The sequence below is a fragment of the Mauremys reevesii genome, linkage group 5 (assembly GCF_016161935.1).
Source record: "Mauremys reevesii isolate NIE-2019 linkage group 5, ASM1616193v1, whole genome shotgun sequence".
NCBI lineage: Eukaryota > Metazoa > Chordata > Testudines > Geoemydidae > Mauremys > Mauremys reevesii.
The window spans coordinates 51,264,288-51,408,466 of NC_052627.1; the positions used below are offsets into that span (position 1 = coordinate 51,264,288).

The following is a 144,179-nucleotide window of genomic DNA, read 5'->3' on the forward strand; positions in this document are numbered from 1 at the left end:
CTTCAGCTTGCCAGGCTGTCTGCCCTCTGCCTTCCAGATGTCTGTGTTCTAAAACCTTAGGGCTCTGGACTCACTCCCGCATCCTTATATAACCATGGCAGCTACTCCGTACACAGCACAACTGATTCAAACCACAAGATGAAGGTCATGAAAGTTAAGCCACCTGACAGCAACCATTACCCTGCCCCCTAGAGATACCAGCCTTCCATTACCCCCTTCAGCTGCCCATCTGCACACAATTCTTTACCAACCTACCTTCTCCTAATGTAATCACCCACTACATCACACATCCACAACTACTTGTGTTGCGGGAAAATAATCTGGTAGGGACATGTGCAGAAATGTAAAACTTGTGCAGAGTTACAGCTGCTGTGCATGGTTTGTGGTGTACGACAGTTGTCGTAATGATAAAGTGAGTGCTTGTGGGTGGAGGAGTAGAGCGTGTGTACTGTTAAGTGGCTTATCTTTTAATTTCCTGCCTTTTCTGTGTATAGCAACCCTGCTTCCCAGTGAAGTTTTGTGTATTAATATATTAACAATGCTAGCCACTTTAGATTCTATAAACAGGTAGAAGATTGGAGAGCGGGGGTGGGGGGGGGTTACAGGACATAAATCCACCAGAATACTCACAGCAATATGCTTAGTGAGGGCCTAGTAGCCATCAGATCCTTGTCTTATCAAGGATGCTTGTCCCTTGATAAAAATATTAGATGCTGACAGCTAGCCAAGGCCCCTAGCACATGTGTATGGGCCCCACTTCTCTGACAACAGAGGAAGCATTTTCATTAAAATGGCTCAGTTATGTTTATAAGGGAGGGGGGCAACAATTTGTCAGACTGGTCATCCTAAACTCCCAAAGTCAGCTGTGGGAGCATCACAGGATTTTGTGAACTGCTTTTGCTCTATACAGACATAATAGAATTTTTTTGCACTGTTCAGATTTGTTCAGACTCAGGTATTACCATTTTAATGAAAGCACTGCCTTCTGTTGGAGAGGGGAAAGCCCTTCCTTCTTCTCTAAATGTGCTCTGGAATACTTATCACCAAAACTAATCTCATGCAACCAGAACTACCTATATGCTAAGCTAAGAGAAACCCTTAACTGCCTAAATACTACAATAAAGAGCACCCTCCACGTACTCAGGATAGGTATGGATCTTATCTGGAGGCAACATGATCCAAAACCAACAGGGACCTGGACAGGAATCAGTAAACCTGTGTTCTACTCCCTGCTCTACCATTAAGCTGTTGTGTGACTTTGACAAGTTACTTCAGCCACCTCAACCTCTGTTTTCCTCATCTACAGAACAAGGATAGGGATATTTACCATCCTTTGTAAAGCACTTTGCCACCTTCAGATTATAAGCACTAATTATTATTCTTATTGTTATCAAGGGTGGTGTGATCGTAGACAAAGATACATTTTATCTTTACATTCTGAAACTTCTTTTAAGTACTTTGCATGTTGTACAGTAGTTTGCAATTCTACATAGAGCACCACTGTACATACTACAAAATACCATCACACGTCAAATCCATAGCGAGCCAGTAGGCAGTACTGCATGTTGTGCTAACATGTAGTCTCAGCAAGAGTTTACAGTACAACACTGGATTTCTTGTAGCGTAGGTTGCAGAAGCACTATGGACATATTTTCAGAAAAAGAGCTATGACAAGAAGCAGCTGTACAATTTGCACAGGAGTGATTAGATTCTTTAATTCAGTTAAAAGCCTCTGGAAACCCTAAACAAGTCCTGGATTGAGCTCTGCTTCTAAGGACCTTTCTTCTTGAAGGCTGACAGACTTCACTCTTGTGAAAGGGCAGCTTCAGAAAGCAACTGAGCATTCTCCAACACCCACGTTTTGAGAAGTACAGTCAGCACTTGCTGAAAAATAAAAGTATAAAGTCTTTTTTTCATTGGGAATGGATGAAAAGGATAAGAGGGCTAGGTAAATGTAATGTTTAAAAATAGGTGCAGCATGTTTAACATTTGAAGTAAGTTAGGGTACAGATCACAGCCACAGAAATATCAGTTTAAGACTTTTATTCAAAACACATCTTCCCAGAATAGTATTTGTTTCTAATCAGAATAGCATTGTTTTAAAGTGAAAGTTTGGGGTATAGATTATTGAAGTTCAGAAGCCCCATTCTGCCCCTGCATTATAGAGGGTGCAGAGACTGAGGCCATATATTCATCTTGACAACATTATAACTTGCTGTAGGATGTCGGGGAGGGAGGATACATTTGTATGTAATCGGAGGGAAGAATTCCACATGTAAACTACACTACATTAATTTTCTTTTCAGAGTTCTCCATCAGCTTTAGAGAAGAAATACTAGTACTACTTTTAGGATTCATAGTTGCCATATAAATTGTATATGATATATATTATTTTTGGTCTAGCTTTAGTACTATCATCAGTAATAATCCTTGGCCATATTATTAAGTTTTGTGTGTATTTTTCAAGCTTTTCTGTAATTTTTCTATGGTGTAACTGTTGTTACACCTTGCCAAGAGTTTTTTTGTTTGATTGTTTTTTATTATATTTTGTAAACAGGAGCTTTAAAAGCCCCGCTGCTGTCTGCCTCTAAGCACTTCCAGTCTTGAATTATAGTTTTTTATATCTTAGCTGAAAGTTGTGTTCAATCTATTTAATAGAGACAGTGTACAAATGTGAGGAAAAGGATAAAATCTGAAATGTTTATGCAACAAGAACATAAACGCCTCATTATCTATAGCTCCATATGCCAAATATCAATAATACTCCTATTTATAATATAAAACTTGCCTTGTGGCCAAGATATTATTTTATTTTTATAAAAATATTAGTCACATATATGTAGTTTGTATGAGATTATGTCCATGAATATTTTTACTTCAATAAAACATAAATAAGATGATAAAGTGTTTTTCTGATTAGTGTGGAATATTGTAATGTTATAATCACCTTTCACAGCTTAGAATACCGGTAAGGAGTCAATGTAAACAACTAGATTTAAATGTAAAACTGCCGTGGATTTAATTAAATCTACTGTTTTCTTGGTAAATAGATTTAGTGTGTACTATATGGTACCTTGACCTATATTACGGTATGCTGTGTCTCTGATTCAGAAAGGAGCATACCCACTGCAAAAGCTTATTTCTCTCTGACAAACTATGCCATGTTAGGTTCTCTGTTGTAAGGAATGAACACTGATCAAAATATCAAATGCTAGCCCTAACAAGCAGTTTTAGGTGCAACAATCTGCAAGATTTGTTTTACATCTCCAAAGAAGAACATTAGGTTTCAGAACATCAGTCAGCTGGTTGATTGTCATACATATTTCTGTGAAACTCTTCAACAGCGTCACTGTTGCTCACTGGGGAGAGAGAGAAAAAAAAATACACTGAAGTTTTAGAGAGAGAGAGAACACCATCACTTCTTGTACAGCTATTAGAAGTACCACTGTATGTTTAATTAAACTGGCTTAAGAACATAAAAACAGCCATAGTGGGTCAGACCAGTGGTCCATCTAGCCCAGTATCCTGTCTTCTGACAGTGGTCTGTGCCAGGTGCTTCAGAGGGAACAAACAGAATAGGGCAATTATTGAGTGATCCATACCCTGTCGTCCACTTCCAGCTTCTGGCAGACAGAGGCTATGGACACCTAGAGCATGGAGTTGCATCCTGACCATTTTGGCTAATAGCCATTGATGGACCTTTCCTCCATGAACTTGTCTAATTCTTTTTTGAACTCAGTTATAGTTTTGGCCTTCACAAATCCCCTGGCTACAAGTTCCATACGTTATGTGAAGAAATACTTCCTTCTGTTTGTTTTAAAACCTGCTGCCTGTTAATTCATTGGATGACCCCTGGTTCTTGTGTTACGTGAAGGAGAAAATAGCACTTCCTTATTCATTTTCTCCACACCAGTCATGATTTTATACACCTCTATTATATGCCCCCTTAGTCATCTTTTTTCCAAGCTGTAAAGTCCCAGTCTTTTTAATCTCTCCTCATATGGAAGCTGTTCAATAATGTAGCAGAGTGGTCACCCAGTCCTGTCCTGAGGGGTTTAAAGACAGCGCTGGGAGAGGGCTGTTGCAGGGGGAAGCAGCTACTAGGCTGATTGGGGAAGCACCCGCAGCTGGGCCATGTCCCAATCAGGCCTCAGCTGGCCCTATATAAGATGCTGGGAGGCAGGTGCTCAGCAGACTCCCTCTAGCTTCTGAGGGGGAGGGCTGCTGCAGTGGTGGCGGCCAGAGCAGAGCAGAGCAGAGCAGAGCAGAGCAGAGCAGAGCAGCTGGGGAGGCTCCAGCCAGGAAAGCCCCAGGCTGCAGCCTAGCAGAAGGCCAATGGGTATTGGGGGCTTGCAGAGGGCAGCCCAGGGGTAGGCAAAGGCAGCAAGTCCAAACCCAACCTTGCTGGTGATGAGTAGGCCATCACAGGCTGCAGACTGCCCCAGTGAGCATGGGCTAAATTATGACTGGAAGTAGGCACTGAGGCAAGGTGGGGATAGTGGGTGGGGGTTCCCCAGGGAGGGGAGATCCTGAGACTGAGGGGTGTATGGCCAGGGGGTAGCACCCCAGATAATGGGGCACTGGGTCCAGGAGGGACATGGGGGCCAAGTGGCAGTGGGACACTGGCCTGCAGAAGGTGCTCCAGAGGCTGGATGAGCTAATTCCTGGAAGAGACCAGCAGGAGGTGCTGTAGGGGTGAGTCCTGCACTGTTACAAATATCCCTAATCATTTTTTTGCCCTTATCTGTACTTTTCCCAATTCTAATATATATTTTTTGAGATGGGGCAACCAGAACTGCATGCAGTATTCAAATGTGGGTGTACCATGGATTTATATAGTGGCATTATATTTGCTGTCTTGTTATCTATCTCTTTCCTAATGGTTCCTAATATTCTGTTAGCTTCTCTGACTGCTGCAGCACAGTGAGTGGATGTGTTTAGAGAACTATCCACAATGACTCCAAGATCTCTTTCTTGAGTGGTAGCATCTAATTTAGATCCCATAATTGTGTATGTATAGTTGGGATTATATTTTTCAGTGTACATTACTTTGCATTTATCGACATGAGTTAGCTTGTACAAGCTAACTGACTAAGCAATAACTAAAGCAATCTTGGGACCTCATATCAACCAGAAGATAGCTACACTAAAGATTTGCAGAGAATAGGTGTACGGTTTGGTGTATGGATGGGCTCCACCTAAACCAAAATGGAACCAGATTGCTGGCACTTAACATTTAAAAAGTTGTAGAGCAGCTTTTAAACTAAGGGCTAGGGGAAAGCCCACAGGTGCAGAGGAGCACATGGTTTGGACACCCTTAGGGGAGGATCTATTAATAAAGAATCTCTATGTTCTAATGAGGACAAGAGGATGGAAAATGATAAAATACAGGCAGGGTCTGATCAGAAACAGTCAAATAAAAGAGAATGCCATTCAGTTACATCATGTAATGGCAGACAGCCAAAAGGAGAAGTTTTTAAAGTGCTTATATACCAATGCTAGAAGTCTAAATAATAAAATGGGTGAATGAGGGTGCCTCATATTAAATGAGGATATTGATATAATAGGCATCACAGAAACTTGGTGGAATAAGAATAATCAATAAGATACAGTGATCCCAGGGTACAAAATATATCGGAAGGACAGAACAGGTCATGCTGGTGGGAGAGTGGCATTATATGTGAAAGAAAGCATGGAGTCAAATGACTGTGAAATGGTTGAAGATTAGAGAGGCTATTAAAATAAAAAACTCATAATAATAATGGGGGATTTCAGTTATCCGCATATTGACTGGGTACATGTCACCTCAGATGGGATGCAGAGAAAGTTTCTTGACAGCTTAAATGGCTGCTTCTCAGAGTAGCTGGTCCTGGAACCCACCAGAGGAGAGACAATTCTTGATTTAATCCTAAGTGGAGCACAGGATCTGGTCCAAGAGGTGACTATAGCTGAACCACTTGGTAATAGTGACCATAATATAATTAAATTTAATATCCTGTGGCAGGAAAAACACCACAGTGGCCCAACACTGTAGCATTTAATTTCAGAAGGGGGAGCTACACAAATGAGCAGGTTAGTTAAACAGAAATTAAAGGGTACAGTGCCAAAAGTGCAAGCTGCGTGGAAACTATTTGAATTTGAGGATCAGTTAGCCAAAGACTCAAAGTAATAGCAAATTTTAAGTACATCAGAAGCAGGAAGCCTGCTGAACAACCAATGGGGCCATTGGATGATTGAGGTACTAAAGGAGCACTCAAGGACAATAAGGCCATTGTGGAGAAACTAAATGAATTCTTTGCATCGGTCTTCACAGCTGAGGATGTGAGGGAGATTCCCAAACCTGAGCCATTCTGTTTAGGTGACAGATCTGAGGAACTGTCCCAGACTGAGGTATCATTAGAGGAGGTTTTGGAACAAACTGATAAATTAAATAGCAGTAAGGTATAAATTAAATAGCAGTAAGTTATCAGGACCAAATGGTATTCACCCAAGAGTTCTGAAGGAACTCAAATGTGAAATTACAGAACTACTAACTGTAGTCTGTAACCTATCATTTAAATCAGCTTCTGTACCAGATGACTGGAAGATAGCTAATGTGATGCTAATTTTTAAAAAGGGCTCCAGAGGTGATCCTGGCAATTACAGATCTGTAAGTCTGACTTCAGTACCGGGCAAACTGATTGAAACTATAATAAAGAACAATATTGTCAGACACACAGATGAACATAATTTGTTGAGGAAGAGTCAACATGGCTTTAGTAAAGGGAAATCATGCCTCACCAATCTACTAGAATTCTTTGAGGGTGTCAACAAGCATGTGGACCAAGGGGATCCAGTGGATATAGTGTACTTAGATTTTCAGAAAGCCTTTGACAAGGTCCCTCACCAAAGGCTCTTATGCAAAGTGAACTGCCACGGGATAAGAGGGAAGGTGCTCTCAGGGATTGGTAACTGGTTAAAAGATAGGAAACAAAGGGTAGGTATAAATGGTCTGTTCTCAGAATGGAGAGAGGTAAAATAGTGGTGTCCCCCAGGGGTCTGTTCTGGGACCAATCCTAGTCAACATATTCATAAATGATCTTGAAAAAGGGGTAAACAGTGAAGTTGCAAAATGTGCAGATGATACAAAATTACTAAAGATAGTTAAGACCCAGGCAGACTGTGAAGACCCGTGTGCTGTGCCTGTGTTTCTCCAGCAGTGAGGTTGCAAGTGAGAGTCAATGTCAGAGACAGAAGTCACACTGTCTATCTTTGCAGTTCTTTGCCCTCCCCCTTTTAAGTGTGTTTGTCTTGTTTTGTCTTCTAGGAAACAGGATCGGACTTTAACAACAGCAATGCCAGCCCATCTCAAGTGCTTCTTCTCTTTTCCCCAAAAAGATAGTTATTACCATCTAAGACGGTCGAACACAGGGGATTTTTCCTTCTAAAGACTCTCTCCAGCTAAGTGGAAAAGGAACAGGGGATGTTGTTGTTAAAATTAAAGCCTTACTTAATACTTTACATTTCAAAGGCTTGAAGTGTTTTTCTTTCCCCCTCCCCAGAATCTTTAATAAAGGGTTTAAAAGCTTTGTAGTAATGTGTTTGCCAAGGCGCCGGGCAGGCTGCGGTCTCTGTATACCAAACCCCAAATTTTGTTTAAAAAACAGGCCTCATATATAGCCCTCCTCCACACCTGAGTGATTTCACCTTAGGGGCCAAACTCTCAACCACCAGACATATATTGAAGCATGGCTCTACTTTGAAAAGTGACGACTAAAAATTGAATCTTTCAATGTCTATTCAGAGTCATAGCTAATGACTTCATCAATTAAAATAAGCTTTTGCTACTTTTATTCCTGCACTGGAGAACAGGTACATCTGTGGGAGAGAGCAACTCTATTCTGGATGTCACATCATTAACAGAATTGCTGTCCTTATGATGTATTACTTTGAACACCCCAACGTATGCTAGGAATTTTACACACACTGGTAAAAGTATGGTCCCTGCCCCAAAGATCTTACAATCTGACATATAATAAAAAGCTTACCATCTTGTTAACTATGTCCCGAGTGGAGAATCTTTATTGCTAGTGATGCGTAAGGCAGAAAAACCCAGCTTGCCTTTCACATTTCTTGCTGTGTTTGCAGCACTGGCAGTTAGAAAAATACATCCTTTTATTTGTAAACTAAACAGGATTATATATGGAGTCATTTGGAACCCCATGATGCTATTTTGTAAACGTTGCTTTTTGTAGTAGAAGCACATTTTAACCAGTAATATTTGCGGCCATATTCTAGTTGGTAACAACCACATGCACAGACTCTCCCTTACTGCCCAGAATATTTTTTTCTTTAAATTTTCAGTTAGTTCAAAAATGGATCATTTACAGCTGTGAGTTTATTATTCCTTAACTAATGAAATAATACTGTTACTACCTCTACATTCATTAAGGTGACTGTTTCCAAAATCAAAACCTGGGACACTTTTATGAGAACAAGTAGTTAGGATTGCAAAATACCTGTTCCACTGCACCATTTTATTCCTGGTAAGTACAGAGCAAATTCTGTTTGGAACAGTAATATATCTTGAACAAACATCGTATAGTTATTAAAAAATGTTTGGATCGATGAAAGGAACAAGACAGGACATTTCAGATGATCCAAAAGAAGTTTTTGGGACATATCAGATGAAAAACCAGAACATATGGCCTCTCTATTAGTACAATACAAAATAATATTTGCCTTTTTAATCACAAGATGGTGACAGGTCTTGAGTGATATTACATAGTACCATGTAATGGACTGAGCAAATTAGCAACCAGATAGAGGAGAGGAATCTATTTACTATTTTGTACACACACACACTCTCTCTCTCTCTCTCTGTCTCTCTGTCTCTCTGACAGATCCCTGGTGAACAATTAGTTCATTTCTGTTCAACCTCCCCCTCTTCTTTCACAGGTGCTCTAGGGAAGTGCTACAAGAAGGTTGCTTGAGAAACTAGTAGGGAGACAGAAAATGGCTTTGGGAAGGGTTGAATCCTAAGCTGGGGAGTTTTTCTGTTTATAATTATTTACATTTTTGTTTAAACCTTATGGAAAAAATCTTGCAATGGACAATTTTTTCTGAAGATTCATTTCACTATCTTACTCACTCCTTTAGGACTATATAAAATCACATGGAATGGTAACACTTTCATCTGGAAAGCCAATTCAGCAAGATACGTAAGCACATGCCTAAGTTTAAACCACATGTTGTATGCAGTGAAGAAGAGCAGAGCATACAACATATGGTTTAAACTTAGGCACATGTTGAAAGCTTGTCCCTCTCACCAACAGAAGTTGGTCCAATTAAAGATATTACCTCACCCACCTTGTCTCTCCAAACTACACGAGTAGTTCCATGCCTCCAATAGAACTACTCCCATTATTAAAGTTAGGTATGTGCTTCAGTAACCTTGCTGAATTGGGTCTGAGAAAGATATCAGACAAACTCAGCAGTTGTATTAAAGGCAAGTTGAAGAGTCCTAAAAATTGAAAGCCTGATCTTGGTCAATGACTGTACTTAAAAGGAACATATTGGGCCTGATTGTGTTTACACAGGATAACAGGAGAGGAGCTCAGCTTGATTAGGTAATAATCCAGGGGTCCAATATCTGTTCCCATTTAAATCAACATCTGAACTCATTATCTTGAACGAAATTAGGATTCCACCAGCTCCTACGTGCTTGATTCAACTCCCATGAAAGTCAGTGGGAGCTGAATCAGATAAATGTGTAATCAGAAGTTTCACTCATTTTAATAAAAATCACTAGAAGCAATATCTCCTGGGGACTGTAAAGATGCATATTCAGTAGCAGGGCAGCACCATGTTAAATAGAGATTTCATGTATTAAATTACTGCATAGTGTTCCTCTACACAAAAACTCACTGTTGTAATGAATATCGTTTTGTCACTGACAGATATATATAGAGCAATGATTTGGAAACCTGTTAAAACTTGCTAAATAAATAGAAAAAAAAATTGAGACTATTGATAGTGTAATAAAGCTATGCTTCCTCTAGCTCCAATAAGATGTCAATAGAACCACTGTGATTCTTGAGCTATTCAAGACACTTCAACTAAGTTATTTTTTACCATTTTCTTTTATGGGGGCTGGAATGTGAATTCACAGTCACAATCTATGTGCAAAGTTTCAACATGGACTGATTGTAATTAGCTGAGAAAGCTTGGAAGTTGGCGGTTAAAATGAAAATGGCATGCTTGAATGTTCCATATACCTTTAAGAATCCTTAGGAATTTCTTGAGATCCCGTTGTTGCCGAAGAAGCTGGAAGACAAAATACAAACAACTGGAAATATTTCTGTTCAGTGGCTTAACAGTGTAGCTACAGAATAAAGCAAACCCTATTTTAGAAATAAGACTAGTACTTTGGGTTCATGGGTTGAAATTTTCAAAGACATCTAGGGGATTTGGACACATATTGGTCATTAACTTTATTTTGTTTCTAATTTTAATGGATGTGTTTAATTTTAATGGATGTGTTTAAATCCTCTAGACTGCTCAACCATGACCCATTCCTTCTAGTTTAGTTGTATCATATTACCACTTAAGATAAATGAGAAAATAAAAGTACCCTAACTGTATTAAACATTACATTGCTTATAAACAATAATAAAATACCACCTTTAGAATATTGGTCTTTTCATCAGCTTCCTGTCAGAAGATTCCTCCTTTCAAATTCAGTTAGGCTAAAAATTCTTTATTACGGCATGTGACAAAAGTGGAAGTTTTCTTTAGGCAGTAACTTTTCCATCAAATAATTTTGCTACCTATCATGAGACAATTGCAGTATGGTCCCCGCAAAAAGCCCTGTGGGTTTAACATTAGTCAAAGCTTAATAAACGCTATTTTCAATGTGTGGTGATGATTTAAAAATTAAATTATTAACCTACAAAAGACATTTTAAAATGTATGGTATATTCGTTAGCACACATATGACTCCACTTAATTTTTCTATACAATAGTGCAGCTAACCCAGAGCAAACAGCCATGACTTTATTTTAGAAATAAAACATTTTAGATTAGACAGTACTCTGCACCTTCTGAATCCTGCCTAGACTCATCCTCTACAGCCTCCTGGTTCCTTGAGGATGTGTCAGGCATCTCTTGAGCTGCTGAGGCTGTTCCTTCTTGAATACTGTCTACGTTGTCCTCATGAGCAGAAGCTGCTGCAACATCCAAGTCTTCACCCACAACTTCTGGGAATTAGAGAGATAATTGTATTTTCTTTTTTCTCCATTTGCCAGTATAAATGAAACCCCATATGAGCCCTAATTCAATAAGCATGGTTCTAATTTTAAGCATGAGCTGTTGAAGTAAATAAGACTATTAAAGTGCTTAAAGTTTAAGCATGTGCATTAGCGTTTGCATGACTGGAATTTAAGATACTATCCACTGTTTTTTGTTGAATCCTCCTACCCTTACGGCAGAGAATTATAAACATTAACTATTTTGCTATTTATAATATTTTTCTAGCCTGGGGTGTGTACTTTTGAGAAAGTGTCTCCTGGCTGGTCATTTTTATATTTTATTTTAAAATTTTTCTAACCCACATTGCACCATGCTGGTACTTAATTTGGGTGTAGAAGGTTCAGTTCAAACTGGGTGGGATAGGATAATCTATTGTTTGGGGATTATATACGATGTATTTATGGAAAAATGAAGATACTGATGAGCAGTTCTTTATGTAAAACTAGCCCTTTTAACAGCATGCTTGGGTGATTGGTTTGAGATCTGCCATAGCGTGAGTGCTATTTAACCTTACTTGATGGGCTGTATCCTTTGCCTCTTTCGGGCTTCTCCACATGGAGACTTACTACAAGGCAAGCCAGGGTGTAAACGTACAGCATGCCAGCCTGTCAAGCACTAAATCGCCATGTGGACCCTGATGCCATGCACTGAAAGTTCTGTCGTGCGCTTTGACCTACTGTTTGAAACAGCAGTACATCAGTGTGTACTACGGAACTTAATTAAACACCAAGGCCAAGACATTTAACAAAATAAGCTCTAAGGGCAAAAGACCCACCATTAAACTCAGCAGTATAAGCTAACTTGAAACACCTTAATTCACTGTATTGACTCTGACACTGCACCCCATAATGCTTTATGGAAATATGCTTATGAAAGTAAATATAACTGGAATATGTTTGCTACTAGATAGGCCATGTAATGTATCTCTGCAAAGGTTATGATCTACTGAATATATTCATCCTATTTGTATGCGTGTATCATTTTTGTACTCGAAGTTATGCATATTGGCTGTGTACTTGTTTGATTTTAAGTAGCCTTAGTAAGGCATTTGGTCAGCTTCTTTAGAAAGGAATTTTCAAATGGGGCTTCATTAAGTGCCCAATCAAGAAACACTTAACAGACAATGGATCTTGGAAGACTCCAATCCACATAAGAAGTCTACCTGAGGACGTTCAAGGTAGCATGTGAACAATGGCTGCTATCTGTAAGTTCTGAGTCATGCATGGACATGTGACTTGCCCGTGTGACTCCAAAACTCCATTTTGTAGCTGGATTCTACACCGGGGGAAGGGAGGGGTGTCCACCCACAAGAGAAAGTCTATTTAAATCCCTGGGAGACCCCTCCATTTGGTCTTCAGCTGGCTCAAGAGCTAGCCTCTCCACCCACAAAGGATACCTGAAAGAAACTGGAACAAAGGACAGTAACCATGGGGGCATGAGTGATTGCTGGACCCAGACTAGAAGGAGGCTAGTCTGTAAAATAAACTTATTGGAACATCTCTGAGGGTGAGATTTCATCTGTAATCACTTTCTTACTGTATTAGGCATAGACTTGCATGTTTTATTTTGTTTTGTATGGTAATTAACTTTGTTCTGTTTGTTATTACTTGGAACCACTTAAATCCTACTTTTTGTATTTAATAAAATCACTTTTTACTTATTAATTAACCCAGAGTATAGATTTAATACTTGGGGGGGGGAACAGCTGTACATACCTCTCTATCAGTGTTATAGAGGGTGAACAATTTATGAGTTTATCCTGTATAAGCTTTATACAGGGTAAAACAGGTTTATTTGGGGTTTAGACCCCATTGGGAGCTGGGCATCTGAGTGTTAGAGACAGGAACACTTCTTAAGCTGTTTTCAGTTAAGCCTGCAGCCGTTGGGGGACGTGGTTCAGACCTGGGTCTGGGTTTGCAGCAGACAAGCGTGTCTGGCTCAAACTAGGTAGGGTTCTGAAGTCCCAAGCTGCCAGAGAAAACGGACTTAGAGGTAGTCTCAACACATCAGTTGGCAGTCCCAAGGGGGTTTCTGTGATCCCACCCGTCACATTGACACCTTAAATGAAAAGGTTCATTATGGAAAATGGGAATGCCAGATTGCTGAAAGGTAAAGTATGTTTAAAGCTCAAGAGCCTTGTGTCTTTTCCCCTCTGTCTCCATCCCTATGGGCTCATCCCCAGAATGACAAAATACATGTAACCACTCCAGAATTCCATGACTTATCTCCCTAGTCTCTTACTAAGACTTTTTCTCCCAGATGAAACTTATTGAATTTCATCCTATTTACTTCAGACCATTTCTCCAGTTTGTCCAGATCATTTTGAATGACTTTGAATTACTTCAAATCATTTAGAATGGGCATCTATTGCAATCATAGATGTTCCAAAAACTGGCTAGCCTTGGCTATGTGGATTCATTGCCACTGCATAGGGTGCTGTCAAGGCTGATGCCCCACTCTGGCAGTTCGAGTGCAGAAGGTGGAGGCCCGCAAGGATTCTAAAAATTAATAGGTTTCAGACTAGCAGCCGTGTTAGTCTGTATCTGCAAAAAGAACAGGAGTACTTGTGGCACCTTAGAGACTAACACATTTATTTGAGCATAAACTTTCGTGGGCTACAGCCCACTTCATCAGATGTATGTAGTGGAAAATACAGTAGGAAGATTATATATATACACAGAGAACATGAAACAATGGATGTTACCATACACACTATAAGGAGAGTGATCACTTAATGTGAGCTATTATCAGCAGGAGAGAAAAAGAACTGTTTGTAGTGGTAATGAAAATGGCCCGTTTCAGGCAATTGACAAAGAGATGTAAGGAACTGTAGGAGGGGGAAAAATAAGCATGGGGAAAATAGTTTTACTTTGTGTAATGGCCACCATCAAATTAGGCTTGAATAAAAACTGGGAGTGGATGGGCCATTACACAAAGTAAAACTATTTCCCCCATGCTTATTCCCTCCCTCACCCCTTCCCCCCAGTTCCTTACATCTCCTTGTCAATTGCTGGAAATGGGCCATTTTCATTACCACTACAAACAGTTCTTTTTCTCTCCTGCTGATAATAGCTCACCTTAACTGATCACTCTCCTTATAGTGTGTATGGTAACACCCATTGTTTCATGTTCTCTGTGTATATATATATATATCTTCCTACTGTATTTTCCACTACATGCATCTGATGAAGTGAGCTGTAGCCCACGAAAGCTTATGCCCAAATAAATTTGTTAGTCTCTAAGGTGCCACAAGTACTCCTGTTCTTTTTTTAAAAATTAATATTGGCCACTCCAGGCTTGTATTAAACTCCCAAGGTTACAGCTTCTCTCTGACCTTGGATGGGGAGATACTGCCACCACCCAAATGCAAAACCCCTTGGAACCCAGAAAGGCGCACTTGGGAATTCCTTCCTGTGGGGTACCCTCAAGCCCCTTCACCCCCGCTCCGGGGAAGAGCTGAGAAAGAAAAAAAAGGAAATTAGCCATTGCCCCCAGCTAATTAAACAACATATGCACAAACCTCTTAGGACACCAAAAATCCAATCCTGTTCTTAAAAAAGGTAAATTTTATTAAAAACAAAAAGAAAGAAAATACATCTGGAATTTAGGCTTTGCTAGATTAAAAAACCCACTTACAAAACTTAACATCAAGAATAACTTTCTTGAGGTCCAGCTTAAAGGTTACAAGCAAAACAAAAGCATTTGGGGTTAGCACAGAGGAGTCCACAAGCCAATAAGAAATAAACAGAAATAAACCTAATTGCATCTTTCTAGACATTTTCTAGTTTATGAGAAGGTTTTAGGTATGATCTGATGGTTTCCATACCTGACAAAACGCTTCTTAGAACATAGTTCCAGCCTTTGCTCTGCTCTGTTCCCTTTCTCCGGAGAACAACAGCAGAACAAAGGGAAGTTTTTCCAATTTTTAAAAAGTTCTAGCCCTCCCATTGGCTCTTTTGGTCAGGTGCCCACTCACTTCCCTTTACCTGTGGGCTTTTTAACCCTTTACAGGTAAAGCAAGTAGAGAACAGCTCATAAGAGGGATTTTATAGCTAACGGGTTGGCTGGGTGTCCATAAAAGGGAGCTTTTCTCCCCCTCCCTCCATTTATCACAGGTGCAAAGGCACATGTTTAGGCACATACTGACGATCTCATTGGTGTTTTCGTCATTTCCTCTATTTGTGTATCAGTCCCTGGCCACCACACAAAACTCCTGCCCAGCACTTTCATTTTAACATTCCCAAATGGCTTTCATGTAACTCTTGGAATACATATGACCTGAGAGTCATAGAAGTAACCAGGCTGGTGCCACAACTTAAGGAACCGTGATATATACTTTACTGTTCTTTTTAAGAAAAGAAAGCTGGGAAGAGTTGGTTGTAGGCATAAGTCCATTCATTCATTATAATGTCATATATTTCAGCGAGCAGTGGATCATTTTTTGTTTCGTGTTGCACCACGGCCTTTGTCACTGTCCAGGGCTCAGTTTGTTCCATAGAAGTCATATCTACTGTCTCTGGTTCCACTTCAGTATCCTTATCTGCTATTGCCAATGGTAGCTGTGACAAGCAATCTGCATTGGTTCTTTGAATTCAGTATTGTAACAATGAGTGCCCAATGTATCGCATAGGTCTGTAACTCTGCTGCAGCCATTGCCAGTACTCCTTTCTTTGGGTTAAAAATTTAAAGCAGCAATTATGCTCTGTCTGTACCCAGAGTAAAATGTTTCCCATACAGATATTGGGAAAGTTTTTTTTAACTCCCCAGACTTCTCTGTCAAGTTCAGTACAGTTACATTTGACAGAGGTTAGAGATCTAGAAGCAAAGACAATAGGCCCTTCTGTACAACCTTCCATCACATGAAACTATTGCTCTTATTCCATGTTGGGAAATGTAACAAGCTAATGTTTTATGCAAAGATGCGTTGTGGTATGTAAAACCCTGTCAGATGCTAGTAGCTTATTGGTTTCATCAAAAGCCTTGGTTCAGCGTAGACCAATGACATTTCTGTCCATTATGTAACAGTTCATTCACAGAATGTAATGCTGTTACTGTGGTAGGCAAGAGCCTGTAGTAACAGGTACTCATTCACAGGAAGGAACGTAATCTAATCATGACATGTTTTTGTAGTTGTAGTGCCCAGATGAGTGCTTTTTGCTTCATTTTGCAATTCATGCAAACCATCTTTGTCAATGGTACAGCCACAATATGTAACAATCTTTGAAAAATTCACATTTTTCCTTGTTTGCTTTAAGGCCACACACAGCCTTGCAAGTGGAGATTCTCAAGGTGTTCATCACTAGCTTCTGTGACCAATATATCATCCAAATTAACACCGAGTGCCAGGAATACGCTGTAGTACCTGGTCCCTGGGCCACTGCCAAATAGTAGGTTTGGATGCAAGCCACACGCTAACCTGTTATATTGAAATAAGCCCTTTCATGTGTTAATCACAAGGTTGTACTTACCACTGTGTTCAGTCTCCATTTGTAGATAGAGTTGGGCTAGGTTGATCTTGGAGAAATGCTTTCCACCAGCTAATGAGGCAAATATAGCTTCTATTTGCGATAAAGGATATTGATCCTCATGCAACTCTGGGTTAGTGGTAACCTTGAAATCACTACCAGTAGGGACAGCCACATTCTTTTTCATTACTGGTACTATAGTGATGTTCTATTCTCTCCAGTTAACCTTGGAAATAGTTCCAGAGTCATGTAAATGCTGATGCTCCGTCTCTACTTTCGGCTACATTGCAAAAAATACTGGACAAGCTTGGTGAGATTTAGGAATTCCTCCTTCTTCAATATGAAACAAAGTTTTGCTTTCATCTGTTTTAAGGTTCTGATACCGCCCTGAAAGACATCAGCTGCCTTGTCCAAAAGTTCACCTAATTTTTGTTTTGGGCTGGAGTTTATAAAGTTAGGTTTGGTTTTGTTAAGCCTGCAGACAATTCAGGTGTTTCTAGACCAGCTGAATCTCTCTCAGCCATTCTCCATCAATAATACATAGGGTGACCAGACAGCAAGTGTGAAAAATCCAGACAGGGTGGGAGGTAATAGGGGCCTATATAAGACAAAACCCCAAATATCATGACTGTCCCTAATACAGCAGCCCTTCACTTCACAACATAAAGGTTTAGCACATACTTTTATAGTAAAAGGTTACTTTTACTGTAATAACACACAGGGAAGCAAGGATTTCCCCTGTATATGTTTTTAGTAGCAGTGAGATTTTCCACAACTTTACCTCTCTGTAGCCTGTGATAATCCTACAGGAACTGCAGACCCTATGTTAAGGTTTTAAATGGAGCTTATTCGTTCCACTTGTAATGAAATCCAAATGACACTTCATTTGTCTTATCCAGGCCTGCACAACTCGTAAAGCAGCAAGGGCCACATTACTCCAAAGAAAACAGCTGAGGGCTGAAACCCACCAGCCCCGCAGAAACACCGCCCCCACAGTACCTCCCGGCCCCGTGAAAACACCCCGCTCCAGCACCGCCCAGCCCTGCAGAAACAAACCCTCCTTCCCCAGCGCTGCCCCACCAACACAGCTGTGGGCCAAAAAGGAAGGTTGGGGGTGGGGAGGTGATGCTTGATTTTAAATCAACCAGGGGCTCCCAGCTGAAGAGGTGGCTGGGAGCCCTCAGGGGCAAATTAAAGGGCCCAGGGTTCCGGTGGCTGGGGCCGGTATTCAAAGGGCCCAGAGCCTTTGACTCCCGGCCGTGGCTGAGATTTAAAGGGCTCTGGGCTCCCCGCCGCTGCGGGCAGCGCAGAGCCCTTTGATTCCTGGCCGTGGCTGGGATTTAAAGGGCTCTGGGCTCCCTGCCGCTGCGGGCAGCCCAGAACCCTTTGATTCCTGGCCGCAGCTGGGATTTAAAGGGCTCTGGGCTCCCCGCCGCTGCCGACAGCCTAGAGCCCTTTGAATCCAGGCCGTGGCTGGGATTTAAAGGGCTCTGGGCTGCCCTCAGAGCGCCGTGTGCGGGGGATTTAGAATCCCCCTGTGGGCCGCACAGTGAGGCTCCGCGCGCCGCATGTTGTGCAGGCCTGGTCTTAACAGTTGTAGAGATGCTGTAACATTCTCTGTGGACTCTATATCAGTGGTTCTCTAACTTTTGTACTGGTGACCCCTTTCACACAGCAAGCCTCTGAGTGCACACCCCCCCCTTATAAATTAAAAACACTTTTTTATATACTTAACACCATTATAAATGCTGGAGGCAAAGCCTGGTTTGGGGTGGAGGCCAACAGCTTGCGACCCCTCATGTAATAACCTTGTGACCCCCCTGAGAGGTCCCAACCCCCAGTTTGAGAACGCCTGCTCTATATTGTCATCTGCCAGCTGATGACTTTGAAATCCTCTGATATTGCCCTTGTGGGGTGATTATGCTTTTCCCCCAGCCTGCACATTTTTTGCCTGCACCCCAATTTCTTCCAGTTTCTACAGATTGTTCCCTTAAACTAACAGTCATTTGCATTGTGAGACTGTTTCCCACCGTGAAAGAACACAGGCTTTGAGCATTTTCTGTGTTGTGCTTTCTGTGTGACCCTTTGTTTATTTGTTGCCCATATCATGTGATGCTGTTACAGCTCCATGACATCTTTGAGAGCTGTCTTCAGCAATTTCTAGCATGTTTTAGAGTCAAATTAGCCTTGGTCAACTAGTGTTTTTGGATTTCTTCATTCTGAACATCACATACAGTACTAACAGCTCCCTTAAATCATTATTTACAATCTTCCCAAACTGACAGTGCTTTGTTAGTTTCCTTAATCCAGCCTCACATTCAGAAATTGTTTCATTTTCTTCTTGAATCAGTTTATAAAAGCAGAAACACTCTGCAATCACCAGTGGCTTTGGGGTGGGGTGATTTGATGGAGTTTCCACAATCTCAGCAAATGTTTTGTCCTTGAATTTAACAGGACCTGTTAGCTTACATGGCAGATTGTAAAATTTTAGCCCTCCATTACACTCCATAGAATTGCCACCTGTTTTCCCATCAGGTATTTCATCAGCTATCAGTATATTGGGCCAGTCCTCCACTGAGCTATCAAAGAAGTCTGTTTCCCCCAAACAGCCAGATATTTCAATTTTTCTCAGAGTGAGCAATTAACTCACTGTCCCAGCAGCTGCAGTTTCCTTCTCAGTTTCATTACTTACTAGGCCCCTGTAGTCACACTTTGTTTCACTGTATTCCTGGACTAGGGGCCTGTCCTCGTCCCCAATTGACTGGTGTGCTTCAAAGAACAGAATGTAATCTGAAGGCACCACAGGACTCAGTGGGGTCCAAGTATCTGTTTACTAACGACAAACAAGGCCTACCTACTTCTACACACGGCTGCTCAGTCTGGCAGGGTTCCAGTGGCTTTTAAAACACACAAGATAGTGAGGGCCATTAGAGTGCTCAAACTTTTTTAAGGGATATGTACTTTGTTCCTCTACAGTATTTCACAATTTAACTAAACTCCTAAACTACGCTAGTTGCTTACATATCACACTGCTGACATCTAATGAAGATATTTTCTACACCTTTTAAAGGCAATTATAGGCACTGTTGACTAAGAGAGACACAATTTTTTTGTTGTAGTATTGTCCGTGCCAAGGGCGGCTCTATGTATTTTGCCGCCCCAAGCACGGCGGTCAGGCTGCCTTTGGTGGTGTGCCTGCAGGAGGTCCCCGGTCCCACGCCTTTGGCGTACCCGCCACCGAATTGCCGCCGAATTCGTGGGACCGGTGGACCTCCCACAGGCATGCTGCCAAAGACAGCCTGACTGCCGCCCTCGCCGGGACCGGCAAAGCGCACCCCACAGCTTGCTGCCCCAGACACGCACGTGGTGCCAGGAGCCACCCCTGGTCCATGCTGACTAATTTCTGTTCTGTTCTTGGTATAAGACGACAACTATTTTGGGAAGAAATATGTCCTTCCAAGCTAATTTTATAAACCTATGACTGCAAACACAAAACGTGACTGAGCAAGTGCCATCAGTGCCCTGGGACTGCTGTCAAAGCAAAGGATATCAAACTATTTCTGTTATAAAAACAAAATTCTGTACATAGTTATGTGGAGGAGAAGAAATTGCTTATGAGAACAAAAGGAAATGGCAGATTATGACTGAATGCTCAGGAGAAGGGAATTGCCATTCTCCCAATAGCTTATTTCCAATGGACTGAACATGGTATGAATGTAAAGCCTGCTTCCCCCCTGAGAGGTGGGTTTATAAAAATGCCCCTTCTTACTCAATTGAATATCTGCTCCCTGGATATATTAAGAATCACATCTGCTGAATTTAAAGACATTTTTACTCCTAGAAGCACTGAGCACCAGCACAGTTAAAACTGTGTCTGAACAGGCTTCTCTACTCTTATGTGGCACCAATAGAATTAATATGTTTCAATCAGCCACGACTGCAGTCCTATTGAAAGTAATGGGACTCAGGCCATGATCTCAACAGAATGGCAGGTAGAGGTGTAACTGAGGGCCTAATTTGACCTGCAGAACCTTTATTACTAGTGATGTCATGTGAGAAAGAAAGAACCCAGACTAACTTTTAGAGTCAAGGTTGAGTTTCGAGGGCTAGCAGTTTGGAAATAGATTTACTCAATTTATTAGTACAATGAGATATGGAAATTATTGTCAGCTCTCATATACCAACAACATCCTTACAGCCATGCTTCAGGTTCCAGACTTATTTTAAACTGGCAAAGATTTCATTCCTGAGTAACCTGTGTCAGTCTTTTAATAACACTTACCTAGCACCTTTCCTCAAGGATCTCAAACTGTTTTACAAACAGCAGTGAATTAAGCCTCACCTTTCTTAAGAGATTAGATACTAGCCCCGTTTTACCATGGGAACCTGAGGCAGAGAGGTGAACTGACTTGCTGAAGGTCACACAAGAACAGGATTGTGAAAAATCCTCTCTCTCAGGAAATGATTTTTCCCACTCTTCCCTTCATTTTTTAAACTTGTCCCTCTGAAGTATTTATTGAATTGTAATATTCTTGAAAGTTTTTTGACATCAGAAACAGGCTGGAATTTCTATCCAAGAATGAAAACTTTATTGTACAGGGTTAAAAAAAGGAAGCAGTGAGGACAGCAAGGGACTTTTACCTACTGCGAAACAGTGAGTTATAGAATTGTCTCTTAAGTAACAGGGAAGGGGGATGGATACAGCGAAGGCCACGGCAAGCATGTGGAACAAATTCTCAATGGATGTTGTTGGAAGTGGGTGGATTTGGGAACTGTTAGAGACTTGGTTTAGTTAATTAATAACTTCCCTGAGTGTCCACATTTAGACAAGCCCTGAGAGACCACAAAGAATAGGAGTGCTCAAGGTCAACTGTGCTGTTTAATGAAGCTTTATACATTAAGCAGAAGAGTAGAAAATTGGTGAGGGCGACAATTCTGTAAGTGGGTGTTTTCAACAGCTATGTTGTAATTTAAAGGTATCCATGCTGCTAATTTAAGACACTGTTTTAAGCCTTGTGGCAACTATTCAACAACAGCAGCAGCGTATTTAGGGGAGGCTCTGTACCTATTCAAATGCCCCAACTCAAAAAAAAATTCTGATTATGCTATAAGAAAAACTAAAAAGGCAAATACTTAAAAGAAAGTTCAAACCTTTATAACAACAACATTACCTTAATTTAAAAAGAAAAAAAAGTGACACTTTATCCTATAGAATTAATAAATAATTCCTTTCCTTCTTAGCACTTAAAATGGAAGATGGTGGCAGTGGAGGTTGTGTCACAATTAGTTGCAACAAAATAATGGAAAATTATGGAAGTAAAAATAGGCCTATTGAGTTCAGAATTGTCATATTGTAAAAAGTACTCAGCACTTACAGTTCTGCCAACTCAGCCCTGGTCTACACTAGGCGTTTAAATCGGTTTTTTAGGAAAAAAACCGAACGCAAAAAAAAAAAACCACACTAGGGGGGCCCTATTTTAATTTTAATGGCTTTTTAAAAACTGTCTATACTCCTCTCTAAAGAGAGGAGGCGGAGTAGTATCGATATTATATAGGATTAGGTTTAGTGTGTGTGATTGATCGGTATTATTGGCCTCTCTCCTATCCACCAGTGCACCACTGACCGCGCTCTGGCAATCTGAACTGATGCAGTGGTCAGGTAAAACACAAAAAAAAAAGAAACTTTTTTTTATTTCCTGTTTGTGCCCAGAGCTCGATCCAACATTGCACGTGGCGATCGAAAAAAAAAACAAAAGAAAAAAAAGCTCGAAACCATGCATGTGGATGTGATGGGCAGCAGGCAGAGCAAATCCGTTCTATCAGCAGAAGATGAAAGAAGAAAAAATTTTTAATCCAGATTAGAAGACAGAGACAGCAGAGAGCACTGCAGCAGCGCGCAGCAGCGTGCGTAGCCGAAGAATCAAATGGAAAGAATCAAATGGACTCATGGACTGGAGGATCCTTGAGTCCTGCAGTTCCTGCAGCCCTTGCAAAATTGTTGCATTCTCTGCTGAAGCTCCAAAAAATAGGGTCAAACACACAGCACCCAGGCCCTCAGCACCCAGCACCCCACCCCACCCCCCACCCCCCCCCCCAAAGGTAAAAAAAAATCAATCTGACTCTTATCTTTACACCTTACTTTACTGAATGCTGCAGAGGAGAGAGCAGCGTGCAAGTGCAACAGCAAACACCCCATTCCCAATCCCCACGCATGGGGTGACTATGGATCATCAATCATCATCATCAGCATCAGCTCATCAATCAGCAAAAATGAAAAAAAAAAATCCATCCTCTCAGACAAATGCAGCTGACTGATGGGACAAAAAAACCGTCCCTATGCCAGCCTATTTTTTTTTAATTGGGGGGGTTGGTGGATGGTGGGGCTGGTGCCATCCCATCCTCATAGCTCCAAGGGCTGATCTCCCCCACCCCCCCCACAGATGCCCTTCAAAAAATCAGAAGATGCTGAGTGGGACCCTGATGCTGCTTCTCTCTCCACTGGCTCTCTTAATGTCCTGTCTGGACTATCACTGTGCTGGCATCCACTCACTCTCATCTCACTCTCACTGTTCTCACTAACAAGTCTCATTATTTCTTCATCACAGTATTCATCACACACACACACAAGGGGAAAATATGCTCAAAAGGTGGAAAAAGAGGGTGGAAGGTGGTGGATCAAGCCCTGTGGATAATACAGAATAGCATACAGATAATTTCTGCAGATAATTCTGGCAGGCTCTGCTACTCTGCTGCAGTCTTCTCTTCTCTATTCACATTCTGCTTAGGTAGCACTTTTTTCTATTTTTATTAGGTAAAAGGTATCTCAAAAAAATCATCATCTCCGCATCTAATCTATCCCCGTTCTATCATCCTTTTCAGAAGCCAGAAAGACATCCAGACAGCAGCGCAGGCCAGCAAGCGAAGCGCAGCACAAAAGCCAAAGAAAAAATGAAGAGCAAAATGGGGGGAGGACTGAAGGGGGGACTGGCTCCTGCAGCCTCCTAAAATTATGCCTTCTCTTGGCTGAGCTCCATTCTTCAGTCAAAACACAGCCACAAGTGTCACACCAGCTTCCAGGCCCCCCCACCCAACCCCCCACCACCCCCCACCCCCCCAGGCAAAGGTAAAACACCTTCTGACTTTTTACATTGTCATCCTCTGACACTGAATGCTGCAGATAGACGCTGCAGAGATGCAGTCAACACCAATCCCCTTCATTCCCATGGATGCGGTGGATGGTAAAAAAAGATGGAAAATCATCCTCATCATCAGCATAAGCTGATGAATGAAAATCCATCCTCAGCTGATCATGCCAGCTGATGCTGACAAAAGGAACAACAAGTGGGGGCCTGACTCCTCTAGTTCATTCCCTATTTTTTTTTTTTTTGTGGGGTGGATGGTGCAGCCCTCATAGCCATAGGGGCTAAGCTGGGCTGGTCTCCATCAGATCACCCCCAGTGTAGAAAAAGATTCAGTTGATTCAGTTGTGACAGTGGGATGGATGCTGGGCTCTCCTCTCCACTGCTGGCTGTCTGTCCTCTGGACTATCATCAGCTGGCTGGCTGGATCCACTCTCATTTCTCACTCTCTGGTCAGTGTCTTATTCTCTATTTCTGCATTCTTTCATAATTCATCAACAGGGGTGGGGGCAAAAGCTAAGAAAGGGGAAGGGGCTGGGGAAGTATCAGCAAGGGCATGTTGTTACAGCAGCAGCCCCAACACAGTACAGAGATAACAGACTAGGGCAGCTCCACAGAGCAGGTGGTTCTTTCTCACCACTAGAGTACATTTTAGATCTATTTTTAGATTTTTAATACTAAAAAAAGGTCTATTTTTTACTCCCAAATTGAGCATTTTTTGATTGGCTGATCGGCCAGCAACATGGGATTGTGCACAGCAATGGGCCAAAACATGTGGGGGTGCAAATGGGCTGCAAACACTGCACAACATGGCTTGCACCTGTGAGACCAGGGGTAAAGGGCACTATGAGCAAAAAGGACTGGCAAATGATCAGTATGGATCATCTGGATGGAAGAGGTTTGGATGATCATTGATGGTTCAAAGCATGCTCAACAATCTGTGCTGCAAAGCAATGCTAGTAATGTTGCTGCTGCTGCAAAGCAAAATCGGCTATCTCTAACACATGCTGGGATAACGCACAACTGGCAAGGCAAAAAACATGCATGGGCTATCTGCCAAGCAGGGGCAATCCAATCCCAGGAGGAAAGGTGCGGGACTTTCAGCACGCCCAGACGCAACGACATTTCTGCCACCATGCCAGAGACACCATTTTTGCCCCATCAGTTTCAACCATCAAACCCGGAAGAGGATTTTGGAGGGCCAAGGGGCGGGAGGGATGGCAAGATAGTATAGGGCGGGGCTGGGACAGCCAGTGCAACGCTTAGCCACAGCGGGACAGCCAGCGCACACCACCGATTTAATGTTATTTATGTGACGCGGGCGGCGACAAAATATGTTTATTTGTTTTAATCTTATTTTAAAAATAGTTTAAGAAATTTAGAACTCAGTAACAGTTCAGCATGTTTATAGTACATTGGGATTGGTTTGGTTGAAACTTGGTAATAGTTTAGGTGCTGAAAAAAGCAAACAAGTTGGTAAAAGTATTGCTTTCTAGGGCCAGATACAAAAAAGCAGTAGGCCTATCTATCTAATTTAACTCGATTATTGTGTTCTTGTATCTTACTTACAGGAGTGCGAGCTTTTCAATTTGGTCTGTTTAAATGTTTGAGGAATAAATATATTCACAAAATGAATATTATGTATTTTCTTCTCTCACTCTCCTTAAAATTTGTGGTTTATTACACATCTTCCCCCTCCGAGAGAAGAGAGGGAGATTTTTTTGCAGATTGGGGGAAGTCACAAACAGCCAGAAGTGGAAGACTGTAAATAATTCAGGAATAGAACTTATATACATCAGTTATGCAGACCTGTACCTGAATCACAAGTTCTTCCTGCTACTACTTGTAAATTCTTCCTAAATTTTTTCCTGCTTAATAGGAAGCAAGGTTTAACTGTTAAACTCAAAAAGTGATGTTAAGCTAGAAATAAACAGGGGACACGGAGCGGGAAAGGAATCTTTTCAGAAGTAAGAATTTACACTGCTTAGGTATTTAAAGCAATATTTAAAAAAGCAAAGGAAACTCTATGAAAGAGACTGACTACTTCATTCAGAACCACATCTTCCATTTACTCAGTTAATTTTTCAGCCAAGTCTGCTCTTTCTAATGCAAAATGTCATGTTCAAATAGTTCTTCAAAGAGTCTTTGCAGAACTTATGAAGCTAAAATAATACAAGTTGGCCAGCATAATACAACTGGAATCTGCCTGGAGTTATGCATGTGAACAAGAGCAGGAGTGCAATGCAATGTCTTTCATGATTTAATCTTCCTGCAGTGTATCCAGTGCATGCTGCACAGAGCAATGCAAAAGAAAAATATTCTCTCATAATAAACACTCATGAAAAGAACAAAAGATAAAATATTTTGTTAACAATTGTTGAACACTGTAGCTAAAAACATCATATTCTAGCGCAACATAGAAAACAATCTATCAGTCTAATCTCAGGCCTGAAATATGAGTTTGCTGAATATATTAAAGAGGCAAAGCCTCAGGGTAGTCTCTATTTATGAATGAAAGCTTCATATAAATTTAGAATAAATAAAATTTACAGCACAGCTCATTAAAAAAGGGAAAGTTTTCTCACCCCATCCCTTAAAAAAAGTTAAGAAAACTTTAGTGCGCCCTTTGAATTGTAAAGACCTGCAAATATTATCAACTTTTTTGGATTACACTTTTGTTTTGATTTTTAAAGGGTAAAGCCATGTCTACACAATGGGTGCTACAGCAAGATAGTCATGCTGCTGTAACCCCATAGTGTAGATGCAGACTCCAGCGACAGAAGGGGTTTTTCCCATCTCTGTAGGAACTCCACTTCCCTGTGTGATGATAACTAGGTTGATGAAAGCATTCTTCTGGTGACCTAGCTGCATCTACACTGGAGTAATTATTTTCAGAGTATCCTACTATTCTTGCCAAAAATATGCCAGATGTAGTTTAGGTAGAGGGATCCCAAAAAAATCCTAGCTCCAAACACCTCCCAATTCTGGATACAGTTGAAACTTGGAGTCTCCTCCTTTTGGCACCACACTAATTTCATAACACAATGCTCAATTAATGTCCAAGGGGTTCTGAGGAAGTGAAACCAGAATGGAGAAGACTTGGGATTTCTGACCGTTTGTGCCCCTATAACTGAGAAGGCCAGCCTTTTCTTTTATAATTCATCCCTAAACCCTCCGAACAGAAACTTGAGAAAAGGCTCCACCCCAGAGACAAATATCTCTGGATCGTAACTCCAACAGTTTAGAAGTACATTTAAAAATAACAAGCAAGGAGTTTGTATTTCTAAAAGTTTGTATTTCTAAATCCCCGTGTAACAATGAAATTGGTTTTCTAAGCAATGTATTAGTCCTGAAGGCAGGTCATTAGCTCCTATGCACATACACAGCCCTCATTAACTCACATGAATGACTACAAGACCCATGGCAAACGGGTGAATTTTGTGAGTTAGCAAGTGAGCAATTAAAAACCCAAGGATACAGCATTGTAAGAGATACTTTATTAATTTGACAAGTGTAGTTTAATGTTATTGGTGAAAATTCATATTATGATCACAAATTTAGTAAAAGTAGGAAGTGTTTTCATTGTTAGGAACTCAGGTTTTTAGGTTTGTTATGTTTTATAGAAATATGAGAGCCAACTCACATCTTAGCTATTCTTGTTTTAATAAAATGTTTTCCACAGTGGTCTATTCTGATCAATTACTGACAACTTCATATCTAAAAATATTAACTAAAATTCATGTGGCACTAACAATCAAGTTAATGTTACATAGTTTACATATGAAAGTGGTCAGTAAGAAATAATAGGATTTATGAAATCTTTCAAAAGTTTTTATACCATACTTCCCCTACCACCAAGACACATTTATTTTCTATAGTACCAGTCAGACTCAAGATATACAAATGAATCCACTGAATTATACTAATGTGGTGACTGTTTCCAAAGGAGCAATCAATGTGCACTTGTTACAGTAGCTCCCATGCAGTTTTGAAAATAACATTTACTACAAGGAGAAATGTTGGCCCCAAGTATGTTCCCCCAATTATTTAGAAGAAATATCATAGGATTTTAACTTGCATTTGAACAGCCACTAGAAATGAGCAGAAAATAATTGGTTTTAACATTGTCCAAAGAGTAGCATCACTAATATTCCCCAAACACTACCTTAGTGACTAATAACTTGCAGTGCAATATAGTCCCTAGATGTAGCCCATGTACTGTTCAGTGTAAGGTAGACATTAGCAGAGTTTAGGTTCATCCAGAATAAAAGTGTTTTCTATTCTTTAAAATAGTACAATTATCCCAGGCTCAGTCTTGGCCGGAGGGTCTATATCTTTTATAATTTCATTAGCCTAGATAAATGTAACTGCAGATGATCATTTTATCATTAATTATAAGCCATTTGTCTCAGTATGATTCATGGCCATGAGTTTCACCTGTTAAATCATTTTGTAAAGCTATTTCATCTGCATTAAATTATTGTCTTTTAATTTCACTGCCTGTCTCCTTGTTCTTTTCTTATAAGAAAAGATAAATAGAAGCACCCAAACAACCATCTCTATACAAGTCATGATTTTATACCACTATCATGGTACTGCCTATTGTCTTTTCTTTAAACCAGAAAGTTTTAGCCTTTGTAATCTTTCCTCACATATGGTTTTCCCCATACATCTAATATTTTTATTGCTTCTCTCTGACCCTTCTCGCTTTTGATTATATCATCCTTTTCTGAATCTGTTCAGTTCTGGGCCACCATTCACCCAACTTATAACTTCAGATTCCAACAAGCTCTCTGTTTAAAAAAAGCTTTCCCTAGAGTCCTCCCCCAAGGATTTGGAACTTGGTTATACTACAAGCACTATTACTCAGTGGCTCAACTACAAGGGAAAGAGAGAAAAGAAATAGGTAAGCAGCGGTCAGTGTATTGCAGTAACACAGATGAAGTATGAAGGTGGCAAGAGACGAGAGGGGGTACCTGAGAAAGAAATAGCTTAAAAACAGAAAAGTGCCTCAAAGAGGTGAATATTTGGTCTTCTTTTTCTTTATTATTTGTGTTACAGTAACACCTAGAGGCCTCAACTGAGATCTTAGTGTGACTGTACAAATAGTAAATGCCAACCCCTGTCCTGAAGAGTTCACAATCTGCCTAGACAAGACCTTTGGTGAAAGGAGAGAGGCACAGGGAGGAGAAGTAACTTGCACAAGGTCAGACAGCAGGAATTGACCCTAGGTCTCCTGAGTCCCAGTCCAGAGCCCTTTCTGCCTCTCACCATAACATCCAATGTGGAAGAGATCCCAAAGGGCAGGCAAGTGGGTTTTCCCCCAGGTCACACTCACCTGATTAGGAAGACACATCATCATTCTATTGAGTAGATTGAGGGTTTTTTTTAATTGCTATGAAAGACATCAATAGTTTCATCAACTAGCATTCTTCAAGCAGTTCTCAAATGCCAGTTCATCCTTCTCCCATTATTAGGGTCGACATTAAAACAAAGGTGGACATGAGCACGGGGTTGACATCACACCAGACAAAAGGATAACATTCTACTCAGATAGGTTTTTTGGGCCATTGTGTACTGAGATTTTGCTGAACCTTATTACAAAAAGCAGTGACCCTCCTGCCTAGTGCAGTCTAGCCCCGCTGCTTTGAATGGAATCAGTGCACAAACATTTAACATGGAAAACACTGGCACATTCACACACTAATCCTCTCCAAACCCATTTTACTCACCCTCCCTAAACCTCTTCACGACAGGACAATACTTGAAACACCAAACTGACAAGAGAGTCCTTACACAAAGGTTTGCAAGATTGAAAATTAAATCACTTTCATTGTCTAATTCAGTGGCTCTCAACTTTTCCAGACTACTGTACCCCTTTCAGGAGTCTGATTTGTCTTGACTAACCCCAAGTTTCACCTCACTTAAAAACTACTTGCTTACAAAATCAGACAAACATACAAAAGTGTCACACCACGCTGTTACTGACAAATTGCTTACTTTCTCATTTTACCACATATAAAATAAATCAATTGGAATATAAATATTGTACTTACATACTTATACAGTGTACAGTATATAGAGTAGTATAAACAAGCCATTGTATGACATTTTAGTTTGTACTGACTTCCCTAGTGCTTTTTATATAGCTTGTTGTAAAACTAGGCAAATATCTAGATGAGTTGATGTACCCCGGAATATCTCTGTGTACCCCATGGGGTACACGTGTCTCTGGTTGAGAACCACTGACCTAATTTACTGCTTTTGAACTCACAAATTCTGCAAAAAGCCTGTTCCAGGGGAAATGGTTTTGCTGCTGCCATCATTAGCTCTACAATTTCTCAATAGCACAAAGCACATAGAGAGCAAGAAAGAAGTGTATAAACAAGAAGTGTTGTGCAATATTTTCAGTAAGTTATAATTAAACTGCACTCAGATTGGAAGGAAACATAAGAGGCATGTACCTACTTCATTTATACTTTCATAAATATTTTGCGTGCTGTACAAATAATTATGATAAACAATTCTTAGAATTTTTCCTCCTATTTTCATTCAATGAAAGTAAGAGGGAGTATAGTATAACTACCTATAAGCCTCCCCCCATCCAGTTCAAGCACTTTGAAATACGGCAAAGCCTACAGCCCATACGATATTTAAAACTCTTAGGGTAGTCACCTTTCAAGAACATAACTGTGCTCAATCTTAACAGGTAAATTCAGATTAAAACATTTAGCCTTTGTAGTTTACCTTTGCCACTTTTGCTAATTTTTAGACATATGCTCTCAAGCATTTCCTGCCCCATAGCCAATCTTGTCCTCCCAATTGATCCCAGATTGAGAGCTGTCCTAATAATACTTAGTTACAGATATCACAATCATTTCTATGGTAACAAATTGAGAAGCCTGAAACACAGGATTACAATTCCATGCAAGATCAGGAAGTCAGGTTAAGAGCTCTTACGTAGGTCTGCAACAGCAGCCAAGAACAAAGTATAAGAAAAAACACTTTTTATTCATCAATTTTTTGCAGTTTTGTTTCACAGTGAAAGTACTCAAGTGTACATTTTAGTTAGCTACTGTAATAAGTTATCCTAAAGCCCAGCACACTGTATATGTGGTTTTCAAGTTTATGTTTCTCTTCAATCTGTTTAAGAATCAGGATTTTGATTAAAAAAATAAAGTTTAGAGATCCACTGATGAAGAGTGCTAGATAATAATTTTTCTTTATACCATCACATTAAATATATGGAACAGCTTTGTACTATCTGCCAATAAAAGTGGTGCTAAACAGGTATGCCTACAAGCAGCTGTGCCGACATTAGTTCTCTGACTCTGAATCTACAGATAAATAATGGGAAGGAAGTAGGCATGTCGAGGCCTAAAACACATAGTAACTAATGTCTGTTCTGAGTTAACAAAACATGTTTCTGATCCTGTGCTATTAATACCAGAGTGGAAGTAAATATTTATTGCATAAAAGCAGTCCAAATGCTCTCATTAATAATGAGACTCTTAGTACAAATGGTGTCCTATCAGTTCATGCATTGTTTAATACCTATACCCCAGGACTAATGGGCCTTATTTAATGGCCTCTGAACACCTAATGCATGAACTGTAATATAGACTGATACTAGCAAGTTTCACACAACAATATGGCACTTTGATAGCTCAACTTCTATGATCAGCCATTGTGATGCAGGAAACTGGAGTTCAGAGTAACCTTCAGTCTCAGAAGAGTAACATGGAGGCAGCGATCGTGGCATCTTTAAAACGTTAGGTCCAGACCCCAAAAGATTCCCCTTGACTTCAGTGGAACTAAGGCCCCCATCCTGCTCTCATTGATTTAAATGAAACAGAATCAGCTCTTCATTGTGGCCAGAACTGTTTGCAGGACTGGTCCAGAGAAAGCAACACTTGGCAATGTGAAATTAGAGGCAATATATTTCACAGAGTTTTCTTGTTAAATATACAGACTGCCTGTCTAATCTCCATGTATCACAGGTACCAGTGAAGGGTGACATTGGGGGTGTGGAGAGAATTCTGACTAGTAACTAGCTTTGATTTACTTGGTAAAATAGTTATTATCCTAATCAGTTGACTCTAGCCCCTTAAATATCCCTTTTTACACCCTGGAATAAAAGATGGATGTTCACCAGCTGGATTCTGTATATTTCCAATTATGTGGCAAAAGAACTTGATTTATCCCATGGTAAGTAGTGAAAGTTTGTTTGTATTTAACCTTCTAGAAAAAATACTTGCAACACTATGCAGGAGGCATGTTGAGATACCAAACACAAGCTTTGGAAAGGGTACTTCTTACAAATAATTGTTAAAAATGCCGGTATTTTAGTAGGTCTGCCTTTTCATGATCAGTAGTAGACACCTAAACATTTGAAAGGAAAATATTGCTATATTTAACTCTGTTTTGATTGTTTTTAAACAAAGAGGCTACATTAAACACTGCAGAGGATGGTGTTACCAGAAGTTGTTTGATAAAGCAAAAGAAAAATTAATTTAAAAAAATGCAAACTGTTTGTTTACGGAAGGTAAGTTGCTTGAAAAATAGCATCATTATCCAGTCCTTGATCAGAGATCTGGTTGAAATTGACAGCTGTCAACATGAGTTAGAATACTTCCTCCTTGTATCATTTCAAATAAGGAATCAGCGCTTTCCGTATTTTCTGCCAGGAAAGAGGGAATGTCAGTTTTCATACAATTTCATGTTATGTACTCAAAGAAGAAACTAATATTTAACCACTGAATATGCTTGTGATCCAGTATATAGTTCAGCTATATTGGCTGAGACTCTACATAGTGAGTGGAGTTTGGCATTATCTAATAGTATGCAGGTAAAACTGGTCTCTAGAGGTGCATTCAGTGCCAAATTATAGTAAAGGTAAAGATCATAATGTATCAAATTCAAGAGGGGACAGGCAGTTGCTACATTGGACAAGATATAACCTTCTATGAGAACATGACCATATTCATGGGGAGTGTAAGTACATGGTGGTGACTAAACATTCTGCTACCATGTAATATTCTGTGATCAGAGTTTAGCAGAGAGCTGGCTGAAAATGGTGAAAGGCTTTTTTGTTTGGTTGTTTGGTTCATGCAATTTCACACCCCAAGTTCTGAAAACCTTGCAAAAACATTACATTTTTTCAAAATTAAACAAAATCTCAGAGTCCCTCTAAATCAAACATTTGGAAGGCAGGGTTGGCATTGGTACTGTTCCACTTTAGGCCTCTGGAAAAACATAGGGCTGCAAGTCAAGAATACTGTACCTGCCTCTGATCAACTTCAATAATAATTTGCACTTCTATAGTACTTAAACATTTAAGTAGGTCTCATAACACACCACGAGGAATCCAAAATTACTATGTCCATAATTAGACCATCAAATTCCAGTCTCACGCCACATTCACTAGAGAACAATGCCTCCCAGAAAAGTACCTGGATCTTAGCTTCCACATCTATAGTACAGTGGCAATTACACAGGATTTAAGATGGCTACAGCTATACAGAGGTAGGTAAAACAGGAAAATGTATGAACTGCATCCAGACAAAGGAAACAGCAGAAGAGTCTTAAGAGAAGTTCTGTAATTTTTCTGCAACAAGACAGGGCATTGGCTAAAAGGGAGGGAAAACGTTATACAACTTCTAAGAAGAGCTGTGCAAATATTTTGCTGAACCCTCTGTGTCCGGAGCTCTAATCTGCCTGCATTATTATAGGTCGGACTGTATTTCCCATGGAATTAGAATAGCCTGCTAGGATTGTATAGCAATGGAGATTTTGAAAGATTCTCTGCCATTCTTTAATTCTGCTTTATAAGTTCCTTAACTTGCTACTTCATATGCAGAATGTAAGAATCATTCAGACATATTCATCAGACGAGAAAAAAGCGTAAAGACAAGCCACCAGTGACACAGGTAATATCTAACAGTACACAATTATTTTGAGAGTTTGACTACCCCACTGAATTGAATATGAATGAGTAATAGAAGACTGCTTTGTTGTTTTAAACTACATTTATTACTCTATACATATACTTCATAACTGATTGCTCTGCAAACAGTTGTCTGTAGAAACTCTTTAAACATGAAAGAAAAATCCAAGCAGATCCAGAGATTTTACAGAAGTCTGCAATTTGAAATCCTGTGCAAAATGTACCTCCCTGATTTATTTAGTAATAGGCAGTTGACACACACAAACTCAGCATTCTGTTTGCCAGTAAAAAATGCTCTATGAGCCAACGTGGGTAAGCAGATGCAACTTATGAGGTCAAATGAAGTTGTGTCTGCCTATAGCAAGGCTGGAGGTAGCTCTGGTGTTATACTAGTCACTTTAGTATTGTGAATGCAAGACTTAGCCAACACACCTAATTTATGGAGGGTTTTTCATAGTCATTACTAAAAGTCCATTTCAAATCACCACAACTGACAACATGACAGTCATTTTTAAAAAACCTCTAAAATCTGCTTTAATGTATTCCCTTAGGCTGATGCTAGCTCATTTGGCTGAAGAGGTATCATGCATACTCACAGTAGAAGGTACGTTCCAGGAACAGTACATTAATAGTCACTTCTCCTATCCACCCAAGAAATTCCTAGACTGCATTGCAAATCATATTGAAAGCTGTATCAATGTATTTTTCATCCACGTTACACTCATACTAAAGACTAAAAAAAAAAAAATTCTTCCCTGCAAGACAGGAACTGAGACACTGCACAGCAGATCAAGTGCATATGTCTGTTTTTTACAAAAGACCTTGGATTTAAGTGGATGTTACTTTCTGATCCACCATGAAATCATGATTCCTTTATGTCTCCCTACTGATACTAGCTGTTAACATAAGAACGGCCGTACCGGGTCAGACCAAAGGTCCATCTAGCACAGTATCTGTCTACCGACAGTGGCCAATGCCAGGTGCCCCAGAGGGAGTGAACCTAACAGGCAATGATCAAGTGATCTCTCTCCTGCCATCCATCTCCATCCTCTGGCAGGAGAGAGATCACTTGATCATTGCCTGTTAGGTTCACTCTCTCTGGGGCACCTGGCATTGGCCACTGTCGGTAGACAGATACTGGGCTAGATGGATCTTTGGTCTGACCCGGTACGGCCGTTCTTATGTATGTTCTGATGAACAGAGGCTAGGGACACCATTCCTTACCCATCCTGGCTAATAGCCATTTATGGACTTAGCCACCATGAATTTATCCAGTTCCCTTTTAAACATTGTTATAGTCCTAGCCTTCACAACCTCCTCAGGTAAGGAGTTCCACAAGTTGACTGTGCGCTGCGTGAAGAAGAACTTCCTTTTATTTGTTTTAAACCTGCTGCCTATTAATTTCATTTGGTGACCCCTAGTTCTTGTATTATGGGAATAAGTAAATAACTTTTCCTTATCCACTTTCTCAACATCACTCATGATTTTATATACCTCTATCATATCCCCCCCAGTCTCCTCTTTTCCAAGCTGAAGAGTCCTAGCCTCTTTAATCTTTCCTCGTATGGGACCCTCTCCAAACCCCTAATCATTTTAGTTGCCCTTTTCTGAACCTTTTCTAGTGCTAGAATATCTTTTTTGAGGTGAGGAGACCACATCTGTACACAGTATTCGAGATGTGGGCGTACCATGGATTTACATGAGGGCAATAATATATTCTCAGTCTTATTCTCTATCCCCTTTTTAATGATTCCTAACATCCTGTTTGCTTTTTTGATCACCTCTGCACACTGCATGGATGTCTTCAGAGAACTATCCACGATGACTCCAAGATCTTTTTCCTGACTCGTAGCTAAATTTACCCCCATCATATTGTTTGTATAGTTGGGGTTATTTTTTCCAATGTGCATTATTTTACATTTATCCACATTAAATTTCATTTGCCATTTTGTTGCCCAATCACTTAGTTTTGTGAGATCTTTTTGAAGTTCTTCACAATCTGATTTGGTCTTAACTATCTCGAGTAGTTTTGTATCATCTGCAAACTTTGCCACCTCACTGTTTACTCCTTTCTCCAGATCATTTATGAATAAATTGAATAGGATTGGTCCTAGGACTGACCCTTGGGGAACACCACTAGTTACCCCACTCCATTCTGAGAATTTACCATTAATTCCTACCCTTTGTTCCCTGTCTTTTAACCAGTTCTCAATCCATGAAAGGACCTTCCCTTTTATCCCATGACAGCTTAATTTACGTAAAGGCCTTTGGTGAGGGACCTTGTCAAAGGCTTTCTGGAAATCTAAGTACACTATGTCCACCGGATCCCCCTTGTCCCCATGTTTGTTGACCCCTTCAAAGAACTCTAATAGATTAGTAAGACACGATTTCCCTTTACAGAAACCATGTTGACTATTGCTCAACAGTTTATGTTTTTCTATGTGTCTGGCAATTTTATTTTTAACTATTGTTTCGACTAATCTGCCTGGTATCGACGTTAGACTTACCGGTCTGTAATTGCCGGGATCACCTCTAGAGCCCTTTTTAAATATTGGCGTTATATTAGCTAACTTCCAGTCATTGGGTACCAAAGCCGATTTAAAGGACAGGTTACAAACCTTAGTTAATAGTTCCACAACTTCACATTTGAGTTCTTTCAGAACTCCTGGGTGAATGCCATCTGGTTCCGGTGACTTGTTAATGTTGAGTTTATTAATTAATTCCAAAACCTCCTCTAGTGACACTTCAATCTGTGACAGTTCCTCAGATTTGTCACCTACAAAAGCCAGCTCAGGTTTGGGAATCTCCCTAACATCCTCAGCTGTGAAGACTGAAGCAAAGAATCCATTTAGTTTCTCCGCAATAACTTTATCGTCTTTAAGCGCTTCCTTTCTGGAAGAACAGGATGAATGGATGCTCTATATTTCCAGCCCAGTCACAAGATTTATATTACTAAAATCAATTTAGATGATTTGTGTACTCTTTAAATAAAGTCTCATTTTTAAAAAATTGCATTTCAACAATGTACTTGTAGGTTTGCTTTTATATTGCTTTTATGATAATGAAAACAAATTTTATTAAGTGAAAAACTACTATGTCCCAAAACAGGGAAAAGCTTCAGAAGACTTGAGACATAACTAGACAAATAGCCTCCAACAAACCCTTTTTTGCCATCTGCAGCAAAGCCGTATTAAATACCTAATTCTGATTTTTTTTTACTGCACTGTAAAATGTGATCATCAAACTGACAGTTAAGTATCAGAGGGGTAGCTGTGTTAGTCTGGATCTGTAAAAATTCCTTATGAGGGGGCACTAACACACGTGTATTCCTGTCACTCTATTTGCCAGTGTTACTTTAAAAACATGTGGAAGAGACATGGGATGTAGAAGTAGTAAGGACCATTCATTCTCATGGTCTTAAGTGCCAACTTTAGTGCCAGAGGTGCTATGCTTTTAGGAAAAAAAGATTACTGTAGTACAATTCTTGAGAGTACAATTAACGTAAAGCTCATGATTTGTCAAGCAGATGGTGGAATTAGTTTTCACTGCAGGTTAATTCCACTAGGAATACTACACTATTTGTTGCAAACAGTGTAGAACTCCCTGTAGTAAAAGATTTTTGTCTTTGTTTTTGTTTTTAAAAAAATAATAATGAATTAACCTTGCACTTGGGCAGCCTCCAAGCTAGCAGTGGCTTCCTGCTGTGCTTCCTCCACAGCAGAGGATGCATCTGCAACTGGCGATTCTTTTTCCCCTTCAGCTTCTGTGGATACCATAGACCTCTCATTCTGTTCTGTAGATTCATCAGCAGTTAGTGCGTCAGCCTCTTCTGTAGGTGCCTCTGTGGCCTGCTCACTTGCTTCAGTGTCTTCAGCTGTCTCCAGTTCATCACCTTTTAAGGATTTAGTTAATACAATAAAGCAAGTGTAAAGTGTATGCATGCAACAGGAAAACAAGTTCACCAATTGCTTTCACCATCTTATTTAAACATACACTGAAAAAAACTTTGTTCGTTTTGTGGTTGAGATTTTCCATATAAAAGTGAAAGAACTCAAAGTTACAGTCCCCGCATCAGATAACGTTTAAAATGTCATTAAGCCATATTCTCAATCATTAGCTTAGCTTTACTACCATGTCACTATAATGGAAAGGAAAATATGGCTTAAAGCAAGTGGTTGACAACAAAGAAAATAATAGAATGAATGCGCGCATACAAAGTGCGTCAGAAACCATGCCAGAGGGATGTAAGATTTATGGGTCCAAACTGGTTCTCTTTGAAGGACTCAATAGCAAAATGGATATTGACTTCTTTGGGAGTAGGATCAGAGTCCACATTCCAGTTATACTCACTGATTAAATTATCTAAACATGGAATACAACACATTAACTGTCCTGCTTAGAAGCTCTTATGCAGTTTAGCACCATGTCAGAGTTGCAGTTCAAGAGTAATGGCATTCATAAATAATTAAGGAAAGTAAAGCCCACTCTCTCTATATATGGGGCAGAAACAAAAAAAACAGAAGACACTTTTAAAAAAACTAGGTGTATAAAATAGAGAAACAGTTTGTAAACACTAAACCATAGTTGATCATCTAGAGACACTGGAGATGCATGCAGCCACTTACGACTGATCATTTTCTTGTTTGCAAATCTGAGCTCTCTCTGTTTGAGGTTTGCCTGCATCTCTGTGTATAAAATTGTTCAGAAGCAATTCTGAAATTGTTCAGAAGCAGTGCTGTCTCATGAGAATGAACTAGTTCAGACTCAAGTGGGATTCAAAAACATAATTAAAATGAATACAGTCCAAGGTAAGAGGGCATGCAAAGAACACACACACATGCATAAAAACCACACAAACATCACAGAAGTTGGCAAAATGAAACAGTATGCCATGTATTCATTGTTAGTTAACCCTCACACCAAATTCACCAGGTGAAGAACAGAACTGGAAAGAATCGTATAACAGTTGCAGGCAGGCAGAGAGAGAGAAAATAAAAAAGCTTAAAGAGACATTGTCAGGCTAAAAAAAATCCTGTTTTTAAAATGTTAGTACTTTGGATTAAAAGGGAGGGCCATATGCCATTTCCTTACTTTTTGCATTTCACTCAGTTAGGAGAATGCAAACAGATGGGGGCGGGGGGATGAAACTGACCAGTCAGTTTCACTCCCTGGTTCTCATGCACTAGCACAGGGCTGCATTATTTGGGTTTAAACTCAAACAAAATCTGATTCCATTGGTTAAAAAACAAAACAAAAACACTAAATAGGATGAAGTTACCTGACTGTGTCCCTTTAAGTGTCCCTTAGTATATTTCCAACAAACTAAGCTTTATTACACAAAGACCAGAGTAACAGGCAAGCTCAACATTCAGTACACTTTATTGGACAGTCAAATATACAAGTGCATTCATTCAAAACAGCCAGCTCCTTAAAAATCTCAAAGTTGCCTTCTACAGGATATATTCAGTAGCTCAATATGGTTTGGCCTTGCAAATGTAAAGATAGTATTTTTTAAGTCTCACAAGTGTGAAGTTTTACAGTAGAAGGCATAAAGTCATCCCAAGGTAGGCTGCGAGGTATGCAATGGTGAAGGATTATCCCTTTGTTTGTATTTTACATCCTCAGGTTTGGAAAGACAGATTTCCCTTGTATTTTATTCTGGAAAGTGTAAAAGTAGAGTAGTGATTAGAAAGGCTGAATCAGCTTTTACAATTAAAAGTTAAATTAAGAGAAAATTACCACTAAAAAGCAGATCAGAAACAAGTTTGAAGAAGGGGACACACTAGAACAAGAAAGGAGGACACATAAGCAAATACAAGCACTCAAAGGATAAAACATGAAGTGCACTCTGTTGCGGCAAACATTCACTTTACAATAAGATAATTCCCTAAGATTTTCCACCACTATTTCTATTCCTGCTCCTACCAGAGACTTTAAAATCTACTATTACATTCTGTGTTTGTTAAAGTCTGGTTCATAGATCGATAGGAGTTTAAAAGGTTTGCTAGTAGACCTGGTTGCAAATAACCAAATTAAAAATGAACTTGAAAAAAGCATTTGATATTTCTCCCTTTTTTGACCACTTCCAGTTGCTGTATGCTGTAGTTCTTTTGTATGAATTATTTTTGGGAGGGCTGTGTGCCTTCTGAGAATTAAGTATTTTTTGGGAAAAAACATTTAACAGCGAAAATGACATTGGTTACTTTAAGGAAAGGAAAGACAAATGACCGGTAGAAAGTGAAGGAAATTCTCCCTCTAACCTAACCATCTATTCCCTGGTTGTAAATTCCAGTCATTCTGGAATTTACCATCTATTCCCATGGTTGCCTCCTCCGTGTTACATTAATAAAACTATTATCTGTATCATGCTAAGAGAGTGTACTGGGATGTGTTTATCTCTGTCCACTGTTTAGTACTGTTCCTCAACATCCCCAAAAATTCAGAAATTTCTCAAATAAGTCACTACCTGTAGTATTAAACAGTTAGATTTTATGTTCTTCTGAGTGGCAGGTTCACCAGTTCTCTAATTAGTTTTTTCCACAACAAGCACTATGAAAAATAAGTACGATAACTAACTGCACTCAAAGGAGCTGGGGATGGAGAAGTTGTGGGCACTGATCCTGTGGAGGCAGGGAGGGGAAGCCATGTAGCACTGCTCTATGATGAGACACATGCTAAATACAGAATTAGGACTATACATAGAAGAAGAAAAAAATAAGAGGGAGCAAAGACATTTGTGCTTTTGAGAAAATGAAAAATGTTAACATAAGGGATTCTAAGATAGAAGGGACCAGAAGCCAGTTTAGGGAATGTGGGAGGAGAATTTTGGGTCGTGGTGGTGGGGATCGAAGGGGAGGAAGAATTTTAAAAGCTACAGAAAGGGTAGAAATGTGAGAGCTGATTCCACAGTGGATTTGTGTTATCAATTGAGGTTAAAGCTATTCAAATGCTGAATTAAAAGTGAAGACCTCAAGACTGACATTCAGAGTCAGGAGTCTGATCCTGTGAAGGAGGTTGGAGAGAGGTTTCAGAATGTAAGTTAATTTATTAACAGGCATGGTCATTAAAGAAGAGGGCTGGAGGGCTGGTGATCAGTTGTGAACTGACAAAAAATAGAAGTGAAGGTATCTGAGTATCCTCCATTGATGGTCGCTTTACTGCTTCATCAGATCTTTGTGAAATACATCCAGGAGATGAAAGACATTAGGTATTATACAGGACAGATATAAAGTTGTGGAAAGGATCTTGAAGATCATTACAAAATAAAGGCTTGATCCCACATGGTATAAAGTACTCTGACCCCAATCCAACAAAACACATAAATACATGTTTACCTTTAAGCATGCAAGTGGGCCCATTCACTTCAGTGGGATCACACTCAAGCTGAAAGTTAAGCACACGCATGCTCTGCTGGATTAGGGCCACAAACCTCGTCACCTTGTAAGATCAAATCCTCAGAGAAAGAATCCAATTAACTACCTTATGAAGTTCTACTTGCCACTGGTAGACTGTCTACCCCTCTCTACAAATATCAGGCTCTTCAGGATAGGATTACTCTGAGACCATCCCAATATTGTACTGCATAGGCCAATGTCAGGAAAAGGCAACATCTTTTTTTGGTCTCATCACAGAAGTATTTTAAATTCTCACACATTTATCAAATAAAGACTTACATTTTGGGAAGGGATAGTCAGTATTTGTTTGCTTTTTGTATTTAAACTAACAAGTCCTAACACGTAAAGAGGAAATTTAAAAACTTACCATTTCCAGCTGTTTAAGAATAGGAAAGAAATATACATATTTTATCATTTATAAGAGGAGTGTTAAAATCCTTTTCTGAAATGGGACTTTAAAGATGGTGCTTTCTTATTCCAGAAATCTGCTCCCTGTATGTATTCAGTTGTATTCAGCAAACTTTAGCCATAAAATTGCATATACCAGCTAAGTGCCATCTCTTTATTTGTGAACTGAGCCCATCTGATTTGGCACTTGAAGCAATATCTATATATCTATATCTATCTATTTATCTATATATGGATTAGGGTGACCAGACAGCAAGTGTGAAAAGTCGGGACAGGAGTGGGGTGGGGGGGTAATTGGAGCCTCTATAAGAAAAAGACCCAAAAATCGGGACTGTCTCTATAAAATCAGGACATCTGGTCACCCTAATATGGATCCCTACAATGTCATTTTACAGTTACTTTTCATAATGGAACTGCATTTAATGCATTTTAAACCCTCAGGTCGTTTTTAGCCTAATTTCCTTCCCGACCGTCTTTTTCTTTTAATTTTAGTAGTGTTGGGTTGCCATACACATTGTGTGAACTCTGGCACATACAAAGAGACCAATATCTGAAACAGCACATATAAATATGGGCAAAGTACACACCAGGGGAAAAACATAGTTTTCCATCTATATTAGACTAACTGATTAATTAAAAAAGACTGTAAACTTCTGTACAATAATAATGTTAAAGAACAAGAAGATTCCATCATGAGTATTTGAGCTAATGATGTCTCTGCTCAACCTAACAGAGCTCTGTAATCCTCTAGTTCATTTAATTGGCTGTAAATTTAAATTATGTCAGTTAATCTTAACATTAAACTAAGCCAATGCTTGGGAGGCGGGCGGGCAAGAGGAAGAAATGGGTTTTATACACGGTATTTTGAAAACTTAAACAAATGTCCCTCTCCCCAGCCTGCTGAGATTGGACTGTGCAGCAATTGTGTTCACTAATGCATGGCCTGGAGCCAAACTGTTGACCAGGATAAAGATATAATTTCGCTTCACAAACAAACCAAAGGACAGAACTGGTTTTGACAGCGTTATTCATTTAGTCAAGTTTAATTAAGCTTTCAGTCATCAAGTTCTATCACCCAATCTGCTATTACTGGTTCGTCTATTAACCATTTCCTTTCAAATGGATTTCTTCTAATTGGGTACCTACCGGATTCACTGTCTTCTCATTACGTTTTTTTTCTCTGCAATTTAAACAGCAGCAGAACGATTTAAACTGATAAAGCAAGTAAAAAGCTACGGACTGTGGAGGAAACAAAGTATGGTAAAGGTCCGACTGTCTAGTCTAGGAATAAACTCCATTTCTTGTAGAATTCTTGTGTGCTGAAAGAAATGTGGTAAAAACCAAACCAAAACAAAAACACCACAACTTACACTGGGGTGGCCAGGGTTTTGGTTTCCACTCAGCTGTATTACTCTGCTGAATAGCATGAATACGTTCGTTGTACCTCTTTTTGTCTGACGTGACTGTTCTGTAGGCCTGAAAATAAAATTACATACCTGCATTTATTTCCAAGCTCTACTACTAAAGAGTTTAAAAAAAATCCTATGTTAACCAAGTGTTCTTCCCTATGTTGAAAGGTCACCTTAGATAATTAAAAATACAAATACATCTACATTAAATTTTAATCATACAAACGTCTAGTTTTAAATTTTGCATTTCTCTCCTCTTGCAAAGTGGAAACAAACTAGTCAGCCTCACATTCACACAAAACTGCATTGTTTAGGAATTGGAGGTGAATATTGAAAAACAAGGAAATATTTCTGTTAATCTTTATGCTTTATAAACCCTAAATGTAGGGGTCAAAACTGACCCAATAGTCTTCATTTAATATAAAAATATTTGTCAATCAGCAGTAGAAATCGTTACAAACCAAATGCTTGAAGTAGAAAATTAAGCCTAATGAAAATAATAAAATGAGTATATTTTTGAATACTCATTGAGTGATAGATTCCATTCACCCACTAGACGGTGTTATTTTTGGAGGTAGCAATTAGTGGCGGAAGAAACTGAGAAATGAAGGATTTAGCAAGATGAAGTGGAAGAAAAAAAGTGTAAAAGACTTAGGAGGAGGGAGGAGACTGGCTTTGGAAAAGGGGGAATAAAAAATGCATCACTCCATAATGAAAATGCTACACCTTCACAGAACTGAAGTATTTAGAAGACGGGAGTGTTATAGTCTGACATCCGTGCTTCAAAAAATATGTTCGCAAGGAGTAATCTATTCAAAGGAGAACGGGTCTTGAACTGGGCCCAAACATGGTTTGTTCAGACATGCCTGTAATCTTTATACTTGTTTTCTTATTAGCCAAGAACACAGAAAGAGGAAAAAGCTTGGTATCTCTATTTCTGTACACCTCTTTTACATTATCTCACCGCCGGTGTAGAACAGCATCATTTGGTGTGAAATTCCCACCTCAAGAATATCCAACAGAGAATTTCAGCTTTACTTTGGGATAAGGGATTTCGCTCCCTTCCCTCCGCCAATTTGAAATTTAATTATCCCAGAACCCATCATCTCATTTCTCTAGTATGGGAAGAGAAGAGGATTCACCATATTTTAAGTCCATGTTTGAGTATGTGATTGTGCTACATCTGCACCACATGCCACTGATGTTAACTGCGTCTTTCATATACTCCTAAAACACAAGGCACTTACATAATATCCACCAGCAGTGCACGCCGCACCAGCAAACAGATAGTAAATCAGGTTCTCCCCAGAAGAGCCAGGGTCGCTGCCAGATGACATCTGGCGAAGAGGTGCTGTATAAAACATTAAAATAGCTTTAAAATAAAGTGCTAATAAAATAACAGAAAATATCATCTAACCTGAGATGCAGAGTGATGAATCTGTAGAAAGTTGAAACAAAATCAGCTGGCAAACACAAAGAAAATTAAGCAAGTACATAACTAACTATATGTTGCTCCGCACTTGCTAAGTGGAGTATCTCACTGTGAGAACATTATACGTGTGATCCATGATGTGCACTGGCTGTCTATTAATTTAAGCTATAAAGTCCTAAATGGGACATACCTATGTGTGAGAATGACTCTGTCCCTGTGTGATTCTGCCATAGTTGTGATCAACAGAGGCACAGCCCTGTGACTTTAAAGAGGAAGGATTACTGGCTGGGGATTCTTTGGGAGGAGTCCTTGGCTTTAGATTTACATATTCCTGGTCCCAATAGCTCAAACTTGGAGGTCACTCCAAGGAGTCCTGGTCTGGAACATCCCGCAAGGCCCCTCTCTCTCAGGCATTTGGGAATGGTTAAGAAAGGGTGGGGTATTACACCTTGTTATCAGTAGTGGTTGAAATTTGTTATGGGGGCACAGTAGCGTTGTTGGCTGGGTTTGTTTTTGTCTGATTCTGGTGGTTTGATGCTCACCCAGATGTAGATCCAACAGGCACTGCCAAGGAATTCTACTGCACATCAGTTTAAATGTCAAATAGTGCTTAGAAAAAAACATACATACTTCTGTGACCTAATGAAGATTTTAACTGTACTCTGTAACTGCACCCCAAATTAATAATGTATACTAAGTGTTATGTTCCTGAACGATCTTTCATTAAATATAAAGCAGTTCTGTCATCAGAGTTGTAACTAGGGTATTTAGGGAGGCAAAATGGACTCCAGCCCGCAGCAATTTAATCATATATTCATAGGGTATATTGCAATTTAAAATATATGTATATTGTCCAGTCATTTCTGCAGCTGTATACATACCAGTGTCTGTAAGAAGAATCAATAGCTTCATTCTGTAATAAACTATTACCATCATGTGCCAGATTATGTCTCGTAGCATTTGTCTCATCACATGCTATTCTTACTCTTCTCTTGGTTCAGGAATCTGATGGATATTCTTACTTTGCATAAATATTGATGAAGCACTGTTGCAGCGGTTGCTGCAGTGTTCTGCGGGTAGGGATTCTCAGCGTGGCTTGTGTGTTATTTATATGAAAGTATACAGTTAGGATGAAAATATTCAGTATGGTTGAGAGGCATTGCTATGGGTTATACACTTCCTGAAGTGTCAAAAAGTATCACTGCTATGTACCAGACTGAATTGTATCATCATATTCAGAGAGAAAAGCTGCAGTTTGGAAACTACTCAGAGCCTCTTCTTGACTATTTTCATTCAAATTACAAAAAACAAACAAAAATATTCTAATCTAAATATATAAATGCATTTTCTTTTGAGTGACGAGGAGGAATACACATTTAACCACTGACTCAGAAGATCAAACAAGTCAAGAATAAACTGAGTTTTGTTTTGTTTTTTATGGAGACTTGGTCATCTTTGATAGACCAGTTGTTTTTAAACACAGCAGTTACTCTACACAAAATATTTGTCATTACTAGAGAAGACCAGGGGAATGTATTTTTCAAAGCAAACTTTTGCTATCACCTTTGGATACTTGAATCTTAAATTTGTATCCTTAGCACTTATTCTCAGTCACTAAGCAAACACTGAGGTGTCATCACTGCTAAACATTACCTTTAAAAAATTAAAACAAGTTTTGTTCTTCTAAGATAACATTACATGGACTTTAGAAACATATATGGGGGAAAGATAAGGTTATAAGGCCCAAATATAACCTAACAGAGTAAGTACATACACTCAGATAAACACATAGCTTATTGCAATGCGTCTAAATTTTCAGGAATAACAAATTAAATGGATCAACACTGGCTGGGGGCAGCAGGTTTTGGTGCTGAACGGCATGAAAATTCTGTTCTCGTTCGTTATTCCAACCCAGCCACATTCAGAGCTCCAAATTATTCACAAAATCGTTGGACCTTGTTTGCGATCTCCCGTATTTGTGTCAGCTGGTTACATGCAGGATCCCTGTAGGGCGCAGACTGAGGACGTCTGGCTTCAATTGCACAACACGCTCACAATGCTCAGTTGGCATTTTTATAGACTCGTGTCCCCCCACCCCCTTTTCTTCTTCAGCAAAAAATAGCCCAGCGCAGCCCACCGCCGGTGTTCAGCACGACATAGAAATAAAAATCAGCGCAGAGGGATCCGGTAACTCAAGGTTGAACGACACCTCTTGGTCAGGCAAATAGCAACGGTACAGAGAGAGACGGGCGACACCTAGATATGTCAAAGGAGCAGCTTCCAGGCCTGGAGCCGGGTGCCTGTTCCTGCCTCTGCCTGGCATTCCTCCTCTGCAGGACCTGGCAGGGGGTGGCGGGGCTGAGCTGTCCCGTACCCACGGCTGGGCTCCATTCCCCACCTGTGACCTTCACGTCTCCTCTCCCGGGGCATTCCAACAAGAGGCACGCGCAGGCCGCCCTGCGCCGGCGCGATCCCGCCGCCCTGCCCAGCCCAGCCCAGCCGGGGGCTGCAGGTGACCGGACGGAGCCGTGACCATGAAGCGCTGCTGTCTGACCTCTACCCAGCCCGCCCGCGCCCCGGCTCCCCGGCCGCCTGTCGCTCTTACCGCGCTTTCCGAGCAGGCTGGCAGTGGAGGACACGCTGGCCAAGCGAGCGGCGAGCGCCTGCCAGGCAGCCCTGCAGACGTACATGGTGGCTGCGCTGCGGCGGCTGCACGGAGCGACTGGGCAGAGCTCACCCGGCTGCCGAGCGAAGCTGCGGGATTGAGCGAGGGAAGGAGGCAGCGATTCCGCGTGAGTGGGAGGGGAGAGAGAGGGCAGACCCGGCCCACTCTCCTCCTCCCGGGGCCAGGCCGCACCTCTCCAACCAGGGCCCAGCATCCCTTCATTCTGACCCGGACCTCAGGTCCTTCCCCTCCCCTCTGCTGTCCGAGAAATGACCCCAAGAAGGCTGAGGCACGAGCCACGGACTGTGCAGACCTACCAGTCCCTGAGGGATTGGGAGCTCTCCCCTAGGGAGTCATTTACACAACTAAAGGGCTGGGGTGATAAGAGGAGAGGTTTAAAAAAAAGTTTTAATCTGAGTAATGGGCACACACAAATCCTTCAGCCCACAAGGGCTCTCTCACGTTTGTGGTGAAGAATTTTGCTAGTTCGGTCTAGCTGATTTAAAAGCCAGGAAGGCAGGATTCTTGAAGACTATAGGTTCTCTTGTTGTGAAGAAGGGTTTTGCTGTCTTTCCAGTTTTGTATCTCAGTTTATTTTAATCCTCTGCTGCAATTTACTGTAGTCAGTGCTAAAGAAGCAAAACATACTGTTTGAAAGTTTCCCACCCTGTGACTGCTATTTAGGCCACAGTAGGATGAGCAGTACTATGTTCCATCAGCTAAATCAAAGGTAATCAATTATTTTTTTGTCCAGGCCTAAATTTCTTGGGCAAGGTATATAGTCAAGGTCCAGACTCAGAAAAATAATAAATAAATAAAACGATTTCAAGGTCCATTCAAAAGCATCTGTCAGACCAGATTGGCTATCCTTGAGCTAAATATTGTCAGAGCAGAAATTCAAGCTGCCAATTCTTAACCCTCGTAGTCAAACTTTTATTATTGCCCTTTGAGAACTCCACACCTTCAGCAGAAGTCAAATTTATTTCTATAACTTTAGCGTAGGGACCAATGCTGCCTCATAAACACCGACCTGTAGTTAAAAGGAATAGAACATGATCTAGATCTATGCTCCAAAATGCATACAAGATTAATCCCTGCTAGGTCAGGCTTCTGTGAATGCTGAAAGACATGTGATGGTCAGTTTTAGGGGTTGATCCAGTCCCCCTTGCAAATGGCCCAAGTGGGAAGTTCATTTGAAGATTTTTCACTGGAGAACCATCTTTCCCCAATGTCCCTCATTTTGAGTGACATCACTCATTTTAGTCCCATTTTTCTACATTTCACCCAAATGTGGTGGCCTCTCTATTTGTAGAAAATTTACATAAAAATAAAGGTTATTTTAGTAAAGAGAAGAATCCCATAGCATATTAAATTTCATGCATAAGTATTATATTGCAAGTCTGTCACACACTGTGTCCCAAGTTTGGGTCTTGGCAGGCTCAGAGATATGTTAGGAACAGGGTAACAGCTGCTGGTTTCTATGCCTGCATCTGATTGAAAGAAACAGGGCACAGAAGAAACAGAGATTATCTGGATAATCACAAAGGAGTTGCTGGAATTTTCAGTAGGGTTGAGTATTCTTCATTTAAGGCAATAGAGCCAACACAGGTTTAAACACAGGTTTAAAGGAAATAAGAACCTGATTAATTGAAAGGGGAAATTATTTTAATCCAGTCTGATTAATTTCTTGATATTAGCACCTATTTAACTTTTATTCTAGCTGTCTGAGTTTTCTCTGAGACTCGGCATCCTTGCTCCTTCAAGTGCTTCCACTGCAATTCTTTTAAGACTGGACTAGATTAGATGTATGCACTGGTGTAACCAGATAGATTTTAAATATCTAGTTACATTGGTTCAAACCCTTAATAATGTCAATTCACTTAACCAGTTTAAATCACACTTAAACAGATTCATTGATTTCAAATGGTTACATGCATCTACAGGTAGCATGATCCACTAGATTAGGCACTGGACTAGGACCCTGGAGCTAGCTTCTGTTCCCTACTCTGCAATCTTGGGCAAATTACTTCACCTCTCTACCCCCATTTCCCCATCTGTAAAATGGGGATAATGATACTGTGTAAAGCACTGTATAAGGTCTAGGTATTACATTAAACATTTGCACCCCAGTCTAATAGATGAATTAAAAATTGATGCAGTTACCCTACTGTCATTTTTCTAAGAAAAGACAAACCCTTAGTCATCAAGAAAAGGGATGATTTAATTCAGTAAAGAAAAAACAAGTAGAAACCATAACCCCACTCCTTTTTTCTCTTTTAAATGAAAAAAAACATTTCACACTTTCTCTACATCATAAATGTGCTTTTTAAAACAAAAAAACCCTCATAGACCCATTTTTACCCTTTCTAAGCAGCCTTTAAATAGGAGGAAACCATTCTCTTACATATATATTTAGAGGTCTTGAAATGTTTTATCAATTAATTAAAAAACATGTTAATTACAGACCACCAAATATCAGTTTAAGACGTCTGAGTCACCATCCCATCTCAGGGAACATGTGATATCTTTAGGGCTGGACTGGTATGTAAAGGGAGGAAATAGCGTAATACTTAAATAGACATAACTCATTAAGCATATGGAATGAAAATCTGTTTTACAACAGCAAAAACTGGACTGTGGGAACATTTAACTATATTACGTATCAGAGAAATTACTCTCAGAGAGCCAAGTAATTATTTGAAAATAAAATCACTTATTCCAGAATAGTGTCCAGAGGAGGAATTATTCCAGAATAGTTATGCTAGTCAATTTCCTCATGCAAAGACCTAATTCTCATTGGCTGTTTCAAAATACAGCGCAGACAAAGACTTAGTATAAGCCATGAGGTCAAGTATCTAAACCACAACCTTCCTTATTAGTAAAAGAGAGGATGAAAGGGGAAAGGGACAAAGGTATGATAGCAATAAAGATGCATGACCAATGAAGTTTCAGGGTGAGAGTTCTGGAATCCTCTCCTTTTTTCTTTGCTGTAAACTAAATGACCACGGAATCATTAGATCACACATGGAATCAGTAATAACAAGCAAATACTTAATGGACAATGACCAAGTAGCCACAGGAAACTGAATCCTAAACATACTTTCAAGTCCCATCCTAGGAAGATGCTTGGTATATCACATGTACCTTCGAGGAAGGCTAAGTATTTCTGCCTCATCAGCACTTTGGTTAACTTGTCATGATACGGAAGTATTTTGAACTGACACACAAGGAGTGGGGCACTACCTTTGTCTGCAGAGGTTCAGTATCCTATCGATGAGATAATTTGTAAGAATGGGATTGCAGGTTTTTTTTAATCCAACCTCAAAGCATAAAACTAAATCTAACATAATAGCATTTATCAGCTACATGTTTTATGGCCCAAATACTGCTCATAGCTACACATGGGAGTTCATATTTACTTGAACAGGTGTGATATCAGGGGTGGTCAAACTATGGCCTGTGGGCTGGATCTGGCCTGCCAGCCATTTTAATCCAGCCCTCGAGCTTCCGCTGGGGAGTGCGGTCTGGGATTGCCCCACTCTATTGCTCCAGCCGAGAAGCAGGGTCGGGGGCCGCGCCACGCGGCTCCCGGAAGCAGCAGCACGGCCCCCTCTCTGGCTCCTACGCGTAGGGGCAGCCAGGGGCCTCTGCTCTGCACACTGCCCCTACCCCAAGTGCCACCCCTGCAGCTCCCATTGGCCAAGAACCACAGTCAATGAGAGCTGCAGGGGCAGTGCCTGTAGAGCTGCCTGGCCACATCTCAGCATAGGAGCCGGAGAAGGGACATGCCGCTGCTTCTGGGAGCCACTTGAGGTAATCGCCGCTCGGAGTCTGCAGCCCTAGGCCTCTCCTCACACCCCAGCCCTGATCCCCCTCCTGCCCTCCAAACCCCTCGGTCCCAGCCTGGAGCACCCTCCTGCAGCCCAAACTCCTCATCCCCCACCCCACCCCAGAGCCCGCACCCCCAGCCAGAGCCTGCACCCCTTCCCGCACACCATTCCTCTGCCCTAGCCCGGAGTCCGCCTCCTGCATTCTGAATTCATTTCTAGCCACACCCTGGAGTCTGCACTCCCAACCAGAGCCTTCACCCCTTCCCACACCCAAACTCCAATTTTGTGAGCATTCATGGCCCACCATACAATTTCTATTCCCAGATGCGGCCCTCAGGCCAAAAAGTTTGCCTACCCCTGTGCTATATACACTCAGGAAGGGGAAAAATATGGAAGTATGTTTCTCTTTGCACTATTAAACTTTTAATTTAAGAGCCTGATTTAGTGTGTGTTTGAAATTTTACAATTCAAACTAAATATTGGTTGTAATCAATCTCCAAAAAATTATCAACTCCCTTTCCTCCCCTACAGAATTCTTGAAGGCAAATTCTGCTTCTGTGATTCTCAAAAGAGCACTTCTAAAACAGGGGATACAATTTCAGACCTAGAAGACAAATTGGCTAGGTATTTATTGATATATAAACCCTCAAGGGCAGATCAGCCTAACTTCGAAGTTAAGACTAATCCTTCATTCCATATTTCATGACTTTCAAAAGAGACACTACACAGCATTTCTGTAATGTACATAGCATTTCTCAAAAAGCCCTAGAAAGCAAAAGCTCCAAACATCCACCACACCAAATCCAAAGGCTGACTACAGCTCTGTATTTTCTCTCCTAGCTGAATGAAGGTCTACGTCTTTGCTATAGGGCAATGAACCCAGTGTGCGTCTTGCAGAGCAGACAAGATTGGAGAAGCACACTAGTGCTCTAGGAATGACTTCAAGCTTGCATGCAGATGTGTAAACGTGAGTTGCAGTAGCTTCTGAAGCAACTTTTCCAAAACCAAGTGGAATTTCAAACAAGACCTTATAAGAAGAAATTATTTTCAATGTACAATATTCACAAGATAAAATACCAGAAATGCACATTTTAGCATTTATATACAGATTGTAACTGAGTGCTCTTCTTTCATGAAGCATGATTCACTTTTTCTAAGTGAATTCCCTACACTTATGTAAGTCATATGGTTTATTTTCTATACTTTTAAAGGTTAGTGACTGAAATGATTTAGTTAATGACTTCAGCAATTTGCTACATATAAAAATTCAGAGACAGTACTATTTGAACTCCATGTTTTAGAATAACTGAGGTAATCTCAAAAGCACAATTTGTTAAAAATGAAAAATCATTAACTCAAACAGTAACACAGATTTTATGCAAATGTGAAATATCAGTTGAACACACTTTCTACAGAATAAAACACTTACAGCAAGAAAATAGATTCAACCACCTTCTTCCACAGTAATTGCTGTTTATTTCACAGTGCTCTGTACAAACATTGAGAACAGATAAATATCCAGATATTTTCTGATACTCTGTTCATCATTTCCTTGTGGATTACAACTATCGTTCAATCACTTCCTCAAGCATATCTTCAACCTAGGGGGAAAAAAACATACTTGTAAGGTTGACATGGAAAATGAAATATGTTCAGTAAGTGTGATTAAATGTTTTCTCTGTGTCCATTCCATTTTTAGCTGCACAGTAGAGACATTTATATCAAATTGAAGAAAAAGTGACCAGCAACAGTGGGGTTTCCCAACAAAAAATGTTCTTTTAAAGCTGCATATTAACTGCCTCTGAACCCATATCTGTCAGTTAATTATATGTTTTGTAACAGTAAAGTAAATAAATTACATTTAAACACAGATGAGTGAAATATCCATTTCTTATTGGCATGATGAGGGCTATTATCTTTATATGTCAAAAATCAAGTGGCCCAATTCATATGCATTGATTTAGAGTTGTGGTATCCTCTATGTAACCAGGGTATATAAAATACAAGGCACAGGAATATTCTGATATGTGAAATTAAGAAAATAATGATTTCTATTATGGGCCTGATCCTACAATAAGCTGAACAGCTCCTTGAGACATCTTATCATCAAAACATATATATTATGGTACTGCCCATAGGCCTCAATAAGGACCGAGGCCCATTGTCCTGGCCATCATACAAATGCTCAGACATACACATGCACAAAGAGAATTCAGGCCATGGTGGGCTTACAGTCTAAAAGCCAAAGAAAGGCTTGGGAATGGTGATAAAACATACATGTAAATGAATATAGCGATGAATTGGCACAGTTATCTTAGTTATTATTTGTGTTGGACTTTTAAAAATTTTTTAATGAGGGGTTAAGTTAGGGAAAGAGGGGATAGTGAGTAAAGGGGTAGGAAACAAGGAAAGAAGAGGAACAGTCAACTCTCATGCTTTAATTGGCAAGACAGGCCAGTAAGCACCTTGCAGGAGGTAGGTTTGTCTACAAAGAGATAAATCAGTCTATGTATTACCAGTCTATTTGAATACTTACTATGAACATCCTGTACATGCATCACGTTTCTCCCTCTCTTCTCTTCTCCTTTCATATTCCATTACATCTTTATCATGTTGCTTGAAGAGCTAGAAGATGACAGTATGATTTAAAAAAGCCATATGGGGAAGCAGCAAGCTGGAACCAGCATTATTGTAAAAAGAAATAAAAGTAAGTTTTAAAAGAGAGAAAATCTCCTGATTCAGGATGTAAGCCAGTGTTTGACAATCAGAAGTTAGGAGGAGACTCTCTGGGAGGACTACCAGTACCCCACTACTACCCACAGGAAGGTTTCTTACACCTTCCACAGCAGCATCTTGCGCTGGCCACTGATAGAGACTGGATACTGGATACCAGATACCGGACAAATTGGGAGCAGTGAAACATTCCTCTGACTGCTGCTTATTCTGCATAACATGTTCATTTTACAATTATTATTACATGCTCCCTCCACCTGTTATGTCTTGCCATTATCCTGGGTCATGATGTCTCCAAGGCAGAGAAATTTTATTTAAGAATTTGCATAGTGCCTTGCACAATGGTGCCCTAATAGTTGACAGGACAAAGCTTTAAAGTAGCAAAAAATAGGAGTGTCTGATCCAGTCATAAAATTATGATTTTCCTAATATATCCAAAAAGAAAAATAAGGTTTTATTACAGCTCCTCCCTAAAGCATGTCTAGTTTTTCTTAGAGCAGAAAAGAGCATACTGTTAAACACTTCTACACATAAATATATACATGCCCACCCCTGGCCTGGGAGAGAAGTTGGTAAATCTGTAGAAAATCAATTCTTCAGTGTATGGTTGTTTGGAAAGTTGTAGCAAAGAGGAATAGCTTCATGAATTTCTAGTTTTTAAAGGAATATTACAAACTACCTGAGGCTTCAGAGATACATATTTGATCTATGTGTATTTCTTAAATCTTGACATTTCCTTCAGTTATCTTATCCATTACAGCAAATGAATAGGTATTTATGTACAACCTTCTCTTAACAGTAGCCACTGTCTTAAGATTTCTCTAGTGACTAGTTAAGTATAGCATAACAACGCGAGAATACTTACTAGGACCCACAGCACTGCAGTGGTGCCATAAGTCAGTCCAATCTTTTTCCAGTTTGGTTTTGTATAGTCAGGTTTTCTTGCAATGAATGCAGAACGAGTCAATGCTAAAATATAGGAATTTTACACACACACACACATTAGTTTCTGTCAAGTTTATTTAGATTATCAAACCAATTCATGACAGTCTTGTCTGATCTGTATTATAAAAGATTTTCTGACAAATTATATTACTGGTGTAAATGGTCTTCCAGCCCTATCATTTCACCCATTTCTGCAAAGATCATTCATTGAGCACAAGAATTCATCAAGGGAACGATGAGAAGCAACAGTGATAGCACAATTCTGACTAAATTACCTATTTCCATCCCTCTGGGAATATAGGATTGTACCCTACTATATTTTACTCAATTGGTTGTCCCACTTTAGAAGTCCTAAGCAATGGGTCTTCCACCAGTTCCCTACATATATCATCACACCGTGTATTAGATCTAATCATCACAAAGAGGAGAAAGGAAAAAAAGGTCTTTATTATGGTGAAAATTATTTAATCAGGACTTCCAGCGTCAAAAAATAAAAATATAACAAGAGCATGAATATGTGCATTTCCTGGGGGAAGCAGTTTAAGATACTCAGGGAGAGGTTAACCAATTATCTTTGATGATAATCAAAAAGTAATAAAACCTTTGTTGTCACCCTTTAGCTTAGCTGGAAAACCTTCCTAGAGACAATTATATGTGTGAAATAAAAACAGCTTCATGTAATACAGACAATAATATTGTGCATTTCTATATATGTGCCTTGTTGCTATTAGGGTGACCAGATAGCAACTGTGAAAAATCGGGACAGGGTGGGGGGTAATAGGTGCCTATATAAGACAAAGCCCCAAATATTGGGACTGTCCATATAAAATTGGGACATCTGGTCACCGTAGTTGCTATGGTGATTGGTGTGCAGAACAAAGTAATAAAGACAATAAATAAGTTGTTATAACTTCTTCCATGCAATTTTTTCAAAGCATCTTAAGTGTTTCAATATAAAGAGGGATTAGAATAGAGATTTTACACTTATTAAATGAGAGTTATATGCAAAAATTAAAAATATTTTAAAAACTTAATCCTAATACTATGAGATAGGCAGTATTGTTAACCTGAGCCTGCCCAGAGATGGCAGTAAGAGGTTGAGGGCAAAAGCAGGGTAGGATTTGCCTCTGTCTGTTCCAACTTCCAAGGTATGCTTGAAAATATAGAGGAAGGACAGTCTGGCAAGGAGTTGGTATAGAACTTCTCTGGGATTTAGAGGCACCAGAGAAGGGTCAGAAAAGGTCATTTGTTTGTGTCCAAGGCTGGCCCCAGCTAGCCCCATTTAACAGATGGGCTCATGGACATTGAAACGACACACACAAAATATAACGGGCAAATCCCGTCAGTGCTCCCCCTCTCCAAACCTCTTCCAAAGACCCAGCTCCTGGGGACCAGCAAAACCCGCTTTCTCACCTACTTTCTGAGGCAGTAAAGGGCAGTTATATGCCAGGACAAATCCTATGTCGCGGGCGAGCACCTACCGTGCAACTCCCCCCTCCATGTGTACCGGCCCCTGCCAGCCCTCGCCGACATCTAAGACAACGCGGCACGAGGCACCAGATGAGGGATCTCCCCGCACCGGCCCTGCCAGCCACACCCCTCCTCCGCCAGGGACTGGGGCGCCCACTGGCCCAGCGGGAGGCTGAAGGTCACTGGCAGCCCCAAGCCGCGGGGAGGGGGGCGTTACCGGGCGCTGCTGGAGTTGGGGCCCGCCACGCCACGCCACGCCCCTCCCCTCCCCTCCCCGCGGCTGCGGTCAGGTCTCCCCAGCCTCCATCCCCACCAGGCCGCGGCCCGCGCGCACTCACTGTGGCTCAGGCTCCCGGACGCCAGGAACAGCCGCTTCGCCAGCCCCAGCGGCGGCGCCATCTTCCCGGCCCAGCTCCGCCCGCGCCGCCGCAGCCCGGCCTGAGCAGCCCGGGGGCGGGGCTGGGGCGCTTAGAGCTCCCCCTGCTGCCGAGAGGCCCTGGCACAGCACCAGGAAGCGGGAGACCTGCGATGCTCCAGCTCTAGCAGGGACCCTCGCTCCTCTCCTTGCCGGGCTGCTGAGGCAACATCCTGCCACTCTCACTGAGGGGCCCGTGGACGGCCTGGGGGACCCTACATCACTCGGTGGGTGCAGGGCTTAATTTGTGCCAGGGCTTGGCAGTTCATAGCCCCACCACCTCTGGGCTTGCTGCAGCACTTATAAATGTAAAAAAATTGCTTGAGCCCTGGCACCTCTTTCATTACAAAGCACTTGGTAGGTGGCCAACAACCTGCCTACAGGAATATCCCTCGCTGGCTGCACACGATATAAAGCAGCATTGCCTCCCCCCATTATATTGTCTACCCTTTCATTTACCATTCAAAGCAGAGGGACAAATCAGTGTTCACTGCACCCTTCCTACTTCTGAGTATCTCTTCTCTAACTCATCATCTGCTTGATTTTAAATCATCCTCATTTTTGGCCTTCGTTTGTAACCTACAAGTCCCATCCTCTAAGCACCATCTCTGGACTTTTTCATTTTCTTATATATTTTTCCAGTCGAAACCTTCAATTAGAGAGTAGCAAATTGACAGAATTAACCATCCAATGATAAATAATCTCCCAGAGCTTCACCCCTTCAGAATAAAGTGAGAGGTACAGCACTGCCAAACCCAAGAATTCACAAATCATGTCAAGCCCCCAAAAGTCTATGATTTAAAAATCATTAAATTTACAAATCTCACAGAATCTCATGGCTCTAGGAGCTGTGGCTTTAGGGAAAACACCAAATAACATGATACTCCTGATAAACAAGCAACAGTGTGGGTGGTGGAGAAAAGGTATTTGAGGGACAAAAGTCAAACAGATGGAGTATAGATGGCGTGTTGAATGACTTGTTTGGTGGAATATGCTAGCAACTGTAACTCACAGTGGGCTAAGTATTTTGGGTGGAGATTTCCCAGCTTTTTAAAGAATTGTGCATCACTATATAAGAATGAGTCACATGGTTCCCAACCCTGCAAACACTTATACGTGTGCTTAACTTTACTACCATGAGTAGTCCTATCAAAATCAATGGGACTATTCATGGTAACCATGATGCTGGCAGACCAGGTGTCAGCTCATGCCAAGGCCCAGGGCCTCACTGAACACTGACCAAAGGCATAGTTGGAAACTTAACTGTGGGTTAGTATAGTTAAAATAGATATTAATTATAAGAAAGTGTTTATACTTTATGGAATGCTTGTAGGATGCTACATTTGTTAATCCTACTTATAATATCTGTATCCCACTTATGAAGTCCTCACCAAATAGGAAAAGAAGCATTAATGAAGGTAAAGTGTTCATTCTGCACAAAAGATGGCCCATTGAAAGCAAATAAGGCATTGTGTAGCACCAAAGGGTAGAGAGACCTTGTTGATTGCATTCCCAACTCCGTCAAGGAAGGAGAGGATTGCGCATGAACTCATCTCATCAGATTGGATTCTAGGTTGAGGGGCAATAAAAATCTCTAACAAGGAGAAACTGAGACTTTATGCTGTCTGGACTCTGAAGGTACATCTACACTGCAATTCAAAACCTGTGGCTGGCCCGTGCCAGCTGACTTGGGCTCGCAGGGCATGGGCTGAGGGTCTGTTTAACTGTGGTGTAGATGTCTGAGCTCAGGTTGCAGCTCAGGCTCTAGAACTTTGCAAGGTGGGAGGTCCCAGAGCTCAGGCTGCAGCCTGAGCCCAAACATCTACACTGCAATTAAACAGCCCCTTAGCCCAAGTCGCGTGCACCTGAGTCGGATGGCACGTGCCAGTTATGGGCATCTGATTGCAGTATAGACATACCCTAAGAGGGACAAGATTCCTAAACATAAGCAAGAGATCCCTTTGGCATAGGTCAGCCCTAAAGTTCAGATAGAGCTGCTTATTATAGAAGCTTATATTACCTTTTTAAATCTAAGACGGTAACTCGTGTGTGTGTGTGTGTGTGTGTATATGTTTCCTGATTTAACCTTGTAAATAATTCTCATTCATTTTCTTAGTTAATAAACCTTCAGTTAAGTACAGGATTGGCTACAAATGTTGTCTTTGGTGTGAGATCTAAAGTGCAAATTGACCTGGGGTAAGTGACTGGCCCCTTGGGACTTAGAGTAACCTGAATATTATTGTGATTTCTGGTGTAAAATGACCATCTATCACATACTCCATCTTGCCTGGGTGGCAAGGTAAATTGGAATGTCCAAGGGGACTATCTATGACTCTGTGGTAAAACTGTTATAGTGCTTCAGGAGTTCTCACTTGTTACTAGGTTGGTGAAATCTAATTATGGAACATACAACCAGTTGGGGATTTTTTCCATTTTTTGACAGTCTGCTCTGAGGTTGGCATTCACGGTCATGAGCTATTCCAGACAGCATGACAACAGTAAAGTTAAGCATGTGCAATGTGCTAAATCTTTACAGGATTGGGATCTTAGTTTAATCTTTAGTTCCTGCTGAAGCTTCTCAGAGCTCTTCATATGCAAATTTTGTTTCCCAGTGTCAATTCCTTTTTCCAGATAATAAATATATTAAACACCTCATACAGCTTTATCCAAAGCCCACTGAAGTAAAAGGAAAGACTCCCCTGGATTTCACTGGGCCAGTAGATCAGGCCCCTAGTGCAGAAGCAAGGCACCCCATTGTTAACTTTTGCCATGCTGAAACAAGACAGTTTCTTCCTATTTATTTTCTGTTTCTTAGCAAGTTTCTAATCCATAAAAGTACTTTAACTCTTACCCCATTACTACTTTTGATGTTAAAAGCAATTCAGGACTTTTTATTATTTAGGGTACAAAACTGTTTTGTAATATCATCAGCTGAAGGGTTGTGGCATAATAGGTTGAAATTGAATGTAAACTTTTCATTGGACAACTGGGTTCAAATCCTGCAGAAGTTATAGACAAAAATTGAGGATCTCATCCTAATTTGCATTTAAATACCATACAAAATTCTAACACTGCACATAATAATTGCTTTACAGACACCCAAATGTGCAACAGTCATCATGTTTTCTGTGGTTCCAAGTCCCAGGAGGGAAGCAGAGAGCAAACAGTGACCTGAATCACTGTCTTGGGGCAAGAATTGACTAGCTTTTGAATTGTTTTGCTGGCACAGCACTGTGAGGGTGGGTCCCAAAAAATAGTAGTCATGTGCCTTTTTTTGTAACTAAAACTGGTTCTGCAAGATTGTGATGGTGAAACTGCAGGTGGAGGTGCGGTGTCAGAGCTATGTAAGGGGAGCTGGCACTGCACCAAATGCCTACATATTGTAGCCACTCATCACTTTTGGTAAAAAACCAAAGAGGGAGGTATGGTATGTTCCTGCAAATGGCATCTACCAGCCCTGATCTAGAGTAGGATTTAAAGGCACGAACTAACACTAATCTAATCATTCTAATGTAGCCAAAGCGCAGCCCCTTCCCATGAGCTAAGCCCTGCGCTCCCCCACCTTTAGCCCCACCAGGCTGACACAGGCCTTGTCTACATTAGGCTTCTACAACGTGCTAGCTAACTCAGGCGATTAGCGCACCATAAACCCTAGGCCCGCCGGGCCGGAGCTGTCCAGCCGCTGGTGGGAGAGGCGCGCCGGCAGCCAGCTCGCGGGGCCCGTAAAGTCTGCTAAGAGAGGCGGGCGCGGAGCGGCTGGGTGCAGGTTGCTGGGCTGGGCGCATAATGGAACGTGCAAAGCCCCCGAACGGCCTCATTTCACCCCCGGCTTTTGCGGCTGCGGGGGATGGAGGCGAGTCACGACAACCTCGGCCGCTCCGCGGGGGACGCCTGGGTCGGGATCTGAGTCACCAGGGCGGAACTCGGGAACGGCCTCACTTCCCGGCATGCCCCGCACCGACTCCCGAGCCGGGCTGGGCCATGGGGTCGCGGCGCATGCGCGTTGAGCAGCGTGACCCGGCTGGGGAAGCCCTAAGCGGCGGCGGCCATTTTGGCTGTGCCTCTCTCCGGCCTGTTCAGTTACCACGTGAACTGTCGCCTGGGACTCGGTGCGGGGCAAGGGGGAGCCCGGCGCGGATACGGCGGCCTGGAGGGGCCGGGCCTGGGACGGAAGCGAGCAGGGGGCGGCGGGGGCGGCCCGGCAGGGAGTCCCGGGAGGCGGCGGTGACCGAGGAGCGGCAGGAGACACCCCGCCCCCCGGAGCCTCCAAGCGGAGCCGGAGCCGGCCGCTGCAGGAGCAGGAGCGATGCCGTCCGTGAGCCTCCCGCCCAAGGAGAACGCGCTCTTCAAGCGCATCCTGGTGAGTGAGCCGGGCGAGGGGCCTCGGCGGCGCCTGGCCAGGCCCCTACCCCCTGGTGAAGCGTAGGGAGCTGCAGCCCTGGCTGCTTCGGTGGGACGGGACCTAGGGAGCCCCCGCACCTGTGCCTGGGCCCTGGCGCTGGCTCTCGTCACCCCCTGTTCCGCTGGTTGCTGCATCCTCCCCGCTTCGGGGTCTGTCTTCCCCCGCAGCCCCCTGAAAGGAGCGGGAGGACGGACGAAAGTCCCCCCTGCTCCCCCGGTGCCTGGGAACGAAGGACTTCCCCCGGCATGTGGCAGGAGGCCCAGGAGAAAGGGGTCCGGGGAGGGGCTGGACAGAAAACCTGAGGAGATAGGAGGAAAGCCTACAATTGAGGGGAGTTTCCAACTCCTCCCCGACAGTAGCCCCATTTCGAGCGTCTTGCTCTCGTGTTGTCCTGGGTAAGCAAAAGCGAAAGAGGTGGGTTGGTGTCTTGGGCTCGCTTTCGCTGAGGGGGGAGCAGAAGAGCTCTCAACACTCATTAACTAGTGATTTTTTATTTTGAATCCTGCCCATTATGTTTGGGTGAGGGCCCAGTACGTTGCACACACTGCATTTTGCATCTTATTGACCACTTCAGAGTTGTGTAAAGAGAGTCAGACGTGATCCTAAACTAGTGCAAGATCCTAGGCTTCTTAAAGTATCCTGAATTCACTAATTTTGTGCCTACACTAGCTGGGGGACTTGGGGTTCCTCAGGGTTTTTTAAAAGTCAGTTTTGGAGAGATTAGTTTTTGCTGTTCAATGGGGGAATGTCTCTTTGGCCAGAGGACGTGTAAAATGGTGAATGTTTTAGAATGACTTTTCCTAGACTAACTGAGCAATTAAGTCTTGTCTACGTAAAACATTTTGACAGTTTACTTTCCTTGGATTCTAATTCCGGCATATGTCAATGAAACACACTCTGCACCACAAAATAATTACTAAGAGTACAAACAAAGACATACTTTCCATTTAAAGTGTGCATGAAAGGAATACATAATTCACTGTACAAAGCAATATAATAAGTGCGCATCAGCTTTGATTCAGTGCAGTATGAAATTTGAATATAAGGCACTTGGGGCAAATGGAGTATTGTAAGGAGATGGATCAATTAATGAATGATTTTCAAGAGTTTCATATTAAGGGGATTCCCTCTTACCTACTTAATCTTGAAATATCATATAGTTCTCTCCCACAAAAACTTTTGCAAAATATTACACGTTAGTTTAGATTCCAAAATGTTAGTAAGTTTAAGAGTCTTTAAAAACAATGTGCTCCCAAAGATCAGGAATGTTAAATCAGATTCTGTAATCTATCTGAAAGTCTCAAATTGCAGAAATGGTAATCTGTACCACAGATGAAGATGACAGGGGAGGGATAGCTCAGTGGTTTGAGCATTGGCCTGCTAAACCCAGGGTTGTGAGTTCAATCCTTGAGGGGGTCACTTAGGGATCTGGGGCAAAAATTGGTCCTGCTAGTGAAGGCAGGGGGCTAGACTTGATGACCTTTCAAGGTTCCTTCCAGTTCTAGGAGATTGGTATATCTCCTATTATTATTATTTATGCAGAGAAACTCCTTAGAAGGCTGCATCTCCTGAAATAATGAGAAATATCTCTTTTAATATACACATCTTAAGGTTGTTGTGTGCAAAACATTCTTAAAATCTTCTATAAATGTTTGCTTTTAATGTATCATATATGTATTCTATTAGTGAGTGTTTAGTTTAAAAACACTACATTAGAAATGTACAGAACTGTTGATAACTGCGCAGTAGTTAACAGTGCAAAGGTGTATATCATCATGAAACATACAACTTCAGTTAGTACTGAAGAACAGAAGTCACCACCCAAATGTGGACACAGGTACGTTCTAAATCCTTGCCATGCAGTCTCTTCAAACTTCCTTTGAAAAGTTCCTCAGATGTCAAAGTTGTCTTGGCGTGCGACTTTGAAAGGTGTGGTTTGGAGTGTTTTGTCATAGCTGGAGTTTAGTGAAGATGACAAGGAGCGATAAAGCTTGCCCCAGCTTTGAAAGTCAGCCTAACCCAGCTTTGAAAGTCAGTCTAATTTAGTCCAGCTCAAGAAACTTGGTTTTTGGCTGAGGTCTGTTCCAGACCAAGCAGATTTTGTTTAGGCTGTTTGTTTTTGTTCTGTGTTTTTTGTTTTAACCGAAAATTCTATTGTCATCAAGTTGTGGGGAAATCTTTGTAACCTAATTAACTTCAGTTCCTGTGTGATATACAATTTTGTATATTTATTTTGTAATGCTCCTCACTCTTTTTGCCTCTTTCCCTTTCATGGTATTTGAACCCACAACCACGGTTCACATGTGTAGACCGCTCTGTGGTTTTCTAATTTGTTGCAAAAGAAAATAGGTAGATTGAAAAATAAGTTTTTCAGTATTCCTACTGAAAGCTTGACCAGTGAACATGTGGCACATACCACCTGGTTTCAGGTATGTCATTTCTTTGTATATATCAAGAGGTGACTTATAGCTTCAAGATTTTTTCAGCAGACACTGATGTGATCTAGCCTACAGAGTACCCAAAAGAGGAAAATTGCCCTTCAATAGATAATATTGTTGCACAGAACTTTTACCAGAATACAGAACCATCCAAACTGCAGTTCTTTCGGCTGTTGTAAACTCAATAGTTCAAGCAGATAAACTGCCATTTTATTTTTGTAAGCAAAGATTAAAACAGACACAGATATTTTGGACACTAAACCAGTTGTGTATACTTTGGAGAGGGGTCTCATTTATTCATAGTGTTAAGAAAATTTACTCTTATTTCAAAACTTGAATGTTATGCCTTACAGAAACAGGACAGGATCTGATCAGTCTGTTGGGAAAATAATTTACCTTTTAATGTTTGGAGCAGTTGTCAGTTTTTTAAAGCTATCAAGATCAGAAATCTGGAACAGAAATGTTTATGTAGAAATCTGCTTGCAAACCTGTTCTTCCACTTATCTCTGTGTGTCCTACCACTGTTTGCTAAAAGCATTCAATAGAGTAAGATTTTCCTAATTTGCTCATAGGTGTATGGCAGTTTTACTGGGAATGTGCTCTGTCTGTACCATATTTAACATTTAAAAATCCATTCACCCAGTATGCGTAAGAGAGACTCTCCCAGGAAGTTAACACTTTCTGCTAAACTTAAGTTCATTTTTTAATGTTTCTCTAGCCCTTAGAGATATGAAGGTATGCAAGTGCAAACCAAGGTTAAACTAATTCACTGTTGTATTAAATCTGTGGACAGAGCTCTCCAGTACCTCTGCTATTGTTCAGGGCTTCCACAGGGTGCAGAACAGGGAAAGTGGATGTCCTAAGTTTTCACTTTTCACTGTTTCTTTTTGATCCTTGTGGGCATCAGTGAAACTGGCATGAATTGGGTCTATTTCATTCAACTGTACTTGGACAAGCTATGAGCAACAGCAGAGGCTAACACTGGAAGGAGGGCTCAAAATGGGGTTGAGAAGAGGGAGGAGTAATAAACACCCCTTTCACCAGCCAGAAAGTTGCAGGAGGGATAAAAGAACATACACCCCCATTGCAGTAGCTGGTGAGCTGTAATGTAATGGAGAAATGCACTTTCATTGGAAGGAAAGGAGAAAGTGGAGTGAAGAAAAAGGCAAAGACAGTAAAACAAAATCAAGGCATGCAGGAGGTAGGACTGGTTGAGTTGTAGTTTACAAATGGCTGGTGAATTTTACAGGTTTTTGGCAAATATTCAGTTAGTACTTATGCTATTTAACCAGCTTTCATGGTATGACTAGCTGGTCAAATACAACTCAGCAAATGTATTTAGATTAGTACCAATTGGATATGTCAAATATTAAATGAATGCTTTTGTTTGACCAGACCTAGTAGTTCAGGGTTTCTCAAACAGGGGTCGCCGCTTGTGTACGGAAAGCCCCTGGCAGGCCAGGCCGGTTTGTTTACCTGCCCCGTCCACAGGTCCGGCCGATCGCAACTCCCAATGGCTGCGGATCGCTGCTTCAGGCCAATGGGAGCTGCTGGAAGCGGTGTGGGCCGAGGGACATACTGGAATGAGGAAATTACACCTAGTCCATGTCTACTACAGGGATTATGTTTCTCTGCTACTTCAAAGCTTTGTACTAGATGTGCTAAAGTAAGTATCATATTAAAAATATTCAAAGCATGTGTTTTAGATCTAGTATTAAGTACATACTGTATGTTGTTCAAGATGTTCAAGGTTCTTTTATGCCATGCAGCAGCAACCTGGTCAAGATTAAAGATTGTGATAATTCCAATTTATAGTGATAACCCACTGAATTAATACACTACACCAACGATGATCATTGCTGCACCATAATGTTACTGGTTGCTTGAGTATGCTGAACTCTGTAGTTTAAATATATATATCACCATGCTTCAAATGGGTAGGGATAACAAGTATTATTGTATTGGTTTCTGGTTTTCCTAGCTAGGAAGGATATTTTACTAATTAATCTTTCCAGTAATTAGGTGGAAGGATGGTCTTGTGGTTGAGGCGGTGGGCAGGAACTCAGACCTAGGTTCGGTTCCTGTTTCTTACACAGCCACCCTTGTGACCTTACTGCTTCTGTGAAAATGGGAATAATATTTCCCTACCTTATAGGAATGTTGAAGATAAGTTTTAGTGTTTGAAGCTCTTGGGGGTTATAGGCCATGTAAGTACTTAAGTAATTTAATAAGTTTGTTTATCAACTGAAATCACTGTCTAGCATCAACTGTATCATGGATTTTACACACACAATTCCCTGCTCAAAAGTTCATAGTATTTATCATCATTTGATTCTCTGTTTTCTTAAGTGTGAAGAAAAAGATCCTTGTTCGTGATCGAAGCAGCTTCTACCTAAGGCTTTTACCTGAAAGAATAGGAAAAATCTCATAGTCAGCCATAGCTGTAAATACAGGAATCTAGGAGCAGAGATTAAATTAGCAGGACCCAGAGGTTGTGCATTGCATGACAGTCTGGAGTGGGGAAGAGTCTCGGTGAAGGAGATGGATCCAAACTCAACCAGTTTTGTACAGTATCTTCTGTCAACAAATACTACCTTCTGTCTTGCTCCAATTGAATCTAACCTAGCAATTTATGTTCCAGTTTCTTCCATATACTTTGGTGTCAGGAAGGCCTGCTGGTGTTACTGGCTGGACATAGTCAGTTTAGATAACACCATTGATTTATTGTGTGTTATCACTTTTAAATGTATCAGACATTGAATAAGAGCAGTGACAAGACTGAACTTTTCTGGACTTGGCAGATTTAGGTCCTTGGAGAAGAAGACCAATTGTGCATTGCTACTCTTCTGCTGATTCTGTTCTCAGACCTAACATATTTCCATCTACTTCTGTGAGAGTCTGCATTTGAGCTAGCATAATCTTGTGATCCTTGATGTTGAGGAATGCCAACAGATCTAGTAGTATGGATCTTCAACCTCCATTCTGAGAGAGATCATCCATCAGTGCTACCAGTGTGATCTTTGTGCCATATTCAATCATGAAGCCTGATTGAAAAAGATCTAGAGTATTGGATGGAAGTTAGCTGTTGTCGTTTGGCCTGCTGCCACTTTAATAACTTTTCCAAGAAGGAGACACTAAAAATAAGGCAATAGTTGATGCTGAAAGATGGCTTTTTGAGCAAGAGTCACACTTACATGATTAAGGCTTATGAAGAGTTTGTCAGATTCTGTTCCTCACTAGATTTCACCACCAATGAATGGAGGAACAGTTCAGATGTTTGTACAGATTCTTTCTACACCACCACAAAAGAAACATCCACTTCATTTCTTAGACTTGCTTGGAGTTAGTTGGGGGAGAGATTTCCCCCCTCCCCCTCAAGTGTTTCCAGTGGACCTGTGATACTTTCAGTCAATCTCTTCTGGGAAGTAAGAGACAAGATTCTTTGCAGCTGGAGGATTCTTTAGGCCCTAGGACTAGTGTAGATTGCTGAAACTGTTTGCAATCCAGAACAATTCTGTCTGCCAGGATTTTACATCAGTGGGGAAGGCTATTTATTAGTGTTTTAGCTCTCTAGCATAGGATTAATCAGGTGGTTTGCACAGCTGGTTCAGATTAAACACACATCTTTCTGCTGAGGTGCTCTAATCTCCAATCCTCCATCTTATGTATGTCATTTGTCATTGAACCAGGATCCCCTGTCAGGATAGTGTGGGGATATCAGATGCCTAGGGACCACAGTGTTGTTTGGTAGGGTCAGAGCTCAAAAAATCCGCTTGCTCATGTGTAGTGGTTTTCATGTCAATGTCACCAACTTTTTCTGAAACCTGGGCTTGTCTTCACTGCCCCAGGGAGCTCAAGTTAGTACACTGGAGTTACTACATTTGAGCAGCCAGAGCAGTGGTTCTCAACTTATTGACCATTGTGGGCTGCATATGTGGTCCACAATGTGTTATGTGGGCCGCATCCAATACTACCTGTATGGCCCTGAGGATGTCACATGGGCAGCAGCTGTATACTGATTGGGCCATAAGCGGGCCATGGGCCCCAGATTGAGAACCACTGAGCTAGAGTGAGAGCAGAGTGAGTGATCACATTGCAAAACAGTCAAGATACACAGTGATATTAAGAGTGACTGGATTAGCAGCTGATGATTTGTTGTAACTTGAGCTGCAGCATCTCCACTGCATTACTAACTAGAGATTCTTGTATGTGGATGGAAGTCAGGCTGAGGCAAAACTCAAGTTATAGCTTGAGTTGATGCAAGGAAGACAAGTCTGACACTTTCATTTAAAGAAAACTTAAGTCTTTATGGTTGCAAAGAGATTGTTCCCAACATGACCCAAATGTACACAGTTTAATTATTCTTTTCCTATGATATGTCATCACTGCAAAAAAAGTGTATATTCTTAACTCTGGTTAGCTAATGCATGTCAACTAACTCAGGTTAAAATAGAGGTTAAGACAGGGCAGCTCTGCTTTTAACATGGATTAGCAGCTCAAGTTCAGCAGACATACATTAGCAGAGATTCTCCCACTATCATCCTCATAGTAGCCAACAAACTGCAAGTCTGAGGGGTGAAAATGGTGTGAGTATTGAAACTGTTACCCTGACTCTCTCTGGCTGCTTGAAGCAAGCAGTACGTCTACACTGCAGTTAAACACCTGGGGCTGGCCCATGTTAGCTGACTTGGGTTCAGTCTATGGGGCTGTTTAATTGTGGTGTAAATACTCAGGCTCTGGGACCCTGCAGTGGAGGCATAGAGTTACAGCTACTGTTAGTGTGGTCATTAGTGAACATGGAAGAGCTTGTTCAGTGATTGAAATTTCTAGGCAATAAACTGAGTTTAAGTGGGGACAGCTATTAAATGTCCTGTCCAAGGGATTGAATGCATGCACAATAGGAAGATGGCTGGTATTTTGTGGCAGAAAATGACCTGCAGCTGTATATTTTTTTCTTTGAAGTAAAGATATATGAAATGCATCGTCTTAGCAGCTAATGCCATATATTTGACACTATGATTCACTCTCAGATATTAGTCCTTTACTTGATTTGTATCCTTCTACTTTAGTAGAGAAAATACATACATGGCCATTTAAATGAAAACTCAATTTTGAGAGAAAATAAACATATGTTGGATGGGTAAATTAGGGCTGGAAAAGTCCATTTGCGTACTTGCCTCTGGTGAGGGGGAAGAGGGAGAATTAGTGGAAGTAGCTTTTGCAGATTTAAAAAAAAAGTTTCTAGACTTTACAGGTGTGAAGATAAACTTTCCATATTAATACCAAATGTAAACCAGTACATTACAGACATAAGACAACACACACGTGACTTCAGTACTAATACTGCTGCTCAGAGCTTTCTAAAGTTGTATCAGAGTGATCACTGACAAGACCTGTCAGTTTTCATTGTGGGTGTTTATAACCTTGTGGGTACATAGTGAAACTGATGAGAATCAAGTCAAGTTTTATTCTGTAGCAGTTTCTTTGGGAAGCTCTGAGCAGCAGATGCAGGCATTAGAGATATTAAATAGAGAGGCGGAACTTAAATTGGTGGCTGCGAGAAGGATAGATTAATAGAAATGACCCTGTTTTAGCAGCCAGAATACAGTTGGGCATTTGATCAGTCCAAAATAATCAGTCAATTGCAAACATTGGTCAGATATTGTCAAATGTGAAAAATGGCCAAATATTTTAAAGCACTAATCTGTTAGAACAATAACAACTATAACAAAAGGAATAAGACTTTATTGTCTCCAAGAGGCTTAGCTTTAGATTCTTATGCCTAATTACAAAAAACAAGTTTTAAACTGCATTATTTTAACTCAGAAAAATGCAAAACATAATTAAATGAAGTTTTAAAAAATGAAACTGTTCAGTCTTGAATAATTGTCATTCTTTCATTACCGTTTTTCTTTTGTAATGGAAATAAAACAAACATAGCAACTATAAAGGAAGTCATTTTTTAACTGTTGTTCTGTGCATGCAGTAGTAGTATACAGAAGTATGAAAAGAGTTTCTGCTGCTGTAGCTAAACTGGAAGTTGAGCATGACCCTTTCCACCATGATAGAGAAAGGTGTTTTGATTCAACAGCTGGGATTGCACTCTGGTTGTTTTACAACTGAATGGGTTGCTTCTTGCTTTATAATTTGCTACTTCCATCAGAATTTTTTGTGTGTATGTCCTTTAACATTTGCAACAGCCGCTATGAGGGCACCAACTGAATCAAATTAATCATCAGAAAGGTCTTGGCCCTAGAAGCATGGATCAAGAAGGTAGGCAGCATTATGGGCAGGACTGATTACTTGATTTTTTTCTGAGATATTTTGTCTCTTTCTCATCAGCTTTTGTATGTGTACTGTGTTCAGTATTCTTACAAATGTTTTTCATGTTCAAGAATAATCTTTGGCATCAGACAATATAGAACTATAACTTTTCATATTCTGAATGGACTGAGCTCCGAGTTCAAATAGTGAAATGAATTTTAGATTTGCATCCAAAAGACTGCATCATCAAGAACATGAGTGAGGATTACTTGGGGGCAGCACCCAGCCACCCTTTCTTAAGCAGCAGCTGATTGAAAAGTCTGCTTGTATATTGGAAGATCTTTGAGGAATTTAATAGAAGAGCCCCACTGAGTATGCAAGACTTACTCAGCATGGATGAAATCAAGTGCTTTACTAAATGATGTTGAAAATGGCTGCTGGTACTTTATTTTTGAAAAACTTGACAGTGCTTTTTCACTTTTCTTATATGTGACGAGAAAGTTTGTCAGGTCTTCAGCATCACCAATGAAATGCTGCCTCCTCAGAGCAGCATGCTCATAACACAGAAGATGTGAATACTCATTTATCAGCAACGACTAAGCTGCTTTCACATTAGTCACAACTGAAATACCCTTCTGTGTGGACCCAATTCATGTATTGTATTGTCAGCAATACTGGGCTGCATGATGATGCTCAGTTGTGCATTGGAATGAGTAAACCACTGGTTGTGGAGTTGTTGCCATGAAGCTGATGACGTTCTCACTGTGAATATTGCTTCATCCATCAGATACTAGAGACACATGAGGAACTTGAGGAATAAGAACACCAATTGTTTTTCACGTCCACTTTTGGTATTCAGAAGACTTTCCTGCAAGCTGTTTCCTACTTTGTAAATTGGACACAACTTATGAAAAAAATCTAGTACATAAGGATTTTTTTCTATATTAAATGGTTTATTGCTGGCATTAATACCTCTAGCGAACATATGGTCAGATTTGTTTTTCCGGTCAGAGGACACTGTATCAAAAAACCTTTTAATACCAATTTGATGAACATCTGAAGACTTTCCAGGAGTGAGGAATTTTTTATGCTAAAAAAGATGTTGTAGCAGAATTCTTAATATGAAAAAATGGAATTAGCTTCACTTTCATTGTTACTCATATCACTATCTTCATCAAAAGATGCCATGCTTTGTGATGCAGCTGCTCAGGACAAAGTAGAAGAATGCACATAAGAAAAATTTTGATGTAGACCAGTTTTATGTTTCTTGCTGTTTAACTGCAATAATCCATCTTTGACAGTAGCTGTACATATATCACAAGAATTTAACAAGCATTTCTCCATCTATCTATATGTTTCACATAGTCAGAAGCACAGTACTTGTGTTTAGCTTTAATTTTTTCCAAGTTTGTGTAGTAAAAAATGTCCATACCAATTATTTTTGGCTTTCCCTTACTCTGCGTATATTATGATGTCACTGTTAGCATTCCAGAAGTAGTGAGACATTAATATCTAGATTTATGAAGTATCTCATGGATTTCAATCAACCAGTAACCATGCAGTTCTGTTTCTAACGGCTGCTGTACCAGAAGATTCCAGCCCCTCAATGTTTTCGGGCATGTTGCCCTCTCCCTCCCTCCCAGGCGCCTTACAGATTACATGGAGGGGAAGGGTGGCAGGTAGTCCATCTTCTTGCAACAAACACAATGGACTAATAAGCAGCTGCAGGAAGAGCAGGTCTTTACAGAGATGTGATGTTACACCTCCTTCATTACCCTAGAACTTTGCATATTATCAGCAAAGTATTGCTGGGAAAACGTGTGGTACGAAGGGGATTTTTGTTGAGGGGGCGGAGGAGTGAGGGTTTACTTACATGGGCGTTTAATGTAGGTTATTGAGGGTTGGGGGGAAGTACTAGAGGGGTTTAATAGCTGTTACTTTTGTTTAAGGGAGAGACTTAATGGCTGCACATTTCTCTTTGTGTAGAGGAAGAAGCTCTTCAGGGCAGAGGCCGTGTCTTACCTTGTTTAATGTGCTTTTTGTAAATTTCTATGTGTTGATGGCATGGTATACAAATAAAGCTACACATACAATGTTTGTTCTAGAATATTCCAGCCAATCAAGATGCTCAACTTTCAATTAGTTCCCCTTTTTCCCCAACAGGTGGCATTAGTATGAAGTACAGTAAGTGATCCAAATATTTAAGTAGGGCTTCTTAACAGATGGAATCATGATGCAGTCAAAAACGTAGGTCACCACCTATATGAGGGCATTCTTGCTGGAATATTTAACTATTTGACCATGCTCAAATAATAGTAGGTCAGTTGACCAGTTTGCCAAGCCTAATCCAGAAAGTTGAAGGAAGGGCACACCATCCTCCAGCCCCTTATTGCAGCAACCAGGAGTCTGAGTGAGGTGTAAAGAAGCGGAGTCCCTCCACCTTATCCTGCTGGCAGCCAGGAGGCTCTGGATGGGAAGAGGTTGTGGAGAAACAAAGAGAGAGCTCCTTCAACCTTTTAACACCTGAAGGGTTGATTGTGGGTGGTGGTAGTAAAGATTTATTTATTGGCTATCTGTTAGACAAAAGGTGATTCAAGAAGGGTCTCCCTAATTCCTGCTTGGGAGTCCCTACCCATACTGGAATGTGAGCCCTTGCCCATTCTCAACATGGGGGTAGGGAGTTGGACTTCTTACTAGGGTATTATAGGTTACAGATCTCACTTAATCTGTATTATATGGCTCAGTCTAGCTAGTACACAACATGCTTCCAACGCCCTAGAATAAATATTTAGTGAAAAAATAAATCAATAAAAATCAGGTTGAATAATCTAGTGATTAGAGCAGAGAACAGTAGGCAATGAGAGTGTACAATTTAGTATTTGAGTCTTGCTAATGGTTTCCCGTTTGCTGAGAAAAAATCTGTTAAAAATATGTAATTGACTGTAAACATCTTAGTAACAGTTTTAGAAAATTATGTACCATACAAATAACATTTATTAGCTACATTCAAGTGAATCTAATTAGCAAGAACAACACAATAGAAGGGAGAAGTGGAAAAGGAGGTGGAGAGAACAGGAAAGGATACCGTATACAGTCGTTATGACATAGACTAACACCTTATTGCTGTAAAGTGTCTTTACTATATACTTCCAGGAATGAAGACCATAGTTCTTCAAAGGAAGCCACGCTCTGACTTACCAAGAGGAAAACTCTCAAGACTTACTAGGTCATTGAACTTGTACCAGACGCTAATAGAAAACTTCAGTTTTTCTGCTTTCCATTTCTTTGCAGCATGATATTTTTTGTGATTAGTGTGGTTCTGAGAAGTAGATAAGTCCCTCAGTTCTCTGTTATATCCAGGAATAAATAACAAAGGATCACATGATAAACTGAAGATCAAATTCAAATTAAGCTAGATAAATATGTTCAGAAACCTTTATCTAATAACTACATGGCATATGTCTGTGGCCTGGTCTACAACTACAAAATTAGGTCAATATAAGTTGCTTTGCGTCAACCCTATTTGTGCATGTGTCTACAGACTACATTCAAAGTTGTCTCCTGACAGAAGTGCCCTGTTACAGCAACACTGTAAAACCACCTCCCGCTATGGCATTGAGCTCCCGTTGACCTACTGAGTTTGATGTAGTGTGAGTGTAGACAGTGTGTGACCTGTGTTGATCCTAACATTCTTCCAGCAGCTGTCCCACAATGCCACGTTCCCTCTGCAGTAGCCACTTTAGTCACAGTTCAGAACTTGACTGCCAGGAGTCACAGAGACTGGAAGCCACCCCAACACCCTATTTAAAAACACCCTTTGGAAGTGCCTTTTCCTGATTGTCCAGCTTGGTGAGCACACCTAATAGCTCTCCTTTGAGTGTGCAACTGCCCAACCGACCATGCCTGCTCCACACACTAGACTGACTACTCCATGGAATAGACAGGATGTATTGTATCTCCTGGGCCTGTGGGAAGAAGAGGCTATGCAAGCATAGCTATGGACCAGCTGTAAGAATGAGGACATCTGTGAGAAGATTGCACAGGGGATGCAGGCAAAGGAGTATGAAGTGCCATGTGAAAGTGAGGGAACTGCAGCAGGCATATCACAACAATTGATCTTGTGCTCAGCTGCTGACCTGCTGCTTTTACACCAAGCTTCATGCCATATTTGGCACAGAACCCACCAGCATCAAGCAGACTACCCTGAAAACTTTGGAGGAGTCTGAGACCCCCGCCTGTGAACAGCGAGGTGAAGGAGCGGGGAAGATGCAGTGGAGGGATCCAGTCATGCCATGAGCCAGAACCTGTTAGTTTCCACCACCATCTAGCCAGTCCTGCCAGCCAAACACAGATGAGCCCAGTGAAGGGGAAAGAAACTTGTGTGTGTGTGTGCATCCATTTTCCCTTGCAATGTTTTACATCTAAGGATGGTGCCCTGCCAACAAGTTAACAAGACACAGGTATCGACTTTGCATTGTTTTACTCATAAGAGAAGAGGTAGTGGTACGACAAACAGAGTAGAGTTGGTATCTGCTTTTCATTTCCTTATTGGTTTAGGCAGGGACAACCTGGTGGAGCAGTTTGTTTATGTACATAGGGTATCCTTCCATGACATCTCAATTAAACTTGCAGAGTTTCTCCATGAAATCCTCTCCCAAAGGTTTCTATGGATAGCCGCCTTATCTCTTCCTCCACAGTAGAACACTTTCCTATGCCATTCTGCAATGAGTTTGGCTGGCACCAGTGCATTAAACAGGCTAGTAGCATACAGGTCGGGACACCAGTAGCAGCTGTGCTTTCTGTGCCTTTGTTACCTTCAAGAGTGAGAGATCAGCTAAAATCGCCACTGCCTGTGGTAAATAGTGCAGTATTCAGTGCCATTTCCCCTATGTACCCATGGAATAAGGACAAAATTTTGATTCATACAATCATAAATCTTTACTGCCCCCCTCTTTTCGTGGTGGCTCATACTCACCATGGCTGGGGCTGGAGGAAAGTGCTGTGCAAAGGCACTCCAAAGCTAAAGTGTTAATAAGCATGTCATATTAAGTTTTTTGTTTTTATCTGGAATAAGGGAAAGGAGTTCTGAAATTTATCTCTCTTTTTCCATTCTGACTGTAAATCAAGTGATACACTTCTCTGTATTAATCAGCTGCTGCTGCCAGTTTGGCCTTAATGGGTGCCACTGCCACACCCTCAGAACACCTTAACTTGATGAGAAGGAGAAAGAAGAGGACTAAGGAGAACATATTCAGCAAGATCCTGCAAGCCAGTGCTGCATCTGACCACGAACAAAGGCCCTGGAGGGCCGACATGTCAGACAGCAAGAAGAGGGTAGAGTGGACAGGAGACAGGCCCAGGAATCCCAGCAGGAAAAGGAGAGGGAAATGCGCCAGGACATAATGGGGCTTCTGAGGCAGCAAACATAAATGCCACATAGCCAACGCTGGTTGACATATGGGTCCAGCAATCCCGGACTCCCCACCCTTTGCAGTTGTCTGAGAATTGCATGGTACTAGCTCACCTACCTTCCTCCACATTCCATGTGGCCTCACGGGCCGCCACCTTACCCCTGCTATTCCACGCCAAGGGGCAGCAAGGAAAACCACAGTTTCACATATGCTGACCTATGAGAGCCATGGCTGGTATATGTGTAGCCACAATTTTAATTACCGTATGTACTCGATCATAAGCTGGTTCATTTATAAGCCAACCCCCCCCAAGATGGATAAGTAAAAATGAAAAAAAATTCTGACTCATTCATAAGCTGACCCTATAATTCAGGGGTCAGCAAACTTTGGCTCCCGGGCTATCAGGATAAGCCACAGGCGGGTTGAGATGGTTTGTTTACCTCAAGCGTCCGCAGGCGCGGAGGTAACCTTAAGTAAACAAAGTGTCCCAGCATGCCAGCTGCTTATCCTGATGGGCCGGGACAGCAACTGGTGGGGAAATTTTTTTGGGAGGAGAAGCTGGGGGTGAGGGGAGTAACCCCTTTGGCCACTCCCCACATGACCCCACCCCTAGCCCGGGACCCCTACACTCTCCCCATCCCATCCCTTCCCACCTTATCTGGGGCGGGCCAGGGGAGGATGTCTCTGGCCTGGCTGGAGCTGCTCTGGCAGGCTGGGCAGCACGGCCGCAGCCTGCTCTGGCGGGCCAGACCGGGCGGCGTGACCGCAGCATGTTCCAATGGGCTGGGCTGGGTGGCATGCGCGGCTACTTCGGAGGCTGTGGGGAGAGCAGCATGGCCAGAAGCGGAGAGACTCTGGCCCTGCCTCTTCCCTTCTGGCTCTGCTGGCTGTGCTGCCTCTCCTTGCTCCTTCTGTTGGGGGGAGGGGTTGTGTCCCACCTCTCCCTCTCTATACCCGTTCATAAGCCGACACCCTTCTCTGGTGCTTCCCTTTTTTACTAAAAAAAATTCGGCTTATGAATGAGTATATACGGTACATTGCTATTTTTTTGCGCATTGTTTTTTCTGAACTGTTTTTACTACAATAAATTTCTATTTATTTATTTATTTATTTTTGCAAGTAAAATGTTCTTTGTTAGTTCACAGTACATAATTCAGAATACATAGTGGTTCTGTAAGCACCCAGTACTTGTAAGCGTATAGCACTTGTAGGTTCAAGAAGAAACAATCAGGTGTAAATGTAAATCAAGCACGACCCAGTTCATAGCTTCAGTAAAACAGTTTAATATTTATAAATGTACAGCAAGTACTACGCAGTTCTTAGCAGCACCCAAAGATTTAGGCTCAGAGAACAGTCCAGCACAGAACACTACTCTGCTCATGATTTTAGTGCTTCTCAATGCCTCCCTCAACCCCATCCCTGTACATTGAGCTCTTCTAATGGCCTACTTGTCTGCCTGTCCAAACTCAGTGGACAGCCTCTCCACTTCTGCCCTCCACTCTGGCTGCAGATTTTCTCCGTTACCTCATAGTTACTATGCAGGACACAACAGGCAGCTATAACCATTGGGATATTTTTCTCACTGAGATCCAATTTAGTGAGTGAACACCACTGGTGTACCTTTAATCTATGAAAAGCACATCAAACTGTCATTCTGCACCTGCTAAGTTGGTAGCTGAATCTTTCCTTGATGCTCTTCAAGGTGGCGTATATATGACTTCATGTGGGTACTTCTGGAGGGTAGGCACAATGGTTGAATTTAGTAGTAAAAGCTTTAATCTCTGTCCTGTAAGATCAGAGAGGGTGAACATGTGGCTTACCCAGTGGCTCATCCCTTATGTCATTGGACATCTGCAGTGGCATTTGGCAACCTAATTTAGAAATTCTTTACTTTCAGAGAGATTATAGAGATCTGAACCTTGCTTCTTTTCCCAATCTTTTCTGCCTACATGGCCAATAAAGATTACATTTCACATTAATAATCTCTGTGACAGAGGCTCATTGGTGACAACGGGCAGATGGGTTCACTTTTCTCTACTCCTCTCTCAGACCTGACAAACTCATTGTACCTAGTACATCACTTTTATGGTATTTATCAATGAAGGGTGAGGTCTATACTGCAAGTTTGTAACTTACCAGTACTCATAATCATTATGAGAAGAGTGTATGGATAATAGTTAAGGATTAATGTAACTATATTGAAAAATATTCCCTTATGGCCTTGGAGTAAAAATTAGTCCCCAGGTAACCATGTGTCTTGGTGATGACCCATTCATGTGGGAGGGAGTTGTCACCCTGCTCTGGCTAGCCAATTATGTAATGTGTTTGATTGCCCACCCTTGCCCCATCCAAGAACAGTCACTGGAAAACCACCAAAAACAACTGCAAACAATCAAAACCACTTGGAGGTAAAAAGGAACATTGTAACAGACAAGAGCTTGCCTTGTCTGTGAATGAAGACAAAATATTTGATTCAGTATATGAGGGGGTGGAAAAAGACTCTCTGCATCCATTCACTGAGGAGACAATTTGGTAAAAGGGGGTGTATTTCATGAAAGATTAGCTCTGCAAGAGAAGACTTGGGGGTGGGGGAAGGAACCTACTTTATTCAATAGGAAAGGTAACTTAATTGTAGGCCCTAGTTTGTGTTGTATGAATTTATTTTATTTTGTAACCACCTGTTTCCATCACACTTTCTTGTTTTTAGTGGAACCTCTATTCTTTTTTACTTAAAACTTTTTTATATTAAGTGCTTACAAGAGCTGTGTGTTAGAGAGGTGGTGATTTAAGGTAAAATTGGTAAACTGGGCTACATTATTCGTGTGGGAGCAGAGGATCTGTGATTTCTATGAGAAGCCAGTGTTACGGGCTGGATATCACAGGGGAATGCTTTAAGGAGGCTCAGGAACTGGAGTGCACCTCTTGCTAACCTGCAAGGTGAAGTGAGGGCTCACATAGCCTGGAGGAGATATAGAGCTAACCCGGAGCTGCCACAGGCAAGACTCACTCCCTCTGTAACAAGGTGACTCTCAGCTCTGGGTACCCCAAGAGCCATCACAACCGCCCTTCTCCCCATTTGTCCATCTAGAATATTTGTGATATGCCGTATCCCCCCTGGGAAGGGCATTATGCCAGAGTTGATTGAACACTTGTAAGGCATGTTTATTTTTGTTTGTTTGTTTATTTATTAAATAATCTGTTTTAAAGGAGTTGGGTACTTTTATGGATAGTTCTAATATGGCTTCCATAATGTAGATTCTGAATTAATGAGTTGTTATACAGGAACATTATCTTCAAATATGAATCACTTACATTGTGATAAGTGTTTAGATAAACTACTTAGTGTGAGTGTGGGTACAGTATGAAGATGTTTTTTAATTTTGATGAAGTGCCACAGATTCCTATTGTAAGGTTAATAAAATTGCCAAGGACATGAAATATTAGTTTTCTAGCAGTAAAAGCTATATTGCTTAAATCAATAATATCCAATATGTTGGTACAAATGACTGATATTCTTAACATTACAATGGTATGTTAATAGACATTTCCCATTTGTGTTTTGAAATCCAAAACTGTTCAAGCAGACATTTCAAGATCTGAAATTATAGTGGTATAGCTTTTTGTTTTTACATTGCAAACCATTTGTGTTAACTTTGTGAATTAAGTTACTGACTTTGTTGTTCTTCTACAGAGGTGTTATGAACATAAACAGTACAGAAATGGGCTGAAGTTTTGTAAACAGATCCTTTCTAATCCAAAGTTTGCAGAACATGGAGGTGAGTCTTCAGATGGCATATAAAACTACCATATTCTCCTTATTATATGCTTTAAGACATGTAATACATACTTCAAGAGATTTTCTGTAAAACTTCATAAGTCTTTTAGCATCTTTTTGTTCATACTTTGCATAAGTAATTTTAAGGGGAACCTGATGAAGTACAAAGTGTAACTTTTGGAAACCCTGCACCATAATGTGATACTTTATTGCTGATGTAACATTTTTAATCTCTGTCCTTAATCTTTTTATTTTTTCTCTGTCTCATATCTGAAAAAGCAGTACATGATTTGGGGAAGGAGTTGTGTCAAATACCACATGTACATGGCAGTTAGAATTACCATCTTGATCCTCCAGTGAGGGGAAAACAGTTTGGAAGAGAAAAGAGGGTTTTTTTGCCACCCAGCTTTTTTTTCCCCCACTCTTTCGGTTGAACCTCTCTTTTGAAGTACTCAAAGGAATTTCCTTTTTACCTGTTAGACTGGCATGACTGTCCTTTTCTGAAACCCACTTTAAATGACTGCCTTTTCTGTTAAAGAATGGACTATTTAAACAGACATGGCACTCCTTTCCAGTAGAGGGAAGACTATGTCTGCCTACCAGTGAAAATAGGGAAAACTGACATGCTTTAAAGTAGAATACTGAACCAGTATTCTACTATAATACTGGTATTCTGGTTAAAAAAAACTGTTTTTTTTAAACTGGAAATATGATACAGAACTTATTGTTTGAGCCTCATACGCTAACTGAATAAACTACAAATGTAATCTTTTGTACCTGAAAATAGAATAATTGGAATTTTTGTGCTACTAACTTTCCTGAGTCTAAAGTCTTATGTATGAATATTTATATGGTTTAAGATATTAGTTTATATCGGGGTGGGGAGCCTACGGCCTGTGGGCCAGATGTGGCCCGCTGTTTCATTTCATCCGGCCTGTGGCAAATCTCCACATTGTGGGCCAGAAGCCCTGAGCCTCCCATACCACCCCCGTCTCCCACCCCCTGCGGGCCTGGAGCCGCATGCCCTGGCTCGCCCCGTTAAAAGTCTGTCTGGCTCCACGTAACTCCCAGAAGCGACCAACATGTCCCTGTGGCCCCTAGAAGCAGGGGCGATCAGGGAAGCTCTGCATGCTGCCCCCAGCACTGGCTCCGCAGCTCCCATTGGCCAGGAACCACGGCCAATGGAGCTGTGGGGGCGGGGAGCAGCATGGAGCCAGGGCAGGCAGGGAGCATTTACTAGATTAAACCCCCAGGCCTGAGCCCCTGCCGGAGCCCACAGCCCTACCCTCCTCCCACACCCCAGCCCTGAGCCCCCTCCTCCACCCCAGAGCCCACATGCCCAGCTGGAGCCCTCACTCCCTCCCGCACCCTAGCCCGGAGTCCCCTCCCGCACACTGAACCCCTTTTTCTGGCCCCACCCCAGAGCCTAGAGACCCTCAGGTGATTTTTTTCTGTGGGTCAGTGTCCTCTGATAGAAAAAAGATTCCCTATCCCTGGTTTATAGGATGGCTCTTGTGTTTAATAAAATAATAGATTGGTATCAATTGAATCCTAATGTTTTTTAGAAACCCTGGCGATGAAAGGACTAACGCTGAACTGTCTAGGGAAGAAAGAGGAAGCATATGAACTAGTGCGTAGAGGCTTACGGAATGATTTAAAGAGTCATGTCTGTATCCTTTTTGAATATATCTTCCATTTCAGAATGCGGAGAAGGCTGTTAGAGTAACTGATTATTTTATAGAATGTGAACAAAAGCCAACATCTATCGCTGTTCCAAATTGAAAGTGTACAACTGGTAAGTTTCATAGGCGTATACGTATACAAGTAGATTTTGTTTAAACTTATCTGAACAATTTCATACCTAAATTTTGTCATAAAGCTGTCCTTGGAAGCACAAGCAATTAAATACACATTCTTGCTTTTGTGGGAAGAATTATAGTAGTTGAATCAAAATCATGCTGTTCTTTTCCATTGTATTTGCAAGTGTAACCTTTTTCCTTCAGAATTCCTTGCTATGGCCCTGATTTAAGCATGTACTTGAGCATGTGCCTAACTTTAAGCACATGATTATCCTATTGATGTCAGTGGGACTAGTGACATACTTGAAGTTTAAATACATACTTAAGTGTGTGCCTGAATTGGGGCCTGTATTAGGTAAGTTAAAAATGCAGGTAGTACAAGTTGATAGTACTTTCAAACAGTAGGAAAATGAATTGCAATAATGTGCCTCCTTCTCCCACACACCATGTTCCTGTAATATCAATTGGTGAAAAGCTTAATATCTTCAGTTTGAATGTTTTAGTGGTGTTACTGTCTGTTACAAAGCTGGATTTTTTATTTTTTTTATCATTATTATTTTATTTATTTTACCTAGTAGGCACTCTTTTTCTGCCATTCTGGATTGATTTTCTTCAGTAGCGCCCTTAACAAAGTTTTCCAGGCTGGCATGTCTATGGTCTTCTCCAGAGGTCAGACAAGAAGTACGATGAAGCTATCAAATGTTACAGAAATGCACTGAAATGGGATAAAGACAATCTTCAAATCTTGAGAGATCTCTCTCTGCTACAGATTCAAATGAGGGATCTTGAGGGTTACAGGGTAAGTAGAGTATTTACATTATTATAGGCTTCCAGGGAAACAGAGCAAAGGATTAGTGCAATAATTAGTAACTTGCATACAGTTTCCTCAGGTTAAAGGCCATAGGAATCAAAACATTAAACCCTTATATGCTTAACACTTTCGACATTCAGACTCAGATATGCAGAAGACTACTTTTTAATGACTTTCATATAAAGAGTATAATTTGCTAGGTTATCTTTCTGTTAAAGCAGAATTGTTCACTAGTGGACACTTTGAGTTTTGTCTAGTCTATAAATGTTCCGGGTGTTGATAGGGCTTTTACCACTTTCTTTTGGAGACTTCTGCCTAACAAAGTTTACTATCAGGAAGACTGTCCAGATATTCAAACAAAATGTTTTCCTTTCATAACTTTCTTCCATATATTCATCCCTGTTATTCCCTGTATAAGCCTCTATTCCTCTCATTCTTTGGTTTTAGATTTTTCATAGACTGTTATCATGTTTCTCCTGTTGATTATCCTGTAGCCAAACTGAACTTATTTTAGTTTTCAACCTATTATTTTCCTTTTAAGCCAGTTTCTGCAGCTCTTGACTATGTGTGTTGCTCTTCTCTGAATTCCTGTCAGTTTGTCAATAGTTTTCTGGTAAAATGTTGCTTAGAACTGAAGACGCTATTCTAAGTACAGTTGCACTATGGCGTTCTGTTTCTGTGGACAAGGACTACAACCACTGCTCTGACATCTCTGCAAATGCATCCCCAAATTGAATTTGTCCTTTTTTGCTGTCCTGTTGCATTGCAGACTCATGTCTGATTTGCTGAAATTAAGAATTACTGTTTTTAATCTCCCCACATGTATTGAAGGTGGGATATTTTCCCGAAAACATATGTGCTTGCATGTTTCAAGTTGAATCTCATATGCTGTCCATGTTTCTAATTTCTCCAAGTCCCTTTGCATTTAATCTGTCTTGACTGAAGCTCAAAACTCAACCCAGTTTTAAATCTGTGAATGTCATCATGCAGTTTTCTACTGCTAGGTCATTTACTATAAAGGTTAATTAAGATTGGACATAATGCAGCTTCCCCCAGTTTTATGCATTATTTTTTATTATTACTCTTCGCTGTTCTTCATGATCCTTTTCTGTTTATTGCTCATGCTTGTTACCCTCTCTGTATTTAATTACTTTTTAAAAATATTTTAAAATTACTTGCTGTTCCAGAACTCTCAGTCAAAAAAAAAAATGCACGACTCCCTGGAGGGTCATATAGCTAGGTTCTGAAACTAATTAAAGGCCATTTGCAGATATCCATAAAGATGGCTGCCACTTATACTAGCCATTCTTCATGCAACCACTCTACGTTGAATTGGGTAGAATCTCTGATTGAATACATACAGATTCCTTGATAAATCTGAAGTGTCATTACTACAAGAACTGTTCCCTAGGTCTCAAACTGAAACATCCGGAATGATGCTCTTTATTTAGTATTTTTAGGATAGAGAAGTACATGCCTTGATACCTACATTAATGTTAGTTTGGCTCATGAGGACAGCTTAGTTGGAAATAGTACCTTTTTAGTACTGTTTTATTTGACTGTTACCTTTTCTCTCTTTATCAAAGTTCAAGCTTTTTAATTTGGCACAATTGCTAATTTTTCCTTTGTACTGTGTTAAGTAATCTTATTCAAATATATTGAAATGTGAAAGCTACAGTATTTTATGGAGAACATTAGAGTCCATGAGAACAGGAAAATTAGTAGTTATAACTGTCTTACAGGAAACCAGGTACCAGTTACTTCAGCTCCGACCTGCACAGCGAGCCTCATGGATTGGTTATGCTATTGCTTATCATCTGCTGGAAGATTATGAAATGGCAGCAAAGATTTTAGAGGAATTTAGGAAGACTCAACAGGTATAAAAAAGAAAACGTGGAATTCTTCATATGTTTTGATTAGCTGTGAGCCAAAAAAAGTAATTGTCTTTCAAACACAGAAACAATTTAATAAAATGTAGATTTTTAAAACCAAATGAATTCAGTTTACCCTAAGTTTAAGTGTATGCTACAAGGGTGAACACTCATATGCCTTGTTTACATTCAGACGTCTCCTGATAAAGTGGACTATGAATACAGTGAGCTGTTGTTGTATCAGAATCAAGTCCTCCGAGAAGCAGGACTCTACAAAGAAGCCTTGGAACACCTTGGTACCTATGAAAAGCAGATCTGTGATAAACTGGCTGTTGAAGAAACTAAAGGTATTTGCCTCTTCAGGATGCTATGCTTGTACATGGAATCTGCAGTATGGAATCTTGTGTGTGGTTCCTGTATATACTGTTTGAGAAATAAAAGAAATAAGCTATTTTTATATAACTGAATTATGAAATATACCAGACAGGCCAGTTTAGGTCTACAGTTAAGCAAAAACTCTTTTCACTGGACTTGCTAATATTCTTAAGTTTTGTTAAACTTCATTTTTACCAAAAGTTCAATTTTAAATGTACTTTACAGTGTTTGCATTTTATACATTGCAGTATTGTTTGTACAGGCATACAAGTCAGGAAGTTATATAGTCATTTTTTATTGCTCAAACTGGGAAAAATGAACAAGGTAAATTAGCATTAACAGTGGGAGGAAATACATTTTAAAATTTACTTTTCATAATATAAGGAGCTGTCAGTAAAACTCGTAAGAACCTGGGTTTTAATTATTTTTAGCTGGATTCTGTTCCTTTAAAAAATACACCATATCTCACATCACATTTAGCGAGTGTAGGGGTTTGCCAATATGGCACAACCTTTTTTTCTCCCCACTGTTGAGTATTAGCCAGCACAGGCTAATATTCAGATGCTGTCCCACCTGAGATGCTGACATAGTTCCATGATGCTCATGTGTATATATAAACTACAGAAGGCTTTGATATGAAAAATGCTATATAAACATAAACTGTAATTACAGTATACCACTGGCATGGTATACCATATGTTGGGACAGGTACTAAGTCCTCCATTTAAATGGTTTACCCTAATGATAGTGAATGGTAATGCAGTTTAGTTGTAGCCATGTCAGTCCCAGGATATCAGAGAGACCCAGTGAAAAACTACTGATGGCATTGAAATTCCTCAGTGAAGATCTAAGGACCTGATCCTGCACATATTTACACACTAAGTACAGAAATAGTTCCACTGAAGTCAGTGAGATGATTCCCATGATTAAATATAAGCACACAGGGGCTTTTATCTTGCAAACACATACATCAGTTCTGGCATTTCCTGGTTTATGTGGATCTTTAGCTCTGTCCTTTATGAATGTGTTATGATATCTCTCTTATTTACATGATCACATACTATTTGTCAAGCATAATATCTTACCACTCTTCTGCAACTTCATATGCATCTGAACTACCTTGTAGTACTCTGTATACAATGTGTACATCAGACAAATTTTGGTTAGTCCTAAGTCACAGGACTGAGAATTAGATCTGAGTTCTGAATATGAGCTTTTCCACAGGCTTCTGTGTGAGCTTAAACAAACTACTTAATCTGTTTTTCAGTTCCTCATCGGTAAAAAGGAACTATATACTATATATAGTACTATATATATAGTATTATAGTATATATACTATAATACTGACTTATTTTTTTCCCCACCAGCCTTATGAGATTACATTATTAATGTTTGTGATGTGCTTAGGTACTAAAAGTAAGTGCCACAGAAAAATCTACAAATAAATGAGTCTTTTATATTAACAATGCATAATAAAAAGTACTATGAATGAAATATAACTGAGTTATATTGGAAAGTGTTCTGGCATGTATAGGAGTTTAGAATTGAATTAGCAATGATAACTCTTGCCTTCCATGGCAGAATTTGGGTCTCTTGTGGTGAGATACTACTTCCTGGTCCTGTCATGCTGGTGGGTGGGCCAGAGGTATCTCTCCTTGGCTTAAGATTATCTAAGGTGGCTGCTATGTGAAGACCCATAGCCCAACTTAACATTTCTGTAGTAAGCACTAGCTTATGCTGTGAGAGTTGCTGGAATAGAGGAGAGGGGTAAGACTTTGCTTTTTTCTTCCTTTCTGTAGAGCAAAATTCACTAAGTTATTGAGACTTTGCTCTACAAGCGATGCCTTCTTAATTACCAGATCACCTCTCATGAATTAAGTCAAGTGTGCTTACTTGAACGAGTGTGTGAGAGGGGAAGGTGTCATCAGTTATGAGTTGTCTAGTTACTTCTAAATAAGTGTGTGTGTGAGTAAAATTACTTTTACTGTTTTTTTAACACTGCTAAGTCAATGCAGCTCTGAAATAATGAGATGGATTGTTTTCTGGCTGTAGCATCAACAGAAATGCTGGTTACACATGCTGGTCCAAATTCTATCTTTGTTATCACTATGCCATCCCATTGCCAGGTATCAGTGAGGGAAGAACTTGCCTGCAGAATCTCTCAGTACAACTCACAAGTTAGACAAATAGCTGATGTACAAATCTGAAAAAAATGGTTTTTCACACTCGAGTCTTGTAAACTTATCCTTTTACTTGCAAACTGAGCATATTTGATTTGGACATCAAGAAACTATAAACATGGAACATCATGTATCATTTTTAATTACTTTTCATGGTAGAACTGTACTTAGATAGTTTTTCAAAAATTTTAATCAAGATGCATCTAATTGTTGTTCCTCACTCTTAATGAAGTGACTCCTTCTATCTGTATAAGTCTTCAACTAAAAAACTTATTGAGTTGTTGGCTATCAACATGAAAACTTGTTAAATCTCAAAATTGAAGTTATTGTCAGTCATACCATTGATATTAATGTCTAAGAAATGTAGATTAACAAAGAATTGAGGAATGTCTAACCATCAAATTACCACTACAGATGTTTAGCTGTTGCATTCTCCCTCACACTCAGTGTATAACTTTATGAATTTTAAACAGGAGAACTTCTGTTGCAACTCTGCAGGCTGGAAGAAGCAGCTGAGGTGTATAGAGGATTGCAAGAAAGGAATCCTGAAAACTGGGCTTATTACAAAGGCTTAGAAAAGGCACTTAAACCAGGTAATGATTTTACAGCTTGTAATAATAGAGTATCAAGAATCTATTTTTGCTCAGTTGTCATTTACTTATGCATTGAAAACATGCATTAAGTATGTTTTTAAAGGGACACTTATATTTGACAACTTCTAGTCTAATTTTTGATATGTAGAAGGGATTTGTTTTTGTTACTAGCATTATCTTGGAAGACTTGCATGACTTTTGTTCTGATGTCCTGTTTGTCTTCATCTGGTAAAAGATAGATAAATAAAAAATGGCAGATTGTAAGTGCTGTAGTCCTTCATTTTGAATGAATGGTAGACACAGAAGGCAAAGTTCTTTTTTAGAAGGGACACTATCAATTTAATTTTTTCTCTGATCTTTCATTTATGGTAATCTTGTGTTTACAGTCAATACAATTTTCAGACAGAAGTATGATCTCTTTCTGTTTATTTACTTTGTGCCTTTGACAGCACTTTAAATACAATCAGTTTAATTGTTCCATCTATATAGTTGGTTTTCCTCTGTCTGGGTCATTCACACAGCAATGGAGGGGAGAAACTATTTTTTAAAAGGGGAAAATGCAATCAACAAACTGGCAGGGGGACTCATAACCGTTGTACCGGAAACTACTTTTTAATGACCTTTCAAAATGGACTACATTACAAATTAATTGTTACTTTAAGTATACAGCTACTACTTGCTATATATATTCTGGGGTGTGTGTAATTTAATTACCAAAAAAGATTCTTTTTAGTAGTTTCCTATTTTTGCTTTGTTCTAGCCAATATGCTTGAGAGGCTGAAAATCTATGAAGAGGCCTGGACTAAGTACCCAAGGGGACTGGTTCCAAGAAGACTGCCGCTAAACTTTTTATCTGGTACGTGCATTTTTGGCAAGCAATAAAGGTAGATTCACAGTATATTTTTTGATAAAACTTCCTATTTAACCGTATAAAACGTTAAAATTGCAAAGTAATATTTGGTAAAAAAACAAAATCAACAGATCTTTTTTCCCCAAAGGTGAAAAGTTTAAGGAATGTTTGGACAAGTTTCTAAGGATGAATTTCAGCAAAGGCTGTCCACCTGTTTTTAATACTTTGAGATCATTGTACAAAGATAAAGAAAAGGTAAATGAATCTTTCCAACAATATGGATTTATTCTTATACACTAAAGGAATAAAAGCAACTTTATGTTAAGTTGGAGCCTACTTTAGCCTGGAAGTTCAGCACTTAGAATGGGATTTCCCAGCTGACACTGTATTACTGTCACTGACTTGATTTTTCTGATTATTCTATGTCACAGAAGGAAAAATCTAGTGCTACAGTTCCTACTGTGAAAATTTTACATAGCTCTTTTCCAAGTCAGTTGTTGTACCAAACCATGAAATACTTACCAGAAACCAATTAGGTGTTGTGCACACAAAATTGTGACATTTTCCTCTATGTGCCAACAGGAGAGAAGGGGATTGAGCACATTCCCCTTTGTACTAGGACTTAGTATATTTCAATAGTAGATCTCTTACAATAGAAGAGTCAGTATAGCTAACATCAAGGACGTTCATGTTGAAGTGAAATAACACCTGGATCACTAATATTTCTTGTCTCGTCTTTGCATGTGTAGGTGGTAATTATAGAAGAGTTGGTGGTAGGTTATGAAACGTCTCTAAAAAACTGCAGGTTATTTAATCCCAATGGTGAGTGACAATGATTTAATACTTTATGAAAGTACTGTGCCCATCATATGTTATATGTAACAATTCAGGCAGAGGTGAAGGAATAGAAAAAAAACAAAACTTTTTTGAAAGTGGAGAAGTGAGCCGTAGCCCTCCTTAAAATTTGAGTGTGTTCTAAATCTGTACTCAAAATATATGCTGTTTTAGCCTAGGCAGCTGTTCACACTCACTATCATAGCTTGGGACACCTTTACATGTGATGAGAGAATAATGGCAGCCATGTGAAATAAAAATGGATTATGTTGTAACTGTATTGATACTATTTAATATATATTGTTCATTTTATAACAACACTTTCTATTTACAGAGAAGAACTTTAGATCTAAAATTCCCATATTTAGATATCTTGGCCAATCCGTCTTTTTTCAAGAAATGATGACTTTCACAATCTTGTAAAGTCTTTCTTTGGGCAGTTAATTAAAAATTCATCCTTCCTTGAATGTGAAAACATTGTCTACATGTAAACTTGCACCAGTTAACTAAAGATGTGTTTTTCAAACCAGCGGAAGTAGCGTGGAGATGCTCTTTGGCTAAGAGAATGGCTTACTTCATTTTGGCTTAGTCTCTTGTGTTTTTTTTGTTTGTTTGTTTTACAGTATTAAGCTAAACTTAAATAAGCCAATCTCTCAAACTGAATTAAAAATCTAAACATAAACTTGTACTGTTTTTTAAGAAAAACTTTAAATTGGGGGCACATTTGTGTGGACATGGCTGAACAAAACTCAATCTGTTTAATTTTCATAGGAGAGAAAATATTAAAAGTAAAAATATGATTGTGGGGTAAATCATGTCATCTGTAAGGCGCCGTTTTAGTCACAGGTATTTTTAGTAAAAGTCATGGACAGGTCAGAGGCAGTAAACAAAAAATCCTGGCCCGTGCCCTGTCCATGACTTGTACAATATACCCCTAACTAAAACTTGGGCTGGGGGGGGAGGCAGTCTGGTGCTGCCGGGGGTGCTTCAGTGGGAGGACCCCCGTGGGTGCTGGGGGGAGTGGGTGATGGTGCATGGTCCGGGACCTCTGCTGGTGCTGGGGGGAGGGGAAGGGAGTTGGAGGGGCTGGCAGGCTTCCTACCTGGCTCTGCACAGTTCCCCAGAAGCAGACCGCATGTCTCTGCAGCTCCTAAGTGGAGGGAAGGCCGGGGGACTCCACGTGCTGCCCCTGCTACAAGCTCTGGCTCTGCAGCTCCTATTAGCTGGGAATCGTAGTCAATGGGAACTGCGGGGGCGGTGCCTGTAAGGAGGGGCAGCGCACAGAGCCCCCTGACCCCTCCGCCTAGCAGCTGCAGGAATGTGGTGTCTACTTCCAGGGAGCCCCCTCCCAAAGTAAGCGCTGCCCTGCGCCCCATCCCCTTGAGCCAGCCGCACCGGCTGCTGCAAAAGTCACAGAGGTCACAGAAAGTCATGGAATCCATGACCTCTCTGACAGACATGCAGCCTTAGTCATAGGTACTGAAGAATTAAAGCCTTTGGGCTCGTTTTGGTACTGGGCACTCCATTCCCAATTCGGAGTGAATTTAACTTTAGGCCTTGAGTAGTCTCTACTGACTGGTGCTTAAGTGCTTTGCAGGATCTGGGGCTCAGCAGCTTTCAGGATTGAGTCCTTTGAAAGTCGTGGTTTATGTTGCACGCAAAGGAGATAATATCTATAGTTATGATTTAGGGTTACTTTGGAAAAAATTGGAATAAATTTATCTATTCTAGGTGGGTTTTATTCCAGTGCCAGCTATATCCCAAGCTTTTAAAAGATATTTATAATGAGACAAGAATAGATTGGTGCTAGCTTAGTCTGAGCTAGTTAAATATTTAAAGTGTTTTAAATTGGTGTATTGAAAATATACTGATGTAAATTCCCCACACAATGATAAATTTCAATTGCTAACATATGCAATTGGCGCACTATGTCTTTGACCTAAAACAGTAATTTACTGGAAGGTGCTAAGATTACCCTCCAGATAAAGTAAACATGTTTCCTACTTTTCTGATCTATCAGTTTGTTGAGAGCTAGATATAGAGATAAACAATAAATTCTATACACTACATCAATAGGATATTGCTTGTGCTATATGCTGGTTAAGTGGAATATATGACATCTTTCCCCCCCCATAGATGATGGTAAAGAAGAACCTCCAACCACTTTACTGTGGGTCCAGTACTACTTAGCACAACATTATGACAAAATTGGGCAGCCATCCATGGCTCTGGAATACATAAATGCAGCAATAGAAAGTACTCCCACCTTGATAGAACTCTTCCTTGTGAAGGCTAAAATCTATAAGGTAATATTGATTGATTTGTTCTTCATTATCAGATAGGACTTCTCTCTTATTTTGCAGTGAAACCTTTAATCATGACTGTACTTCCGTGTAGTGGTTCAGCACTAATACTGATTGAGGAGTTGGGTTTTGTATGAGCACACTTTTACAAAACCTAAGACCCATAGAAATGTTTCCATGAGTTCTTAAAATTCCACATAGTAGAACCTCCCTAAATTTACATCCATGAGTTTATAGCAAATTAGAAAGTAACCAAACAATTAAAAAGGAAAAGTATTATCACAAAATGTACTTTGTTGATTTTGACAGTTATTGGATTTTTAGTTTACTTTGCTAAATTATAATGAACTAGTAAACTTGTTGTTTATTTTTTAAATAATCATGTCCTAAAAACACCCTAGTCTGACCTCACTTCTCTGTAACAACTCAGAAAGTGCTGTAGTGAGGCCTGGTTTTATTAAGAGCTCTTAGGCTTGTGGATTAGCAAAATATGGATTAACAAGGTCTGTTTGGAGATTGTAGTGTGAAAGGAGGAAAACTATAATATTGAGATGCAGTTGTATTGCTGCTTTTTTGTTTTGAGGTATTGTTTTGTTGTAAGCAAGACTGTTTGTTTAATAAAATTTTTGGTATCTTGTTTAAATTAACCCTATTGTATAATGTTTAATTTGTTAATGAAGAGTGGGTGGATAAGGCTAAAATATGTGCATTTTACAATTTCCTTGCTTACTTGATTTGAATTTTTCTTTTTAAGCATGCTGGAAACATTAAAGAAGCTGCAAGGTGGATGGATGAAGCCCAGGCCTTGGACACAGCGGACAGATTTATCAACTCCAAATGTGCAAAATATATGTTGAAAGCCAACTTGATTAAAGAGGCAGAAGAAATGTGTTCTAAGTTTACAAGGGTTTGTTCCAGTTACTATAATTTTTGATGAATAAAATGTAGACATAGGCAAGGTACTTTACACTTGATTATTTTAGCTGTCCTTCTGAGCCTCTATTTTGGTCAGTAATGAGCTTTCTTTCCCTGTTCTGGCTGAGTTATGAAGGTTGCTCGCTTCACTTGTAGTTTGTAGCTAGATTTCATTTACATGATGATAATGGCTCCATAGTTAAGGTTAAGCTGAGTTTTGCACTTAGAAGGATTCAGCTTCTTTATTACATATGAAAAATGCAGTACATCCTCCCCAAAAGCACAGCACTTTACTGTCAGTACAGAAGTTTCTGAGATATTACAGATAGATCAGTTTAGATTTTAAATGAATTCTTAAAATTCATTTAAGAAATTTAGAATCCTTTGTGAAATCTTTTTTTGTTCCAAATGATCTCAATAACAGAGGCTATTTAAACTTTCCGCATAGACGTTCCATAAAGTTGGTAATAGTATTCTGTGAGGGCCCTTGTCTCTGGAAAAGGCTATCCTCATTGCCTATGTCGGAAATATCCTGGGTGTTATGATTAAGGCATACTCCAAGGTGCATCTTATTTGTTGGGCTGCTTACTTCTGAAAGTAATCGGAGTTGTGGGGAGGACAGTTTTGTGCTCTGCGGGTTGTTCAGTTTTATTACTTCTTGTTTATGGCAGGGGCATTTTTAGCCTTAGACACTCTGTTTTTGTTTTATAAATTAGAGGTTAAAATGCACTGAAATCTTGATCATGGGCTACATGAGAAGAATTTTTGAGACTTGGTGGTCACTTTTTGCCAGTGTTCTTCATAACTGAAAATTTATTTTTCAGCAGAGGCTGGCATAGTCTTTCATCAGATTGCTCAAAATGACTGCCCTCTTATTGTTGAGAGAGGCACTAGGGCCACAAGCTGCCCTTATTTATTGCCTCCATTCGTCTGTTCCTCTTTTTCTTCAGGGAAGGCAGGAGGGAGGAGAAAACTGAGGTGTGCCTGAGCAGGGAAATGTTTTTGGATTATTTCTAATATTTCTGTTTTGCTTTTAGGAAGGAACCTCAGCAGTAGAGAACTTGAATGAAATGCAGTGCATGTGGTTCCAGACAGAATGTGCCCAAGCTTACAAGGCAATGAATAAATTTGGAGAAGCACTTAAGAAATGCCATGAAATTGAGAGAGTATGTATCTAAGTAATTTAATCTGTTAAAATTTCCAGTTTAGTTTTGCTGTCATTGCATGTTTTCATCTAAACATTAACATCTCTAGTCTGGCCCTTAGAAACCTTGTAATTTCCTGTGGCATGCTGTGGCCTTCCAAGTGTGAAGTGGCAGCCTATATCCATGTTTAATTGTAACTGTATTAAATAAAGCTCTAATCCTGCAAACACACGTGTTTATTCTTACTCATATAAGTAGTCCCATTGTGTTCAATGGAAGTACTCACATGAATAAAGTTAAGCAAGTGCCTAAAGGCTTGCAGGATTGGGACTTAATCTGCATGGGTCTTGACAAACAAGGCCACTGTAATGACTTTTATAGTCCCAAAATGCCAGAAAGCAGCCAGAAGATCAGAATGATTTGTCTCTGGTTTAATTGCTAGAGGAGAAAAATTGTGCCACAAGTCAAAACTTTGTTTGGTACTCTACAACTACTCAACTTGTGTGCTTAAGGCTGGACCAGTCCACAAAGTCTTCCATGGCTTTTTTCTTAAAAGTTTATAGTTCATGTTAAATTATTTCTCGCATAATACATATTCCTTTAAGTTTGTTTTAGTTTTCCAGCACTCTCCTCTCCTCTATTGACTGTAGTAGTGTCTGAAATAATTAAACTTGTGCTTATTGGTCCTGACCTGTAACACTCTACATCTGTCCTGGAGTAGTTCCTTTTTTGACGTTTGATATTAGGCAGTTCGTGGAATTATTTTTGTTAGCTTTTAGGAGAAAAATGTCATTTTTGTAACTTCACCCATAACTTCATACGTTTTTCTTAAGTCCAAGTGCCAAAACTTGAACGACACTCACTAGTTGAGTATGTAAGACACTGATCCATTATCAGTTGTCTGTTTTTTCTTCAGTTTCAGTTTTTTCCATAGCTGTTTATAAGAAAATATGTATTTGAATTTCAGGTTTGTTTTATTCTCTAACACTTGCTAAAACTTGCTGTTTTCTGTTAGCATTTTGTAGAAATTACAGATGACCAGTTTGACTTCCACACTTACTGTATGAGAAAGATTACACTTAGATCTTATGTGGACTTGTTAAAACTCGAAGATGTACTTCGACAACATCCATTTTACTTCAAGGCAGCACGAATTGCCATAGAGATATATTTGAAGCTTCATGATAATCCTCTAACAGATGAGAATAAAGAACACGAGGCTGATACAGGTATAAGAAATTTCCTGGATTTATTTTGTGTGCAGTTGAAGTGTTTGGGGTATATTCTGTAGATATAGATACTTGTATGCTTGACATTGATAGTTAGACTGGAGCTCCTAATTGAGTGGTTAAAGTTGCAAGCCAGGAATTGACTTGTAACAAGTGAATGCTAACTCTCTATTAAAAATAGAGGCAGTGTAGCCCAGTGGATAGAGCGCTGGACTGAGACTCAGGAGATCTGGGTTCTATTCTGCCAGCAGCCTGCTTGGTGACAGTGGGCAAATCATTTTAACTCTCTGTGCCACAGTTTCCTCATCTGTAAAAATGTGATAATGATACTAACCTTTGTTCAGATGCTTTTCGATCTACGGATGAAAAGTGGTATTATTACTACTACGTATTCTGTTTATACAATACAGGTCTAAAGTTAAAATCCAAGTAGGATTTGGTGGGGTAATTCTAAAACACTCTTTCGAGCCCTTGTATAATTTTCAAAAGAAAAACATTCAAATTTAATTTGAGAGTAAGAACATTCTGCATATTCATGGTCTCTTGTCCTGATGAAGCAGATCTGAGGGGTTGCATTTGAAGCAGCTGTTCTTCCAGTAAATTTTGGCACAATTCGAAGGTGACCTGTGAAAGATAGAAAAATTGAGTTGTGCTGTTGTGACATTCCCCAGGGTACAATCTAGACTGATGGACAGCTGTGACCCCCTCAATTCTCCAGTGCCTTTTACACTGTGTAGCTGTGACAGCGACCACTCGTGGTCAGCTCACACACGGCTTCCAGGGCAATAACTCCTGGTCCCAGACTTCCCCCAGAACTGTGCATCTTATACTGCCCAGCAGCTTCCTGGACAATACAAGCTCATGTAAAGTCCATCATTTCATTAATAGAAAATTATATGCACAAATCTTATCTCAAATGAAGTTTCCGAAACACTTCAGTCCAAACACACACTAGTTTAGATAAAACAATAAAACAAGTTTAGTAATTACAGAAAGATAGATTTTAAGTGATTGCAAGTAATGAGGCATAAAAGTCAGAATTGGTTACAAAGAAATACAAAATAAAATGTAACTAACTTAACAAGCTAAGTGATTTCAAAGCAAAAGACTCTCACCACATGTTTTAGCAGTCTTACTGACTGAAATTCTTTCAGCCATGATCCCTCCCCAGTCCATTGATGCTTCCTTTGTCCTTCAAGTGTTGACGATGCTGTGAGTAGAGATGAAGGGAGAGATATTTTGGGGTATCTGTCCCCCTTTCTTATAGCTCTCTTTTTCTTTGAAAGTCCACTGCAGCCGAGGTTCAGGAGATACAAGGTCTGGGAGGACAGGAACCTCTAGCTGTTTTTTTTTTTTTTTTTGCCAAAGTGTAAATTTCTCATTCACACCTTTTTTCCTGCTGACCCGGTGATAGTTCATTTCATTTTGTTGACACCTGGTTGAGGCATCAGTTTGCCTTTTGTCTTTGAGGAACTGGTTTGTGCCTGCTTTTCTAAACTTGGAACATGTCTCAGTAATGTTAAATCTTATAACTTTATATATAGTGTTGCTACGCACAATTTACCAGGACAATAATAATGAGCAAATTGAGTTTTCAAATAATACCTCACAAGGCATACTTTGTACAAAATCCGTTATAGTTTTGTAAAAGGGGCAAACATGAGGGTACAGACTGTTGCATATAGATCAAAAAGCAGAAGACATAAAGTCCTCGGTGTTAAGTATTTGGTGGTGGGGGGGGGTTGTTTTTATTTTTAAAACATCAGTCTTGTTGGTCTTAACTGAAGGACAACTTGGATGACTTGTGGACTGGGGACTTCCTTAATGGAGGAGTTGAAAGGAAGGGTACTGAATCTTTGTTAAAGAAATAGGAATGAACAAAACTAAACAGTTTAAACAGTTGAGTGAAAATTCTCATCTCAGTTTTACTTGCATAGCTTCAGGTCTAAAGAATCTAGAAAGGGCACAAATGCAGTATGTTTTTACAGATTACTTCTTGTGTTTTGTTTCAAAATTTCACAATGCTTTGGTTTTACGGAAATCCTGAATATGAATCAAATGTAAACTGATGCAATGTTGTTACCTTTCAATTCTGCGTATTCATCTATATAGACAGTTAAAAGTTAAAGCTAATCACACCATATATTTAAAGATTTCATGGTTTACCTCAAATATTTTTACTAAATATTTAGGTAATTTGTTAAGCAGGCGCTTTCTTTAGTAGTTAAAACTCAAGGATCTGTTCTCTGCTCTGAGTTCTACTCCCAGCTCTGCCACTGACTTGTTAAGTCAAAACTTTTTACAAATGTAATGGCAGCATTACTTAATAGGAAAAATATGGGTTAGAAAATAGATGTGGAAGCTGGCAGTCATTTGAAGTAGAGTAAATTCAAATACGCAGTTTTAAAAAAATCGAAATAATCTGTGTAATCACCCTTTTATTGAAATATTGTGCAGCAAATATGTCTGACAAGGAACTAAAGAAGCTTCGCAATAAGCAGAGAAGAGCACAGAAAAAAGCACAACTGGAGGAAGAGAAGAAGAATGCAGAAAAAGAAAAGCAGCAGAGAAATCAGAAGAAGAAAAAAGATGATGATGATGAGGAAATTGGCGGTCCGAAAGAAGAACTTATCCCTGAGAAATTAGCAAAGGTACTTGCCTGACAATGTTCAGTAATTGGCTATCAGATTAAAATCAGCTTTGCAAAATATTACCATGAACTCCAGACAGCCATTAAATTTTATTCTTGCATAGCTTCTATTCAGAAGTGTCACCATTTCAAAACAAAGGTTTCTGGAACAATTTCTTATCTGGTTTGTAATCTACAAGTGTTATGGAGGAACCGAGTTTGTCTCTAGTCCTTCAAAGATAGCATGCATTGCAGCAAGAACTGTTCACTCCCCCTCAATAAGTAGAATATCTTCATAAATGTGTTGTGCTAGGCCACTAATTAGATTTATCATCAAGTTTAGCTGGTTGAAAACCTTCATATTCTGAAGGTGAGATAGATACATTCATTGTTACATTCTTCATATCACATAGTAATTTGTATTTGCAGTTTGTCAGGCATTGTGGAATTCGTAGGAACTAAGAGGTAATTGAAAAGGTTTCAGTAAATAGATTGAGCAAATTGGGTGAAACACTTGTTTAGAATTACTGGGAAGATGGGTTTGAGATTCGATTACAAGTTATGAAATAGTTTACACTCAGAGAAACTGCAGTAAGTAGAGGGAGAACAGCGTATGAGAAGACTGTTCTGTGCTTCTGTTTTTGTGAAACATAGGCTTTGAGTAGGAGGAATAGAAAAAACATTTGAAGTGTTGCAGAGCATGGAAGAGTTTAGGTTGGACAGGTGGGGAGAGCAGACTAATTCCATGAGGATCTTGAATACTATTGGGGGATTTTTAACTGAAAGCTGATATGGTGACAGGAAGCCAGTGATTTGAAAAGATTGATTCGGTTTTTGGTATGGAAATTAAATAGTTACAGATTGGGCAAGTTGAATTTTAGAGACAATGCCCGAACAAAAGGAATTACACTAATGCATATTAGTTCTGATGAAGACCATGAATAAAAGCGGTGGCAGAGGAATAGTTGTGTGACCAGTGCTGATTCTGTATGAAGCATAGCTGCGAGGAGTGAAGCAAAGAAAGCTTTGTGTGGCAAGTGAAATGCCAGCATTGAATGCAACAAAACCGTTACTAACTTTAAATTTTTAAATTCTCAGTAGGGTAATCTCAGCTGACAGACCTTAATTAAAACTTAATATATGGCCTTTGGGAGAAAATTACTTTGATACTCCTGTTTTTGAAAGAATGTATTACCAGTGATAAAGACAACAGCTGGCTCTTGTTTAAATTGCTTCAGTCTCTAAACCTTAGACATCTGAGGCTACTAGGAGGGTTAGAGCAGTGGTCCCCAACGTGGTGCCTGTGGGTACCATAGCGCCCGCCGGGGCATTTATGTGCGCCCGCCTAGTGCCCAGCAGGGGAGAAAAGCCGTGCCTGCCGGGGACAGAGAACTCCGGGGCTGTGGGCGCCGGTGTTCTCGGTCCCAGGCAGGCGGGGGGCCGCAGCTTAAGCCGGAGAGAAGCTGCAGCCCCGCGCCTGCCGGGGACAGAAAACTCCAGGGCTGCAGGCGCCGGTGTACTCTGTCCCTGGCAGGTGCGAGACCCACCTAGTGCCCAGCAGGGGAGAGAAGCCGGGGCTCCGCACCTGCTGGAGACAGAGTACTCCTGGGCTGTGGGCACCGGTGTTCTCTGTCCTCGCGGCATCTCTCCTCTCTCTGGATTCATATATTATGTAATATTAAATATGATGTTTTTTGTATTATTTAATGTACAAATACAAAATAAGCCTTGAAAAATTGTTGGCACCTGCCACACTCTTCTGAAAACATGAATGTGCTACTGGCCACAAAAAGGTTGGGGACCATTGGGTTAGAGTGTCTTAGCACAGAGCCTCTAACTAATCCCTAAACTAATATATGCAGTAAGGCAGACTTTCTGTTTTATTAACCATTAGAGAGGGATCTCTGGTAGAACAAATCCTTTAAAATGGTGGATACTACAGATGCCTTGTAAGAAGAATGCTGACTGCACTAATCATGTTTGCTGAGCTAACGGCAACTGCTCCCCAGGCCTTTTTTGGGTCTCTCTGCTCACAGAATCTGTCAGTATCTCCATATACAGGCAGATACTGTGGGATTAGTAGAGGTGTCTCTTGTCACTGATCTAATATGTATCAGTATGCTTTATTTCCTGCTCTGAATTCGTCCTTTGTTCCTTTTCAATTCTCCTTAGGCTTTGAAAGATCATATTAAGGGTCCGCCTCAGAGAAACAGAAGTGTACAACTACCACTCTTTCTGCTATGATGAGTAAGAGGAGCAATGGCTGCAGATAGTGATTCCTTTTCCACTGGCACTAGCCAAGTGAGGCAAAGCCCCTCCTTATACTTTGACAATCCATGTTCTTATACCTACATCTGAATGCAATATCTGACATGCAATATATGAAATAATATATTTTTAGGGCATCCAGTGTACATCACCATGTGAGAGCAGACATATTGCTGGTTTGACTTCAAACTAGAAAGTTCATATTCCTATTGGTAAAAGAGAAAATTAATCTCATTCATTTTATTCCCATTTGAGTTGCCTATTTCTTGCCTTTTTAGGTTGAAGCACCTTTGGAAGAAGCCATTAAATTTTTAACACCGTTGAAGAATTTGGTGAAGAACAAAATAGAGACTCATCTTTTTGCTTTTGAGATTTACTTCAGGAAAGGTAAGTGAGAGAACTAATAGAATAAAGAACTTTGTAGTTATCACACTAGAATAATTTTCGTAGATATTACATCAATCATCACTGACCTATGCTGTTGCAGTATCACTAGTTGATGCAGATGGTTTTTAACTGGACACATCCCCTCCCCTGGTTGTTCTGTGGAATAACAAGGACCACCTTTTTCACAGAGCTGGAAGAGCTGGTGTTGATCCAGTTTTTTTGCTGTATTCTTTAAATCCTTTCGGACCAGAGATGGAAAATGTGCAAACTTGCACGTTTCCAGTTTGCTTGCTTCCACCCATAGTCATTCATGAATGCAAGTTAAAGGCATGCAGATTTTTACATTTGGATTTAAGTTTTTAATCTGATTTCAGGCTTGTGTTCTTATGTAAACATAGGTAATAAGATTTCTTTCACTCCAATGTGTTTTCTAGCAGAAAGATCCTCACTGTGTTGGATCAGGACACTCATAAGTCAAAATGAGATATGCTCCTAACGTCCGTTTCTGATCAGTACAGTTATTAAGGACACTTAGGTCAGGGCTCTTCATTGAGGGGTTGTGGGCAGTGTTCTCTTCCCTCCTATTGGGTCCAGACTGAATAACAAATACCATATTGCTGCTTAGAATTCTGGGACACAGACCACGTCAGCGTTATCTACACTTGCTTCTCTAGTGACTTCAGCACTGATACCTCTGATGGTGATGTTTTCTTTCTAGCCAAGAAAAAAAAGTGTGATTTGAATACCCTTAGGCATTTCTGCCATGCACAAAACTGAAATCTGCAGTCCTTTCTCACAACAACCTTAATTTGGCCATATTGTACAGTATTGAGATAAATTGTACTACCAGTACAGTAATATGAAACACTACAAAAAGAACAAGATATTCAATTGATGTCCAAACTAAAAATTTTAATTGCTTAACTTTTTTGTATGTTTAAGTGATCTAGGAGTTCATCTAGTCCAACCCCCTGCTCAAAGCAGGACCAATCTCCAGACAGATTTTTGCCTCAGATCCCTAAATGGCTCCCTCAAGGATTGAACTCAAAACCCTGGGTTTAGCAGGCCAATGCTCAAACCACTGAGCTATCCCTTCCTTCAAAACATTGTTTTAGTTTGAATAGCTTGTATCTGAATTCACTCACTAACTTTAACGAAGTAGGGATAAATTACTTGCAAAAGAAGCAATGGTAATACATCTTTGATCTGGTCATTGACATTTCAAATAAAATTATCGTTCTCAATCTTAACATCTAAAACTTAATTTGGTTTCATTTAAAAGATTTTCAGAGATAGTTCTATAACCAGCCACCACCATTATTTCATTTACAGAGAAATTTCTTCTGATGCTGCAGTCTGTGAAGAGAGCATTTGCTATTGACTCCAGTCATCCTTGGCTTCATGAGTGTATGATTCACCTCTTTGGCAGTGGTATGTATCTATCATATATATATATATCTACATACAGTATTCCTGGAGGAATTCTGCACCAAAAAATTTAAAATTCTGCGCACAATATGTTAAAAATTCTGCAAAATTTTGCATATTTTATTTGTCAAAATTACACAATATAATCATGCCAGTTTCAATTATTTTAGTAATTTATTTCAGAATAAGGGATGGTCTAGATAATATTTAGTCCTGCCATGAGTGCAGGGGACTGGACTAGATGACCTCTTGAAGTCCCTTCCAGTCCTATGAATCTATGATATCTGTCAAGAAGTATGTCTGTAACAATACAGACAACAAAAAAGATTCAGGAAATGTTTTTTGACAAATAGATGTATTAGGCATATTAATACAGTAACTCCTCACTTAACATTGTAGTTATGTTCCTGAAAAATGCGGCTTTAAACGAAACAATGTTATATGAATCCAATTTCCCCATAAGAATTAATGTCCATGAAAGGGTTAGGTTCCAGGGAATTTTTTTTCATCAGACAAAAGACTATATTTTTTTATACATACACAAACACACACACAGAGGTGAGGAGTCAGGGGGTGGGATATTTTCCAGGGAATACCTTACTGCTAAATGATGAACTAGCAATTGGCTGAGCCCTCAAGGGTTAACTCTCACAGTCTGCAAGGCAGCAGAAATGGAGGGAGGGGAGAAAGCATGCAGATAGACACACACTGTGTGTGCGCATTTCCTCTTTAAGTACACTGCCTTGTTAATTAGATCAGCTTGCTGAGACTGCAGATGCTGCTGCCAGCAAGCTCCCTCTGTCCTGAACCCTGTTGTGTGTCCCCCCGCTCTATGGAAGATGGGGTAAGCGGGAAGCAGGAGGGAGGGGGGCACCCCGACATTAGCCCCCCTCTTCCTCTCCTCCCCCCTGCACAGCAAGCAGGAGTCTTGGGGAGCAGATCCAAGGCAGAGGGCAGGAGCAGCACATGGCAGTGGAGGGGAGGGACAGCTGCAATTGCTAGCCTGCTGGGCAGCTGCTGCACAGGGAACTTAGGGGAGCAGGGACTGATGGGGGAGATGATAGAGGGGCTGCCGGTCCACCCTGGTTCCAAGCCCCCATCAGCTAGCTACAAAGGCCGCTCTTCCTGCAAGCAGTGGACAAAGCAGGGGGCTGCCAAACAATGTTAGAAGGGAACATTGCACAACTTTAAACGAGCATGTTCCCTAATTGATCAACAACAAAACAACGTTAACTGGGACAACTTTAAGTGAGGAGTACACAACTGCTGTACACAACTTTGAGTAATAATTCATTCAAACCACAATACAGAAACGTATTTCCCACACCCCTCAGGAGCAGTGCAAAGACTTGGGGGGGTGGGGTGGAATTAGGAGGTCAGAGGTAATGGAGGGAGAGGGAAGTAATTGCTGAGAAGAAGCTTAGAAGTGAACCTGGAGGATTGTTGAGTGCGTGTGGGAGAAGTATGGAAGAGTTTGGGGTTGGGTGGTTAGGGGGGGTGGAATTGCTAGGGAGTTGGGGAACCTCACCAATGCAGATCGTGGCTGATCCCTAGCCTCTTTCAGTCAGACACATCTGCCCCCATCCCCAGGTGTCCCTGCACCCCCACTCCCATTCAGCTACCACCCGTCTGTCCCCCACTACCTCTTTTGAATCCCAGTCTGTGACCCCCCCCCCCCCCAGCAGTCCCATGTGCCCCACGCTGTTCATCCCCCACATATCCTGTGCCTCCTCACCTGGTCCCACAGGCAGGGTGCTGTAAGGAATGCAGTCTCTTCTCCTATATATCCACGGAGGGCTGCTTCCGCCTGGGAGCGACTGCCCTCTGGTCTCGTGCCACAGCAGCCTCTGGTGGGCAGAAGAATGTATTTTCTGTGGAGAAAACAAATTTTGCCAGGGACATGAATACTGCACGTGTGCAGTGCTGCAGAATTCCCGCAGGAGTAATAGCTGCAGATGGCATATATATCTTTTGTGGTCAACTGTTTCCGTTTACAAACTATCAACACAATTAATTCAAAATATTTAATATCGAATGTACATACATTAGAATGCTCTTTAAATGAATAACTTCAGGTTGCTAGATTAACAGTACAGTTTTGACTACTACAGAGTGACTTAAAGGAGCACTGTGATATTAAAAATCAAATTCTGTAAACAAACTTCTTGACCAGTGCTATTAAAAGTAAGGAATTTTAAGTCAAATTTACTTGCTGCTATGTAAGTTCTGAGGCCTTTTTGCATTTCTCGTAGCTATGATAATGAAAATTGGTGAATATAGGTTTACCTTCTGGTAAACCTTTTCCTTTCATGTTCATAATGCTGCAGCCTTTGGGTTACAAATGCTCCATAAGAATACTACTTTGTTTAAAAAATAAGATTGTTTTTTCAGAACTTAAATTTTGGCACAAACTTATGTTGATATTATCCCTTTAACTAATGTGGTTTTCTAACTTTTAGAAAACCTTTTGATAATTTTAGTTATTTTTTCCCCCCATTCTAAGGCAATGGTACCTAAGGCAATTAGTTTTGCAGTTAAACGGATATGGGGTTGGAGAGAGGTGTGGGTTTTTTTGTTTTTGTTTTTTTTTAAATGTGGCATAGCCAAAGTACTTGTTTGTGTTTGGTGGTATAAAAAGATTTTGTGGGGATGTTGTATGTCCTGCGTGACTTGGGAGTAGTTTTGCTAGTTCTTGGCAATTGTGAGTAGTTGACTAATATGGCCATCTGAAACTCATATCACTATAATTTTATACCATAACATGCCTTCAACACCTAACTCTTGCTATTTGTTAAGAAGAAAACATTCTGCAACTTTTTTTTTGAACTTTTTATTAAGGCAAAGTTGCACTAAAATGTTAACATGCTACATCTTACACTACTGATGACTTGTTCAGGTTAATACTGTTAAACTGTTCAGTAAAATATTTTTAGGAAAGCCTCCTGTGTTCTGGGCCCTTATCCATAAATTGAAACATACAAAAGGACTGTCCACTAATACAGTTTTTCGATGGCCCTGATTAACTTCTGCTGACAAACTTTTTAGATGTGATCTGCAAAGGGGGGAGGAAAAATTGGGATTGTGCACATCTGCTTTTTTTGTGATGGTTTTTAGGACACCTAAAGGCTAATTTACATGCTGTTAAGAAGTTTGTTGGAATCCCACCTCTCCTCCAATCCTGCTGGAAGTGCAGAACAGTTATATAATAGGGCAGGCAATTTCTCCAGTAAGGAGATGTGCTTAAACAAAATGTAGCTTAGAGTACTATATGCCCAAAGTCTACTTTGGTGAAAGAGTCTAGGTGAATTTAGAAATGGTTGAATGTGTGGGACAAGGAACAGGTGGTGGTCCTGTGGATCTGTACTTCCAGCAGGATGTGGGAGGATAGGGCAATGGATCTGTACGTTCAGCAGGATGGAAGAAGATGAGGATGGGTCAACAGAGGCTTTTTATTTCTTTAATCGATTTTTTTTTTTTACATTGGAAACTCTGGTCTTGTTTTGAGAGAAGAATTGCTTATTTGCTGTATTTAATTCTTGTTTAAGTTGAAATACCTGAGCAAAGAGTTAGAAGAAAAGTTATTTTTTGTTAAAGGTTCAGCACTCCTACACTTTAATGGGTTCATTAAGGGGTCCCAATCTACATCCCTGCTTTCTCAAAAAAGACCAGCAGCAGAACAGGGAAGCTGCTTGAGGGATCTTGTTCTCTGTCCCCTCCCTGATTGACACACATCACAGATGCTTCAGGGACAGCCAGGAGTGCCCACCTGAGCCACCTGCAGATGCAAGGGACATGGTCTCAGGATAAGCTGAAGTTATGAATAGAAGTCCTGGAGATGAGACCGCAGGCTGCCATGCATAGTGTTTCTGCCTGTTCTGCAGGAGTGCACAGTGGTGCAGATCCCGACAGTGCATCCAAGATGTGCTATATAAGCAGAGAGGAGCTTGATCATGCTCTGTCTGCCTGGAAGTGGAGTCATCAATATGGGATAATCCCGCTGGCTCTGAGCATCCCACTTCCCAGCAGTGGCCTGGCAGACTTCTTAATTGGACATTCAGTGACCAACCACAAGTGGTCAATGAAGAAATTTGCCATAGATCCCATATTTCATTAATGAGGGGCTACTATAGTAGACTTGTTTGCCACAAAGGACAACACCAAATGACAGACTTCTCCAGAGGAGGCATGAGACCAGGACCATTGCTGGACACCTTTCTTTGGTGGTATCAAGGACTCCTCTTGTTTTCCCACAGATTCCCCTGATCTTCAGAATAGCATTCAAGATCAGGAGAGATCACACTACAATAATCCTGATAACTCTTTACTGGCTGAGACAGATTTTTGGTTGTTGGATCTGCTGTAGACGTTCACGTGAGCTCCCGGGCACCTCATGGCCTACTTTGGACATAATATCTCGGAATCACAGTCAGTTCTTCTTTGAATAGTGTCCCTACGGATGCTCCACTTCAGGTGTGCTTGTGCCTCTTGAGCCCTTGATCGGAGATTTTCCATTAGCAGCATCTGTTCAGCCCACATATATGCATGCTGCACACCAAGGGTATATAGAGCTGCGCTGGCAAACCACTCTCAGTTTCTTCTCTACCACCTTGGTGTGAGGTGGAACGTTAGTATGTCCACCTTGGCCATGCCTTAGTGTGTTCTACAGTTGTTTTTTCAGTTATTTTAGTGTTTCTAAATAATGTTTGTTGTTGTTAGTCATGAGAGGTTTGGAAGTTTTTTCTCTCCTTTTTCTGGGGAGCTTATTTGGCCTGGCTGGACATGCCTTTCTAGCCAGGTTTCATATGCTGCCTCTGTTGTCAGGAGGCTATCCCAGTCAGAGAGAGCCACTCTAAGTATATCTGTTGCTTGGAAGAGTCCCATATGTCCCAAGAATGTAACTTTTGCCTGGCTCCCAAATTTAGAGCACAGAAGAATCAGGAGACCAAACTGAGGCTTCTGATGATGGAGTGCTCCCTTCGACCTACTTCTGAGTCAGAACAGGAGTGCGCGCACATGCCGTACATCTATCTTTTCCCAGATCCAGTACCCCTTCGACCTCAGTCAGGTCTCTCCTAAGAGGGGCAAAATTTCAGAGTACTCTGGGAAGGCTCCAAAGAAGAGGATCTTGGTCTCCCACCACAAAGAGCTGGCTCCCAAAAGGCCCCAATCTCCCACTGAGTCTATGGTGTTGGAGCCCTCAATGGCTTGGCTCAGTACTCTGGAAACGAAGGACTTTTCTCTGGACTTTTCAGCAGATCTGGGACGATCCCAGAGTGCTTTTGAGAAGCACAGCTCTAGCAGGCCCTCCGGTATTGTCTGTGAAGGACAGGGAGGCCCAGGACATACATTCCTTTAGAATGGCACTGTCTATATCAGACTTGCCATCAGTGTCTTCTCACTCGGCACCATCGGTCCCAGGAAAATTGAAGCACCAGACACTTTTCATCCTGGCTCCAGATCAACGGTATTGTCCACCTCAACTGCTGCAACAGTACTGACCCACTCGGTACTGCAGGAATTCTGCTACTCCAGAGACATGACAGGTTTAGATGATCCAGAGTCCTCACTTCTTAGGGGTACCGAATGACTCCCAATACTGGGACCCCGGTCTTTGGATTATCATTGCTTCCCGGTACTGCAAGATTTTCTGTCTTTTTCTACTGCCTCTCCCCCCTCCTCCCCCCCGCCTCCCTATTGGAGGACACTGACGAGGAGGACGGAGACCTTCAGTCAGTCTCCTCATCAGTGCAGGGTTCCCCTCCACATCCATACAGTAACCCATACTTTGACAAGGATCCTTACCCACAACGGGGATGGAAAGATCAGTATTGTGTGCCGTCCCCTCCCCCTTGGGATCAACAACAGTTTGCCAGATCTCCAGCTCCATTGCGCTGAGAAGCTAGGGCTAAACAATCTGCTCTATCAAATCCCCAAAATGAGGAGACCCTTGAAGAGCAGGAGACTAGAGTGGATAAGGAGGCCATCCCTCGAACTCTTATTTCATCCTCGACTCAGAATGAGTCTTACTTACACCACCATCGATGACCAATGATTTTTGGCAGTTCAAGAACCTTGTGAAGAGGGTGGCTGACAACCTTCTCAAGAGATATCTGAAGGATAAAGACCCACAACACAAGCTCCATCCATCTCTTTCAGTCAACACCACCCACGTGGGTTGCGCTATTTGTTAATGAAATGCTCCTAGATCCAGCGAAGACTGTATGGCAAATTCATGACACCATCCCACCAACTTGCAAATGGGCAGATAAGAAATATTATGTCTCTCCCAGGGACTCAGAATTTTTATTTTCCCACCCACTCACCTAATTTCATAGTAATAGAAGTAAATGAGAGGGGTAAACAGTATCACTCTAGGTCTACCCTTTATTAAAAATAAATAAATATAAATAATTGGAGATATACCAATCTCCTAGAATTGGAAGGGACCTTGAAAGGTCATTGAGTCCAGCCCCCTGTCTTCACTAGCAGGACCAATTTTTGCCCCAGATCCCTAAGTGGCCCCCTCAAGGATTGAACTCACAACCCTGGGTTTAGCAGGCCAATGCTCAAACCACTGAGCTATCTCTCCCCCGCGGGACCAGAAGAGGTTAGACATTCTTGGCTGAAACGTTTACTCACCTGTGACCCTCTAGTTTTGGACAGCAAACTATCAGGCAATCATAGCGAAGTATAACTTCACAAATTACATCAAGTTTGCAGCATTTATTGAACATTTTCCACAGGACCATAATGGAGAACACGGCTCATCCTATGCCTTCAAGATTTATTAAGGGTTTAGGGAGCCTATACCCCCTGGTTAAGGATCCTACTTTTTCTTGGGATCTCAACTTGGTATTTAGATACTCATGGGACCTCTGTTTGAATCTATGGCAACCTGCTCTTTGCTTCACTTATCTCTGAATATGGCCTGTCTAGAAACTATCACATCAGCCTGGAAGGTTGGGGAAATGGGGGCATTGTTCACAGACCTTCCATTTATGGTATTTTTTTAAGGATAAGGTATTTTTACAGCTGTACCCTAAATTCTTACCTAACGTGCTGTCAGATTTTCATCTTAACCAGGCCATTCATCTATCAGTATTTTTCCCTAATCCACATAGATCTCAGTGTGAGACCTCTTTTCATACTTTGGATATTAGACAGGTGTTGGCCTTTTATCTAGATGGGACCAAGCAATTTTGGAAATCACATAGACTGTTTGTCTCCATTGCAGAGAGATCCAAGGGGTCCACAACCTCTACACAGAGACTTTTAGGTGGATCTCTGGGTGTATCATCACATCTGGTGCTCTGTTTCCCCAAGCAATAATATCACACTCTACCCGATCACAGGCAACTTCCCCAGGTTTATTCAAGAGCATTCCAGTGTCTGAGATATGCAGAGCTGCTACATGACCCTCATTGCATACTTCTTCTAAACACTGTTCCGTGATCCACGCTGTCAGATCTGATGTGGTTCTTGGTATTGCTGTATTCTCTTTAGTCTTGGACTCAGTTCCGAAGCTCCCTCTTCCCTGTGGAGATACTGCTTGGGAGTCACCTGAAGTGGAGCACCCATAGAAACCCTACTCGAAGAAGTTACTGACCTTGGGCAGTAACTGTGGTTCTTTGGGATGTGTCTCCCTATGAGTGCTCCACTACTCGCCCTCCTTCCCCTCTGCTTTAGATTTCTTTGTTGAACATTCAGATAGAGAAGGAACCGAGGGTGATCTGCACTCACAGCTCTATATACCCTTAGTGCACAGCACAATGTTGTGTAGAGCACACACATGAGCAGAACAGATACTGCCAACGGAAAATTTCCAATCAAAGGCTCAAGAGGCGCGTGCACACCTGAAGCGGAGCACCCGTAAGGACCACTTCTCGAAGAACCACAGTTACTTCACAAGGTGAGTATCTTCTTCATCTGCCATGCAGACCTCCAGTCATTGCACCTGATAGCTTGGATGTTGGCTGGTTGAGCAGTACTAATAGGTTGCTCCCTTCAAGTTCCATTAATTCTCATACAAAGTAGAAGGTCCTCCATCAGGAAGTCCTCCATCAGGAAGACTTACTCTCAAAGTAGAAAAGATTTTCCATATGGGCAGCCCAAAACAACTTAGACCTAATTGAGGCACCAATACCAAAGATACGAGATTATATGCTGCTCCTGAAACAAGTGCTTGGTGTTCTCAATATCTGCTTGCACATCCTTCCATAGGGTCTAGGTGGTGCTAAGACTGCACCCCAAGTTCATACCTAAGATAGGCTCAGATTTGTACCTAACCTTGCCAATGTTCTTCCCAAAATCTCACACAATAGGAGAGAAGAAACTACACATGTTGGGCACACATTCAGAGCATTTACTATATTACTTTAATAGGACCTGATCCATTTTGGCTGTCTCCCTGCCTCTTTGTGGCCTCTTCTGGTCCATCCAAAGGCCAAGCCATCTCATCACAGAGAGTCTTCAATTCATCTTGTACCATGCTCAAAGAAGAGAGAGTGATACTTACCCAACAGTAATTGTGATTCTTTGAGATGTTGTAGTCAGTGTAGATCTCCATAACCTGCCCTCCCCACTTTTTGGTGTCTTTAGCTGTCACTGGCTTCGCATTGCGAGGGAACTGAGGGAAAGTCGTAGCTGCCCCACCTTTTATGCCAGGGGTCCCCAACGTGGTGCCCGCGGGCGCTGTGGCACCCGCTGGGGCATCTATGTGCGCCCGCCTACTGGCCGCTGGACAGGCAGCCACCACAATGCCGCCGAGAAGTGGCAACATCAAGAAGTGTTGCCGCCAAAATTTCGGCAGTGACACCTCTTGACGACGCTACTTCTTAGGGGCATTTCGGCGGCGACGCTTCTAGGCGTTACCACTTCTCAGCGGCATTTCGGTGGCTAGTCATCCGGCACCCGCCACACGGAAAGGTTGGAGACCACTGCTTTATGCCTTTGTACAACATGCGCGCCCTTGACAGACACTGCTACTTAAATTTCTGGTCTTGGGTGCATGAGATGTATGCACACTGTACAGTAGGATCCACACTGCCTACAACATCTCAAAGAACCACAGTTATTGTAGAGTAAATCGCTATTATTTTTGTCAATTTCTGGGCACCAGCAATTGTTATAGTATTTGGCATCTCTATAATGGTGACCTGTACCCTCAATATAATCTGTAAAAGCACAGTTTGCAATGCTTTGTCTGTAAAGGCTTGTTAGTGATAAAGTATAAAGAGGAAAAAATAGAATGTCTTGGTTATTTACCTTTCTTCATCTTAATGAATTTTCAGTTGACACTGATTTCTTTCAATTACACTAATTTGAAAAATATCACCTGCCATTTTTATGTCAGTTATATTTTGCTGTGATTAATGGTAGAAAGTATCCATATTTGTGTTAAAGATTTTTTTTTCCTTTTTACCCAATAGTATCTGAAAGTAAAGATCTACCTGATACAGTTAGAACAGTGTTAAATCAAGAAATGAATCGGCTTTTTGGGGCAACTAATCCAAAGAACTTCAATGAAGCTTTCCTTAAAAAGAACTATGACTCACTACCACATAGGTTATCAGGTACTTTGTTTTTGTTATTTCTAAATTGTTTCCTGTTTCTGTGGATTTACCTCAAGGACCTTTATCTTTCTCTTCCTCTTTCCCACTTCCTATGCTCATATAGCATTGGCCCCTCTCTGTTCCCACATTGTAGGTGTGATAGGCTGCTTTTTCCATTTGGAATGGCTTTCTTGAATCCATTTAAATTCTCAGTTGAAAACAACTTTTTCTCCTTGCCTATATATATATCTTAATATCTTTCCCTGTATGCCTCAATTCTTGGCTACACTGTGTAAAAAATCTTTGCATCACTTCTGGCCCATAGACATTTCTGGTGTAAGTGAAGTGTCATAAAAGATCTTTTAATGCTAACTGTTTAACTCTGTAAAATGTTTTGGGATACGGTTTATATGAATGACACTTTACAAAATAATTGTATTTTATTGATTCATTAAATTTAAAATATCCTGGGGATGGGAAGTTTCCATTAAGTGGAAAAACTTAATACTGTGAAACACTATATCAGCAAGCTTTTCTTCCTAATTCTAGCAATAATTCACTGATTTTAAAATAAAAGTGATTCTTCAATGCTGGTTTTCTGTTTCTGAAATTGTTGGATTAAATTTGATGCAAATCAGAGATTACAACTGCAAATGGTACTGGCAACAAGTGGTGTTTGATCAAAATAGATAATAAATAGTGGGTCCAGTAGTCTAAATATGCTGCACTTAAAGATTCAGGCAGCTGCCATCTCTACTGTAGATCTGCAATGTAGAGTTCTCAACATAAGTGTTGATGTGTCACGGAAGAGCTTCTGCTGTAGTTTGACTCAAACATTGTCTGAATTGGTTGCTCCAGTAGGGCAGAAACCTGTAGAATCGTCTGTAGCCACTAGAGAAAACACACACACTTAACCAGGAATTGCAGCCAGGTGTCCTGAGTCTGTATATTCTTCTTCTGTCAGCAAATAGCTGTGAAACTCACTGGCAAAGTGTCTCATCCCCTTTAGCGGCTGTTCCGTATAGACAATAACAGTCTAGTGTACTGCTACCAGTTACACCAATAGCTGAAGAGGTGGATGTCCATGCTGTTTGTCTAAAGGTCTCAATCTTTCTGATGACCCAAAATGAGGATCAGTGTGATTCCATGTGATGGAATTTCTATTTTTAAGGGGTGCTTTGTTTTGTTTTGTTTTTAATTACAACAGTTTTGTCCTTGATCTCTTTGTGCCTAGTTGTATGAATGCCACCTAATCTCACTGGGGTGTTGGAAAGATAAATTCATTGTTTGTAAAGTACTCAGATAGTATGGTGAACTCAGGATTACACGCTCACCAGGAAATTAATAATAATTTTTTTATTCAGTGCAGGAGTTAGATCGTTTACATTCAGTGTGTGGTAGATCATTCAGTGTGTGGTATTTAATGAGGATAAACTGAAATACTCAATAACTACTCATTTACTGTATGAAGCAGGGGTCCTGGGGAAAATGTAACATAATCATGATAAAAGGCTATCATGTATATGCACAAGAGGCCAAACTAAGGTTGCATGGGCAGCATGGATTCTGTCAATTTGGAATTTTTGAGTGCTTTGAGTGCTTGACTTTTGAAAGGAAACATTTTAATGTAGTTTTTTAATATTTAATATTATTTTAATGTAGTTTATTAAAGCATTAAAGTTAACACGATACACGATGATAGAAATGCTACAAGTGGATGATTTGTAATAGCTGTGGGAAGCCAAATTTGAGTTTCTTCATGTATGTCTGAAATGTCAATCATAGTATTATATTAATGCAGGTTTCCTAAAATGTGTTAAAATGTTTAGTGCTGGTGAAACAACATCTCCAAGGTGCAGAGAGTAATTTGAAGCATACAGACCACCACTTTTCCTGCAGAGTGGCATAAAGAGTTGGCCTTCTCAACAGGGCATTGTTCTCTTGACCTCACCAGTAGAACCCTGTGGTGCTGGAACAATTTTTATAGTCGGGGTGCTGAAGGTGGCAACCATGTATTTGGGTTGTTATTACTACCAGGGGATGGGGCAGCACCCTCACCAACCCTAGTTCCAGCACCTATGGTAGAACTTTCCCTCTTAATCTCCCATGTTTACTTCTGCCTAGTAGTTTGTCATCCAGTTATTAGGTGTCCTCATTTTTCAAGTCATGGTTTACTATAGCTCCCTTTCCCAGTGGTGATTACATATTCTAGTGGCTGCTGCATTATAACATAGGCAGTGGTGATGCAGGGTTCCCAACACAGCCCTGACATTGTGCCTCAGCTTTGATCTAGAGGGGCCATCACTAGCATTTAGAGGTTAGTACATTCTCCACGCCTATTTTGTATTTTGAAACCACCACCAAGTTTGCCAATCTTAATTTGTTTTATGTAGAATCTTATGCATTTAAAAATAGACATAGCGCACCCATCTATTATGGAGAACATGGAACATAAGACTCCAATTGGTAATCCTTTTGTGCCAGTTTTAAACTTTGATCTAGAACTCAGTAACCCATTTTTTTCAGAGCTGTGCAGTCTTTATATTGTGTAATACAGACTTGTTTGACTTGATATTATGCTGGAGAAAATTATTTTTCTTTTGTAGCTGCCAAAATGGTGTACTATTTGGATCCTTCCAGTCAGAAAAGAGCAGTGGAGCTGGCAACATCCCTCGATGAATCCCTTACCAACAGGAATCTTCAGGTAAAGAGTGGAGATTTTTTTGGAACCTGAGTTTGCCTCTTCTAGATAATTGGCACCAGGAGTGTTGTTCCTGTGTTTTGTCTCCCTGCTGTATTAGCCCCCTTAAACTTTTTGGTTCTGTAAGCGATATCGTTTTGGTTGTTTGGGAAGTTTTAGATTGTATTAGACAGTTGGTACATCCATAATCTGTATATTTAATGGTATTCTGCAGATGGGCAGAAAGCCTGACTTTAGGATCCTTTTGTCAGTCATAAAAACTGTTAAAATAGCTTCTTTCCCATCTTAACTGTTTTTGCCACAGACTTAGGAATCTTTTATCCTGCCCTTTCTGGTGGCATATGGACTTGGAATCTGTGAAATATTCTCTCTCTTTCAGGAAGAAATAATATAGGAAAGAAGTAGGACAATGTGTATCTGATGACTGAAAATCTAGTATTGGGACCTCAGATAAAGGTCATTATAATTGCAGCTATTTTAAACAAATCAGAATGATGAGATCAAAACTGTCTGGATTAATGTACAAAATTCCTCGGAATTTCCTCTTTTCTCCTCCGTCCTTCAATGCTAGTGACACTTACTTGACACTTACTCATAGATGCTGGAACTAGAGGTGTAGGGGGTGCTGCAGCACCCCCTGGCTTGAAGTGGTTTCCATTATATGCAGGGTTTACAGTTTGGTTCAGTGGCTCTCAACACTTGCACTATACAAAAAATGTCCAGCACCCCCTGCACTTACTAGAAAATGTGATTCTTCAAAGGCTGTTCCCTTTTCAGTATACTCCTTGGCTCTTGCTCCTAGTGCTTGACTGAAATGCCCATAGCTCAAAAAGCTGAGCCATTAGGCTCTAGCATTGTATATAACCTCAGCTGCAGAACCTAAGTGCCTCTTGTGCTGCCAGCTGTCCAGTTCCTTTCTTACTACTGAGATCAGTGTCCATCAGTTGTTGTAGCAGACCTGTCTGTCTCTTCACATTCTTGGAAGAAAAAACTCAGTTTTTCTACAGCAGAATTCATATACTTATTATAGAACTTAATGCTGTTTCATGTTAAACTAAAAATAAACCATTTATCAGCATCACATCACCAGTTTCTTATTTTCAGTATAGTAGACTAGCTGTGGAGTTGAGTTTTTTTCAGTATAATTGTCCTAAAATAGAAAATGTTTTTCATTGATACTTTGAGAACACTCTTTACAGAACTGCTAGCTATACATGGAGGAGTTGATGCTTTCCAGTATTGTGGTACTATTTTCTTAACCAGTGAAGGGAAGTCTGAATCTGAATTTTAGTGACTTAATGATTGCTTGCATTAAAAACAGACTAAGAATACACTGAATAGCCACTCGAAGGATAGGATTAATTACAGTATTCTCATCATCCAAGACCACTAATTATCAGGAAGTCACACATCTTAAATACCTATAGCCTAATAGTTCCAACAATTAGCAGTAAATAGAAATTGGATTTTGAGCTACTTTGTGTAATCTTGAACTCATATGAAGATCCTTATTCTTTGCAGTGACTGCAGCCTGCAGAGAGAGTGGATCAGTTCGAGAACTCTTTAATTGCTTTGTAGACCACTGAGCTGGAGCCCAGGCTCCGGGACCTTTCCCCCTCGTGGAGTTCCAGAGCCCGGCTCCAGCCCGAGCCCAAAGGTCTATGCCGTAGTTAAACAGCTCTATAGCCTAAGCCCCTCAAGCCGGAGTCAGCTGGCATGGGCCAGCCGTGGGTGTTTCATGGCAGTGTAGACAAACCCTTTGAATCTATCACTATAAAGCAGGTTTTCTAATCCTTTAATCATTCTTGTGGCTCTTCTCTGAACCTTCTCCAATGTATCAACATCCTTGAACTGTGGACACCAGCACTGGACACAGTATTCAAGCAGCAGTTGCACCAATATCAAGTACAGAGGTGAAATAACTCTACTCCTACTCAAGAATTCCCTGTTCATGCCTCCCAGGATTCTGTGAGCTCTTTTGGCCACAGCATCACACTGGGAGCTCATGTTCAGCTGATTATCCACCACAGCCTCCAAATGTATTTGTCGCTGCATCCCAGGATAGAGTCCCCCATCCTGTAAGTATGGCCTACGTTCTTTGTTCATAGATGTATGCATTTACATTTAGCCATAGTTAAATGCATATTGTTTGCTTGCGTCCAGTACATCAAGAGATCTAGACCACTCTGAATCAGTGACCCATCCTTTCCATTTTTATCACTCCCTCAATTTTTGTGTCATCTGCAAACATTATCAGTGATGATTTTATTTTCTTCCAGGTCATTGATAAAAATGTTAAGTAGCATAGGGTTAAGAACCAGTCTCTGTGTGATCCCACTGGAGAAACACCCACTTGATGATTCCCCTTTTTATAATTACATTGTGAAACTTATTAGTGAGCCGGTTTTTAATCCATTCAGTGTGTGCCATGTTCATTTTATATCGATCTAGTTTTTTAATCACAATATTGTGTGATATCAGAAGTCTGACTATTATGTAAACACTATTACCTGTATGAACCAAACTTGTAATCTCATCAATAAAGATATCATATTCGTTTCACAGGATGTATTTTCTATAACCCATGGTGATTGACATTAATTATATTACCCTTTAACTCCTTATTAATTATCAGCTGCTCCATTATCTTGTCTAGGATCAATGTCAGACTGACAGGCCTATAATTACCCAAGTCATCCCATTTACTCTTTTTAACAAATGTAGGGAAACTACATGGAGTTTTCAAATACTCATAAAGCATTATTGCTTGAATTCAGCCTCATAATACAAATCTAGATTTTTGCCACCAGTGTTATGCCTTTGAGTTATGAATGCTCCACCTGTTATACCTCCCAGATGTTTTATTTATTTAGTGGATGTCTTTATAATTTGCAAACAGTTCTCCACAGTTTTCTCTATACTATGTCATTCTTTTGGTCCAGTATCTTTTCCCTGTGTGGTTATCAAGGTGTCTTCAGATATTCTTTCCAAATTCTTCTGCTTGCAGCCCACCTTAATGCAGAGTTCTATACCCTTTTTAACAAAATGCACATTATTCTTGTAACTCTTTGAGTCTCCAGGGACTTGGATCTATTGCAAGGCATCTACATTTGATAAAAAGAAAATATACTTCCCTGTAATTTTTTAATAGTATTTTTGTGCCTGTAACTGGGCCTTAGAGTTGGGGATTCTGTGACAGTTTTTTTTTAAGAATCACACCTTTTACTTAGGAGCTAATACTTGGAAGTACTGTGGCTTATTTAGAGTTCCACTGCACTGGTGTACACTGGTCCCTTCTGGAACCCATTGGTTGAGGATTTTGAGTAATGAGGTCCCACTAGTTATGTACGAAGAGTGTTATTGCAGGAATATGGATCTTTTGCGATGCAAAACACCTATACATGAAAAATAACTACTGATAAGTATTTTTTCCTTTGTTTTATAAACCCTAGTGAGTCCTAGACATAGTCACATAATTGTACAGTCCAAATATTTAGGAAAAAATACTTCTGGTTTCATCTAGAATCATTGTGTAGGTAAAGCTAGAAACAAAATTTAAATCAAATGCTTTATCACTGGAATTGCTGACCTCTGGAATTGTGTGGTGTTGATACTTTGATGCTCTTCCAGTTTTTTCTGCCAGCAAAGTCAACAAAGTGAAGTGATAATTATTTGTGTTAAAAGACTCTCTGCAACTAGTAGGGCTAGAAACTTCACTTTACTTGATGCTTTGACTCTAGAGAGTAAATTTAGTATTTTTACAGTGTGCTATAAGAAGGCTTTTGCATCTATGCCCTTAAACTAAGTCTACAAATGTTCGTACAACTTTCTCAAATATGTATAATGTTCTGTATATGTATTTATTTAGAAAAATATACATTTGAGAGTAGGGCAGAAGCTAGAAAATAACTATATATTCAGAAGTATTATCTTTTAATGAGTGTCATAGATAAATATTAATAAGAAGATTTAACACTTTGTTCTTTTGTTTTAATTAGACTTGTATGGAGGTATTAGAAGCTTTGAGTGATGGTAGCCTGGGAGACTGTAAAGAAGCAGCTGAAACTTACAGAGTGAATTGTCATAAGCTTTTCCCTTATGCTTTGGCTTTCATGCCCCCTGGATATGAAGAGGATATGAAGATCACAGTTAATGGAGATAGTTCTGCAGAAACTGAAGAACTGGCCAATGAAATATGAACAACTTTGTTTTAAAAAAAGAAAAGAAAAGAAAGAATGGAATAACATTGGTCCATATCTGGTGTATAATATTTTTGTCACGCACCTGCTGAATTGTTACACAGAGAAAGGAAGGAGTAAAAATGTTGCCTTCAAATAGTTTTACTTTTTTTATCCTGCTGACAAAGTATATATAAATAAAATATCTAACATATTACCGGATATAGGTTGTTCAGTTTCTTAAGAAAAATTAAAAGCTGCTAAAATTGAAGAAAAAAAACCCCTTATCCTTACCTACCTACCCCATGTTTTTAAACTAATTTATATGAAATCTGGAGGCTCATAACCCTCAGAGCAGGTGTGTGGCAGAAATATTACTTTAAATTTGTCTTGTGAGATTACTATTATCTCAGACAGCAAAAATGCTGTTTTAGCACTGGATTCTTTCACTGAGCACAAAGAGTTGTTGGGGCTTTAGCATCTGACTGATTTTGATACGGAGATGATTCTATTCATAGGAAGTATTCATTGTGAATCACTATTTACAGAGAAACCTACAACATACATGTGATGTTGTAGAGACTGGGACATACAGATACCAAGCAGAGTTAAGAAACATAGGGTGTTCAGTAAGCTTGTTGTGTCTCCGAAGTTCACTGTACACGATCAGTTTGGTGTTCTTGCACCACAGTTTTTAACTGAAGGAACCAGTTAGAACAATCTCTTCATTTTAATTAAACTTGAAAAGAAAGAACACTGCTGGTTTTGAGATGAACCTCAGAGCATAGTTTAGCCAAACTTGTTAAAACTGTAATGCAAGAACCAAATGAAATTATGCACTGTGATGTGGCACCAACTAATTAGAAAGATAGTGTGCATTTTTCACATAGAGTGAAAACAAAATGAGAACATACTATGGCTTGAAGTTACAAAGAGCGGAACTCCTGACTACCATTTTGACTGATCAAGAGACTAATAGTTTAAAACCTCAGCAGGCCTTGTTCACGTTATGCAGAGAAAAACAAGTGCTGCAGTTTAGATACCTCTGGAACTTTTACACAGTGTCACAGGTTTGTAATACTTGAAGCCCTACATTTCTAAGAATATATTTCTTGCTCAGTTGTTTCAGGCAAACTCAAGACTTTGTAACTTTTAAGGGGCCCAAGATTTTTTTTTTCAAATAACAGACCAGCTTCTTATTCCTGCAGTTACAGATGTAATTTCCTTTGTCAAACATAAGGTACCAAATATAATGCAATAAAATGTTTTGAAAAACAGTTGTGTGAATATTTTAACCAGTCTGTGTTGGACTTTGTAAATTACTGGATGAAGAGAAAGGTGCAGTTCAGAGTTGACTTAATATGCTGTTCAGTTCCACTGTTAATGTGTCACTGCTGATGGGTGGACTTTGATTGTATATTAAGTGCTAATGCATTATATATTAGTGCTTAGTATCAGGGAAATCCAATAGTACAAAATGCATTACTACTTGGCTTCAGAATACCAACAACAAAGGTTATGCTGACAGTTGTTGTGGACTGCAATTCATCACTTGCAAAATAAAGTTCAAGCCACCTGCATTAATGGTATAGATGAGAGAAGTGCCCAAATGCTTTTATGGACCTTAAAGCAATGAAAAAATTGACCACAGGCTAAAAAGTCAGTGCCTTCTTTGCAATATTTCAATTACAGAATATCATAATTAAGTGAAAGTATAAATTGTATCTTTTTTCGTATTGTGGAATTTAATGATTGACACTTTGTATAATTGTGGCCTTTAGGGGGGCTACTTGTTTCTCTAACCCTCCTCTTAAAATAGGAAGGGCAATTTTTACTATTGATTTTTTCCATGTAATGCATTCAGCACCACTTATATGCATGCTTTTCATGGATACAGACTTATCCTTGTGTATGCAAATAGTGTAGTTCATGTTGTAAATGTAGTGAAATGTAAGATGCTTTGCCATATTTGTGTTTTAATCTGCCGGGCTTTCAGGAACTTAAATACCTTGGAAACTTTTTAACTGACTCTGAGACTGGTGCTGATGTATAGATCCTGACCCATCCTTCAGTCCAAGATATTTGGACTATACCTCTTCTGCAAATACTGAAGGCAATTCAGCCTTGTCCATAGGGGTCTGAGTTTTGGCCATGCTACTTCAATCCTCATGCCACTTTCTCTGCCTCTGGTACTGTAGGCAGGCAGTTCTGTGTTCCTGCCTTTTTATAGCTAATTGTGAGTCAGCAGGGAGCAAAATCTTTTTTTCCCTCATTCTTTCCATTCTGGGGCTCCGCTGTGTGAATGGGATCACCCTCTAAACTCATTCTCTGTATTTGTTTTCTCTTCATCAGGCAAAACAGGGCAAGCCAAAAGCCAAGAGGCACTCCATCACCTTCACTCTGCCAGGGGGCTCAATCGATATGGCTTGTTTGGGTCTCTGTCTCCCCACACACACATTAGCAGAGGTTACTAGAGACACCGCCACACCGTCTCTGTTCAAAGCTTCACCCCGATCAATCCTTCAGGCACAGTGGTTCATGATAAACAAAGAGCTCTCTGATCTGCTCTTGGAGGACTGTGCACCTACAAGGCAAGACAAGCTAAAGTAATTTTCCATATGTAAAGAAGGCTTTTAAGATCCCAGCACTAATCTTTGAAGTGTCATGGAACCAAGTGTGTCAACCATCCATCTTTACCTGTAGCTTCTATATGTTCTTGTTTCATGCATAGAGCATACTTCATGGACAGGAACGTATTAAGAACTGCTGGGATTCAAGTTTTGGAACCATTTCCAGCAAGAAATGCAGAGAAAAGTGAAACTATCATCCAGAATAATTCATTCCTTCAGCTGGTGGTACCAAAGCCCCCACTGATGGTAGGAGCCCACTTTCCTATTCTGGACCCCAAAATACTTGTTATCGACACCAGTCTTTCAAGGTGACGACCACAACAAGGGCATCACAATACACAGAACATGGTCAAGGTCAGGAGGACTTCAGAGCCTAGAGATGGCAGCAGTTGGGTTGGCTCTTCGAGATGTCCAATTTCACCTGAGGAAGGAGCACTTCTTGGTTCAATCAGACAATGACAGTCACAGCATACATGGTATAAGAAGCTGAAGTCTAAATGTCAAAGCCAAGCAGGCTCTTTCCCTGACAGAAGATCACCTAGTGTGCCTCAGGGTAAACTTGAGACAAAGGAGAGGAGACTGGATACAAAAGATGACATGGTTGTCACCAGATAAATAAAGTGGTCCCTGGACCTTGATGGTATTTAGGGAGCTAGCCAAAATGCAAAGGATGAGACTTTTCACAGGAGAAGTAGACCAAATTTCATTGGGAACACAAATTGCAGAATGGGTTGTCTGTGCTTTCCCCTGAAGTTCCAACACCCAAAAAGAAAGCACAAGAGAAAAGCAGGAAAATATCTTAGTAGAACCAATCAATTCAGGAGTCCGTCTTTGTTTCCTTCTGTCTTAGATGCCAGCCTTTGAAAACATCCAAGTAATGCATAGCTAGATGCATCAAGTGCTGCAATATTGAGTTCCATTACACCGCTGATAAACCAATTTGAGAGAAAATCAAAGCCCATGCAACACATTCCATGGTGGCATCCTGAATAAAAAGGGTATCTCTTTCCTCTGTGCTGGAAAATAAAGTTTCATCTTCCATCAATTCTTACAGTACTACATTCTTCAGCGGAGCTGCTCCAAGCAGTGATCCCAAAATCGATTAATACTACCAATTGTAGGAAAACATAGAACATTTCCCCCTGTTTATATCTTCCTCTCTCACCTTCATTTTTTCTTTCTGCTTGCTACATAAATATGTACGAGTAGGGCAGAAATCAGCAAATAGAGTGGAAAAACGGTCACTTGATCATCCTTTCTGGAATTTACCCTCTTCTGTCCATCCTATCCACGTTCTTGAGATATCTATACCATGGCTTCGTCATGCCTTGTACATATAATTAACAACAGTGCTATTTAAAGTTTAATAAGTAAAAGGTTCAAACATAAAGCCAAGACCTTTTCCTTTGATAAGATGTTTTCTTATAAGGCCACTATAACCAGTGCCAACTTCACTGCTAAATTACCATTGCAACAAGGATGGTTCTGCTGGGGTTGCATGCCACCAGCCACACAAATGGAAAACAGCTTGGTACAATATTGTGATCTAAATGTACTGAATTAAAATTAAACACTGAATTAAAACTCACCCTTGCATGACTGGTTTAAAAATGACTTCAGTTTGAACTTGCTTAGAAAGGTCTCTATTCCTGTTCCTTGCGAGTAGGAAAAAAAATAACTCATAACTTGTGTTTTCGTAACTCATTTTCAACTGAGATCCAGTCTGCACTGGCAAAGTTGAGTAACTCTACAACTGACTTGTTGAGTGCTCTGGAACGGTCCCAGACTACCTGTTTTATAAAGTTTATGGTGAGGGTGTATCGCTATAATTCAGCTTTAAGAGGAGATGACAAGGTAATTCTTCCAAGAACATTTATCATCTTGAGTACTGGACATGAATAAAACCTACTTACTTTAGCAAGCTCAACAAATATGGGGAAAAAGTTACGTACATATACTGCTGCAGGCATTTAAACATCTGTTTACTTGAACCCTCTGAAAATTAGGTTGACATAAGCATTACTGAGTAGTTTGACCTTCCTTGCCATAAAGAGATTAGAAGGAACATAGAAATTGCCATAGTAGATCAGACTCAAGGTCCATCTAGTCCACTATCCTGTCTCTGACAATGGCCAGACTCAGATGCTTCAGAAGAAGGTGCAAGAACCTTGCAGTAGATGGATGTGTGATAATCTGCCCTGTACACACACACACACACACACAAAATATCTAATTTTAATCTCTAACCGAGATTGTCTTAAACCCTGAAATACAAGGTTTAATACCCCTTCCACAAAACTCCACAATTTTTGTGATAATTCTGGATAGTCTTAAAATTGAAAAAGGGATTTTTATAAGGATCTCAAATTCTTGGCCTCAGTGACTAGTAGCTGATTTCCTTTAAATTAAACTTCAATACTATGAATGAACACCAAACCTGTGTATGGTGTTGAAATTTAAGGACTAACCTCAGTTCCTTTCTCCCAACACTCAAATCAGTATTACAAGTATAGCTTATACCTGACATTGACAAGGCAGGTCTGTTTTGAAGTGAAATAGTTTAGTTGTACATGATGTTAGTAAACATTTTTCAAACATCAATGGCCAAGGGTTTTGGGATCCTCTGAGGAAAGGTGGTGTAAATGTAGACATATTGTAATAGCAATAGCAGATTTTCGGAGAATTTTTACCCTCACAACACCTGGTGGGTGGGCTGTGTAGCCTCCTGGAGTGGCGCCTTCATGGCACTGGATATATACCCCAGCCCACCCAGTGCCCCCTCAGTTCCTTCTTACCGCCCATGGCGGTCATTGGAACTGTGGAGCATGGCTTCACTGTTCTCCACTCTCCCTAGTGTTTCTCTCTTCTGTAGATGTTAATTGTTATAGTTGTTGTAGTTGTATACATAGAGTAGTGAGTTGGAAAGGGTCTCTCCCCCTCCTCCCTGCCTGCCGCCTGAGCTCATGCCCAAGGCTCCAGGCTTTAAGCCTTGTTCAGCCTGTGCTAAGCCTATGCCAATGGGCAACCCCCACAACTCCTGCCTGAAGTGTCTGGGGGAGTCCCACCAGGCAGACAAATACAAAATTTGCAAAAGCAGCAAAGAATCCTGTGGCACCTTATAGACTAACAGGTGAATACCCACAAGTGTTTTGCAAGGGATTCTGGCCCCAAACCAAGAAGGAGCGGGATTGAAGCAGCTCCTAATGGAGGCAGCTCTTAGCCCAGATCCCCCAGTGGTGTGCCGAGATCCAGCACCAAGTGCCTTGGTGCTCAGTGTCCCAATGGCAGCAGTAGGTACTGCACCGCAGATGGACTCTAACAGACACCCATGACACCAAAGTTCCCCAGCACTGCAACTGGCACAACCGGTATGGCACCGGTCTCATTCGCCTGGTCAAAAGTGGCACCGCAGGCCAGAGATAGCTGCTCCATCTCAGCAGCTGCCAGCACCCCTGAGACCACCCTCGGAGTCGCGTCCAGTGGCGGTGCAATTGAGAGTTCAGGCGCTGATGTCGGCACTGTTGACTCTGGCATCAAGAGAAGAGACGTTGAGTCCAGCATGCATGGGCTCTCCGACTCATAGTGTGGTTGAGCCCCGGCTCCCATCGATGCCAGAAGCCTTTGCAGCGGCACAGGAATTCATCGCATTGACAGTCAACTTCACCACAAACCCCAGCAGCGGCTCCTGTTTGTGCGGTACCTTCTTGGGGCAAACCATCTCTGATCCAGCCATCGACTCCTCAGGTGGAAACGTGGCACCGGTCCCACTCTTGGATCCATCCCCGCTACCAACGCCATTCGCAGTCCCAGTGACACTTGCAGTCCGGACGCCGCTCCCTCTCGTGGCGTCGGTCATACTCACGATGCTGGTTGGACTCACAGCACCGATCTAGCTCACGGCACCGCACCGATTCACGGAGCGATTCAGATTGCTGTCCAGAGCCGTCACAATGGTGCACTGTGGGATAGCTCCCAGGGGCCAATACTGTCGAATTGCGTCCACACTAACTCTAATTTGAACCGGCAATGTCGATTTCAGCATTACTCCCCTCGTCGAGGAGGAGTACAGAAATCGATTTTAAGAGCCCTTTATGTTGAAGTAAATGGCTTCATTGTGTGGACGGGTGCAGGGTTAATTTGATTTAACGCTGCAAAATTTGACCTAAACTCGTAGTGTAGACCAGGCTTAAGTAGCAAGTTCCCACACAACCACCAATGGGAAATAAACCCAGCAGTATTTCACAACCTATTCAGACGCTGGGGGACAGTGACCGCAGACCAGTTTGTTACTCACCTGAACAAGAAATGTCCGTGCTACTGTTCCAGAGCAGGGATAGGGCAACACTCCCTAGGCAATGCTTTTCTTCTTCTCTGGGACAGGAGCATTCTTTATGCCTTTCCTCCATTCCCCCTCCTGGCAAAAGTCCTTTGAAAATAAAAAGGGAAGGAGAGCACATCCTATTGATTGCTCCCACTTGGCCGAGACAGACTTGGTACCCTTGTCTGTCACAAATTGCAATGTGCCCACCAATCTCTCTCTGATCCACTCCTTACCTCCTCTCACAGAACAAAGGAGACACTGTACATCCCAGCCTCGTCATTCTTCACCTCAAGGCCTGGCTCCTTCATAGAGCGCTCCTGCTCAAAGGAGGTACAAAAGGTATTACTATCCAGTAGAAAGTCCTCAACACACCATACTTACCTACAGAAGTGGTCCAGATTTTGGATTTGGTGCAATTCCCAGAAAATCTCATTGACATCCGTGACCCTTCCAACAATCTTACACCATGTACTGACTCTAAAAAAATCTGGACAATCTCTGTTTGCTCAGGGTCCACCTAATGGCTATAGCAGTCTTCCATCAACAAGTAGAAGAGTACTCAGTGCTATCTCACCCAACCACTAAATGGTTCCTCAGGGGTATAGTAAACCTTTTTCCACAACCCCAACAGCCCACGCCTACATGGGATCTAAACCTGGTGTTGAAAGGCCTGACTACACCTCCCTACAAATCTATGGCCACCTGTTTGCTTACATACCTGTCAATGAAAACGACCTTCCTGGTAGCAATCACATCAGCTAGGAGAATAGGAGAAATAGCAGCTCTGATGGCACATCCCCCTACACAGTATTCTTTGAGGAGCAGGTAAGCTCAGGCCACAACCAAAATTCATCCCTAAGGTAATTTCGCTGTTCCACATGAACCAATTGATTCACCTTCTGACTTTTTACCCCAAGCCTCACCATGAATCAGGGAGGCTATACTGCACAAACTAGATGTCAGGAGGGCCCTGGCCTTTTACCTGGATAGGACAAAGTCTTTCAGGAAGTCTCCTAAGTTTTTCCTCTCTAGTGCAGAAAGAGCCAAGGGCTCAGCGATATTGGCCCAGAGACTCTCTAAGTGGGTCTCGGGGCTGCATTAGACAATGTTATCAGATTCACAACATGACATCTCCAAATACTATTCGCACACGCTCCACGAGGTCCATCTCATCCGTTGCCTTCTACTAGAGTCCCTGTCTCAGAAATCTGTAGAGCAGCGATGTAGGCATCAGTTCACACCTTCGCAAAACACTCTGTGATTACTGGGGAATATGCATCCAATGCCATCTTTGGCTCCATAGTACTGTCATCCGTATCTGACTCGACTGTGAAGCCCCAGCCCTCCAGTAGGGATACTGCTCAGGAGTCACCTACAGTGGCGCACCCAGAGGGATGCTACTTGAAGAAGTAGTTACCTTGTGGAGTAACAATGGTTCTTTGAGATGTGTCCCCCTATGGGTGCTCCACAACCCACCCTCCTCTACTTCAGAGTTCTTGTCAATGATTCTGCAGTAGAGAAGGAACTGCAGGGGTTAGCCCACGCATGCTGGCTAGCCTCAGGGTGGGGCACAACAAGAGACAGCGCATATGCAGGCCTAATGGACGCTGCTACCAAAGTTCTCCAATTAGCAGTGCAGCGACTCAAGCACACCCTTGGAGCACCCATAGGGACACACACATTGAAGAACCATCATTATGGCCCAAGGTGAGTAACTTCTTCACAGCACAATTGGAAAGGTAGGTGAATATTGCTATCCCTCAGTAAAAGATGTGGAAACTGAGACATACAACTCAATTGATCCAGCCCAAGTTGTACAGTGAGTGTGTGGCAGAATTAGGAATAGAAGCCCAGCATTCAGACCCAGATATCCTGCTCTTGCTGTTAAGTGACATTTGTTTTGGTATGTGAAAATACTAATATGAAGACAACTTTATTAAATGTACAATGGTCTGAATTGCACATGTGTATGTGAAGATTTTTAACTGACTATAGACACTTCCGTAGCGCACAAAAAAAAAAGTCTGTGGCCTAAAAATAAATCACTATGTTATACATGGGTGGACAACTCCTTTCTTATCTGATTTGTAGATACAAGTAGCCAGTTGTCACAAAAGAGCTGCATTCAGCTGTGACTTGTACAAATATTGCCTTTATACAAATTATATTATAAACAGATGTGTAGTGTCTTCAGAAAAAATGGGGCATCTCAAAGGATCTGATAACCAATCAATCAACTATCACTTTTGTCCAGTAGCACACCTACAACTAAACCAAGATCTCTTCCTACCTTGTAAATTTCCAGGACCTTTGTGGTATTTGATTCCCTCCTGAGCCTCTCGGAAACGAGATCGATGCCTTCTCGTCTGCACCAGAACACTACTGTTGTGGCGGGTCTGTGCTTGCTAGTGTAGGCAACTCGCATTAGAATGGGAAAGCTCTTCCTAAGTAATTGCTTTGATCAGGTGCATTGCTTGGAAAAAAGAAAATGTAAAATCAAAATATTCTTCTCAATCTCCAAAACTGTCATTACTCCATTATATTTGTTTTTCTTGCAGAATATATAATTGTCTGTGTTTTTTTACAAGGTATCTTTTTCATTAAATTCAAAGCCTTTTTGTAAAGTTCTAGCCCAGGGGTTGGCAACCTTTCAGAAGTGGTGTGACGAGTCTTAATTTATTCACTCTAATTTAAGGTTTCGCGTGCCAGTAATACATTTTAACATTTTAACATCTTGCTATAAGTCTATAATATATAACTAAACTATTGTTGTATATAAAGTAAATAAGGTTTTAAAAATGTTTAAGAAGCTTCATTTAAAATGAAATTAAAATGCAGAGCCCCCAGACTAGTGGCCAGGACCTGGGCAGTGTGAGTGCCACTGAAAATCGGCCCGCATGCCGCCTTCGGCACGTGTGCCATAGGTTGCCTACCCCTGTTCTAGCCTTTTAGCTGTTTGGATGATTTTGTTGTTTGTTGTTTGTTGTTGCAGGATTCCAGTCAGCAACATCCACAATTTAGCATTTTCACTTCATTTTATTTGCAGTGTCTTCATTTCCAGTGTCTTATTACAAAATTGAAATGATATTTTGGCACATTTTAGCTGTGAATGCATCTTTGCTTTACTGAAAATGGACCTATTTGGCTTGGAAAAATTCCCATAGTTTATTTTTCTTTACAAACGCCTGTCAGGGATGGTCTAGATAATATTTAGCCCTGCCTCTGTGCAGGGGACTGGACTAGATGATCTACTGAGGTCCCTTCCAGTTCTACATTTTTAGGATTTTTCCATCATGTCACTTGTCTTACACTTTAGTTTGTAAATTCTTCAGGCCAGGGACCATCTATTATACTTGTTTATACAGTGCCTGCCACAATGGGGTTCTTCTTCGAGTGATTGCTCATGTGTATTCCACAGTAGGTGGGCATGCTCGCCATGTGCACCGGTGCTGGAAGATTTTCCCCTAGCAGTACCCGTAGGGGGGAGCGCCCCCCACAACCCCTGGAGTGGCACCTGCCTGGTGCAGTATAAGGGGAGCTGCGCACTCCCCCCCACCCTCAGTTCCTTCTTGCCACCAGTGAAGGTGCATCGGAACTGCTCCGCTCCAGCCTTGCTGCAATTTGTCCCCAGAACTGTTCAATCAGTAGTACCTGTAGCCAGTTTAGCTTTCAGTGAAGTGTAATTAGTTAGTGAGCCTGGGCCGGGGCATGCCCCATGCCCCGGGATTTAAGTTGTGCGGCTCCTGTAGGCGTTCTGTGCCAAGGAGTGACCCGCACACAGACTGCGCTGTTTGGGAGAAACCCATATCAGCAAAAGGTGTAAGATTTTCAAGTCCCGGACTAAAAAAGAAGACATTAGACTCTGGCCCATCCTGATGGAGTCGGCGCTGGCCCTGACCCTGACCCCACCATGCCGCTCCGATCCGGTACCGTGGTGTCGGTGCGCGAGACCCTCCGGTACCTTCGACTAGTCGGCACAGCTCCCCTTCCCCGGGACAGGCCAAGAGGACCGGAAAGCCTCCCTCTTTGCAACGGCACCGAGGGAAGTCTGGGACAGAGACTAGACCCATGTCAGGTAGCCCTTGGTCCCCAGGCCTCTGACTCACGGGGAGCGGAGTAGCCCGGCCCCTTCAGAGCAGGCCTCTCCAGATGTCTGGATGCCATCTATGCCCAAAGCCCTCCAGGTGGCTAAGGATGCCATGTCCATGCCAGTGCTGGGAGTGCCGCCGATGTTGGCCCCATGCTCCAGAGGCAAGCTGCCGCTGGGATCGCCGCAGTCAACACCAGTCTGGTACTGGTCTTGGTCGAGGGAATGTTCCCAACGCCACTCGCCGCCCAGTGATCATTCAGGACTCAGTCCTTGTAGATTGCCCTCAACACCAGCCAGACTGTCTGGATGGGTGCCATCTGATCGGGACTTCCGGCACCGCTCGTCTTCACGGAGCGAGCACAGACCGTGGCAGACATCGCCAACGGCTCTCGTCTCGAAGGCGGTACTGCAGTCAGTACATCTGCTCCTGTTATGAGCTGGCGGGTGTTCCCCCGCCGCCTATTGTTAAGGCACACTCGATGCGGGCGCAGGCCTCATCGGCTGCCTTCGTGGCCCATGTCCCCATTCAGGACATCTGTAGGGCCTCCACGTGGTCTCCGGTTCACATGTTCACCTTGCACTATGCGATAGTCTCCCAAACTAGGGATGCCGCTGGGTTTGGCAGGGCGGTACTGTGTCTTGAGAACTTGTGAACTCCTACCCACCTCTAGCAGATACAGCTTGGAATCACCTACTGTGGAATACACATGAGCAATCACTCAAAGAAGAAAAGACAGTTACCTTTTCTGTAACTGGTGTTCTTCGAGATGAGTTGCTTATGTCTATTCCACATCCCACCCTCCTTCCCTGCTGCCAGAGTTGTCTGGCAAGAAAGAAATGAGGGTGGGGGGGAGTGCGCACCTCCCCTTATACCGCGCCAGGCAGGCGCCACTCCAGAGGTTGCAGGGGGCGCTCCCCCACCACGGGTACTGCTAGGGGAAAAACTTACGGCACTGGTACACGTGGCGAGCACGCACACCTACTGTGGAATAGACATGAGCAACACATCTCAAAGAACACCAGTTATGGAAAAAGTAACTGTCTTCTCTGGTCTCTATGTGCTACTGAAATACAAAAAATAACCTCTGATATCAAGTAGATGTACTGGTTGAATTGATATGGATTATTTAACTAAATACTACAAACCCTTGCTCATGTAAGTAGTGCCAGTGATCTCAAGGACTATGTGCATAAGTAAGAGTTTGCAGTACCAGGGTATAAGTTTGCACTTTCTGTGGTTCAATACTTACTTATGACACAGTCCTATCCTGTTCTTATTCGTTACCTTTAAAGGAGGCTCTGACCCTATCCTTATAATTTTCTCCCTAAATATGCTAACAAAAGAATCAGAATAATCCCCACAGTCCAACTCAGCAGAATGATTTTTCTACTGTTTTAGGATTTCAGTCTATTTTAAAATGAAGCCAAAATGCTCTTTCTACTAATAAGGCAGCTTTGGTGCCAACTGGCAAATTCAGCTACAATAAAATTAAAATAGTAATAAAATAAGTTTAAAAGACTGCAAAATGGGGAAATTTCACCTTGAAGATGAACATCTGTACATAACGGTACAGCTGGTACATTGTCTATACAGTCAGACTGCAATTAATAAAGTTCTCTCTCTTTTAGGAAAATTGCCTCCTATTCAGTATAATATCTGGGATTATACAACATATTGTAACAATCAATCAAAGCTATTTTAATCACTCTAGATAAATAGAATGTAATGGCAAACAGAGTTCAGAAGAAAGCCATATCTTTTTCTCAGCCTGGACTATCTTTTTTTCAGAGCCTGATCTTCAGAGAGCGCTGTAGCTAGAACACAATATGATTCTGTATTAACTGTCATCAGTCGTGCCACTTAATAAAATCCCAATTTAGCTGCATGATGAGACTTTAAATATTCAGATTATCAAACAACCATATTAACAACAACTAGTCAGTTTTCCCTTGCAAGAGAAGGTGCTCTCTATACAGCCCAAGCAATGGAGCTTTAAGTTATAGAGAATCCACCATTTACTCTAGTTCAAACCAGCAAGTCATCCCTGTCACACACTATAGGGGAAGGCAAAAAATAAACAAACCCCATGATCTCTGCCAATGTGACCTGGGTGAAAATTCCTTCCCAAGCCCAAATATAGAGATCAGTTAGTCCCTGAACATGTTGGCAAGACCCACCAGTCAGACTTCTTGGAATAAATTCTCTGTAGTAACTCACAGCTCTCTGCAATTTTTAGTATTTTTAGTAAAAGTCATGGACAGGTCACGGGCAGTAAACAAACATTCATGGCCTATGACTTGTACTATATACTCCTAACTAAAAGTTGGGCCAGGGGGCTGTGGGCGCTCTGGGGGGGCGGTCCGGGGGTGCGGCTCCGGGGGCTGCCTGATCTGCTCGGGCAGCCCCAGAGCCAGCCGCACCAACCGCTGCAGAAGTCAAGGAGGTCATGGAAAGTCATGGAATCCATGACTTCCATGACAGATACACCGCCTGAGCCATATGCCATTGTAGGCAACCTCATCATACCATCACCTCCATAAAATTATCAAGCTCAGTCTTGAAACAACTTAGGTTTCTTATCCCCACTACGCCCCTTGGAAGGCTGTTCTAGAACTTCACTCCTCAGGTGCAGGTGCTCCAAAATAATGAAAAAAATGTTAAAGCTTACATTAGAAAGATGCTTAAAAAACCAAATGGTTTATTTCACTTTCAAATGAATGGTGGTACCTTATGTTTGTCTCCAAAATTAGTTGATCTTAATTTATAGATGAGGTAGATTAGAAATATTTGTTTTTATCTAAGAAATAAAACAGGGGAAAGAGCCTCATATTTCATAAGAGTCGTACAACCCTTATGATATCAAACTCTAAACAACACAACTTGGTGCCTGATTCTGCACCCATTGAAGTCAATGGGAATTCGGCCATTTACTTCGTGGAAGCAGGCACAGGATCTTGAAACTTAGCCTAAAATTTGCAAACCTGTTGTGGAAATCGCAGGCAAACTTGGGATGATTTATACCTTTCCCAACAAAACAATATAGTTTTGGATTTGCATGGTTTTCATGCAAAATCAAGTGAAATGCAGACGTTTTGACTGAGCTTGGAATTTGGGGATTGATTTGAACACCCAAAAACTCAGGCAGGCATGGTCTCAAGCAGACTGAAACTAAAGCAAATATTCCCATGAATCCCTGCAAACCCAAGCTGCCTATTTCCCATAAGTCTAGCTATAACTTATAGAAACATAACTTTGTTATCTTATTGTGCATCTGCCAGATGGACTAAACAGTATTATTTATTGAAAGAGACATACAAAGAACAGTGTTCTGACCTTTAGCAGTTGTGCATACATGGCGTGATAAAGATGTGAAGCTTGGATTTTGAAATTAGTCCATCTTAAAACTTTCCCAATTGACAGTATCCCTTTATGGAGTGGAAACTTTTCTTCCCATAAATGAATTACATTTTAAGAGGATAAGGAAACTGTTTTCTCTTCTAATAGTTTAGTTGACAAGAGTATAAAGAAAAGGTCAGTATTTTTTTAAAAATCATTAAAGTGAAGCTTGAAGCCTTTAGCCCTGGGCTATGCTACAAACTTGTGTCACTATAACTGCATCGCTCAGGGGCAGTGATGAGCTCCCAAAATCCTAATAACCGGTTCCCTACCAGGTCCTCGTGGCACCTCGGTGGCGGGGGGGTTTTCACTCGCTCCGGGCTTTCGGAGGCATTTTGGTGGCGGGTCCTTCACCCGGAGCAAGTGAAGGACCCGCTGCCGAAGACCCGGTAGGGAACCGCACCATGAGTACAAGTCCCACGTGCCTGTCTTTCCCCTAACCCCTCCCCCCGAACCCATCCGACCCCAACCCACGTCCTGCCTCCGACTGCCCACCTCAGAACCTGCAATCCATCAACCCTCCCTGCTCCTTGTCCCCTGACCACCCCTCCCGAGACCCCCACCCTAACTGCTCCCCAGGACCCCACCCCCTACCCAACTCACCCTGCTCCCTGTCCCCTGACTGCCCCGACCCCATCCCCCACCACCCGGACAGACCCACGGAACTCCCACGCCTCCCCAACCCCCTATTCCCTGTCCCCTGACTGCCCCCCCAGAACCTCCACCCCCTCCAACCGCTCCCTGCCCCTTCTATAACCCCTTCTCCCAGCCCCAGCCTGGTCCCCTTACCATGCTGCTCAGGGCAGCATGTAAGGATGCGGTGCGGCCCGCTGGAGCTTGCAACCCCACCCCCTTACTATGCCGCTCAAAGCGGCAGGAGCTGCAGAGCTGCCCAGAATGCTGGCGCCGGCAGCGCGGCACGCTGGGGCTCTGTGAGGGGGGAAGGAAGCGGGAGAGGAGGAGGGGAAGCCTCTCCAGCTGGGAGCCCAGGCGGCCCAGACAGGACCGTCCCGCGGGCTGGATGTGGCCCGCGGACCGGAGTTTGCCCACCCGCCGGCCCCTTTAACAACTGATTCTACACCGGCTTCTAAATTTAACAACTGATTCTTGCAAACTGGTGCAAACCAGCTCCAGCTCACCACTGCTCAGGGGTATGGAAAATCCACACCTCTGAGCAACAGTTATACCGACCTGCGTCCGACTGTAGATAGTAGGAGGGTGGAGTACCAGTGCTGTCAGCGTAGGTAATGTCTTCAGGCAGACTGGCTTGCTGGAGGCATCCAGCAGGAAACTGTGCAGCATTAAGCCCACCTTCCTTCAGAGGGGAGTGGGACAAGGGCCCTTGCCCAGAGACAGGCGATGGCTGAGGTCCTGACTGGAACTCCTGAAGAGGGCCACACAAGGGGAGAATTGCTGAGTTACTCTGCAATGACAACTAGTACATGGATTAAAAGGAAAATCAGGCTTTTCCTTTCCATCCGCACTCCCAGGGTCAAGAACATCTAATGTTGATACTTCTCTTGACCTCGTTGCCAGTAAAACAGAGGTTTCGATTACTGGCTTCTCCCTCATCTCCAAAGAGAGCTTGCTGACAAAGCATTTAAGGGCAAAGTGTGGGGAGTCCAACCCAGTTGCTGTAAAATTAGAATTGAGTCAAAAATTTTGTGGCCACTAGATGGCCTACGGATACTGTAATTGAAGAATCTGATAGATGCTGACATTAAAACCATGTTTAGAACTCAGCAACTGAAATCTAATTATAACACAATTTGGCCCTGTCCCCAAAACAAATAGTGTTAACTGAGGTGTGGTCAAATCATACTGAACAGCTGCTAAACTCTTGTTTTAGCAGGGTAATCTGGGCTCCAGATCAGAGCTTCTTTCAAACTGATCTATGGAGTTTCTTTCAATGGTCTATAGCAGGGGCGGGCAAACTTTTTGGCCTGAGGGCCACATCGGGTTTCCAAAATTGTATGGAGGGCCGGTTAGGGGAGTCTGTGCTCCCCGAACAGCAAGGTGTAGTCCAGCCCCCTATCCAATCCCCCCTGCTTCTCGCCCCCTGATGGCTCCCCCGGGACTCCTGCCCCATCCATCCCTTTCCTGCTCCCTGTCCCCTGGCCGCCCCCAGATCCCCTGCCCCTGACTGCCCCCCACTACCCCATCCAGCCCCCCCCTCTCCTGACTGCCCCCTCAGGACCCCTGTCCCATCCAACCACCCCTGTCCCCTGACATCCTTGAAACCCCTGCCACCCCATCCAACCCTTCTCCTTCCTGACTGCCCTGCTGGGACCACTGCCCCCATTCAATTCTCCTGTTCCCTGCCTTCTGACCACCCTGCGCCCTATCCACACTCCTGCCCCTGCACACTCAGGCCTGGGCTCTGCAGCTGCGTTGATGCCCAGAGCATTGTGCCAGCGGCGCAGTGAGCTGAGGCTGCGGAGAAGGGGGAGCAGCAGGGGAGGGGCTGGGGGCTAGCCTCCTGGGCAGGAACTCAGGGGCCGAACAGCAAGGTCCCACAGGCTGGATGTGGCCCAGGGGCTGTAGTTTGCCCACCTCCGGTCTACAGCGTGATATGGTTGGCTCAGCCCTCCTGTGCAAACTCAGCTGCCATGTTTAAAAGCTACAAGCACTACAAGACTGAAAAGTGGCCATGCTCAGGACCAAGAGGTAGGTGCTACCACAGGTACCGCTCTGGGCAATCATGGAGGCAACAGCACTAAGGTAGCTGAGTGTCAGTGCCAGTGGTGGCATATCAAAGGCACCCTGTATTGCTGCTGCTTCTGTTCAATGGGGATGCAAAGCAGTAGCATTGCTACAGACTTCTTGGTGCACAAGAAGTAGGATCGCCCTGACACATGCAAAGCTCTGGTTCTCCAAACTTTAACTCCCTTCCTTTTCGTGCATTTCTGATCTCCATCCATCCCCATTCAATCCCCCTACCACAGAAAAGTGCAACTCTGTGGGCAGGTGTGGGAGGGAGAGGGCAATTTAGCAGGGAAATAGTGTGCAGGAATGTGAAGGGAAGTAACATGGAAGAAAAAGTGAGGCTTCAGTCAAAAGCTGGGATATGCAGCGCAGAGAGGATCTCTGATGAATATCTGGTGGTTTATCTGCAGCTGCTCTGTTGAACCATGGGACGAGATTTTACTTCTCCCACCCAGATTCCCACACAGCCCAATCCTCCTTTCTCCCCTGTAATACTGCCTCTGTGATCTACATCCCAGACAGGGGCGGCTCCAGGCACCAGCACGCCAAGCACGTGCTTGGGGTGGCAAGCCCCGTGGGGCACTTTGCTAGTCACAGTGAGGGCGGCTGGCAGGTTGCCTTCGGCGGCATGCCTGCGGAGTGTCCACTGGTCCCGCAGCTTCAGCGGACCTCCCACAGGCGTGCCACCGAATCCGCGGGACCAGGGACCTCCTGCAGGCAAACCGCCGAAGGCAGCCTGCCTGCCTTGCTTGGGGCGGCAAAATACCTAGAGCCGCCCCTAATCCCAGATCTCCCTAGACAGTAACATACCCTTGACTACATCTCTGCTTCCCACCATGCCCTGCTACAGCATTCAGCTTTCTGACGTTATGTAGCAATGTTTAAAAGTTGAATGTGGTGGTGGGGATGTATAGAGGGGGAAAGGCTGAGTACATGCATGTAGACCATGAGGTAACAGCTGGAAGGGTAATGGGGCTCTGGAAGGGACGTGGTAGAGGAGCACAGCTATGTGATGAGGTGGTAAAGGAAGTGGGCCTATAACAGAGACTGTGGAACACATGAAGGATAACTTACTCCAATGTTTATTGCTATTCCTATGAACACTGTCAGTGTTGATATACATCCATTGTGAAATTCTCCTCCATACAAAAACATTAATTTAGAGTTAAGAATGTTCAAGGGCAGAACCCACCATAGCAATCATTAAAAATCAAGACAGTCAGCCTTCTTTCACATGCCTTGATAGCCAAATATCACAATACCCAAACAAGCTCACAGACTCCTTTCCTCTACCTAAATCCCTTGTGCTTTCAACATATGATCAACCATAATACACACGTCACTAAATCACATGGAAATGCACGATCTGCACTCTGGCTGCATATTTTTCTGTGTGCACATATGCTCAAATAACACTTTCTCTACTTTACCAGAATATATATGTCTAGGCAGACTACATCTTAATCTAGCTGTGGTAGCAAATAAGATTGTGCATTTGAGTATGATGTAAAGGAATTGTGACACTTACTGGCTTTTAGATTCTTGGATGAAATGTGCTATTTTGGTACAAACTATTTTTAAGGGATGGGGAGGGGAGAGGGAGGTATGTTGACCAGACTTCCACACAGTCAAAACAAAGTTCAGATTGCTGGAAAAGATCAATTCCTCAACATGAGAGAAATGAGACACACAGACAGACCTAGGATGTTTTTTATTTGCAGTATCTACACTGTTCCTAGTCACCATTAAATAAATATAAAAATAAAAGCAGCAACAAAACTTATCTACAGAATTTTAGAACGTCAGCTAACCGTTTCCTCCTTCATGTTCCTTAACTCACCTTCTGTTACTGCTCTTTTTATATTGCTTCTCTCAGTTGTTAGTCTCTGTACCTTATTTCTAGCCCAAATGCATTGAGTTTAGTCTGTCACTCTGGGAAGGGAGGTGTAATTTAAAGCCACTCCTGCTCAACCAGCTAGGCAACTGTACAGTCAGAGCCCATGTCCAGCCACACTCTCCTTATCCGAATTCTCCAATCAGATAATGACAGGGGGAGGAGCTGGTTGTTCACCACCACATAAACAATAGCTGTTTTTAAAAGAATAGATGCCAGTGTGGCAATTAATGTGTAAGCATCTTATCCAAATACCTGTGCAGGATTCTGTGTAGGGTAGGTCAGATATTTTAAAATGGTTTCATTTCTCTATCCCCTTTGCCACAATAATATTTTATTTCTTAGTGTGGTAATTTTCTTTGCAGTTTTTACAGCTGGAGTGTGTGTATACTTGATGACTACATAATATCCCCTCCTGTGCTGGAGGAACTGCTAAGCATCTGCTAATAGCCAATGCCCTGCGTCTCATCTCATTATGAAATATGTCGCTCATTTTAGACCCAAACAGCTCTCTATCACAATGAACTTGTCATCTCATTTGTTATAGAAGATGACAGGAGAACCCACAAGTGCCACTTTGTGAGTCTTTAATGTCAAGCTCTAACTTCCCTCTTCTGCCCATACATGAGTGCAGTGTTGACAAAATGTCAGCAATGCCATGATACCACACTGACTGCCCCAAAGCTAACTCAGGCCTGGGAGAAGTTCAGCCTGAGATTATTGCCTGCTTGAGAGAGACTTGTTCTGCTTGCATATGACTCGATAGGTGTGGACTAGTGTCAGCAGAAATGCTGAATCATGAAATTATTGTGGAAAATGTTGTTAAAAATAAACCCTAATACAGGGGTTCTCAAACTGGGGGTCTGGACCCCCTCAGGGGGTTGTGAGGTTATTACATGGGGGGGTCACGAGCTGCCAGCCGCCACCCCAAACCCTGGTCCACCTCCAGCATTTATAAGTGTGTTAAATATATAAAAAAGTGTTTTTAATTTATAAGGGGGCAGGGGATTACACTCAGAGGCTTGCTATGTTGAAAGGGGTCACCAGCACAAAAGTTTGAGCACAGGGAGTCCTCTGTTGAGGGCCTAACAAGTGGAGTTCACAATGGTGACCAGAGTGGTCAGCGTAGGGCATTGTAGGAGAGTTGCTGGAGGACTATTAGGGTCCATAGGTAACACAGTCTCTACAAGCAAGGTGGGTCGACCTCATACACTTTGGTTCAGTGCTGCTTGGGGAGGTGGTGCACTGTTGGCATAATGGGCCACCTATACTGGTGGGAGACAAATTTAAGTGTACAATTAGGTCGACGCAAGGCAGCTTATGTGGACCTAACTTTGTTGTGTAGATCAGGCTTTAGGGCAAACTCTTAACATCTGGACTAAATAGGGGCCAGAGATTATTTCAAAGTGACTGTGATTATGTACAATTTCTGAATATTTTACTTTTTACAAAAACTACCGTTTCAGCTATAAAAAAAGAACACAGGCAGATTACAGATGAAAAGTAGCCAAAGGGGAAAATGTTTCAAAGTTACCTTGCCATTATCACTGACTTGTTTTGAAGGGAAGGTTAGTGATTCACAGTGCCCCCCCCCCTCCGCTTTACCATATGCCCACTGATGTGGTGTGTCTGCCCTTGCTGGGCCTAATTTGCATTTGCAGGGCAGGATGGGTGTCACTGTCCCCACTTGCAATTTCAACTAGGATGACCAGCTGTCCCAATTTTATAATGACAGTCCTAATATTTGGGACTTTTTCTTATATAGGTGCCTATTAACACTCCCCCCCCCCCCTTCACAATTGCTATCCAGTCATGGCTGGAGAATCATAGGCTATCAGGGTTGGAAGGAACCTCAGGAGGTCATCTAGGCCAACCCCCTGCTCAAAGCAGGACTAATCCCCAAATGGCCCCCTCAAGGATTGAGCTCATAACTCTGGATTTAGCAGGCCAGCGATCAAACCACTGAGCTATCCCTCCACCTGGATGCTTTAGGTTGTAGCCCTGACTCCGGCCAGGGGCGGCTCTAGGTATTTTGCCGCCCCAAGCACTGCAGGCAGGGAACAGGACCCACCTCCTCGGCCCCGCTTTGCATGGGAGCCCTGACGCAGCATGTTTGTGGTGGCGGGGAGTAGGGTTGCCAACTTTGGTTGGCTGTATTCTTTGCGGTGACAGCATATGACATAGTCTTTAATACCTGGAGGGTTGGCAACCCTAGCGAGCCAACAGCCCCGGGGGCTTGGAGCTCGTTATTTAATCACTGTCACACCCAGCCGCAGCAGGTGACCCCGGGGCTACTCCAGCCAGGGGCGGCTCTAGCCATTTCGCCGCCCCAAACACGGCGGCACGCTGCGGGGGGCGCTCTGCCGGTCGCTGGTCCCGCGGCTCTGGTGGGCCTCCCGCAGGCGTGCCTGCGGATGCTCCCCGGAAGCGCCGGGACCAGTGGACCCTCCGCAGACATGCCTGTGGGAGGTCCACCGGAGCCACCTGCCGCCCTCCCAGCGACCGGCGGAGCGCCCCCCGCGGCATGCTGCCCCAAGCGTGTGCTTGGCGTGCTGGGGCCTGGAGCCGCCCCTGCCTCCAGCGGGCAGGACACGCGGCCGGGCTCGGGCTGGCGGGAGGACGCTGCCTGCGCGGGCCGCGTCTGCCCCGTTACACTCAAACTCGCAGCGCCGCCCCTCTGCTACCCACTCTTGCAGAAGGGGCCGGCACCGCCCCGCGCCTAATCCCACTTCTCGCGATATTTCTAATACAACGGTGCTGCGGCTACCGAGGGAGATTCTCGCGGGAAGTCTCCTAATCTCCGCCAATCAGAGGCTTCACCTGCCCTGGGAGGGAGTGGGGCAAATCACCGTACGTGGCAGGCGCGCGCGGGCCCTGTTACTCCGATCCTTGGCCTGCCGCGGCAGCGAGGTGAGGGCGGTTGAGCGGCTGCCGCTGCAATGAGCGCGCGCCAGTGAGGAGCCGCGCTGAGGCTAACGGGTGGGCGCGCGCTCGGCAGCGCGCGCCGTCCCCGAACCGTTCCATCCGGGCCCCCGGGAGGAGCATGGAGGCGGCAGCCGATCTGGAGTCCTCGCTGGAGCTGAGCTACTCCGGCGCGGGCCCTGGGGGGCTGCCCCCTGCGCGCTCCCGCATCTTCAAGATCATTGTGATCGGGGACTCGAACGTGGGCAAAACCTGCCTGACCTACCGCTTCTGCGCGGGCCGCTTCCCGGAGCGCACGGAGGCCACCATCGGCGTGGACTTCCGCGAGCGCGCCGTCACCATCGGCGGGGAGCGCATCAAGGTACCGCCGGGCCCTGCTGTGCTCGGCTCCGCACGAACACCCGGGCCTCCTGCCGCCGTGACCTCCCCGTCCTGCCCGCCCCCCCTCCGGCCCTGACACCCCAGCGGCAGCGGCTCCCTCCTGGCGTGGGGGCTTCAGGGCCGTCCGGCCCCCCGGGCTGCCCTCTGGGCTGTCGGCCCCCGGCGGGTGAATGCGGCCGCCCTGGGGCTCCTATTGCCGTCGGGCTGATTGTCTGATAGGCTCAATGGGAACTGCCGTCCTCGGTGCAGAGCGGCTGCCTGAGCAGCTTAGAAAGCCCAGCCTCAGGGGCTGTCATGCCGCCTAGTCGAAGCTGGACTCTTGCATGCTGGGATCTGTAGTCCCTTCAGGTCATATCTCAATAGCAAAGCATCAGGGGACCATATTATAGAAGTCCGATCATTGTGGCTTGGCCACACCTGCTTCACAGCACAATCTTTGTCAGTATTAGAAAACGTGCCCTGGTGTAACGAAACTGACAACCCCTTAGCTTGGCCTCTGACTGGTGTTATAAAGGACAAAACTAGCCCTTTAAAAAGTGTCTTGATTTCCAAACTCATCTACTGGGAGAGATGTCAGTTTTTATTGTGACTTTGCTTTAGATACATGTTAACAGTGATGCCATATTTCTGTGTAGCACCACCAATCTTCCCTGTAAAATGCAAACATTCATGCCACGTGGGTGTGTGCCACTGTTCTGGAATGTGCATTTGGGCCTAAGGCTGTCAAGTTAGTCTGGCAGTGGTCTGAAATGTTTCCCAAATTAAGCTTCTTTTGTAATGCAGACATAAACCCCAAAGGTGTTGTGCAGGAGGGGGAGAAGATAAAGTGTCCCAGTAAACAGAATCTTATCTGTAGTGTCAGTTTCAAGATTTATCATTTCTGATGCAAACAACTTAACAACAGTGAGAACTCTACAAATATTCTATATCAGAAAATGAAGGATGTATCTAATAACAAGACAGTGGAGAGGTGTGAGATACAGTGGCTATTTTACATGTTTACTCAAGGTGTTCAGTGTCCGTTTTTAACAAAGAATAATGTTCTTGGATGACAGATGTACTTCATTCAGTTGTCACACAGCTAGGGGCAGAAAGGAGGGAAATTGAGCATTGGAATGTGGCAGGTTGCATAGCTAGATCACATCTCTCTCTCACTTCTAAAGGGATATTGTCCCTCATCTCTTACCCCCGCCCCGTACCATGTAAGTGGTGGATGTGTTTAGTGTTGATAAGGTATTCATAGGTGCTGAGGAAATATGGGGGAATCCAGCCTCATCTTCAATTCTGAGATGCTTCTAGTAGGTCATAGGGCCATAGTATTACAGTATATATATTTTTTAAAGGAGGCTACGTACAGGGGACACCAGTTCCTTCAGTCCTCCACCTTCTTAATCAGGAGACTCCTTCCATTCATCCCATTCCCATGAAGCTCTATGATGATCTGCTCTAATTAAGTCTTTTCCACTTGCTATGATGAGTCCCAGTGTTCTGGCTGCCAAGGGATTGCCACATTCAGGAAGGGTTCCATGTGCAATCATACTGTACGCATCCATAGGACCCCAACTTCTTATATTTCTTTTCTTCTTTTTCATTACCTAACCTCAACCCGTTTCTCTGTTTTCTGGCTCCTGCCCACTTATTTTCTTGTGTATGGTGGTAACACCTCTGAAGCAATGCCTGCTGGAGCAGCAGAGAGGGAAACTGATGAGCCTAATCAATCTATTAAGCCATGTCTACACTACAGATTTATAGTCATGCCAACAGGTCAGTCCCTGGTGTGAAGAGGTGAGATCTCTGACCAACAGTAGCCATGCTGGCAAAAGCCTCTAGTGCAGACATGGTTGTACCAGCAAAACTGCTTTTACCATTATAGCTTGTTTCACTGTGGGGGGAAGTAGGCTATGCTAGTAAAAGCACAGCTTTACTGGTATAAGCTATGTTCACAGCAGGAGTGTTTTGCAGAGCTCTCCTACAGTAGGCATGGCTGCTGTTCTTGCTGTGCCCTCGATGAGCTGCTAAAAATAGAATTCTTCCCTTGTTACTCTGGAAGGGTTTATGACCCCCTTCCTCTCTGTTGTTGTTCTCCTCCTCCAGGTAGCTGGATGGTTGGTCTTTTGCTGGCTACTCATGCATGGAGCACTTCCCCTGCAGCTGTAGAAATGCTGTGTCATTGGTAGTAACACAGGCACAATTCTTTTCTACAGGATTTTCTTACCTGGGAATTTAAAAAAAATACAGGGGGGAGCCAGTGTTCATGTTACATTTGTATTGTAGACTAATGACTTGATTACTTTTAGGTCTTTTTGAAGCAGCAGTGCTTAGATGTGATATATGCACTAAAGCTATTTCAGAAAATGAGGGTCTTCTGAATTTTAACTTCTCATCTATTTGATTTGAGCAATCGAAACCCATTGTCTTAACTCTTTATTTAATTGAGGTAAATAATGACACAAATGAAAGAAAAAGGAGGAAATCATATCCCATGCCTTAGAGCGCTTCACTGATTTGCAAAGCAAAATGAGGTGCAGAGAAATACATGAACTGTCTTAATCGAAAGGCCATTTATATGTTTTAGTTAGTGTAAACAATGCATACAAATTGTTCATGGTGAAGAAGCCTTTTTTCAGAATACTCATCCCCTCTAATTCAACTCCAAGTCTCTTTAGTTTAGCTTAGCTTTGGGGGGGAGGGTGTTAAGTCAGCATATTGTTTAAATACCTATCCCTCAGCTTCAATAGTTTTATCATGTTCTTGGGTTTTTTGCCTCAGATCTAATGTCCAAAGGGGGTCTTGGCTGCATCATACTTTGAACAAAAATGCAACCCCTTGATGGACAGTTTATTTAAATTATGATGGAATCATAGTCTCAATATCAGTCCACCAATATGCATTTTTCAAAGTGTGTTTTAATCATCTGTGCTGTGTTTGTGAGGGGCCAGGGAGGGGGAAAAGTACAAAAAGCACTCAGAGTACAGTCTGCAGAATCTCATATAAATACTGGGGTGTCTATAAGAGTTGGCTGGCTAACAGAAGAAATGCGTATAGAAAAAGTGAAAAACTTTGTGCAGCACTAGAGATACAGAAAGCCACTCACCTGCTTCATGATCTAACATATCAAGAATATATATAAAAACATAATTTAGGATTTCAGGTCCACAGTCTAAATAGCTGCAAGTAAACAAACTGTCCTTACATTGCAGCTTCTCATAAAACTTTTTTCCCCTTTTCTAATGCATCTGGGTCGCCTCTTTGCTCCAAATCTTCACTGTCACTTTCTTATCACTTAGCATAGTTTCTGTAATCTCCACTTTTGGGGGGAGAGTTTCTCCAAGTTCTGCATGTGCCCAAGTAAATAAGTCAATTTTGAAATCTAGTGTTCTAATAGTGTATCATAAGGCTGTTCTGTAACTCCTCAGCCATACTCTTCCCTGCATAGGATCTACCTATTTTACCTGCCATTATTCTTAGTTGAAGAAAACACTCCATAAATCTCTTGGCTTTTCAGGCTTTCTTGCCAAATCTCTAGAATCAGATCCCAGGAAAGATGAGAAATATCCAGTAAAAATAGCTTCCTCTGAACCAGCCTCTGGGAAAAATGAAGGGTAAGAGAGAACAGGGTGGGTTCTCAGCTGGTGTGGATTGTCATAACTCCATTGACTTCAGCTGAGAATCCTCTCCCTGTTCTGTTATTTAGTGAATTTTGTGTTAGAGAAAGATGCCACACTGAAGTCCTTTAATTGTAGTGAAATTTTTTTTATTTAGGTATCCTAATTTAGGTATCCAGTTGTATTTAGTCACAAAACAGGTATAGCTTTGGCAACAGCAGTGCAGCCTCCTTACCCCCTTTGCATTTGAGTCAGGTGGTGTCCTTCTCACACTGCCTTGGTGCCAGTGTGGGAGAATTGACAGCAAGGAGTCTGCTGCTCCTGGTGCCTGCTCACTACAATGGAAGTAGGGAGAAGTAGTTGCTGGGGCAGTCCTATTCAGCCCCTGTGCCCAGGGGAATGTTCTCTGTTGCACTGTGGGCATGGAGCATGCTCAGAGCAGGTAGAATCTTTGGAGAATTGAGCAGCAAAGCTCTTTCTAACCTCTCCTGAGCATGTGCTGCTTGGAATTTTTTGGAGGTTTCTAACTTGGCCAGTTTTGTGTGAATTTCCAGAAACGGCAAAATGCACATCTCTGATACCAGGGGGAAGCCCTTCCCCCTTCTTCCTCCAAACTTCAAATCTCTGTTACAAAGCATGGAAGTAATAGTGTTTCTCAATGGAACAGTTGCAAGATTTTTATTTTGTAACATGGACAAAATATTTTTCACTAATCTTTTTCTCAGAAACAGCTCGAACAGTTTTAGTTGAAACTTCAAAAAGTTCAGCCTGAGCCACCTGACATGGAAAATTTCAGTCCTATTAGCTAAAATTTGGCAAAGTTATAAGTAGCTACAAACAGAGTCTTCTAATGGAAAGTGTTGGGCAACCTTATCTGCCTATAATGATGCTGGTACTTTTTCGTTAGGAAATGGACTTAAATTGCCAATTTGTGTAGGATGTCTATTCAGAGGACAACTTCTTGGTCAACACTAGCCTGGTTTCAATTTAAACTAGCTGATAGCCTAATCTCATGATTCAGCCAGGTCCTTTCAGAAGAGGATTCTTGAGTCTGCAGGGACCCATGTTCTTTCTCTGAGCCTTAATTGCAAATCACTATCATAATTGGGAAGTGGAGGGAGAAGGAAAGTGAAATAATTTTTAAAATAGCTTTCTTGCATTTAATTCAGGTGCTAATTGCAATAATAGGCTCCTTTCCAAGAATACTCTGCATATATCAGGAAAGCAGTTAAGAGAAACACTGAAGTAGCAGCATAAAATGTGACATATCAAGTGATCTCTCATTTATGCTCAGTCCAGTCGCCCCAAAGCTGAATGTTCCCATAGCTAAAGCATATGGTACCATGTACAATTTTA

The 144,179-nt window shown here is 41.6% G+C and overlaps 4 protein-coding genes across 7 annotated transcripts in view; 2 read left to right on the forward strand and 2 right to left on the reverse strand.

Moving 5' to 3' along the window:
• Positions 1 to 2,028: 2,028 nt before the first annotated feature.
• On the reverse strand, positions 2,029 to 47,348 carry LOC120405846 (mitochondria localized glutamic acid rich protein). Its single transcript, XM_039539697.1, has 7 exons — positions 47,088 to 47,348; positions 44,298 to 44,401; positions 43,012 to 43,117; positions 37,501 to 37,731; positions 11,079 to 11,237; positions 10,257 to 10,305; positions 2,029 to 3,359 (listed from the first exon to the last, which is right to left on the reverse strand). Exons 1-6 carry the CDS (start codon positions 47,170 to 47,172, stop codon positions 10,259 to 10,261), a joined length of 732 nt encoding a protein of 243 aa, XP_039395631.1. The 5' UTR covers positions 47,173 to 47,348; the 3' UTR covers positions 2,029 to 3,359; positions 10,257 to 10,258.
• A 5,071-nt stretch (positions 47,349 to 52,419) lies between these two features.
• Positions 52,420 to 60,373, reverse strand: NDUFC1 (NADH:ubiquinone oxidoreductase subunit C1). Of its 3 annotated transcripts, none has more exons than XM_039539700.1 (4): positions 60,184 to 60,373; positions 54,576 to 54,679; positions 53,514 to 53,602; positions 52,420 to 52,578 (listed from the first exon to the last, which is right to left on the reverse strand). In XM_039539700.1, coding segments are annotated over exons 1-4 (369 nt in total). In that variant the 5' UTR covers positions 60,359 to 60,373; the 3' UTR covers positions 52,420 to 52,577. The 3 variants fall into 3 exon arrangements, with proteins under 3 accessions (XP_039395634.1, XP_039395635.1, XP_039395636.1); XM_039539701.1 differs by lacking the exon at positions 60,184 to 60,373 and adding an exon at positions 56,464 to 56,695; XM_039539702.1 differs by lacking the exon at positions 60,184 to 60,373 and adding an exon at positions 56,137 to 56,287.
• Positions 60,374 to 60,486: 113 nt separating this feature from the next.
• NAA15 (N-alpha-acetyltransferase 15, NatA auxiliary subunit) lies at positions 60,487 to 118,172 on the forward strand. 2 transcript variants are annotated; one of them, XM_039539685.1, is made up of 20 exons: positions 60,487 to 60,900; positions 78,747 to 78,831; positions 80,396 to 80,500; positions 81,271 to 81,428; positions 83,183 to 83,317; positions 83,505 to 83,658; positions 86,340 to 86,459; positions 87,220 to 87,315; positions 87,458 to 87,564; positions 88,059 to 88,131; positions 90,280 to 90,449; positions 91,201 to 91,353; positions 92,399 to 92,527; positions 93,522 to 93,735; positions 96,193 to 96,386; positions 98,911 to 99,019; positions 100,352 to 100,450; positions 109,876 to 110,019; positions 112,605 to 112,702; positions 116,698 to 118,172. In XM_039539685.1, the coding sequence occupies exons 1-20, from the start codon at positions 60,847 to 60,849 to the stop codon at positions 116,896 to 116,898; spliced, it is 2,598 nt and encodes an 865-aa protein (XP_039395619.1). In that variant the 5' UTR covers positions 60,487 to 60,846; the 3' UTR covers positions 116,899 to 118,172. The 2 variants fall into 2 exon arrangements, with proteins under 2 accessions (XP_039395619.1, XP_039395620.1); XM_039539686.1 differs by lacking the exons at positions 60,487 to 60,900; positions 78,747 to 78,831; positions 80,396 to 80,500 and adding an exon at positions 80,547 to 80,625 and having other exon boundaries at positions 81,205 to 81,428.
• A 20,765-nt stretch (positions 118,173 to 138,937) lies between these two features.
• Positions 138,938 to 144,179, forward strand: part of RAB33B (RAB33B, member RAS oncogene family) — an 8,186-nt gene continuing 2,944 nt past the window's right edge. The window contains exon 1 of the mRNA XM_039539698.1: positions 138,938 to 139,198. Within this exon, the coding sequence (XP_039395632.1) occupies positions 138,959 to 139,198 (240 nt within the window). The 5' untranslated portion in view covers positions 138,938 to 138,958. The remainder of the gene's footprint in view (positions 139,199 to 144,179) is intronic.

What these genes read in the sequence shown, in the direction of transcription:
- LOC120405846 (XM_039539697.1), bottom strand. Translation starts at nt 47,172, where the DNA reads ATGTACGTCTGCAGGGCTGCCTGGCAGGCGCTCGCCGCTCGCTTGGCC. An exon ending in GCACTGCTGGTGGATATTAT is followed by an intron (nt 43,118 to 44,297) that starts GTAAGTGCCTTG and finishes TTTTATTTTCAG; the next exon opens with GCCTACAGAACAGTCACGTC. An exon ending in GTCTAGGCAGGATTCAGAAG is followed by an intron (nt 10,306 to 11,078) that starts GTGCAGAGTACT and finishes TTTGTCTTCCAG; the next exon opens with CTTCTTCGGCAACAACGGGA.
- NAA15 (XM_039539685.1), top strand. Translation starts at nt 60,847, where the DNA reads ATGCCGTCCGTGAGCCTCCCGCCCAAGGAGAACGCGCTCTTCAAGCGC. An exon ending in GGCTGTTGAAGAAACTAAAG is followed by an intron (nt 83,659 to 86,339) that starts GTATTTGCCTCT and finishes AATTTTAAACAG; the next exon opens with GAGAACTTCTGTTGCAACTC. An exon ending in TGTACAAAGATAAAGAAAAG is followed by an intron (nt 87,565 to 88,058) that starts GTAAATGAATCT and finishes TTGCATGTGTAG; the next exon opens with GTGGTAATTATAGAAGAGTT.
- NDUFC1 (XM_039539700.1), bottom strand. Translation starts at nt 60,358, where the DNA reads ATGAGGCCGTTCGGGGGCTTTGCACGTTCCATTATGCGCCCAGCCCAG. An exon ending in CGGCGGGCCTAGGGTTTATG is followed by an intron (nt 54,680 to 60,183) that starts GTGCGCTAATCG and finishes CCTATATTTTAG; the next exon opens with CATTGACTCGTTCTGCATTC. An exon ending in CTGCAGTGCTGTGGGTCCTA is followed by an intron (nt 53,603 to 54,575) that starts GTAAGTATTCTC and finishes GTCATCTTCTAG; the next exon opens with CTCTTCAAGCAACATGATAA.